We start from the raw sequence: 144179 nt of genomic DNA, 5'->3' as shown, positions 1-144179 counted from the left end.
TTATCATTTTGAATCGATTAAAGACTGGCCTTTAACCAGTTAACTGTTTCGACCTTTTCGGAAAATGCCTATGAAATGAATTGTGTCGCAAAAATTTAGCGATGACGAGTATATTCGTCAAACGCAAAGTATGTGTTATATGAAATTATCTTATAATGAAATGACTTTCTTTTTATTTCAGTCATCGCATTCACTTAAGCTAACACATATTTTTTGAATAAGAAAGAAAAGAAACATAAAAAATTAATTTATTATTTTAATTTGCTGTTGGAGAATGGATATTGAGCAAAGCATGGTACAGCGCATAAAAATCTTTTATTTGTTCCTTTAATTTCGACATGGCCTCAAAATATTTTAAACATCTTGAAATTTACGAATAGATTTGAGTTTTTACTAAAATTGTAATTCAAACAGCAAATTTTTACTCACGAATTCCTCACGAATAAACTCGTCATAACGCAAAATGTTGTACTTTTTCCATGACGAGGTTACTCGTCAAAAACAGTTAACGGGTTAAACTTAGTTCACATCTTAATCGGATCAGGCTGAGTGGCCTGTGTTCAAAAAATATATTAATGGAATAAGTTGAGTTAATGTATCATTCCAATATCTACTAAATGTTTACTAAGTAAGGATTTTGTCAACACTTAAAATCATCTGAAATATCTACTAAATGTTAACTAAGTAAGGATTTTGTCAACCCTTAAAATCATCTGAAATATTTCAACTCTACCAAATGCACTTTCACTATAGGGATGTCTTATCACATCATAGTGCAATTTGGTTTCAGTCCCTTTGGACTCTGGGAGAAAGGGAAGCGTCGATGTAGTTCTACCCTAATGAACTTAATGCGAGAATGGGTGTCGTGGAAAGCAAACTTGTATCTAACACTGAGTAATGAAGAAGTTTCAGTCTTCTTCATTACTCTGTGGTATTCAAAGAGAATCTCTGTTCTTTTAAAGGTGCTCGACTTAATTATATCACGCCATTTGCTTTCAAACAAAGTATGATAAAGTAAGAAGTGAACATCTCATGAATCGAGATAAAATATTTCACTCGTGACATTGTTTAGTATTATTATTGGTTAATACATATCTCATTCTACTTTAAAATTACATTAAACTAGGAACTTTTATGATGCAGACAACAAAGAAGTGTATTTTAGAGAAGAAGTGTATTTAGTAAGAATTTTGTATTTTAAAAAATGAATTCAAACAACTCTAAAATGGGAGTTTTGGTGTTGCTCTAGGACAAAGCCTCTTGGTTCAACATAATTACCCAACTGTTTTTTAAATTTCGAAATCTCTGATGAGTAAATGTGCCTAATTTAGGACGTTGCCACGGAAAAATGAAACCAACTGCAACCCTTGTTCTATTGACTACTTTTAATACAAGAAGTAATTTTTAAAAAGGCAACATTTGAACTTTTCTGTAACGTTTTGAAAAGCAGTTGTAGTATATGAAATTATTTATGGAATTATCACCCCACAGCAAAATTTAGTTCAACAATTGATCCTAATTTGATATTCACTAAGTATAATTTCAGGAGGGTAGTGAACATTTTTACAATACAATCTTTTACCAAAGTCTTCTGTAGACCGCGGTGACCTGGTGTTAAGATCTCGGCTTCGGAACCGGAGGGTTTCAGGTTTGAGACCCGATTCCACCCAAGAACCGTCGTGTAAGGGAGTCTGGTGCACGTTAAACAATCCGGGCCAAACGCCCTCCCGCTGGTATGGTGTGGTGAGGGGGGTGCCAGCTCATGTGTCGTCCTTGTCATCTGACCGCTGTTCAAAATTACGAGGTTCGTCCCAAAATACCCCAGTGTTGCTTTAAAACGGAACGTTAATATAGCTAAACTAACTGTCAGAGTCTTCTGTAAGTAAGAATAATTGTATAAAATATCTTCATTAAGGCATTTCATTGAAATTCTCTAAACAGATGTTTTATTGTTCACTTAATTATTGTTATTTATTAATTACCTTGATTTTCCTGTGTAGATAAAACTTAGTATCACCAAATAATGTTTCAGTCAAAAAGTGGGTGTTTTTTTAACACTGAAAAGGGATTACGAGAAAGAAAATTTAGAAACCATGAGAGAAAAATTCTTACAATTTTTGCTGAAATAGTATAACTCAAAGGATTCTTATGTTATTGTATGTACTTACACTTTTAATGAAATTTCAAAAAATTTCCATTTTTGCAGATCTTGTTCAATTGTAACCCTTTATTTTCAAATGATATCACTTAGAAAATGAAAATCAATGCATATCATCAAAAAATTTATAATAGGCTTCATTTTCTTGAAGAAATTTCAACTATAAAATTTGTTAACATACTTAAAGGGTTATTAGATATTGCTTTAGATATTGATTGAAATATTATAATTATTTATGCTCCCACAATAATGATACAACTTTTAAACAGTGTTCAAATCATTTCATACCACTTTGAAAGTTAAAATATAGTTTCATAGAATGAGGAACTAAATTTACTGTATAATTATTTTGGTTCACTCTTCCAAAAAGTAGACCAAATTTGTAGGGATAAACGTAGATATAACCTTGCACATATAATCAATCAATTTTGTTAATTTTCTTGGAATGTTAAGTTTTTATGACTAATGTCCTTTGTTTCCTCCTTAACTAGGAAAATTTGATATTTTAGAAAACTATAAAATCAAGGAACTTCTAACACGTATTACGTAAATGCAATCAATCTTTTTGAAGATGGCGATGTTTGATGTTACAATTGCACCAATCATAGTTTTTTTCTTGCTTTGTACTGACTTGACTGAGAGTTCGCGAGTCATAGAATGTGCTCAATAAAAAGTCTAGTCAGGTTTTTTCCAAAATTGCAATCGTCAGTTCGGTTCTTTCTCACTTTAGAATTTTGTTGAACACGGTACTCCAGCAATCCATCTGCACTTATCATTTAAGTAGCTTTTTTAGAATTTAACTGAAATCTCGGATATTAAATTTTTTAAAGTTTGAATTTTACTTGCCATTTACTTAAAAAAAATGTATTGATCTAAATGATCATTATTTTACTTAAAAAGTTTTATATTTCGTATATAATTTAATCTGAATTCAGTTTCTTTAAGAATAGAGGAATAAAAAAATTATTTATTTTTCTTTCATGCTGGATATAATGAGAGAAAACAAAGCAAAAATGAATTAGCTAATCTTGTTTTTACTCCATAAGCCCAATAATAATAAACGATTGTACATTTTTTTAAAAATAAAATGTCATTTAACAATATCTTTTCCAAAATATTATGGTAAAGTTTTTGAAATTTAAAATGCAGAGTTAATCAGAAACGTATTAAAATCTAATAACCGAGAACGAATTTTTTTTTAATTTTGTGGATGCAAATTTGAAGGAGGTCTACTATTTCATTCATATTTGGAAGCCTCAGCAGCCTGATTAGTTAAGTTTTATTATATTAACGTCCAGTTTTGAAGTAACACAAGGGCTATTTCGAGACTGAACTAATAATTTTGAATCATGGTTAAATGACTAAGATGACGGCAGACTTTAGTTAATAGGATAACAGCATCAAACCCCGATTTGACTAAAGATCTACAATGTATGTGAAACTAGTTTATGCTAAATCTGACATAGTAAATCAAATGTGGTCATGTTGATGTAGTTCTGAATTCTCGAAAATATTACTGTTGTTTTAACTGTTATTTCCATAATCTGAACTCGGTTTGAAAACGCTTTCATGATCCATGAAAGGCCTAATTTAGTTTCAAAATGGATTACTTATCGAATTAAATGACCATTTTCGCTGTATTTATTCATTTACAAGATATACATAGAATGGCCAAGATATTAGGAATATACTATTAAGCATTGATAATGATGTTGAACCGCTTCTAGCTTTGGTGCTATAAGATATTAGTTTAGGTATGAACTCCACAGATTGCTGAAATCATTGAGGAGTATGAGCCCATGGTAACAAAATGGCTACTCCTTCATATCAGATGGTGAGTTTTGGAGCTGTGAACAGATGTTCCCATTTCATTTATTAAATTCGTTACACACAGCCGTTACCGTCAAAATGATGAAAAGAAATCCGGGCTGTCAAATCGACAACTTTTATCCACTCATCAACTGTCTAATGCCAGTATCAAATTCGCAGTGAAATCCATCTTAAAGAGTATGTGCTTTGTGGTGATCCTTAGGTTGTATTGCGCTCGTGGCGGATTGGGATGTGCGAGGGTAGAACGTGGGACCTTGTGGTTCGCAGTCCAATAACATGACCACGATACAAAAGCAATTGCTCGTGCAGCGTCGCTGTTAACTGGCTTATAAGCTTTCACTACACCCTTCTATTTGTTGCGTTATAAATCGTATGTTATTGCATACAAATCTCGGCAATCATCTGGTTCCTCTTTCACTCATTCACGATTTCCGCAACAACTCTGCGTTTTTTAGAATCGCCATTATTTGGAGACTCGAGCTACTGTTGTACACAAAACGGCAAACAGATGGCAGTTTTGGAGACAATTGGAACCGTCTGTTCGGCAATTCATAATTATGCCAAATTCCAAGTTACTCAAATGTCTTGTTTCTCTATAAACAGGACAAATGCAACATTATCTGGTCCTTCTGATTAAGAGAAAGCTTATTAACAATTAATCCAATTTGTAATATAAGCGCGCGCTACTACTGGCAAATTCAAAATTTGAGTAGCAACGTAGTGATCGGAGATGAGAGGGTAAGGGGATATAAATACTGCAGGGATCAGTCTTAGGGGGAGCCATGGGTATAATAAAACATTGGTGAGTTAATGAAAAGTTTTTTAAAAGAAATATCATGAGGGAACGGAAACATAATGCCTTTCCCCGAGTGCTATTTACCTCCTCCACGCCACTGAGTTTGAGTGACTGGTGTTCCTAATATTTTGGTCAACCATAGTGTATATATAATTCATTAATTACATAGTTTAAATTAGAGCAAGTGTTTTTTAAGAAATTTTTTTTTAATTTTTTAGTATATGCATGTTTATTTCTTCATTTTTATCATTACTTTTTTTTTTAATTCGATGCTTTGTCAGGACATAATGATCCTTTTTCAATAATGCTAATTTGAAAGAATTTTAAGTTTTAAAATTCGATATTTCAAATAAAAAATATTCATAAATAATTAAAATAATATTTTCTGAATTACACTCGCAGCAAAATTTTTGAATGTATAAAGGAATGTGATCGATATAATAAGGTTTTGTGATCTCTTTTATAATTTTCAGATAATTCTAAAAACCATGCATACAAAAGCCTTATTATTCCCAGATGCGTTTGAAATAAACACTTCAAATTCAATTTAAATTCAGAAATTACATTCTGTTTTTCTTCTCAAAGGACTTGTTTTCGTTTCGAAAGAGAGATATTTTCAAAGATTTAATTTATTTTCAAGTACTTCTACCTTTATCAAATCCAATTAAAAAATATTTCATGACCAAGGATGGATTTAAAGGACATAAATTTGAATTGCGCTGTATCTCTTTATCTAAATTGATTAATCCTATTGATTATTTGTAATTGAATTTTGTTAATTTCAAAAGAAATCATTTCAACGAAGGTTGTACAGTTGAAAATTATTCTGAACCGAAATTAAGGCTTTAATATTTAGAAATGGAAGAGTTCAAAAATCATTTGCTATTAATTCACCTTGCTAAACTTGAACAAGCAAGATTTCTATATTTTTCTAATACTCACATGAACATGGGCCACTTTCCTTCGGAAATTCCACTTTAAGGTAAGTTAAGCGGGCTTTATCTGTCCATCCTATTGAGTTACACATAAATACAAGTTACTTTTGGTAGAATTTCAGTAATTTAACATAAACTTCGAAGAAGTTTTAGTATCGGATAAAAAGGAAAGAAAAACATATTTAAGTAAAATATATTTTGCCACGTATACAACTTAAGAGCTCTCATGATATTACATTAATCTAAAAGCAAAAACAATTAAGATTTTTTTTTTGAAAAAAAATTTTTTGAGTGTATTTTAAAACTATGCCAATAGTATTTAGTCTATCTTTATTAGACATTTTAACATCGCTGCCTTCACTTGGATGCTCTTCTGTCCATCTAACAATCGGACCGCCTAATGATAATTGAAAACTAAAAAGTATATTTTCTCTATATATGATTTTTAATATATTCATTTCCCATATCATTAAAAGTAAATATTGAATAATTTAATGCCTGAAAACGAGATTCTACTATAATTAAATCTCGCCACCCTGTTTCAAACAGAGTTTACTATTAATTATTATACTTAAACATTAAAAAGTAAACTAATTGATTTAGACTAAAGTCTCATTATTAAAATGTACATAAAGCTGGTATTGACAACTTCCGATAGCTTTATTAAAAGGGTTTATTTAATCAGCTAATGTATTCATTGCTTTAAAACTTAAGTAAAAAAATAATGATAAGGGAACTTTATAATGATACATCGCCTGACTATTCAGTAGTAAATTAGTTGTAGTTAAAGTTTAGGGAAATATTAGTTTCTGCCCTGAACTATCTTTATTTGAACAACAATGTTGAGCTGCTAAACAAATTCAATCAGACTTAAATACAGTTTCAACAATGCATCGCTTCTTCAAACGAACTGCAATAATCATCATTTCTATTCCTAGGGATGTATAGTTGTTGGAAAGCAGATAGAATATCATATAAATGATTATTGATTAACTAATCGATAAGTTACACGCAGGCTGCAGAGTTCTCTTATTTTGTGCCGTTGTTTCTCAACCAAACAATGATTTAATGTATCCGATTAGTAATTTAGGATACTTCATCATACTGAAAGGAATTCGAGATACCATTTGAAGTATTCAGAATTCCGGATATTCTTTTTCTGATTTAGAGAAGAAAGTAGATGCGTCGTTTCTGCTTCAAATAAGGACGAGTTTGTGAGCTGATTTTTTTTTTTTTTTCTTTTCTTTTGCTGATGAATTCTTCCTCAGATCTTTCATTTGTCTCGGATTGATATTTGATACTTACGGCTCTGTTATTTGATACTTAAATACGTTATTTGGTATGTTATTTGATACTTAAATATGTCAAAGAACAAAATTCAGCTTTCAAGCATTTCCTGCGTCTCCTCTGAAAGAATTGAGGAAAAGGCCACTTTCCATCTTTCTGCTCCAATTAAGAATGTGTATGATGACGGGAAAAAAATTTATTTCTATCAAATTCTATCTCCTTTTTTATATTTATTTATTTATTTACTTTTTTGTCCTCCTTTTGTTAGTGTTCCTTTTTTGTTCCTCCAATTATTTTCGGATTGAAGTTACATAATTTAACTCTCCGATAAGTAAAAGAAAAGATTCATTTTTCAAAAATCTGATGCTTTCTTTCTGAAACTGGAAAAAGAAAACAAGTTTTCATCGTCTATAAAACTAACATTTTTGATAATAATAGTAATATGCTAAATATTTTTTTTCAATCGAAATCATTATTAAAGAACTAGATGCATTCTTTTCGAAACATTATAGAAAAGTGAAGCCTCCATCTTTTAATCATACCTCATCATTTTGAGGTACCTGAATCGACATCTCTAGCTCATAATTGTCAGGCCTCATTGATACAAAGAACATTATGTATTACGTCATTTAAATCAATTGAAATAGCACAATCTCAAACAATTTAGAGATTAGCAATAGGGTCACGACCAAAGTAAACACGGTTTATAGCTCAATAATAATAAGATCGGGTAACTCAATTAAAAGATTTAATTATAAGCTATTATCATTTCTAAAATCCTCTTAATTTTTAGTGTTATTCCTTAAAAGCATTATTTGCATAAACTGAGGAAGGTAGCTCCAAAAAATAAACTCAAATTTACTTTCCTGTTAATTAAATTCTTCAGCAAAATTTATATGTTTACGTTTAACAGACTATTCATTCTGACACATTTACTAATGAGGCTGTTATTTTCCTACTTGTTTATAATCCCTTTTCAAAGCAATAACCCATTTTCCTTTCATATCGCACACACTTCCTAAAAATTTGCTATGGTTGGCATTTCTTTGGCATTCTTTTCGAATTGCCAGAAAATTAATTAAGTTTCATTCAAAGGTATCGGAAAAGATTTCATTTTTAAAATAACACGTTAATTAATTAGAACATCTCTCGCTAAAGAGAATGCTATTATTATTTTTTTTGGCCAAGAATTAATTTTAAAGAGTTTTACTCTGCTCTTATTAGGTAAAAATAAGAAATGAAACCAGAAACGGTTTTAAATATTTAATATTAGTCTTCCTTCTGAGAAAAGTGATCATACAGATCAAAAGACCCGAAATTGAAAAGCGGTTCAAAAGAATTCTTTCAAAATTTTCGAACAAAAGGCTTCTGATAGGATTTCCATTAAATCAAAAGGAGCGTTAAATGCTAGAAAGCTTTTTATTTTTGATCGGAAGCCAGAAACATTAATTATTGTTCCAGGAAAAACAACAAGTAACTGAAAACTGTCTCAGTAATTATATTGAGCCTGTGTGCGTATGAAATTGTTTAAAAATCATTTTTTAAGAAAAATACTCTTCATCGTCCTATTAAACCGAAGTATCCCATTAAGAAAAATATTTTACTAAATTTACATATTGATAGAAAACTAAAAAATATTAGAAAAATATAACATTTGCATTGGACCTGAAAAGATAAAAGGTTGACTAAATGAATAGACTCGGTATGTATCGTATGGTATCGAGTGGTCTAAGAAACGGTTTTGGACACTAGACTTTCGCGGTGTGGGCTCCATTTCATCAATTAACAGCGCTTATAATATCAAACTTGGCAAAATAGAGATTATTGTGTTTAAAATTACTTCTATATTCGGCATAATACCTTTTTAAGAATTATTAGGGGATAAATAATTAAGATCTAGATTTAGTTTTTAAATAACACTTTTGATTGGTTTACTTCAGATAGACATCGATGTAAAATGCATGTTGAGGTTAATAGCTTATTATAAATATTATCGTATTAGCATTATTTAATTTCTTTGATTACTGAATCTATAAATAAGTATTAATAACTCAAATAAGTTTTAACGGATAATTCTTTGTTATTCACAGAAATTTATTGTAGATAATTAAAATAACATAACCATATATTTCAAGATCATAAGTGAAATAACTATTATGTCACAATACATGTTAATATAGTAATAAAACACTTCCAATTTTAGTATTGAACAGTACCAAATATTGAAGCGTTATAAAGAACTGGCATTTAATCGTTCTTTCAGTCCTCCAATCGTGTCTTAGAACTTTTAAATTCACTTCAATCAATACTTTGTACAATTTCAGCATGCTTTAAATACAGTCAATCGAATCACAAAAGGTTAACAAATATTTGGTCATTTTCAAATATTCTGTAGTATGTCTCAAAAATTGGCGTACACAACGACGAATTTTCTAATGAAACTTTATCAACGAAAGCTTAGGTGCCAGTGTTCGCTACGGGTTGAATAAATCGGCAAAATCAATCCATTTATGTAGTAAAAAACGACATTTTATTTAATAGAGTTAGGAATATTCATGGAAGGATATTTTTCCATGTATATTCATGGAAGAATAGCTTGAGATAAGTTGAACCCGTACTATTTGTTGCGTGTTCACTGAAAGTCTCACATCTTATTATCAATTTTTCATCCCGTGTCAAATCTTATTCGACAAAATAGATTGGATTTTAAAGAAATCGGATTAGAATGAGCTACAATTAATCAGTCGCTGCATCTCTTTGTTTCCCCAATCAGAAACTGAGATGAATAGAAAATCATACTTGCTATGATGCAGATTATTTTACTGAGATCAATTCCATGTGTCATTTATTGCGTGATGAAATAAATTTCTGTATCAGTGAATCAATCAGTCATAGAAGTTCTTGCCAACCTTGAAATAAAAAGAGCAATAGGACGAGGCGAAATATCAGAGCATAAGACATTTCGTCCCATATGGTATGAGCAGTTGCATGAATGATGTAACTACGATATCATGCAAATGGGCTTCATAAATCATTAGTGTATTTATTGTCTCTAAACTATTTCAGTAACCTGATTTTATATGGGAATATTTCTCGTAAACTGTGCTAAATTGAATTTTAGAGATTAATATGTATCACAATGTTAGTGCTGATGAAGCACTAAAATGCATAAAAAAGATATATGAAGAGTGAAACGAAAGAATCACATGTACTCATGGATTTGAATTGTTGCTCAAATTGTTGCTTTGAATTGCTCAAAATTGTTTCCCTTGTTTCAAAGCGATATAATTTTCTATAAAAATACAAACTTTTACTAATGCACTATAATACAGAGAATAATTCTTATCAAAATTTTGAAAGTCAAAACAAAAAGCGTTGAAGCGTGAGAAGCACTGATATAAGAAATTTAAGTAGATTGAAATCTCATCTACATACATAATTTATTTAAATATTTAAAATTTTCTTTCTTTCGATACTTATTGTAGCTTAATTTTCTTAACGTACTTATTTCATTGCCAAATGCCTTTTTGATTTTTCTACTTTATCTCCTGATATTTGAAAAAATATATATATTTTCTATATTTTAGTACACTAATAAAAATTTTGAGTTTATTTTAATTGGTTTTAACTTTTTATTGTATTTCACAATTCTTTACTACAATTATATGATTTTTTTTTGTTTGTTTCTCAAATACACCAGATGCCGCTTTTGGTATTAAATCTAAGCAAAACTAAATGATTGATTGATATTAAGTCCTGGAAAATATTAACTATTGTATTTTTGTCAAAAACACACAACTGTAAAAAAAATTCAGAACTCTAGTACACCAGGAAGTGAGAAAAAATGAGGCACTATTTCTTACTGCAATTATTATGGATTCTTGTAATCATTTTTTTTCACAAATTCATCATCACATGCCGCTTCTAGTATGAAATCTTAGCAAAACTAAATGACTAATTGATATTAAGCCTTGGAAAATATTAAATATTGTATTATTGTCAAAAATACATAACTGTGCAAAATTTCAGAGCTCTAGTACATCAGAAAGCTAGAAAAACAATCGATTATAAAATTCAATCCTTAGAAAAAGGAAATATATCAAGTTAAATTAAAGCGTATAAAAGAAAGAAATGAGACAGAAAACATCTAAAATAAACACCCTTACATTGAAAATCTTATTATCTGTAAAAAGAAGGCACTTAATTTAAGCCGGAAAGAAGTAATCGGAAGAATCCAATGAATTGGTGGACAGAGAGAGTTTTAGTACAATTAGATGACTCTGTCACACACACTCACACGCAAAATAAAGAAACTCTTTAAGATGTTCTTTGTCACGAAATAAGTGGAACGTGAAGCTAAAAAACTCTCGTGACAAAGAGAAAATTCTTTTCAAAAGAAATTCAACTGGCATGACGTTTATTTCGAAAAAGCTATTCGTGATACAAGTAGTTAAGAATTGCTCTCCGACTAAATGGTCTTAAGGTAAGATTTCTTACTAGTTGAATGATATGACTATTGCCATGTTTCAAGGTAATCTTTACATGATATCTTTGAGAGTAGCTGAACAAAATGAAAAAATTATTCGGAAAAGCTCAAATGGTTCTGAGATGCATTTTTCAAAGTAGTTGTTTCTTTATACAGGTTCTGTATAATGGTTGTTCTATTTCTAATGTATTATGCATTTTTCGGAAAAACGTCAAAGATAAATGGATATGAATAATTTAATAATCATGAATCTTTATTTGTATCTGACAGTAACCATTAAATGCCACATGATAATAAGAGATATTTGGAATCGATTAAGACAAATTTAGAAAAATAAAAATTGTATCTTTTGTACTTATTTTACATACATTATACTCAAAAAGTATAATTTTCACAGTGCAGTAAAATATACATACTTTCCCCGTTCGAAAATGTGGTACATATTTTTGATATAAATATCAAATATTAATGAATATAAATTATTTATTAATCATGCATCCTTGTTTGTATCTGACAAAAACCTTTAAATACTATGTGATAATAACAAATATTTGGATTCAATTAAGACAAATCTAGAATAAGAAATTTTTTTATCTTTTGTACATATTTTATGTACATTAAATATTAAGAGTATGTATTTTTGCAATGCATTCTATATACAGGAAAGGACAATATACGTACTTTCCTTGTCCGAAAATGTAATATATATTTTTAATAAAAACATCAAAGATTAACGGATGTAAATAATTTACTAATCATGTATCCTTACTTGTATCTAATAATAACCATTAAACAACATGTAATACTAAGAAACATCTGAATTCGATAAAGTCAGAAATTTTAAAAAAGAAAGAAATAATAAAAGAAGATATATAAGAAATTAATAACTTTTAAAAGAAATTTGATAACTAAGAAATTAATAACTTTTAAAAGAAATTTGATAACTAATAAAAAATGTAGTTAAAATATTCAGTGATAATCAGAAGCAGCACTGATTTATCAGGGGGTAGGATAGGAGATAATCAGAAGGAGTAGCTGATTTATTTTTATAATTTTAAATAAACTTTTTTGGAAAATCTTATCGAATGTAAACAAATCATGGCTTATAATTTAGTTCCTTTTAACTATGTCTCCGATTACACAAAGTGATCATGGCCCGAATCAGTTCGGATAATCGAGGTTCTAACAAACAAATATTTTCCATTATAAGGAAATATCTTATACATGAATTAATTTCAATCTCTGCATTGAATATTCGATAATAATATAATTATCTCTGCTAAAATAACAAAAAGGAACGTCAGGCTATCATTAGTAACCTGTACTGATTCATCGAAACAAAGTTAAAGCAAAATTAAAATACCTCATGCCTTTTGTTGCAAATAAAAGAAATCTGGATTGTGCCTACTGACTCCTTACTGATTTCCCACCCAAGTTTTCTCCATTTGCCTCGCTTTCGAAATAATTTTACCGAATATCTTTTTTAATACATTTCGATGTACTGCAAATGTGTTAAGCTTCAGAAATTACATTAGATTTGTTGTTCAGAAATGAGGATGTTATGGCTTTTTCTAAAGAGGCCTTTATTGCTTTCGGAATTCGGATGGAAATAACTATATGATGCTCGCTACAGATGTGGTATGCGAGAAAATCTCATTTCGTTCCCCTGTCCCTTATTTGCGAAATTCTTTTCTATCCCGCAGGGCGAAGAATCTTGCCCATCTGCATCGAAAGGAAATAATTACGCCACATACCGAGGCAACGACAACCATGATACAGCATACCATTGTCATGAAATGCCATTATACCGTACCGCGGATGGTAAGATGGTGCAATTCTTTATTGTTGAACAAGCGCTATCATTTTTCCCAACTAAAATTTCAAAGGTAACCAACAAAATATATTGAGAAATTGTTTGATGTTTGCAGTCAATGCCAGCTGCTCTAAATACGTTACTTTTACTGCGGCTTTCAATCCAGAAGAAAAGAAAATTTGAAAGAAAACGTTGAAGCTTTAATCATATGTTAAAAATCAAAAGAAAGAAATGCTGAGCTTTAGCTTTGTATATAAAAATATCCCGAGGAAACTTTATGATGTTAGTAAAAGCAATTAGTTTGAAAATGGATTTCAAAGTGTAGGATTTTAATTTGAATCTGATGCGGCATAAATGTTCTAATCAAGCTTTTTTAAAAATCTCGTTTGTCATTGATTTTTGGTTTATTCCATTACAATCATAAACGCGCAAGAATTCATTAGCATTTTAATTCTAACAATTGATCAAATAATTGAAATGTCTTTTGTTAGGATCCATTTATATTTATGTGGTTTCAAAAAAGTTTTGCAAAGTGTTTGTTTAGCTTACATATTGCTTCTTAGGATTGCTTATTAATTACAATTACTATTGTAATTATTATAATTATTATTTGATTTTTCAAGGATGTTTCCAGTGGAATTGTTTCTAATGAATAATATACGAATATATATATATATCATTCTTAAAGAATCCATGCAAAATATTAAGATTAAAATCTCATTTATGTAGCCTTCAAAAATTAATGGCCAATAACTAGGTATTTAATTATGTTTATTAAATCGGAAACAATTATGGCTACTCAGTTGAAGAAATTTGCCATCCAACCACCTAATACGTTTCGCTTAAATGAATTAAGTAGCTACTTGATATTTATTATTAATTTTTGTATTCGAAAATTATTTAAACTGAAAACTAATTTTCTGGGAATTTAAATAGATAATATAATATTTAGCCATTTTCGTAAGTTTTGTGGCCAGTTCCTTATCCAGTGTTTCTTAATAATATTTAAGAGAAGTTATCGACTGTCTTTTTCTTATGAATTCATTTTTAGGACTTTTTCTAGAGTGTAACTCATCCTATTTTCCTTACAATGCTTGGGTCAAATTTATTTTTAGACAGGCGACTTTTAGAAATAATTATATTAAAATAGCATATTTCTCTCTTTTCTTAAAAAAATGCATGACATTGTATTATTAGACTAATTGTAACTAACCATCAGTAGTAACCCAATGTTAGGATTTGGGTATTACTCCAATGATTGCAGAAAATTATCGATTAATGTTTTTAATTATTTGAGGTATACCGTAATAATTATCCTAATTAATAACATTTTATGCCTTCTAACAAAAAAATGAAAAAAAAAAAAAAAAAAAAACTATATGATTTTGAAACGATACTCTGAGGAGGAATGCTCGCTTTATGAGAATAAAAAGTGGAAAATATTTTTTACATATCCAGTAGATAAATATCATTTAACTGTGTATGAAATATTTCATTCGGACTAAGTCATTATTTTAGCAGAGCAGGACTGTTAAATCAATATTTATTATATGCGATTGTAAAATACAATCGATCTAAGCATTTCACAGTTTTAGATGACAAAAATCGAACATTTACTCGGGTTTTTCCCCCCCTCTCGGTTCTTCTTGTGGGAAAGCAAGCTATTGAAGTCAGCAAATTTGTCGACTCCATATAGAGATTCTATGAGAGAGCCAACCGTTTAGAACCAATCTGCTCAGATCTGCAGGGGTTGAGGGGGGAAAAAAATCTCCTGCTCTCAATAAGTTCGTCTGATCGAACGAACGACAAAATCTCATTTTGTTCCCTCTCTATTTACTAAGTGTCTCCCGCCCCTAGAGAACAAAGATTTCCATTCACCCACCGTAGGAGGGGAGGGGAAGTAATTGGTAGAAAGTGGGGTGCTGATGTTTTAGAGGGGGAATTTGTGTCAACAGTTGTAGGTCGTGATATTGCAAGGATAAATATGGAGAGACACACTGATGTCAGCTACCATGGTGAGGCTTTTATTGAATAAGCTCGATCCTGCATAGAGGATGAGCGAAATAGGGAATGAACACAGTGGGGTGGACTCTCTCAGGTTAGAGAATGCCTAGTGTTAGGACTGTCGCGTAAATAACCCGGGGGAAATTATCATTCATATTTTCGTTATAGACCTCGCCACAACAGCATCCCATTGATCACGAAAACATTAAAGGCTTTAATGCATGGAGCGGTATTTTGCTATAGGATGCTGGTTAGTCGAAATTGAAACTGCGAACCAGATACAAAATATGTGATAATTAGCTTGTGTTAGAATAAACATTGGATCTTAATATGTTTTCGAATGTTGACGTGAAGATTTTACATTGCATTCACCGGAGGAAAACATTCAGATGGATATTTTACACATTAATGCCTCTTTTGCTTTGCGAATGAATCAGTTATGTTGTTGTTGTTTCTTATCGCACTTGCCATGGACAAGCCCGCTGTTACAAAGACGGCGATTCAAGCTGGTGGGTGAGCGTCTCTTGTTTTTATAGTAGCTCCAACTAGGGCCAAGAGTACGACTTTGCTACTCACGCATCACTCATTCGCTTGCACAACCCCTTTTTACAGGAGGGCACATTCACACATCTCACAGATAGAACAACCATGCCCAAACCGGGACTCGAACACAGGACGCCCAGATCATGGGGAAGATGTGCTACCCCTATGCGAGGACGCCGGCATGAATCAGTTATTTCAGAGTCCATATAATTCCTTATTTTTCGGTAAGTGGCCTTTTCTTTTTCGAGTCGAATTTTCTTAAGTCAGATTAATGATTATTGCGTAAATTGATCATTAGAAATCACTTTTTCTTTAGAAGTGCTATAGATAAGCGAGTTATAAAATGCCTATCGAAAAATAGCTTAATGTGCTATATAGCATTCTTGCGCTATTTCTTTAATAATTTCAATGCTTTGCATAGCATTTACAGCTTTCACAAATTCATTTCACGAAACATTTTATTTATATTAATTTACCATGAGTGTCTTAAACATGAACAATCTTAGAGGCTACAATGCTTTTCTCTTCACATTTTTTTTAAACTACTCTGAAGGAAATGGTAAAAAAGATTCGAATAAATAATAATAATTTCTTTGGGACACTTAGGGGGAAAATAAGTATTTTATCAAAGAGCTTCGTGCTTTCTTCAACGGGTGTGATGGATACACAAAATAAAAACCAACCATTAGTTAATTCGATATGTGCAACAGTACCAATAGGAAAATTTCAGAGAATACAGCAATACTTTCCGATGTGAGGTCGCTGATTTTTGCCTTATGTCAAAAATTTCGCAATTTTGAAAAAAAAAAAAAAAAAAAAAAATTTAAAAAATCGAATCGAATTTACACAGTAGAAAAAGTTTCTGAATTATTAAAAAGTTTCTCCAAAAATTGAAAGTTTGAAATATTCAAAATCGAAACTAACAACAAAAAAAAAACTATAAGAGCTGATGGTTCCAATATTATAAAAAATAATGAAATCTGAAAAAAACCTTTGGAAAAGCAACACTAAGAAATCAGAAAGACGTGTTCAAAGTTTCTCAATTTTCTGAAACGATTCATCTTAAAAACTATTGGTAACGGAATTGGTAAAATTGGTAACGGAAAAAGACTCCTTTGATTTTTCATCAACAAATAAGGTCCTACTCAAAAACGATGAAAAAAAATTATTAAGATTCTCAGAGCGTGAGTCTACCCAAGTGAGTTTCTTGCATTAAGCAGAAAAAATTAAATGGTGCTCAGAAGCATGTTTTTTACTCCAGTATTATTAAATGGTTAATTAATGCACTCAATGTTCCAAATCATGAAGACCATGACCTAAGAAATGAATACAATAAAATATATGTTTTAGATTATGATAATGAGTATCTTGATTTTATTCTTAAATTAACGAAAGAAGTGTCCCGAAACTTTCTCGCAAACTCTCCAAAAAAATCTTACTCTCCTCTCCGTCCCCGCATAAAATTGTGGACCTTGGGTAAGGTTTGAATGCCTTGCATGGCACTGATTTAAAAATATAGATCTTTGGCTTGAATATAGCATTTTAAATGCATTTATCTTGCGAATATATGTTTTGGACGAATTTTTTCCTTTCGAATGGAATCAAAATGCAAATTTAGGAGAAAGCACAGACTGAGAGACGGTTAGTGCTCCGACAAATTTGATATAAAATTGGATACGATTCAACGTTTTAGATCAGAGGTTCCCAAACTTTTTTTTCTCGTGGACCACTTTCAAAGTTTTACTATTTTCGGTAGACCCCCTGCTGCTGCATTTCTACTGTATTCCCAAAACTCCTAAAAAATATCACCCTAAACTGGGGTGTTAAGAAAAAAAAAAGTAGCACATTTTCTTGTGTCCTATTTTTTAAAATAATACTTTTGGTTATACAAAATTATAAACATTTATTATTACAAATAATCAACAATTGACAAAAAAATCAACAATGAACTCTGAATTGTAAATCAACAATAAAAAATAGTCATACTTTTAATGAGACGGATGTATTTGATGAATTGACAGCAAATTATCAATATTTGGCTTCAGTTTTGTAAGAAGTAATCTCAAATCTCCCCGTTCTGTGATGTTCAATCTGCTCCTTTTTTTTGTTAACAGTTTGGTAACGGCACTAAAACTTCTTTTGACAAGTTATGACGAGGGAAACGCTATCAAACATTTTCTCGAAATTTCCCACTATTCCCCACTTGTACTATTATCTATTGTTCTATTCAATTCTGTGTTTGAACTGAGTCTCGAATATTTTTGAGTACCTACTTAGTGAATGATGCTACCTGCCTACGTTGATAGGTAAATCCAAACCAAAATTTTTGTTCTTTATTATGAAAACCAGAAAATTTTTCGTGGACCCCCACTTACAACGTGTGAACCCCTGTTTTCTTCTCACGTCTACGTGGACCCCCGTGTTGTCTCCTATGGTCCCCTGGGGGTCCACCTGAACCACTTTGGGAACCTATGTTTTAGATGTTAACCTGTGTACGAAATTTTATATATCTAGCTCTTTATGTTTAGTAATTATCGAGTTCAATTTTACTCGAACAGCTGGACAGACATCCTCTAAATGGATTTCGTTCAAAATTTAATATAAATCTAGAAATTCGACTTTAAATCCATATATCAAATTTTATCCGTCTATCTCAAAGCGTTTTTGAGTTATTGTGTCAACAGATAAAGTCGAAAATTTGTTACAAAGTATACAAAAACGTATACGAAGTTCACAAATATATATTTTTTAATTCTTAAGATGCAGAAATCCTTTAAGTTAAGGCACTTAAATATTACATAATTAATTTGTGGATATGAAGCCCTTCAGGAGTCAAATTAGTTAAACTTTTTCTTCAGAAAGTTTAAACTTAAACAAAATTTCCAAATCAAAAAAAAGATTTTATTTGAATATTATTTATTATATTATCAATTTAATGTTAATAATATTTTGAATAATATATTTTATAAATATTTTTTAATTCTTATGAGGCAGAAATTCTTTAAATTAAGACACTTGAATATTAAATAATTAATTTGTGTATAGGAAGCCCTTCAGGAGTCAAATTAATTAAGCTTCTTCTAAAGAAAGTTTAAACTTAATTTTCTTCTTAAGAAAGTTTAAACTTAAACAAAATTTCCAAACAATGAAATAATCTACATTGATTTATTATAGTATCAATTTATTGTTAATAATACTTATGCCACTTTTATTCTTTCATTTATTGAAATGGCGAATCTATTCACGTGAAACGAATACGAAATAAAGTAATTTGATCTTATTGAATATATTTTGGAAAAAATACTGATAAAAAAAACAGTAAAAGTTCCTTTTAGTTCTTTTCAAAACAATTTATAAGGTTTCTATAACGTTCGTGTATTTCAGGAATTAAATATGATACTACTGCAATCAAAAAGAATCGGGAGTTCTTTATTTGAAATACATAGGTACCAGGATTTGTTTACAAACTTTTATGAAATCTTTTTATGACTTATATAAACATCTGGCAACATTTAGTATTTGGTTTCATCTTATCGTCTGAAAATAAATTTGTTTTTTATGAGATAGGAATTTTAACTTAGTGTGTTTTTGAAAACGTCGAATGTAATTGAGTAAAGAATATGCATTAAAAAAGAAAAGAAATGCCTTTGTTTCATTAAATGCAAAGTAAAGAATATGCATTTTGTTTTTGACATACTTTCATGACAAATTTTTAATGTTATTTCTTGTACATTAAAAATAGCTTGAAAATGTTTGATGGAAACAAATATTAGATTATTTACATGATAGCACATAAAATATTCATAAATTTCATAATATGACATGATGAATAAATCGTTTAATACGCTCTATAGATTACATTGTTTTGACATACAATTACCAGATATGTCAGGTTGTTAATTCTTAAATAATAGATGTTAACAAAAATGTTAAAATTATACAAATTTTTAATTAAAAATCAATAAATCTTTTAGGTTTTTACAATACGTTAAAATTTAAAAAATAAGCAATTAAATTATGCTAGTTTTATTTTTGTGCAATTTTTTTTTCTAATTTTAGTAACAAAAAATATTTCAAGTACATTTTTAGGATTATATTTTTCATTCGTTTAATTACTAGTTTTATACATTCGCGCATTGTGACAATATTAAATATAATATGTGTGCGTCCGTTTTCGCTCCTATATAATTGCGAATAAATTTTTAAAATAAAATAAAAACAGACGAATCAAGACTAAAACATTATCACGTTACGATGTTTCAAACTAAAGATTCGAATCTCTTAAAATTTTTGTTAATTTTATTTAAAATATTATTTGAACCGTTTCAGTTCTATGCGGTATAATCGCGCTGTTCTGATTAATGGGGGGAAAAAAAACTCAATACATTATAACTTGATGTAAAAAATTTTTGGCGAAAAAGCCAAAAAGCCTAATTTGCCCATACTGCACCATATATAATCGATGTATTTTGATTTTTGCCGAAGTAATGGAATAAATGCTGTGGGGAAAAAAAGTGAAGCGGCGTCGTATGGCGATTTTTGATGCATATAAATAAAATTGCATTTTTGGCGATTAAATGGCGACATATATGGCGATTTTTGATGCATTCGGTGTTATCGTGCAGCTTTATTTTTCGGAATGAGAGAAGCAATAGCTCTCGTACCGCTTTGTAATTTCCGAGAAGAGTTTTCCAATTGCATCTTGAGATTCAAATAATTAAAATAAAAAGAAATTTATAGAATCGGCACCATTATTTTTAAAAGAAGAAATATTTAAAGAAAAAAAGGAGTAGCATTTCCAAGAACAATGAATGGTTGACAGTAGAAGCAATTAAATTGATGGATAAATTTGAAGGTAACGTATTTGTCAAGAGTGTCTTTTACTAACTGGTTGAACTTTTAATTCTATTTTTTATCACTGTTCTACTGAGAACAGGAAAACGACTTTTTAAAAACTGTTTCTACTTGATATAGTAATTCGATTTAGTTATATCATTGATAATAATAAATAAATGGCGCTTTTATTGGCCGAATGTTTAAAATTTTCATCATTTTTATTGATTTAATACATGACCTAAAAACCTCTTTATAAAATTCCTTTTATAAAAAAAATTCAGAAAATATTTTAAAAATTGACTTGTGACTAATTAGGCACTAATAGTCACAACAAAGATTATCTATTGCAACAAAACAATCTATTACCCTAATTCAGTTAATTCCAGACGCATAAAAGGATAAATTCGGTATCTCTGGTCGTAGTGTAATAACTCCCATTATCAAAAACACATGTAACTATCCTTCAGACAGAAGTGAAGCATAAAAGGATAAATTCGGTATCTCTGGTCGTAGTATAATAACTCCCATTATCAAAAGCGCATGTAACTATCCTTCAGATAGAAGTGGGAATCCTCAATGGTGATGGGTTCGTTATTCTACCAATATCACTATCAGTGGAACTTCATAGGGAGTGAGAACCTGATTATAATAATCAAATAAAGTGCTCATAGGAAATGTTTTTATTTCAATAGCGAAGTTATTTCTCAATAATAAATTTACTTTTGAAATTATTTTTTGGAAAATCTTATTCTGTTAATCAAAAATGTCAGACAGACTATTAGTTCCGTTTTGTTAACGATATGTTTCGTAGCAAAACGTGGACTACTTTGGAGTTTGAATTATGATCAGATAACGAAAAAAATTTTTTAAGCAAGGCTTTTGATTTTTTCCCCCTTTTTGCAAGCCTCATTTTCACCCTAAAAAACTTTTGGAGACCATTAAACTAGAAAATAAATGAGTAAATAAAATTAACTAATTAATAATACATTTTAAGAAAAAAACTTTGAAACCTTATTCATCCGACTTTAAGGAATTATTTTGACTCAAGATAGTTTCTAAGTTATTTTTAGCACATAGGTGTTATAAAAATTTGCAAGAAAATGGTAATATAACACCCATTCTGTGATAATGGGTGTTTGTTCATTATCTCACGACCAAACATTAACGTATGAGGCACCTTAGATAAAACTTTAATGTATCAGAACTTCTGATAATCGGAAAAAGTCATTTTATTAAAGAAAAAAAGAAAAAAAAATTACTAAATAGGAATTTTAATATTAAGGGGGGGACAAAAAAAATTTTTAATTAGGCTGTAAGTAACACAAATTATCAGAAAAGGGCATACTTATCCAGTCAATTATTGATGCTTTTATCTAAGATAACTAAAGCATAAAAAAAGAAAAAAGTAACAATGTTAATTTAGCAGGTAATGAAGAAGACTAGGAAAAAAAAAGTGTCTTTTTTTAAGCAATCTTTGAAGAAAGAAATAACATTAATGATAATCACTAGTGAAGAAGAAGAGAAAAGAGTCGAGTAAGAAGGTACTCGAACGATTTTTTTTTTTTTTTTTTTTTTTTTTTTTTTCTATTTTGCTAAATACAAAAAAAAAAAGTCTTCAATTTTTCTAAACCTTTTTTTTTTTCAAATTTAAAAAAACTCAAAACATTTCACAAAAAGATATAATAGTCAATTTAAATGGTTCTTCAATATGATTCGAAGTATTTATTATGTTTTGGAAAATCTTATTTCAAAGATCAGAAAATTTAAGACAATAAGCCTCTTTAAGCTGATTTAGTGATTGTCGTCTTCTTTTTCGAACTGAATATATTCGTAAATAAGGTTTGGTTATTGAATATTTGAGTTTTTTTTAGCATTAAACACAACAATTTCGCTCCCTGCTGCTTCCCATTTTTGAGAAAGTAGGGCGAAACTTTCCCTCCGAACTTTATTATTTATTCTTAAATCTATTTGTTCTAGAGACAACTAAATTAACGACAGAACAAAAGTTTGACAGATTTATTTTTAAGTGATCTCTTCAAAATGTCAAAAGTTTTCTCGGATATGGAGCAATTTAAAAGTTAATAAAAACTTGTAGAAAACTCAATTCCCGCTATGAAAAATAAAATTGATTTATCATTTCTGTTTCTTTAATGGGCAAAGCATATTTATTTTTTCAAATAAATGCATATTTTTTACTGGACAGAAAAAGGATTAAACCCCTTATTTATGTTGAATAAACAATAATTTAAAGCGAATCGATACGAAATATGATATGAAAATAAGAGTGTTTTACGAACTCAGAATTATGGAGATAGTTTTAAAGCTGTGTATTTTCAATCGTTTCGGAAATATGGAAAGAAATTAATTGGAGTTTTAAGTTTCAGAAAATTATTCTAAGTTTTTCCTTGAAGCCAAAATCTTAAGTATGGTGGTTATCCATATGCATTGCTTTCTTATTTAAAGCGCTCTTAAATCACCTTTCTTTATTAAAAAAAAAAATAGCCATTATTACATGACGACACTGCCTCTACTTATTGAATCAACAAACATTTTTAAAGCATTTTAGATAAAATCAATAGGGGGTCTCCCTTAAACTATCTCTCTTCTCCCCTCATAATATTATGGACCTTGGATAAGATCATGAACTGAATGAGTACTCAGATTTTTCAAAATCCTGAACATGAGATTTTCAGGATTTTTTTTTGTCTTTCATAGCATCGTAAAGGGAAACCGAATAAGTATTTTGTACACTTTTTTTTCCCTCGGCCGATTAAAATCAAATTTGACACTCAGCTACTATTTTAGTTACCAGATCTGTTATAAGTCACGTTATAATATGTTGTTAAGTAGATATGTCAGAAGTCATGTTTGTGAAGTCATATGTGTTTGAGTTATCGAGTTTACATGCATACGAAAGTATAAAACCTTTGACTGGCAACAACTGCATATACCAAAGTTATTAAGCTTACATGCACGCGAAAATGCATCCCCTAAATGCATTTGATTCAAATTTGATACGTATCTAATGTTAAACATGTACACCAAATTTTATCCATCTAGCTCCTTACGTTTTGTGGTAATCGTGTTCTTTTGTACTCGGACAGTCGACCAGACAGGCGTCCTGTGAATTTGACAGAAATCTACATATCCGATTTTAAATCCATATATCATTCATTATCCATTATCCGTCTAACTCAAAGTATGTTTGAATTATGTGTTCACAGGCAGATACACATAATGCTAAAAATGTGTTTTGCGAAATCGTGGAGATTAGAAACGCGGGGATACGTCATAACATCAGGGTCGAATTTTTTTGGCGTTTACATTTTTTTTTTTTTTTTTTTTTTTGTCTTCTGTTCACTTTAAACCCTCAGTTAGCGGGGGGGGGTGATGTATCCTGGATAGATATACGAGAAAATAAAAAAGACTTTATGAAAAAAAGTAAAAAGAACTTGTCTGTATGAAAAGGCTTTGAGGGAACGGATATCTAGTGTTTAGACATGCTATACAGGGAAGGGAATCGACCATGCATTTTCGATCACTTTTCAATGACCTGCGGGTATGAAAGGGACAGCACACCCCAAGGGTTCTCCCGTAATGCGATCATCAGAGGTAGACCAAACAAAAGCGGGGCCCATCAAACCCTAGGGGGATAAAGGGGTTGGAGCGTATCACCCAATATACTGCCCTAATTCGAATAACAAGGCCTAACCGAACAAATGCGGATGCAGTGCAAAATTGATTCGCGGGGCCTAGGAACAAATTTCGTACAACTAAATAATGATTTATTGCATTTCACGATTAATTACATTGAAAAAATTGAGGCAATAAGGACTTGAGAATTATATGAAGATGTTGAGTAATTAAATTATTTTTATAAAACTAACATTTCAGTCACATAAAATCGTTAATAAAAATGATTACTTCATAAGAATTTAATAGACAGCTTGATTTGTGAATTGCTAGAATATGTGAATTTTGTTTCATTTTATGGCATATATTCTAAGTTTCATTGCAAATTCGTTAATAATATCATCATAGTCTAGTCTTTTTGTCTAATTCAGATCCAATAGATAAAATATTTAAGAAGGTAAGTCGTTTTTGACTAATGCTGGATATCAATTTACTATTGTTATTATTATTTTCAATTTTGTTATCAGATTCAAGGTATCCAAATTACCTTGAATTGGTAGATGTGAAATGTTCCAAAATCGCAATTATGGCTTAAAGACAACATACCAAATTTTGGTTGTCTAGCATATATATTTTCAGACAGATATTCAGCCAGTTGAAAAAAAGACTAGTTCAGACAGACAGTCAGTCAAAATTTGAAGCAGATCTAAAATTCTGATGATAAAATCACATACAAAATTTCATCCATTTTGCTCTTATGAATATATATTTTGAGTTAATCGGGTTTACGTAAAAGCGGGTGCACAGATAGACCTCCCTCAGGTGGATCTCATCCAAAATTTGACAGAAATTTACACTTCTGTTGTAAAACCCTCATACCAAATTTCATTCATCAAGTTTATTTTTGCTTATCAGTTACCATATAATATACACAATTCTAAAACAATAATTTTTTATTTCGACTCAGGGATTTCTAAAATGAGGAGATTCATCAAAAATTCGAGATCGAAATTTCTGACAATTTTAATACTTTCCTTTTACTCTTATTTCCTGTTATTACTTCTTTACACGTTTATAACTTTCATTCATATGTTTCCTAAATACATGTGCAGATTCTTACTGATATAAATGCTGAGGTATAATGCTTGGAATCTTCCCATTGTAATTAAGATAATCGTGTGAATCATATTATAAATGAGATTTATCAATCATATTATAAATGAGTACTGTATAATCGTATAGACAATGATTTTTTTATTCCGACTCAGGGATGTCTAAAATGAGAAGATTCATCAAAAACTCGAGATCGAAATTTCTGACCATTTTAATACTTTCCTTTTACTCTTATTTCCTGTTATTACTTCTTTACACGTTTATAACTTTCATTCATATGTTTCCTAAATACATGTGCAGATTCTTACTGATATAAATGCTGAGGTAAAATGCTTGGAATCTTCCCATTGTAATTAAGATAATCGTGTGAATCATATTATAAATGAGATTTATCAATCATATTATAAATGAGTACTGTATAATCGTATAGACAATGATTTTTTTTATTCCGACTCAGGGATGTCTAAAATGAGAAGATTCATCAAAAACTCGAGATCGAAATTTCTGACCATTTTAATACTTTCCTTTTACTCTTATTTCCTGTTATTACTTCTTTACACGTTTATAATTTTCATTTGCATATTTTATTTTTACACATTTTATTACTTTTTCGTACAATTCATGTACGAGAAACTAATAAAACGTGTGTAAGATAGTAAATGTGTTTCCTTATCTGAAAATCTTATATATCTTCCTTATCTTATATATAATAGTAATGGGTAATGTGTTTCTTTATCTTATATATCTTCCTCATATGTGTGCGTATTATTTTAATTGTTAGAAAGCTCTGAAATATCGAATAAGTAATTGCATTTCCTAAGGAATTTTTATTTATCAAAGAAGATTGTCGTTTCCGAAAAAAAAAATATTATAAGGCACACAATTTATTAATAAGTAAGGAATTTGATATCTAATTTTAGGATCGCCAAATTGAATGTCCCCAAAAGGCGCCACGAGAATCATTTTCAGAAACTCGGCAATAGAGAACATTTTATGTTATTCTGCAGTCTCATTTCAGTAGCCCAATTTTGAGAAAGGCTTGTTTCTACACAGATTCTTCCTTCTATAAAAATCTAATAAGGTAAGGCTCCCTTTTTCCATTAGCCTCCCTGAGATCCATACTCATGCCAATATTTCTTCATTAAGGACCTTCAAAGAACATCTGCAGGCGCTTTTCTCTGCAACCCTGTTTGGCGTTTCTGAAAAGAAATTAGGGATCAATCGGGAGACCCGGAAGCGAATCAAATGCATGAATCAATATCTCTTTCGTCGGAGGCGATTGGTCATTTGTACTTGCATTGATCCGGAAACTCTCTCGGTTCTTTTTCAAAAGAGATTAATTCGTTCGATGAGAAGGAAATCCATCAATTATCTAGGGGAGGACAGCTAATTGACATCTAAAAAATAAATGTACCCTTTCATTAGTAAAAATCCAAAGACCCGCTTCATCCATTACTCATTTGCCAAATTAAGATTAAGGGACACCTGTAGGGTATTCACAATTGCTAAGCAGGGGGTGTGCAGGGTGCTTAAGTTCATTACATGAACCTATCAGTGAAAAAGGAAATTTCTATTCTAAGCCCTAGTATGAAAAAAGATAAGGTAGTACCTAGCTACTGAAGTGAATTGAGATTAGTAGCAACAAATAGGAACAGTCTATGGAAAAAAAATTCATTGAGATGCATTATATGCAGGTGCAATAACTGGTGCATTATAATTTATGCATTAATTTAGCTTATAAGTTAGTTAGCTTTATATAATTAGATTCATGGCCCACTTTAAGGCTGTAAAATGATTATTTGGGGACTTATCTCATACATTTGATGAATGGTCAGATGACAAGACTGACATCTGAGTCGCTCTATTCTTGGAAGTTTCACGCCACTTCAATTTTATAATATGTATCAGACTAACAAAGTATATAGATAACTCTCCAAACAAAATAGATAACTTTCCAAGTTATCTATTTTCTTGATGATCCTCCTCGCTTCACTATCGCAAGAAATTGCAGAGAAGGAGCATTCACTTGAATTCAGTAATTTACAAAATTAAAAGCATAATGTTTCTGACATATTCCAAGCTATCTCTTTTCTTGATGACTCCTCCTCGCATGAACATTGCAAGAAACTGTAGAGAAGGGACCTTAACTTGAATTCAGTAATTTACAGAATTAAAAGCATAATGCTTCTGACATATTCCAAACTATATCTTTTCTTGATGATTCCTCCTCAACTGACTATTGGAAGGAATTGTAAAAAAGGAACAATAGCTTGAATTCAGTTATTTACAGAATTAGAAGCATAATGCTTCTGACATATATCAAGAAGTGAATCAATCAGATCGTATGCCCTTTGTATAGGTACGTTGCTGTTTAGAGAATTCATAAATGGATAAAAAAGTATCGAGTGTAAAAAATCGACTGTCTTCCTCGTTTCGGGAATCATGGAAATTAAATGAATGAATTCCTTATAATTCAATTTGTTCATCAAAAGTTTAAAATTACAAAATCTGTTGCTGAGTGTAATCATTAATATATTTTGTCCTTCACTTATGCTCAATGTGTCGAAAGCAAGTATTATGCATATGGTGGATTACAGGTGGATGTATTTAATGATAAATACAGAAAGTTGAATAACAGATTTCATTCGAGAGTAAATAATTCAGCTTATGCTTGCATATCCAAGGAAATAAAATACGTGGCTACGTCTAGAACACAGCCTACCTATGGTAATTTTATTCGAATATATTGATAAATAGATAATCAGCATTTTTAGACAGATATAGCATTCAAATTTTGATTATTTTTATTTTTTTTTTGAATTAGATTGAAAATTCGTATTTGAATTAGACTGAAAATTTTGAGTTTTGAATTAGTTAAGAAATATACGAGACAGCTTTTGTATTTCATGTTTAATGGCAACATAAACCGAACGATTTAAAGTTTCAAAAAGAAACACATTCAAATGATTTTTTAAAAAGGCTTTTAATTTTTTTTTCTTGTATGTTAAATTTTCTAACAGATACTGTATGGAATTTTCAAAAAGAGATATCAGTTTTCTTTCCGATATGTTTTAGAAACTTTGTGAGTTTCTGAGTTAATTTGCGAGTTTCAGACAAAGATCTGTCTCACCCTCCTATCGAGGTTTTTTTTTTCCGTTTTCTTTTTTCTTTTTTTTTTTTAACTATCAGTTTATAATAAATTGGGACCTAAAATACATGCAGATTTTGTAATTGATGTAGCCAAAATGTGGAGAAATCATGATTGAAGAAATACAGGTCATCTGTCAATCATTGGACTGACAGCTCTTCCTCGAGGCATAATTGAAGTAGAAACTTCGAAATGAATTGCTCGAGGGAAAGATGGTCGTTGGTTGGCCTAAAGGATTAAAACTCTTCACACCTCGTTAACTTTGGTGGCAGAAGATTAGTTTCGTTTCTTTTAATTTCTTTTTTTGGTACTAAATTTTAATGAGAATATTATATTATCCAATGCATATCCATCTGTGTCTTGGAACGTGTTCATGAAAACATTCATTATTTCACACGCACTGTCTTCAAAATCAAAAAATTCCTCACCACTTTCAGGTAATATTTTCCGCTAAGGATTTTTTTTGAAATTGCTTCTGCTTAAAAATCAATAAGATCATCAACGTCCTGAAATAAAAATAAAAAATAAATTAATGATGATATTTGTGTCTCTTGATTAATCAGCTGTAGAATAATCGAGAGACTGCTGCTTTTAAAAATGATTATGTTCTATTTAATATTGAGTTTGAGACAATAGATAGTACAGATGAAGAAAAAATTTTGAGAATATAAGATGTGGGTGAAAAAGAATGAGATTATGAGATTGTGATCCAATTCTAAAGATGAAAATTAAAATGTGATATGATTGAGAATATGATTTCTGCTGCTCTGATTCTTTTCCTTTTTTTAGTTATCTTGTTAGACTATAAAAAGCGTCCCAAAATTAACGCAGGATTTGAATTTGCCACCATTCGGGCAGTAAAGCTTTGGCAACCCTATTAAAAAACCATTTGGCAGCTGATAGTTTAGTTTTGGTAAAAACTGGATTTTCTATTGTAACCCTACAATGCAGGATTTTTTTTAAATTTCAAAAGACAAGTATTTTTGGCTAGGGGAGTTCACGTATAACAGGAAAATACTAAAAAAAAAAAACAGTATTCTAAATTATACTCTAAAACTTTTTTTTCTTTCTATTTTAAAAATTCGTCTTTCTATTCTAAAATCTTTTCGAAATTTGTATTAAAATTCTTAAAAAAAGCCTTCTATTTGAAAAAACCTTTTATTCATTATTAAAATAAAAAAATGAAGCAAATCTGATACAGTGTGGAATGAATGGCAGGAAGTTATCTTCATCTGTCATCGATTCACAATCGAAAAAGTTACAGAAAATTTATGAACAGATAAAATCAAAGCTTTTGGTCCCTGAATATTCCAGCACATTTTTAATTAAATATGACCGTGAATTTTTCTTTATGTTAAAGAAAATTTTTAATTGTAATTAACTACAACATTTCGTTAATTCGGGAAATTTAAATGTTTCCTTATATCTTGTTTTTCAACTGTTTAAGTGGTTAAGCCTGCTGTAAATGAAATACGTTCATGAACAACGTTTTATGAGTAAAACTAACTGTTCATGAAAAAATTATTATATTTATTTCGTATTATTTACTAACACTTTATAATTAATAAAATTCTAAAAGCAGATTTCACACCGATATAGAAGCGACGGAGTTATTGTTTTGATTTTTTTTCCTATGTAAAGAAATATATAAATTATTCAAAATCAAGTCATTTTAAATCATAGTACCTGGAAGACTGAGTTACGCTAGGCAGGCCTTTTTAAAAATCGTAAATAAAATCCTATCCTATAGAACGTTTAAAATTATAAGCGAAGTCTAATTGAATTACAGACGCGGGATCGAACATGAGAAAAATGCATTGGAGTCCGAAACCCTAAACACTATTCCCTCTCTAATGGATATTTGCGCCTCATGTATAGGCACATGTTAATATTTAGTTATAAAAAAATTTGTGTGTGTGTAAAATAGCATTTTTTCAGGAAAGACATTTATATAGATAAACCTAAAAAGTAAAACCTTGTCTAAATATAAAATTTGATCCAAATCGTTGCAACCGTTTCCGAGATACACGAAATAAATTTTTATATATACACAAGAATTGCTCGTTCAAAGATTAATGCATAAAGTCAACAGTGAAAATTTTGAAACAAAAAGCAATATACTCTTCTTTAAAAAATTGATTAAACCCAAGTTTATATGATTTTCCGAATTATTTGAAGAGAAATATATAACATCTTAATAATAACATTATTATCATTAATATTATTCTGCGAAATAACATGCTTTACCTTAAACTAAATATTAATACAACCCAAGCTTTCATGGTATACACGAAAGAGAGTTCATTATGATTTGATTCTTAGACCACCTTAATAATGAAGCTGGAATATTCTGTTCTAAAGTTCAAATTTCATCCCTTTGAAGATTGAAAAGTCTAATTTTCCTCCCGGCAAATAAAATGAATCCATTTGTGTACTTTCTATTATTTCAATACTATTTATAGAACTCATTTTATCAGAATATTGCGACTGCAGATTCTTTCCGCAAACGAAAACATATTTTCTTGGAATTAATTATCCTCATTAAACAGAAAAGTATTTCCATGTAAAATTGTTTTCTGGAATTTTAATATCTTTCTTACATAGAAAAGTACTTTTATTACTTATTTTCAGAAAATGAAATGTTCTTTCGAAACGGAATAATAAAGGATACAAGGGTTGGTTTCCTTTATGCTTTTGTATGTATTTGCAATTCTTCAATTATAACTGTTTTTTAGATTTATTATTTATCCACAAAATGAATAAAAAACAATAAACATTTTTTTAATATCAGCATCAGTAATATTTTTTCAAAATTTATCGGTTATTAGAATTTGCTCCAGATATGGGAAAAATTGTAATAGTCGATAGCTCCAGATTTGTAACAGTAAACAATATTTAAAATTATTTTCTCGTTACCATTCTATTATTAATAAGTTAATTATATTAATAGAGTTACCATTCTTATATACATAAGGCATTTGGTTACTATTAATAAAAGATATTATGTAGTTTATAGTTAACACTTCTTTGCATGATTTTTTTTGTGTGTGAAATAAATCAGGGCGATATAATTCATGCTCTAGATTAAAGGAAAAACGTTTTAAAAAATCCTGGTTTAAATATGTAATATAAAGTAATTAAAAAACAGTATGATGGAAATATCCATCATCATGCAAATTTACATGTTTAGCTCAGTACAAAATAAATTTAAAAAATAATATATCTTTGTATCATTTTTATTCCTGATGATAATAAAAAACAATTATTATTCTTATTTAGGCACACATTAATTCTACATTTACTACATGAGATTGTAGAATACCTTTTCCATTTAGGTATTTGCACCGGAGTGATTCACCTACTTTTGACCAATCTTCAAAGTCCCTCTCTTCTACATTTCTCTACAAAAATAACATAAAATAAACATTTAGTAAAAAACATTTTCGTCTATATTAGAAATGAAACAACTGCATAGTGATGCAAATTTTTGTCGCATAGTTTTAGGAAGATTATTTGGGGTATCCGATATAAATTACACAGAAAATAACAGAAACACGAAAAACAAACCTTTTTTCTTCTCATTATTACTTCTATTAGCAAAAAGATCTCAGATTAGTTATATTCAAGAAATCAGACGTTTCTTACAATCGCAACAAACAGCGGAATGACAAGTTCAAACTCTCTATAATGATTGCATTTGATTTTTTTTTTTTTTTTTTTTAGCAGCTACGTTCCTTATTACGCAATAGTCGTGAAAAAAGTTGCCAGCAACAACCAATTTACAGCACACCTGTTTTGAGTACAATTGTTTGTTCACTAAATATTATAATGGAAACTTCCATCATCATGCAAAGTAGGGTTAAATAAGGATAAATTTCTTTAACCAATCAACATAAAACTCAATCTGTATCATAATTGCAGTTAACTGAATGCTTTCTATCGCACATATTTTATGCCCAAATTTTATAAATTAAGCACTGAACACATTTTTCTTCATCAGATATGTGGGACGCAGCTGTAATATTTTAGCTTCAGGGTCGACATGTTCCTGGCTCGAACCCTGATTTCGCCGAAAAACTCGTAAGTAAGCGGGCCTGGTGTGCGCTAAAAATTCCGTGAATGAACGCTTCCCTTCTGCGTGAGACATGTCAGGGGAGAAGAAGGGGTGTCAACCCAACAACTATTTCCGTCATCTGACCGCTGCTCAAAATTTCGTGATCTACCGTAATATAAACCTAATATTGGCTAAAATCGAGATGTTTATATAATATGCTATAATATAATATATCGTTGGAGCTATTGTATGCATCTTCGCAATTAAAACCATGCTTCTTTTTCAGGATCTGAATGTTAGTTCAAAATCATCTTCTTCACTCTTTTTTCCTTTGTTTCCACTATTGTAATTTTTTTCTTTCTTAAACCTTTTTCAAATCCAGATTTTTATTTCTTCTTAATTATGTTGTTGTTTTATTCTTTTTCCGTTGCTTTTTATTATCAGAAGAGTGAGTTGGGATTTTTTTTTACTTTAATTTTTTTTTATTAGTTGAGCTTTTATTAGATTTTTAGAGGTCTGACCTTTGAAGGTGATGTTAATATTTAAAGAAGAAAGTCAAACTACATGAATCAAATACAAATCGAGATAAATCTCGCCAGTTGTAATATGTTACAACTTGCTCATCGTGCAGTTTCGGATATTTTTGCTGCTTTATAAAAAAAAAAAAAATATTGCGATTAGTAAAAAGATTAAAACAGCTTCTTAAAACTTCATGCATAGATAAATTAAGTAAGTAAAAACAATTTTAAAAAGATCGACTAATTTATCTTAAATCAAAATTAACGAAATATTTTCCCCCATTTATTAGTATAAAAAACGAAGCATGTATTCACAGTTTCTCGCTGCCTTATTTAGCTGGGCACTGACTGTGCTGATGTGGAGGAGTCCACCATGTGAATCATGTTAATAGAAAATGCTGATTAAAAATTTTGAAAACTATTACATAACATGCATGTTACAGCTTACCCTTGTTACAACTAGCCCCTGGTTCTTCTTGTCTTAGGTAAACTTGTTTTCTGGCACTGACTATGCTGATTTGGAAGAACCCGAAATGAGAATCACTTTAATAGTAAATTCAGATTAAAAATTTTAAAAAATGTTACGTAACATGCGTGTTACAACTAGCCCCTGGCTCCTGTAGTCTTAGGCAAACTTGTTTTCTGGCACTGACTATGCTGATGTGGAAGAGCCCACCATGAGAATCATTTTAATAGAAGATTCTGATTAAAATTTTTACAAACTATCACAAAACACACGTGTTACAACTTACCCTTGTTACAAATAGCCCTTCGATCCTTAAGTAAACTTGTTTCCTGGAAATAAAATATTCTGGCTAATTAGAAAAAATAGGCTCTTCCATAAGTTTTATACTTGTTTATTATTTCTAGATAGACCACCTGTTTGACATTTCGAAGGCTTTTAAGCTTAATGAGAAAAATATCTCCTCTTAATTAAACTGGTATTGACATTCGAAACTTCGATGGCTTTTAAGCTTATTGAGAAAAATATCCCTTCTTAATTAAATGGTATGTATAGAGAATATATTGCTGTAATTTGATTTGATCTGGTACATTAACGTCCTGTATCCTGTGGCCATTTTATGTCTAGAGAACTCTCCGAATGATTAAAAGAAAGGGAGGAAAAAGTGGATCGATCTCATGACCTTTCAGAAAAGCTTTATTGGAGGAGCAAAAGTGCTTTTAAGTTTCTAACAGAAGCTTAGCTTTAAAATTCAGTTTCGCATGGTTTATTAAATTCGAAAATTTATTTTATTTAGAATTACACACGCTTCCAAAGATAAGTTTATAAGAGTATTTATATATACGAGTTAAGAATATAGATTGTTAATTTGGTCTAGCCCAATTGAAGTTTTTTTTTTTGTCCAATTTAATCCAGAAATTCTTTGAAGTGAATTTAAAGAGACGTGCGCAATTAATTTATTTATGCTATAGCCTTAAATGTAAAAATATCTTCGTACCGCTGCAAAGAAAATTCTTGCTCCAGTTGCCACAAAATTTTCCTAGGACTATCAATAGAAGGAAAACATAGTTGGGTGAAAAAATTTATCGAAATAAATACAACACACATGAAACTAAACTATTCCTTGACATTTTTACCATGTGTGTGTGTGTGTGTGTGTGTGTGTGTGTGTGTGTGTGTGTAAAACATATTTTAGCAGTTGCTTGGCCGAGAACAAGACACTTTTGAATTTTTAACTTTGATTTATTCCATTCCGGAAGTCATAATTTATGTACAAGAAGCGATGATGAAACTAACAACCTTTTACATCGCAATACAAGAGCAGAATAGACAGAAAATTTTCGATCGGTGATTTTATAATAAGATTTTGATACGAATTTCTTTGACACATGTCAATTTAAGATAGGGAAATTTAGATATCGTTAAAAGAATGTGCCAAGCATTAAGGATTATTATCCCTTATCTCGGAGCCTGAGAAAATGGAGAAATAAGCATTTTTATAGAACGCGTGTTGAAAGTAATTAAATAAAAAGTGAAAATGGATCAGAAAATAACAGATGGGCTAAACTAAGATAAAAATTTGCATATGTTTGGATAAATATCTGAGAGATAAATTGCCGAATATCGTAGTCACCAAATCAAATAGTTGACGCATCGGCTTGCCTGGTCATCATTAATGAGAGATGGCTACTCATAACACTGATCGTGGACATTTTGGCGACTAGTTGAAAATTAATTGAACTAAAGGCTCTTGATACTTGGTCCAAGCTCACAAACCTATGACAGACCTATCCTCGCAATCGGTGGTAGAAATATATGAGATGACATTTACAGTCGACATAACTCTAAAGATTCGAGGGATTGGGAAGTGTAAACTGTCTCATGTAAGAGCTGCGTTTCCATTTTCTGAACCCCTATTCAAATCCCTATGAGTGAGTAGTTGGCTTAGTTGATCTCCAAGTCCTCTATCTTTCAGACATGCACAGTCAACTCTAGCAATACATAACCAGTGATGTAAGAGAATATTAGATACTCCTAGCAGCAATTTTATGGGGTACAATCAGAATAAAGAATTAGTGCATTTATACCATTTTTTAAAAATTAAATTTCATGAAGGGGCGTAAAAATAAGGCCATCGATACTTACTAAATAATAGATGATGATTGGAGCTCAAAGTTATATGCCTCTATTACCTTTATTAAGCCACTGTACATAACCTGTGAACTCATTTTGAAGTGTAGCCGAAGACAAATGTCTTTAGACAATTTTCTTATTAAAAAAAAAAAGGTATGCATTATAAATAATAAATTACATTATTGTGAATTCTTTCGAGTATTTGTTTCGGAATGGAATGCATTCTCCTATTTTACTGGGATTCGTATGGGAAGAATTGTCTCCTTTAACCAGTGCTTCGCATTACGAGTAATATTTAGGAACGAAATATGCTCGTTAAATGAGGCTCCTGTGTATTCACATATTATGCTTATTTTGGAGTAATTTTACTCAGAATTATTTTTTTTCTCACATTTTTGATTTGTTTCTATTTTGAAAAAAGAAAGAAAGAAACCCTCTAAAAAAATATTTTTTGCTGCTTTATTATGAAAATAGCTTATTATCTTTATATATATATATATATATATATAGAAACTGAAGTAAATAGCAGTAATGCTTTGTTTTTATGGCTCTGGAGACAACTAAAAACGTTTTGTCTTCCACCATTATTAAGTCACTGATTCTCATTCCTGCAGAAACTGTTGCCGCTTGTCGCGCCTTAAGTTACTTCTCCATACTATTAATATGCAGCGAGACAGAATATCTCCTCTTGCACATGGATGACCCGAAATATTCTGTCTAAAAAATCTTGTCTGTGGATTACTAAAGATAATCCTTTCTAAATACAGGATTTTTTTTTTAAAAAAAGATTCCGCTGTCTCTGGACGTCACTGCAAGTGACTGTAAGCTGTCTAGCGACATCAGCTTATCATAAGCCTTTTTTCTAACCATGTAATTACATCTCATCTAAAGGAAACAAACAACTTCCATCTAAAATAAGATCGATTTTTAACCAGTAACTCAGATGTTAAGAAATCTACCTTTGCCTTTCAGCTTGCCGAGAGGAATTTTTTAAACATAATATTAAACACAATTATCCAAAATAGGCATAAAGGCTTTTAAAAAGTATTGTCACTAAGCCGTACTACCTTTTATAAAAATTCTTCATGCTAACTTTATCAAATATTACAATAGAAGGGAAACATATTGTAAGACACAAAAACAATTTATCCTTAGCATCTGGTGTCCAATGTTCTATACATGTGTGTCTAAATCTTCACATTTGAACTTAAAAACAAACATGTGGCCCAGTATCCTTTAAAGAAGCAGGAACGGAATATCGTAACTGCTTTATTTTGAATTATTTTACAAAGAAGATTCGAACAAAATACACCAAAATGTTTTAATTGTTATGTTTATTTGGAATCAAATTATTGTTCACAATAAATTTTTGAGAAATTTAATCTTAAAAATAATAAATTAGTTAAGCTTAAATTAAAAGTCATAGACTCAGATGTATTAATTTCTATTATAAAATTCAGCAGAGATCAACCCGTCAATTACATTCATTAAATAAACACTCATCCACAATGGAATAAATCTAAACAAGAATCACCTGCATTTATCAAAGTCAATAACAGCAAAGCTTTAATATTGTTTGATTTGAAAACATTTCTGACATCATAAAAGATCTCACTTAAGACTTATTAATTATTAAGACTTATTAAGAGATCTTACTTAAGAAAGTTAAATATTTATACTTGAAATTTTCTAAAACAAGAATAAAAATTTCGGACTGTAATTTCCCATTTTTGTTTCAATCTAGAAAATCTTCAAATGATACAATATTTCATTTGGTATGAAATGTCATCCTTCCAGAAAAATACTTCTTCCTTTATTTGTATTTCAATGTATGTTTAGTGTTTGCTCTTCGTCATTACTTATTTACTCTTTAAGTTTTTTCCCGCTTTGCACGTTGAAAGAAAACTTGGAATAAATTTGAACTAGAGTAGGGAAAATATTTTCTATAAAAGCCAATTATTTCCAAATTCGCTACCGCTAATGTATTGCCCTTATCTCAAACTAAAAGTTTTCGTTCTCTAGCAAGCTTTTAAAAGTCAAATGAAAAGAATAAAATACCAAATAAGAATAGCGAACGAAAAGAAAAACAAAATAGAGGAGTTCTACAAGACGGTTTCAGCTACGGATGGGTTGCGTCAATAGAAGAGAGTAGGAAGAATGAATTCTCAGACTGTAAAAACAATTGCTTGACGTCCCGAATTAATTTACTGTATTGACAACAAAGTAATGGTTCGTCCTTTTAACAAGAGTCTTCGCTGTCAAAGAAGTCCTTGAATTTAAATGCAAAAAAATTTTATTGTCTTTAAAAACTTTCCTTGGATATTTTTAAAAGAAGATTAGTGCATTATTAAAGCTTTTCAATCACATTTTTGCATGTTTAGCTAACCGTCAAAGAATATAACACATTAAGAAGTATTATGAAATGTTCACTTTTAATTATAAAGCAAAATTTGTTTAGTATTTTTTAATTTAGCAATTCTGTTATTCTCAATAAAGCCCTTTTTGCTTTTAGATTCATTTACTTCTTTCTTTGTATGGGTCAAGTAAAAATAAATTTCTACTGATAATAACTTTGGAATTATTTGCTTCATTTTTAAATATTAATTACTAATATGGTAATTCATTTGAATATGCTAATTAATATTTCATCATAGGATATCCACTTTTAGTCCCTATCCTTCCATTGATGTGGTGCGGAATTTTGGAGAGAAAATGCATTAAATACAATTCTCGTCTTCTGACCACGGCTCAAAATAAAGAGGTTTGTCCCAAAGTAGCTCTTGTGTTGTTCAAACATGAAGTAAATGTAACAAAATTTAGCTAAAATCTCATCGTGGCTCAGTAGCTTATTTCTAAACTTATTTTTAATGCTCAGTTGTAACTATAAAACAAAATTTGGTTAGTATTTTTTAAATTTATTTATTCTATTATTTTCAATAAAACCCTTTTTGCTTTTCAATTCATTAACTTCTTTTTCTTTTGTATAGTTAAATAAAAATAAACTATTACTGATATTAATTTTGATATCATTTGCTTCATTTTTAAATGTTGGGAATTAATTTGAATATGTCAATTAATATTTCATAACAGGGTATCCACTCATGGTCCGCATCCTCCTCCTGGTGTGGTGTGGAATTTTGAAGAGGGAATGCATCTCAAATGCAATTCTCGTCTTCTGACCACAGTTCAAAATTACGAGGCCTGTTTCAAAAGAGCCCTCGTGTTGTTCAAAATACGAAGTAAATATAATTAAATTTTATTTAAACCTCGTGGCTCAGTAACTTATTTCTAAACCGTTGGAGATATGTATATCTATAATTAGTATAACAGGTGGAAAAAGGAAAAATACTTTGAATGACATTAAGAATTATATATTTAAGTTGTTTGAATCACAAACTTACTGCTGAAAATATTAGTAAGTTTAAATTCTTAGGCAATCCCTAGCTCCTATTAGTTCTATTTGGTTATATGTTCTTACTAAACTTTGAAGCATTTTAAATTTTTAAAAAATACCACTCTTTTTCAATCCAAATTGACCAAGTTATGAAGCTTTGAATAACACTGTTTAAGGCTATTTCAACAGCTGCCTCAAGCAAAGTCTTCCAGTCAATGTACTCCGTTTCGTTGAGGCAGCCATTCAGAGATCTAAAGTAATCAAATTCAGAGCTTCATATCTCAGTCGCACTCTGTATAATTTAGAGAAGCTTAAGTTGTTTATTGTTTGATCCAAAAGAGAATTTAAGCTTTTGTCCTAAATACAAATTCAAAATATGATACCGACATGTTATTATTAAAGGTTTGCCATTTAAACATTTTTTGTGATACAAAATAATACAAAAATAGACGATGACAATGATTCCCATTTATAATTTATAATTAAGTACAAAATCATATTTGAGCAGTAGTCGAAAGAAGAAAAAAAGAAATGTATTATGTTTTTTTCTCCCGGAGTAATTTAAATTTGTTACGATTTTAAACAATGAGTTTAACCCTTCAAAAGGCCATTTTTTTTTCTAATCATGGTATATTAAAATATTTTTAAGATTGGGGCTGACTCAAGAAAAGTGATTCATTTAGCTTATTAAATAAATTAAATTTTATTTATTAATTAATTTGGTTAAATTAATAATTGAATAGCAAGCCCAGACCATCATTTTGTGAGAGACAAAGAACTGAAGCATCTACATTTCTGACATATTGAAAAATATGTCAACACTTATTCCAATCTACATTACTTCCTGCAAAGATTATTGAATTTGGTGGAAAACATACTTCCCATGGCTATTGAAAAGGATAAGGTATTATTTTTCAAAGAATTTCACTAATAGCATCTAGTTATCTAATAAATAAAAAATAAAGTAGAGAAATAAAACTATAAGTTTTTAAATAATTTCATCTTGAAAATTGAATGTTTAATTTGAAAGAATTTCCTTTAGCTAATAGGGATTTAAGAATAAAATAATGTGCTAAGAAATATTATTTCAATAATTCCTGCGAAATTAAAATAATGACGCTTAAGCAATTACCCATAGCTTTGAGGCAAATAATGGAATAAAAGCAAAACCAAAGTCTATCTCCATTTATGACAGAAAATAGAGAAGAAATTTCTTCCTTAGAAGAGTGCAGTTGAGTAAAAAAGATATTAAAATATTTTTTTAAAAACTGCAAACATTTTTTTTCAGATATTACATGCTAGAAAATTATATCTGCGAAAAATATTTTTAATCTCCTTACATTATTTTAAGCAAGAATTTCCCCTTAATCAAATATAAAGAAGCATGCATTTAAAAAAAATATTTTTTCAATGTAATTCATATTTTAATATTCTTTTAGGAAGAATCAAAATGATAAGCATAAAATTTAAAAACTTTAAAATGTTATTGATACAAATTTTTCAAATAATTATATATGTTTCTTTTAAATAATTTTACTTACTTGTAGGTTTAATTATATAAAAAAAAAATACTTTTAAGGCATTTTAGAAGAGTTTTGAAAAAATATGAATGAAAGGCAGCCATGACTTTTAAGATTGGTTTATTTCTTTATGGATTTTAATTTAATATCGATCTAAACAGTTTGTAAATGGTGAATATTAAGTTAAACTGAAATAACAAAACGTGCCAATTACTGACTAACTATCATTAACTAATAAAACATCCTAATTGCTAATTAATTATTAATTGCTACTTAAGAAAGAACGGCCAATTTCTTTCAAGAGAGTTGGTTTCAGCGTCTCATGTATAAAAATTAAAAATTTGAATTTAAAGATTATTTGAAACAAAATCTTAAAATCAATAAAAAAAAAATTAGTTTTGAAATCAATGCAAAAGAAATCGAACCTCAGTTATCTGCAAGCAAATTTGAAGGCATCAAGAAAAAAAAAAAAAAAATCCTATAGACAATGCTCTGAAATTTTAAAAGGAACTTGGTTTTGATCTGAATAGGTTTCAGCACATGATCCTTACAAATAAAATAAAAGCATAAAATTAAATTACATTGAAAATACTGCAAAGAAGCCTAGAGACCACGACCCAACCCCTTTCCAATCCGAATGATCTACAGGTAGTTAGTTGCCTACTCTGCCTATTCGATAACCCGGGGCATCCATTATTCATCCAGTCATAATACGATGGTTCCGAGATTTCGCCATTAAATAATAATGAACCGTATTTAAAAAAAAAAAAAAAAAAATTAAATCCCATCCGAGTCTTTTATTAAAAGGGAGGAAAAAAAAAAGTGAAATTTTAATAATTCATTTTCAGGGGGAAAAATTAAATACATAAATTGTTTTGGATTTCTACAAAAGAAAAATTCATTTCAAAAAAAGTCTTATTTCAATGAAGATGAACAGTACATTCTTTCACGAAAAGAAAACAGCAAGAAAAATCTTAAACGAATTTGCGCAGATCAGAAATGGCGCCGATAACCTGAACGCAAGTGATCCTCTCTGCACCGCGGTAGCGTGGCCGAGTGGTCTAAGGCGCTGGTTTTAGGCACCAGTCTTTCGAGGCGTGGGTTCGAATCCCACCGCTGCCAAGTTCGTTGTTTTTGGGATATTCTCCCTTTTCTTCTCATTTGACGATTTTATTATACTCTACTTTATTCCAATATTCGTAAGTACGTTGTTTTAAGCATTTTTTTTAAATCTTTTTCTTCTCATTTGACCATTTTATTACACTTTACTTTATTCTAATATTCTTAAACATTTAAAATATTTTTTTTTATTTCACTATGATGCTCCGAAGTGAATATTTTGCCAAATAATTATGTTTTCATCTTTATATTTCTTAGGTACTAATACAAATATTCCAAATTAAGAAACGTGAACAACGAAGGATATATTGAGATCTATCTAAATTTTATCTTTTTTTGCGAATAACATCTCCGAAATCAATCGAAATAAAAAGTAAACATTTTTACAAAATATGTTTTAAATTACTAAAATTTATAAAGAATCTTATAAAATTCCGGAAACATGAAAATATAGTTATAAACATTTATTTTATTTTATCATATTATTTTTAATCAGCAATCATTATTATAATCTATTTTCTATAAATAATCCTGTTATTCTTATTAAGTTCTTATGCCATTTTTGACTTTTTATTATTATTATTATTATTTATCATTGAGGAAAAGGGAAGAATAGACGCATTTTCCATTAGCACGTCGGTTGAGCTTCGAAATGAAATCCTTGGATTTATCGATCGACACTCAGTGAGTTACGCCTCGAATGAATGTATATGCGGCTGGTATGTGAATGTATGTGCAAAAATTTCGCAATGAAAACTAAGGAATTTGATAAAATCCATTTTCGTCTGCTAAATTTTTTCCGGATATTACAAAGTGCTAAATGCCTAAAAACATTTGTAATACATAAGCTTTAGTTTTCTATAAATATTTTAGTACTTATGTCATTTTTATTATTCTATTATTTTTAACTTAGAAAGTTTTGAATGAGAAAATAAACCCCAACAAATCGAAGCATTTCTAACATGCATAAACTTAATAAAGCTCTTTAATATAAACTAGTTTTGAAAAATGAAAGAAAACCACTACTTATACCTCGGATGTACAGACTCTCTTATAAAAATCTAAAAGAACAATACATAAAAAAATTAGAAAGGTTTCTATTTTTTTAATTTATTTTTTCGATGGAATAGCTCTTGAATTCATTTCTTTCTAGAAGCTTGCTTCTGGTTCATATAAAAATTTATCAGTCTCCGTTAATAAATAAATTTACGGGTGATTCGTCTGAAGTTATTTTCTGAACAAATGTATATGTTGTTATTATTTGATTGGATAATTAATAACTGCGAAAATACTAAATAAGAGATAACTCTTAATTCTTTTTCATTGCCATGTAAAATTGGATTTTTGAAGTCAGATTATTTGTTATTCGTTTATTTATTTATTTTTTTCGTATTTTAATTTTTGTATTTTTTGTATTTATTATTGTATGAAAATATTCTTCAGAAAGATAAAAATTCAATTTTAAGAATTCCCTCTAAAGCATTTCGAAAAAATGGTTTCTTGTATTTTCTGTTTGAGAGTTTAAAATCATTATAACATTAATATCAGTAAGAAAAAGCATTAGGAGTGTCCATACATGAATATCATTTATTCATGTGTAAGCACTTTTTGTTGTGACTTATGGCACTTTACAAGCCCGCTGACATTTATCTGTCAGCGAGCGATTTAAGCCGAATGAGCGTCTCTTGTTTTATCAGTAGCGCCAACTATGGCCAAGAGTACGACTTTGCTAGTTTATGCTTCACATTCACTTGCACAACCCCTTTCTACAGAAGTGGGGGGGGGGGCACATTCGCACACTTCACAGATAGAAGACAGAAGAAAATCAACCAAGCCCGAACGCGAGACATCTAGAAAGCGAGGAAGACTCACTATCCCCTTGCCAGGACGTCGGTGTAAGCACATGTAATTGTTTTTAATGCCTGAGAATTTAAAATAACTAAAACATTCATGTCATTAACAAAAATTGTTGAGAATGCCCTTACATGGATGCCATTTTTTCAAGTGTGGGCGCTTCTAGCTGGGTTTGAAAACCTGAAATGATTAAAACATTAATGTCAACAATATAAAATATTACGTCCAAAAATGAATCCATTCTAAAATTAAATTCATTAACATTTTTATTCCTTTTCTGCTTTTGCCCTTATAAATTTTTTACAACGCATGTATTCACAGTAATGGAAAAATTCAATTCCTTAATGTTGCCAAGATGTACGACAGAAATATTTCCTTGGTTGATTAAATATAGGTTAATTAGACTATCAAAATTGATTAAATTATGATTCTGAAATTATTTTGCACAGAACCGCGAAAGTTTTCTATTCAAACTCTATTATTAATTCTCACTCTCAAAAATTAACAAATCAATAAATAAAAATAAAAATAAACATGGAATGGAGTAGGTGTTTTTCTATGTTCTAATTGACAAACGAAGCTGAAATACTATTTAAAAAGTTAAGCCTTAAAAAAGTATTATTAGTTTAATGAAAGCAAAGTATGCGTTATTTTCAGAATTTTATTTCCACATTATCGCACAAATTGAATTGAAATCGGCTAAATAGCTTGTTAGCAACTAGACCAACTTTGAAATCCACAGGCAGCCAGACAAACAGTCTTAATTTTATTTAATCGGGGAAGTTGAATGGTATCGCTCTTTCGCTAATGTTTTCTGCTATTTTCAAAGATGTTGTTCAGTTCTGGGAACTTAAAATAAAAAATACAAAAAATCTTCACAAATAGAGAATCTTTTCAAACTCAAAAGCCTTTTACCAAATCAAAAGCCTTTTAATTCAAAAGTATTCTGCTTGAGTTGGTTTTCTCAAATAAACGGTTTCCTCGTTAGGTATTTCTTAAAGAGTTAATTCATTTGCTTTCCTTTGATCTGTTTATTTTCGGCTCAAATCAAGGCAATCAACTTGAAAACCTCGACTGAAAAAGTATGTTGTGGATGCGTTATTTAAGTCTGGACTAATCAGTTGCTTTTACTTTGGAGAAAATTCTAAAAAACAGTTTAATGTGAGTAATTACGCTGATGCGTTGACGTCAAGAGAATTTAATGAAACTCCCACTATCTTCAGGGATGACTTGACATCAAGAGAGTTTAATGAAATCCCCTCTATATTCAGGGATTCCTATTCATAAATCTCCTATTTCGACATCACCTTTCAAGTACGCAATCTATTCATTGAATATTCTATCTTATTTGAAAGTTCACTCCATAGATTTCACAACACTGAAAAATGATTTCAATAACCCAAAATACTCTTAATTGATCTTCTCGACTGCGAGGCAATCAGCTTGTCTAGACTCTTCACAATTCAATAAATATTGGTTTTATATGGAAACCCTAGATTTTCGTTTCTATTTGCAGAAAATCAATCCGATTTGTGATTAGATTTTATTCTTTAATAATGCATCTAAATTTAATTTTCCTTTTACTTTTTGTTAAAAATGGAAAATTGAGAATCGATTATTATCGCTTGTGTATATAATTATTTTATATTATCAAGCCTTTTATTTGTATGATAATTAATGCTTATTGGTTATTATACTTTTATGTAGTTTGCGACGTGTCTGATGAAAAAATTCTTTAAAACGCTCGGGAAGAAATATCGGTGGACTTAAAGCTACAAAATTTGGCACGTAATAAATTCTTGGATAATAATTACGCATTAAAAAAGGGCTTTTTTGAAATTTATTTAGATTTTTAATTAAAAATACACTAAAATTTTACAATTTTTCGGATATAATTTCTGAGCGTATTATCACATCAATTTAAAATTCAAATAATAATTATTTCAGTGCTACCGCTTTTATTTTCGTACATTTTTCTCGAATTCTCATTAATATTTAAAAATATTCTTCTGTACGTTTTACAACAATATTTTTTGTTCTTTTCAATTATTGGATTTATACTTATGCTCGTTGCCACAATATTAAATAATTTTGTGTGCATCTTATCACTGCTTTATAATTAAAAGTAAATTTTGAAAATAAAATAAAAGATAACCTAAAATAAGGCTCGATTTTAGGCTAGCCTAAACTCATGCTACGATGAAGTTTGGTTCTCCTAAAACTTTATCGTAGCATGATAAAGTTTTAGGAGAACCAACCTAAAACTTTATCATGCTATGATGCTTTTGATAAGAATTTGAAATCTCCCCGAAAACTCTTTTCAGAAACATGAATTACGAATTCAAATACTGATCTTTCTGGTTTCAGATACAGTACAAAGACCAGAAATCGGACATAATTTAATTTAACTTAAATATCATCTCAGTATTGATAGAACATCTTTAGAGCATATTTAATGAAATTCAGAGCATGAACAAATCATGCTTCATAGCAGAGTGGAAAGCCGAGCATTTACATATTTAAAATTCATGTAATAAAAAAAATATTTTCCGTTTTTAAGCAATATTCCACGATTTTGAACGAACAATATTGTAACATACCTTTGTGCTTCTGTAAAAGTAAACGCAACACTTTGAGCCGTTCATAATTCTTATAGTCCAAAATTCAAGCATGTCAAATTAAAAGATTAACAAAGGCTAAATTTTTAAATTCTAAATACTCCTAAAAATAGTTCAACTTTTAAAAACATGAAGTTTTATTTAGAAAAGTAAAAAAAAAAAAAAAAAAAACTCTTCAATAGTATGATTAATGTTCGTTTATTCTTGGCACTTTGTATTTTTCTTTTGCCATCAGAATAATTTCGGAGTAATTTTCACAATTTTTTTTTTTAAGGTTCTGACTCTCGTTTGAAAATAGTTAGGCAACTCCGATTAAATATTTTTAAAAATCATGAAATTTAAAGTTGCAATAAATGAACATGTCAGGATCAAGAGGAAAACTATCTAAAATAAAAGATACTTTTCTAGTTTTCTTTTGAACGAAAATAAAAAATATCAATAACTTCTCTTTGATCCTCACATGATTATCAAATCTAACTAAATTGCATACAGATAGACATACGGACTTCCCTTGAATGAATTTCTTCCGAAATTTATATATATATCCACATTTGGGATGTTAAACCCTCATACTGAATTTCATTCCTCTTGCTGATTTGGATTTTGAGTTAACATGTTCATATAAACATGGACATACAGACATCATTCCAAAAAATTTATTTGGAAAGGAGGACTCCAGATGTTCTAAAAAGATACCTCAAAATTTTAAGACTAAATAGTTTAACCATTATGATAGCCTCTTTGTGGTGTTTGGTTCATTTCATTATTATACTTATCTATAGGTGTGCTGCTGTGCTTTTCAACGTTAAGGCATATACTGATGATGTTTTAAAAAGTTTTTATTCAATATTCCAGCATTTTATTCTGAATGGATAACGCATTAGAATCAATTTTGGGTTTTGAACTTATCCTTTGAAAGGTTTCTCTCTCTTTATTTTTCCCCCCACTTCCATAGAATCCTATAGAATAATTTTGAGAGCACAACAATTTTGAAAACACTTTCTTTCAGACTTTTCAATATTTGTAAGCGAATATTGCCAACAAAAAAAAAAAAAAAGGGAGGCAAAAAAAAAAAAGCATTCAAATTTATTTATGACAATTTACGATTTTTTTATTTATTTATCATACATTATTTCTTTATTTTCCTTTTTTATTTACTTCTTTTTCCAACCTCACGTTTTTTTTTTTTTTTGGCTGATAAAAAAAAATTTTTTAAGCCAGTTTAAAGCATCTCTAACAGTATTTTTATTGCCTCTTGAGGGCGGGGGGGGGGGGGGGAGAAAGAAAGAACGTATTGTAAATGCGCCTATTCAACAAAAAGGAAAGTGGGTACAAAGAGAAATCATGGTACTTGGGGAGGCAAACGGTTCGAATAGGGAAACTGCCAGAGTATCTCAGGTTTCCTGCTTTTCGTTAAAAGAGTTGAAAGAAAACTGCATTACATTTTCAATGGATTTACATACAACTATTTATACGCTGAAAAAAAGTTGCTGCATTTCCGAAGTTACAATACACTTGCCATCCCTGCTTAGTGGATGTAGAGAGTTATGAATTTAGAGGATACCTGTTTTTTTATAAATATAATTAATAAAATAATTCCTCTGAACGATAAATATTCATAAAAATAAAAATGATACGAATGTGGATTTCCAAAATATTTTTAAATTAAGCACTCCAAATCAACTGAATTTTCCTTCTTATTGGAATTATTTTGGATCTTGATTATTGATTATGAGTTTGTATGCAATTTTATATCAATTCTTGATTAATAAAGAAAACAGAAGAAAGAATATAACTTGCATTAAAAATTCTCAAATTCAGTTACAAGATTTAATCTTTTTCAGTGTATTTTTAATGTAATATAGTTTCTCTAGATTTTCATAAATGTTGTATTAGAAATTTTTTAAATTAAGATTAGATTACAAATTTTTATTGAATCCTTTTCTGTGTATTTTTAATGTAATATAGTTTTCTCTAGATTAGAGTAAAAGTTGCATTAGAAATTTTTAAAACTAAGATTAGATTACAAATTTTCATTGAATCCTTTTCTGTGTATTTTTAATGTAACATAGTTTTCTCTAGATTAGAGTAAAAGTTATATTATAAATTTTTAAAATTATGATTAGATTTCAAATTTTCATTGAATCCTTTTCTGTGTATTTTTAATGTAATATCGTTTTCTCTAGATTAGTGTAAAAGTTATATTATAATTTTTTAAAATTATGATTAGATTTCAGATTTTCATTGAATCCTTTTCTGTGTATTTTTAATGTAATATAGTTTTCATCAGAGTAAAAATCAGAGATCAGAGTAAAAATTGTATTAGAAATTTTTAAAATTAAGATTAAATTACAAATTTTCATTGAATCTTTTTGCATGCTATTAGATTGGCTGGATCACACACATATTCGCTAATCTACTCATACTATAAATAGTACTACATTGTTTGAACAGTTTTTGAATCGAAATCGCACTTTTGTGTTACTACCACATTCCCGCCTTATTATACTGTTTCTAAGACATGTAACTGAATTTTAAAAGCTATCATCCAACAGCTTTTAATTTTTTTTTTCACTTTGTCGACCTTTTAAGTGAATTCTCTGAGTGATATTCAGCAAATTATTTTTTTTTAATGTCAGCTCGCTGAGTGTTTCATCAAAAATAATTGAGGATTTTCAATTCTTTTTAAAAACAAGGAATTATTTTTCGAACTATTAAATCGTATATTGCTGCCGTTAACGTAAATGAAATGTTTTGAGAACTATTATATTTTTTCACATCTAACTTGGTTTCTTTCATGTTTGTAAAGATGGAATTTTGTATTCAATTTTTTATTGAATTCCTGCTGTGCTAGAATTCTAAAAATTTGTACAACTATTCTCTATGATAATGCATTAATATCTTCAGAACTGAATTTTCCACTAATTATTCATTTTAATTAAATTTTAATTCTATACATTAATTGAATACCTGATAGTGAGTTTGTGACAAATTGATTACAAGGCTTCATAATATTTATGATAATGAATTAAAATTAAGGATAAGAAGAAAATAATCAAAATAAAAATGTTTTAAAAACTTACTTATATTAATGTACTAAATTTGCAAAAGTTTTAAATATTAATGTACTTTAGAATATTATAATTTTTATTAAAAATATGTTGATTAAAACAATTACGTAAAAACATAAGATGCTGAAAACAATTCGTTAGGGAAATTGAGCCATAGTGAATAACACAAGAAAGGGCATTCCTAAACATTCATCAAAAATTAAGCCATAATAAATAGCTCAAGAAAGGACATTCCTGAACATTCATCAAAAATTAAGCCATAATGAATAGCACAAGAAAGGACATTCCTGAACATTCATCAAAAATTAAACCATAATGAATATCATGAGAAATAAAATTTCTAAATATACATTAAAAATTAGACCGTACAATGAATATGATTGAAATTCCAATTTATTTAAAGTATTTTAATAAACCTTCATGCTCTTAAATTTTTATTTTGAACCCCAAATTTTGGATTTAAGAAGCATTATTACATTTTTTAAATATTAATTAAAGAATATTTTTACATTTTTCTTTTATTTAGTAGAAAAACAGTTGATCAACCTTTTCGATACGTTTTGCAATAATTGTTTTATCTCATTTCTAAAAGTTTCATTTTTCAGAAGACCTTTCTTTATTACTGGATTTATTTTGTATATTTTCTTTTTTTTAATACGTCAAAATATTTTTATTAATCGAATATGTTTTGATGCTTATTATTTTTGTATGCAAATACTTATTAATAAAGAATACAAGTTTGAATGCAAGAATTACTCCGAAGTATCAAAATTACCCACTAGGACTGACAAAAATTCTTCTACAAATAAGAATTTTATTTCTTTACATTCCTTTAGCTCAAGATACATGAATCCATTAATGCATTATAAAACAAAGGAATTCAATTCGAAAATCATGGCTGCATGTTAAATAAAAAAAAAAAGAGAGAAGGAAAAGAAGCACGTGTACAGTGCTTCAGTCAATGCATGAAGACGGAAGATCCTGCAATTCAAATTCCACAAACACCTAATTGAAGAGGAAAGCATTTCATACAAAACTGAAATTGGTACACATTACCAATTGCGATTGCTATTAACGAGTGAATAAGTTCAAGGTTATAAAAATAGGAAAGACAACACCAATATTTAAAAGGAATTTTTGTTCAATTTATCTGATTGTATGACTGATTAAATTGACATCGCGTCCAGTAGCTAAATTAGAACTTGAAAAGGCCGGACATCGTAAATTTTCGATAATAATTGTCATTATAAAGAAACTTGAACTGGATTTATTTTAACTCTGAACAGCGCTGAGTGAAGAAGATTTGTCACTTATAACCGAGGGGAGGAGGGCAAAAGGTAGTTTACAAATTTTAAGGACAGACGAAGAATACAGAAACGTGTCACTTTTTACAATTAAATATGGAGTAGCAAATGGAAAGGGCAACGTTGAAGGGTATTATTTGTTAGTGAATTAAATAAAAGAAAAGTATACAAAATATAGTGGGCAATAGGTTTAATGGATTATAAATTTACGATAATACAATACAGTATCATGAATAACAATAAGCGAAGCATGTATAGTTTCGAGCCTTTGAACACTCACTTTAAATACTCTAAAAGTTTGCTTCTGATTCTGTGTTCTGCTTTTGTTTTTGTCCTACTGTATGAGATTTTTATTATTGTCATTAATGCAACTGTGCCATCGCGATATTGTGAATGCGTATTTCATTAAATTTGAAATGTACACTTTATTTTTTGAATCCTTTTCTTTTACTTAATTCAGGAGTTTCCTATGGCAGTCATCTTTTGTGTTTTCACTCCCAAATTTTACTATAATAATGACTAGTTAATTTTCTATATGCCCCACCTAACCTTGAAATTAAAAAACTATTTTTTAATCACCCTTCATATACTGATATTGTTAGAAAACATTACGTGAGACATTCTGAGCATTATGTGTGATAAGAAATTAATTAATTAAAACTAAAAAATAGTGCGCCCATAGCTTCTTCGTTTGCAGTCAAGAGAAAAAGATAAGATAGCAAATGCTAGGAACGGAAGAGAGAAATCAGAAAAGAACTCGGTTAAGAGGGCAACTAAGGGACTTGATTTCCTTCGCACTTAAAAAGGATGAGCTCTTGAAGGCATCTGTAGTATCACTATTTTTCTCTTCAAACAACCACGCAACATTAGAGGAAGCATATTTGATCGCAGAGAGATTTAATGAACATTGGTTTTTGTACTTTATGGATCTTGGTGAAACCTTTTGATATTCCAGTTCTGAGATCCAGTGTTACCGCTGAACATGAATTACATGACAAACTATAAAAAAATTCAGAAGCATCAAATCCTGTGATTGGTTATTAAAATACGAATATACCAGAAAATGATTCAAAAATTTTCCCTTTCTTTTTAATAATTTAATTTAAAATTCCGTGAATCAGTTTTTTGTAATTTCCTTCGTTTTTCTTATCTTGCCATACTCTTACGAGTTTCTTTAAAACAAAATTTAAATATATGATAATTAAATATCGAATAATCTTGCAGATACATGTGGATTAGTAAACTAGATAAGAGAATCAAATGACATAAAAATTAAATACTTGAGGAGATGTGAAATCCTAGATGTTTAATGATTCAATATCTGTACCAACTTGTACTCGTAACATTTCTCCCGGTACAGCGTTTGTACCACTCGTAAAGAAAAGGTTAATTGAGCTTCGGCGATTCTTCTCATATCAAGTGAATTATAAAGCAAAATCGAGCTCAAATTTATTTCGCAATAAGAATTATTATTGGTACCATATGGTAGCAATTTTATACTTTGATGATGTACATAAAACAGTGAAGGAAAATTAGATTTATACGTGTATGTAGGGAATATATAACGCGGCAATAAAAGCATAAAAAATAAAACAAAATGATGTATTGTTTTCGGAAAGATAAATTATTCCCTGATTTTCGAAGTTCTAATACGCGTAAGCAAATCCATCCTTTCATGTATTTGTTAGATAGATACTACAGAGTGAAGTAAATGTATAACACCGCAGAACTGGGCGCTTCGTATATTTTCAATTTCTTTTAAGCACGCAAAGCAAACCCATTGATTTAAGATGGTGTCAAATTATTATGACAGTTTTTCGCATATATGATATATATCGCAAAAATAAATTTGATTTTCAAGAAGAGGTTGCTAATGAGTAGTTGTCTAAAAAGGAATCTGAAAAATCACGCCGGAAAACTTTTCAAAGAATTAAAGTTCATAGGATGAATAAAAGATTATCAATAGATGAAGCAAAGGTGTAAGTGAGAGAAAACAAACTAACAACATTTAAAATAAAGATAATGTCTTTTTAAAAAAATAAACCTGAGGTTGGAATGAAAAAACTGTACCAACTTTTTTTTAATTTTTAATTTTTTTCATTCTTAGAAAATATATTATAATTTCAAGTAAACTATAGGAAAATTATCTTCTAAAAGGATTCTCAAAGAGATAAAACAGTTTTGCGATCGGAAATTCTCGGGTTCAACCCTCATTATCGCCAAAAACCTTCCAAATACCTGAGCTTGATTCATGTTGATTCTGGTTAAGCCGGACATTCCTGGTCACTTCACGCCAATGGAATGGCGGCACTCCATTGGTGTGGAGTGAAGTGAAGTTACACATCAGAACTGACTACGTATGAAGCGTAAAGCTGGATATCCAAATCTTCTAAATCTCCATCGGCCCTTTTCTATCGTTGCATTTGAATTGGCCGGTAGGTGAATGCTTGTGGGGAAGGGATTGGGGGCTCGCAGTATACCATAACAAGTTGCTCACTTAGAAAGTTGGGATGTACTGTTCATTCTCGGATTCAGGAACCCTCAGCACTTTTGCACATGTGTCAGAAGGTGTTTATTTTGTCAAAAAAAGGTAAGAAAAAAGATGAAAGGAGGAGATGTTTACATTTAGCAATAGGGTGAATTCAGACTATGTGCGGAATTAAGAGGTTTAATAACTGCTCATCCATCGACATACCACCCCTTAACAAAATACTGTAGTCGATAAGTGCTAGTGCGAATATGGACTTGTTGTGAATGATCTAATGATTGAGTTAAATAGTAGAATGGCGTGCGATGCCAGGTTCTTTTGGAACGTCGTGGAATTATTGTCAGTGACTGTCTTTGGAAACATCCACTCGCTACTTTTATATAAAGATGTTGTAAAAACCATTTAAAACAGTAGAATAATACTTTTTGATTAGATTTTTTTTCACTCCCTGAATGCCGACAAACAGAAAATTACTTGTAGATCTTTTATTGAAGAGATTGAATTTTTTGAAAAATAACGTAGATATAAATCTGGATTTTTCTAATCGATATTCTTTTTTGTATCATTTGCATTTAAGTGGAATTTCAAGAATTTGGAACAAATGTTTGATGAATTTGAAATATTTTTAAAAATTTAGCTTTATTTATTTATTTACTCCTGACCTAATGAAGCCATTTTAACATTCAACGGCCTTTTTTTAATAAATGTTTTGAAATTAAATAGCTAATTATTTCCTCTCAGATTAATAGCGTTTTATTAAATGCGCTAAAAATGGACAAAAAAATGTATTATTTGTTTTGAAATCTAAAGGATATTTGATTATTTTTTGAATAAGTTCGAGTATACGGATGACCAAATGAAAGCAAAGAAATTAATTCACTCTTAAAATACTACAAAAGAATCTCGAGATCCTCTGTTAAAATATTTTCTCCCACTGGTCAATTGTTTACTTTACCTATTTTATTTTCTTGTCTGCTTAAGTGTACTTTAATTGTTTGTTGAAGGTGAAAATCATTCTGAAATCTCAAAGAAAATTTTCATAAGTAGTATAATCAACTGAAAAATTTAATGATGTTTTAGTAAGTTGAAAAACTAATAAAGACGCTTATACTTGTTTTTATCAAATCATATTAATGTCAAGTGCATCTTTATTATTATTTATCAAATTTAATAACTTAAAAATTTATGATGTATAACTTAAAGTCATCTTTATTATAATGCAAGGATTTTGTGATTTCTTGTGAAATGGATATTTTTTTAGAAACTCAAATATCGTTAAAAAAATTAGTTAGAAAATCGTGGCATATAAAGTGAGCGAATTAAGAGAAAAAAGACAGCTGAATTATACTTTTCTGCTAAATAATTTCTGTTTTTAATAAGAAAAAGAAAATGAGATTTTAAAATGTGAGCATATACCACTCCAGTTATTTCAAAAATTTACTTATCTAACTGTCATAGTTTCTGGGGAAAAGTTGGCGACAACGTTGTAGTGAATTTGATATTGTGAAGGAACGAAACGCAGCGAGATACGGGAAACTTCGATGCTCAGTCGTTTCCTGATTTATCAAAATAGACTTGTCTAATATCATCCGATTCTGACGTCATACATACTTCTAAGAGCCAGGATGTATGCAATAAAATTTGGTTTCAATAAATTAATATATTTTCTCTCTCAACCGATACTATAGGTTTAATAAAACTGTTATTCAATGTGAATATCTCATTTCGTGGCCTGTGATCCTCTAAAAGAAAAAAAAAAATAATGCTATCAAAACAGTATTAGTTGAAAGCATGTCATCGTTACAGTTTACAATAGCCAGCAGCAATTCGGCAATTGTATCTCTTAAAACGAAGACATTCCTGCCCCCCCCCCTGCAGGTAAACAAAAAGATTAGAATTCTGCCTCAAGACTATGAATACTGTTTAGATACAGAAACGCCTGGAATATCATTTCATTATTGCTTGATACGAAAAGAGATATGGCAGAAGAAATACTGCTTTGCATTTTAGGAGGTTTTAGCGACACAAAAATCTATTTTGCAGCTTAGATGTTTTTGCATATTGAAAATGCTTTCGGTGGGAGAACTATAGTTTTCGAAAAGAAATGTTTCCATAGAAACCAAATGGTATGAGTACCATTCAGCAACGCTACTGGCCCTCGCTTTCTCTGAAAAGATCAGCAACAATAATCAAAAAAGAGCTTTAGGATCATCTCGTTCCCTTTGCATATTTATGAATATCAAGAAAAGAGAAGCCTTGAAAAGAAAATGGGTCTAATAACCGTTAGCCGAAGTGTATCTCTATTGCTGTGGCATTAGAAAATTAAAACTTGTCTGTGTATAGGAGCCAACAAACTTGCTTTACTTATATCCTGCAAAGTCCCTGGAGGATATTGCCATGAAATTTCCTTTGCAAATAACCGACCATAAAAACAATAAAGGAAAAAAGATCTCCAGTTTATAATATAAGTTGAATGGATGAAAGGCAAGCGTTCTTGGCGCTTTCTTCTCCTTCAAAATTAAAATTTTGGAAACAATGGATAACAAGATTGCGCTCGGGGAGCAAACAAAGACATTAAGATAGTATTAAATTCTTGGCTTGATTAAAGAAAAAGCATAATTGATTTAAAGTTTTAAACTTAATTAATTTTTGTCCTATTTTTTGAAGTTGTTTTTTCTTTCTCTTATATATATATATATATATATATATATATATATATATATAATGTGAATAAAACTAGAACAAATATATCAATCTTCGATAAAATAAGACGTTCTTACTCTTTATTTATTTTCACGCAATAAATTTCAAATAAAATCAACTTTTTTGACTGTTTGGCAGGTTAATTTAATTTGATTAATTGGCTGATGCTTTAACCCTTCTTTCGATGATTTTTCCTTTTTTTCTTTTTTTTTTTTTTTTTCTTTTGTGAAATAAATCAAGGTGATATAATTAATTCATTCGTCCCAAATACAAGTGCAACTCTAGGGTCCGTTATTTTAGATCATATCCATGTAACTGAATCGGACCTTCATACGTCACAAAATATGCTTGGAAATTCTGGATTCATACGCCACAAACGATTTAAAATATGCCTGGAAATCCTGGCTTTCTTACCTCAACTAATGGATGAACACATGGGTTTCAAAGTATTAACAGCTAATGATAAGTATTTTTACTGGTCATATAATGCCTAAAATTACTAGTTTATTTAAGCGGTGTACCCAAGATTTTTTCCATGCAGAAAAAGTAAAACATTTTAAAGAGCCAAATTGATTAATCAGTTTTATTGATTAATCAATTCTCTTTAAACCATAAGATAAATTTGGCGAGAATGAATGCACATATGAAGTTACATGATGAGATTTGATCAAAATCCCGTTAGAACCATTGATTAAAGTTCTATTCAGTATCGAATTCATTTCCAGTGAGAGGTCTGAAGATAAATTAACTGATATCGTCGTAGAATCTGAGAGTCTGATCTTATCACGTGACAAATATTAAGTTGCGTTTACACTGGAACAATCGCTCTCAGCAAATGAACTACAATATCTTGTCACCAGTCGCAGCAGAGAGTAGGAGCAGAAAGAGAAAAAAAAAAAGAAAAAAAAGAGCAGTGACACATTCCCCTTTTCATTGTCTCAAAAGTCCTTTCCTTTGATATTGCATAATTGACTGGTGGTGAGAATTTTTCTCCTGTTGTAGTCAGTGATTGTCCTAAAGCAAATACAACTCCAATAAATATGTAAAACGAAATTATAATAAAGCAAGAGGTTAGTTAATTGTTTTTCGTTAACAAATAATTAATTGAAAGTTAATAGATTTATTCCGTATAGCTTTCAAACATCGAGTTTGCTCCGTTTACCATATGTTACTAAACTTAAAAAACAAATCATTTTGCGTTTTAACAGAGGCAATTTGGCAACCTTTGGCGATATGAATGATACCTACTATTTGACTTCAATTGAATAGAACTTTTACATTCGACCTTTTGCATTATGTTACGTTATAATTGGATTCTATTCCTTATTGTATTGTATTCCTTATTGTAAAAACTCGTTTTTTTCTGTCAAAAAAATTGTGAAATCTTTTGAAAGAATCTTTTTTATTGATAATTTAGAGAATTTTTTATCATTGCAGCAGTCTACTGATTATAATCGTATTAATATTGACTTATTTTAAGACTGTCAAAAAGTTGTAGACACCACTTCTGACAACTTGCAATTTTCATCATATGAGAACATTTCATTTTATATTGAGTAGTTTTAACTAAACAGGTACGATTTAACTTATAATTCAGTTTAGAAAGTATTTTTATTCTATAAATTTTGTTTAGCTTAAACTGAAAAAAACTAGACACATCACAAAAATGTCTGATATTTAAAGTTTGTCTTTTCCAGATAAACTGAAAAAACAAATACATCTGTCCTATTATATTTATGACTGAATAAAAAAACGAGTGTATAAATATGTTTCGGAAATAATTATTAGGAAACAGAAAAGAAAAAAAACTAGATTATTTAGAAGGAATTTCAGATATAAAAACCATAAAAAAGAAGAAAAACACTTTCTACCATTTGTTCGATTTTTTCATCAATAAGACAAGAGAGGGTCTCATGCAATTTTCTGTGTAATAAGAAGTAGTTATGTTGGCGCAAAACTGTTTGTTGATAGCAGTTTTCTTTAAAATCAATGTTACTTAGATGGAAACTGTAGCAATCTCCAGAGACAATCAATATCATCTGAGAAACACCACCTGGAAGTCATGCATTTGTTTTCCAGTAAAGGAAACAAGTTCAACGGCCTCGAAGATTCAACGTTAGATGGAAATTGCATCGGAAAAAAAGAAAGAAAAGATAGCTCAGATAATTCTATTAAGTCTAGACTATTTCTTTATGGCTTTCTGATAGAAACTCTATCGAAAGATGCATTCTTAAACGGAAACAACAGCAGCAGTTTCCAGCTTAATAATGATGTAAACGACACATAGAAAATATAATAATTTATATAAAAAATACATTATTTCTTAAATGTAACAATTTAATACCTTAAAATGTTACTTTATCATTGCCGAAATAAATTATTGTGCATTAATTTACCAGTTAAGTACTAGTTGATTGGTTGATTTAATTAAGTACTAGTTAATAGGTACGTTGATTCCTAAAATTCTCTTTAATAGTTGAAAGATAGAATTCCAATTGATATGATTTAATCTGAAATAATTTTTTTCTTTAAACTTTTACAAATATTACTATTTAAATATATTTTCTAAGTAAAAAAATGCTTTTTATTTTTCTCTTATATATATATATATATTTGATAACGAAATGTTTGAAAATATTTGTGGCTTTTGTAGAGAGTAAAAATACAAAGTTACCGCAACGAAAACGTGTCAATGAGCAAAATATTTTTCTTACTCTTATCTAAAAGGACACAAAGTTTGATGCTTCAATTTGTAAAATTTTCTGTGATATAAAAAGCAAATTTATTTATTGATTTGGACAAATTTTCCATACCTGAATGAGCCTTCATTGTACATAATATTCAGGGAGGATATACAAATTGCAAAAGATTATAAAGTGTACATTTTTCCTCATCTATACAAAGTACATTCTTTCAACAATACTTGTATATAGACAATCCAATTCATCACTTTTAACATAAAGATAGGTAGGATGGGTTTTTATTTTTCCAAAAGTGGTCATTTTGCAAATCACGATTGCTTCTCGATTAAAGAGATATTCATCAATACAGGTTACATTTCTCAGAAAATAAGGATATAATTTTACTTAAAGTAGGGCCCAGTTGTAAAATTCTAAACTTCTATTACGTAAATGTCCATATAACTGTCATAACTGTCCATGGACTTAACGAATCATTTATGGATGCTTTTTGTTTTGTAGAAATATTCTCTAAATTGTGGTTTTTGAATTCTCTAAACTGAGGCTTTTCAACTGACTGTTCGTATTCCAGCATGAGAAATAAGCCAAAATGTCAATTTCAGTATAATTTGTAAAACACCTCGTCTTCCTGGTTCCACTCCGCAGAAGTAAGGATCCTGTGGTTTTTTATCGCTGAACCGTATTATAAGTGCACTTTCTAGAAAGATGCCGGGAATTCAGGAAACAACGCTTGTATTCTTCTATAGGTAACAAGCATTATGATTATCTACAGCAGAAATCATCAGCATATCCAAACGTTCCTTGTTACTGAAGTATGTCAGGTTTTTTTAAAAGCAAACAACCACAAGCAAAGAATTTTATTTTCTTATTTAGAAATCCAGAATTTCCCTGAGATATTTTAAATGTTCAGTTTCTCAAGTTTCTCTTCTTTTCCTTAGAAAGTCAAAATTCTTACCTTAAAATTCTCTTCCTTTTCTTACAAAGTCAAAATTGCAACTGTCGATTAATCAAAGTGAAGAACATTACGCGTGATTAGCAAATTTCTATCAAAATTCTAATCAAAATTCTTACTATAAAATTCGCTTCCTTTTCTTACAAATTCAAAATTGCAACTGTCGATTAATCAAAGTGAACAACACGTGTGATTAGCAAATTTCTTTCAAGTCATGGTGATTGGATGATGTGCTAATTGAGAAATATTTGCATATGGTATTTTTTTTTATACTGGATGAACTAAGACTTCTGAAATAATTGTTTCCATCTAAATTTGTGATTAGTTCTCTAAATTTTATAATAAGCATAATCGGAAAATTTTTGATTGAAAGGAATAATATACTTAGGATAGTAGATAGTATCCTATTTCCTATTTAATCCTAGTAGTAGATAGTATCCTTAGAATACTAGATATATTCCTTTAGTAGATAAGAATGTGAAACTTTGCGTATTTGTAGATGAATATAAGGGAAACATTTTTTCGTTGACACTTTTGCTCAATGCTGGATGTATAAAAATGTAATTTTTTTTTAGCTTTTTACTATCATCTTCCAAAGGAGCGAAAATCTTTTTACACAATTTTCTACCCTATTTAATGAAACATTGTAATTGGAAGTACATGCTTAAATGCAATATTAAGAGAACTAAATACTTATTCCACTTTTTTAAGACAGCCAGTATATTTGCTTTCCTTTATACCAGTGAAAGGCTATTGATTATATTCTAAATCAATAGAACACATCCTTTTAGAAAGGTGTGATGAATTTAAGCTACTCCGTCAACAAACTAAAAGGACTATTTTGGAACAAACGTCGTAACTTCGAACTAAGGTCAGGAGATTGGGACGATATATGCCCTATAAACCTTCCACCCAACTTCCCACCCTTCCAACTTTCACGATGTACCCGTGAAAAAGATTAAAGCCAGTCATCATTTCTCTCCACTCCATTATATTTTTTAGCTCATCTGTTTAGGCGATCGTTCAAGAGTACTCCACGTCAGCATCACTCCAACCCCCTCAGTGATAGCCTCCCTAGAGTACACCGCAAGTCTCCCCTTTCCATGCACCCCCAAATCTCTCCTCCTCACCCGCATGCATTTAGTGTCCATTAATAATGACTTGATGGAAGTGGAGGGATGGAAATAAGGCCGTGTCAGATATCAACCGTCACCCCACGATATACCAACTCTGACTGCTTTCTACATTGATGATCGGATTTAGTGTGATGTGGTGGGCTTAAGTTACATAGAAGATAATAAGTGCACTAGGTCAATCTGCATCATGTATCTCCACTTACTCCTGGTATCGATTTTTCTGTCATCCAAACCGCGAACTCCTACCATTAACTCTGCCTGAAGAAGGGTGCAAAATGACCAAAAAAAAAAAAAAAATGTTTACCTGATTTTTTTTTTTTTTTCTTAAAGATGTTATCTCCCTTCCCTATCGCAATAAAAAATGTAGACCTCAGGTAAAGCCAAGAGCTCAACGAAATCTTAGATTTTTATTTTCAAAATCCAGTTTATGAGAGTTTTGTATTTCGCCGACAATCCAGTTTGGAAGACTTTTTTTTTCCCAACAAATTGAAAGTAAAATTCAACACAAAAAAAATCATTTATCTAAACTTTTTTTTTAATTTTCTCTATCTTTTTGAATTATCATGTTTATATGCATGTGATTGAACAGACCGGTAGACGGTCAAACTTGACAGCTTTGGTTCCAATTTTGGTATATATTTTCCCTTTAGATGATAAAACTGTGTACCAAATTTTAATAATCTAGCTCTTTGTATTTTAAAGTTATCATTTTCACTTGTACTCGTATAAATAAGCAAGCTTCGTTTAAATTGATTTCGTTTGATATTTGTTAGAAAGCTACAACTTTCATGCAAAGACCACATACCAAATTGCCAAATGTCTTGCATGGCACTGGAAAATAATAATTACGAAATTTTTATCTTTGGCGCAAATCTATGATATTTACTGATCTGTTGTTTGAATATATATGTTGAAGGCGTTACATTAAAGCGATTGAAACCAAAATTTAACAAAGAACTACAGTTGTAGTCACAAGGCCACATACTAAGTTTTATGGATTTAAGTCATTATGTTTTTGAGTTATTGCTTTTGATCAACAGAAGATTAATATTTTGATAGATTTGGTAGAACATTTTAAAAAGAATGTCTATTTTAGATGTTAATCCTGCGCTCAAAATTTTATTTATCTAGCTTTTTTTCATTTTGTAGTTATTGTATATACTTATACAAAGACAGTCCAACAAACAGACGTTCTCTGAATGGATTTTAAACAGAGTTTAATAGAAATCTGCAAATGTGGTTTTAAGTCTATTTACAAGATTTCAATTGTCTAGTTCAAAGCCTTTTTGAATTATCATTTTCCTCGGCAGACATAATTTCAAAATGCGTTTTTCGAATTCAGGAAGTTCTGAAACGTGAAGATTAGTCAAAATCTTGAGTTCGAATTTTTTGACGATTACGATATTTTCTCTTTGTATACTTTGTACACAAGAAAGTAAAAAAAGACGAAGAAACGAGTAAATATGTTATAAAAAACTAAGTAATATATCGTCACAAAAAATGTCATTTTGAAAATAATCAAACACTTCATAAGTAACACAAATGTTTTGATTTAATTTAAAATTCCAAATTCCTTAGATGAAGGAAAAATTCAACTCGAATCATTTACAGAGGAACAGTTGACAGTTCATTTTTTCTGTTATCTAAGAAGATTATACATTCTGTTTTAGGAATGCCTTTTGATTTGATAGCACTTAATGACCATTTTGTGCATTACATAATTTTTTCACTGCATTATCGTCTAAAATGAATTCATTTTAGCTTATAAGATTACAAATATCTTAACTTGTAATAATATGCCTCCGGTATTTCATATCATTTCAGTTCGAATCATTTATTGAAAGAAACAGTTGACAGTTCATTTTTTTTCTTTCTGTTATCTAAGAAGATTATACATTCTGTTTTGGGAATGCATTTTGATTTGATAGTACTTAATGACCATTTTGTGCATTACATAATTTTTGCTCTGCATTAGCTTCGAAAGTGAATTAATTTTAGCTTATAAGATTACAAATATCTTAACTTGTAATAATATGTCCCCGTATTTCATATCATTTCAGTTCGAATCATTTATTGAAAGAAACAGTTGACAGTTCATTTTTTTTTCTTTCTGTTATCTAAGAAGATTATACATTCTGTTTTGGGAATGCATTTTGATTTGATAGTTCTTAATGACCATTTTGGGCATTGCATAATTTTTGCTCTGCATTAGCGTCTAAAGTGAATTAATTTTAGCTTATAAGATTACAAATATCTTAATTTGTAATAATATGTCCCCGGTATTTCATATCATTTCAGTTCGAATCATTTATTGAAAGAAACAGTTGACATTTCATTTTTTTTCTTTCTGTTATCTAAGAAGATTATGCATTCCGTTTTGGGAATGCATTTTGATTTGATAGTACTTAATGACCATTTTGTACATTACATAATTTTTTCACTGCATTATCGTTTAAAGTGAATTAATTTAAGTTTATATTACAAATATATTAATTCAAAATAAAGTGACTCTCGGGGAAATCAATCAAGCTGTTAAAACAGAAACAGAAAACCGGTATTAAATATTAATCACATTCAAAACAACTGTTCTGAGTGAAATCTGAATACTTATTCAATACTCTGTGCGGAAATGAAACGTTATTGACGGAAAACAAACATGCCCGCCATTTTGTGGGAGCAGGAGGACGTCCACAATTTCTATCCTGAGATAGAAGGAGGCGCGCAGGTTTGCATCGGATCACGCGATTCGACTCCCCCTTGCACACGAAATGAAATCACGCAATTTCGATCCCCGGGATTTCAGAACAGCCTCTAAAAATACAAGCATGGATAGTTATTGATTGATCTGCTGTCTTTTGTTTTCGTTCTTCTGCCATCCAATGTAAGCACGCTGCCTCGGTCGTCATCAGTACAAATTTGCACAAGTCGAGCGCTCTCAAATAGGGGCTCCTTCACACACAGATGGTGGAGCAGTATGAGATATAAAAGTACCACCCTTTTATTTACGCCGTTGCTCACATAAAGCGTATTGCTTTTTAATAACTGTTAGGCTTTGGCTGTAACTGGAATAGAATGAGTTCGATTTGCCCCGGATCAAGCATTTTCAGAGAAAGAATCGCGCAACAAAAGCCGTTACCGAATCTTACAGTAGTGAAGATTTCCATAATTCTCTCATTTTTAAAGTCACTCAAATTTCTGATTCTAGAATTACTGTTTAATAAAATTGCAAAAGGCAATTTTATTTGAAATATTTCATTGCAATTCAAATATTTTATTGTATAGTTAAAGGACTAAATTGGCTTACAGGATTATTGCAGTAGCCGGCTATCTTCTGCTATAATGATGTTTACATACCTTTTTTCTTTATTATTTGTTCAGATAGATCATTAACAAATAAAGTAAAATAATTAATAAATAAAAAGGACAATTAAAAGACATTTTGGAGATAATCTAGCCTAAAATATTTAGAGTGGTTTGAATTAAACATCTCTATTTAGGCCCATTTAGAGGCAAAGCAAAAAATATTGGTCATAAGAATAAAACATCTGGGTAGTTATCCATAGGTTATTTTAAAACATGGAGAAATGATTGACAATCTGCTAAGAATTTCGCTTTTCATTGTTATTTTACTCGCTTACATTGTTTATTAGAGTTATTAGTGTAATTTTCGCTTTACATTGTTTATTAGAGTGGTTTGAATTAAAGCATCCCCGTTTTGAACCATTTTGAGGAAAAGCAAAAAATACTGGTCACAAGAATGTCAAATTTGGGTAATTATCCATAGGTTATTTCAAAACTCGGAGAAATAATTGGCATAAAAACGAAAAATCTGATAAGAATCCCGAATTTCTTTAATTTAACCCTACATTGCATTGTGTAGCCATTTGGCACACGTTTTTATTCCAATTTATACACTTTATGCGACTGTCCCAAAAAGCAACAATTAGTGTTTGGATATCTTTTTTTAAATGTTTTTTGATAAACATTTGTAGAAAAGACATATATATGACAATAGTGGTACTAGAATTAGATTTAAACTGGAAACCTGGAAAAATACAATGATGGTTGTTGTATGAATAGTTCTACCATTAAAAATATACTATCAATTCTTTTTTTGCATTGTAAAAAAATATATTGGTAAAAAAGGACTTTTGCTTTTATTGCAAAAATTTTATATTGTGTTTCTAGGATATCGTTTAATTCATGATCTAGCCATTTAGCATATTTAAAAAAAATTTAATTTCACGAAAAAAAATAATTAAAATTTTTTAATAATTTTCCTAAATTATAAACAGCTATTCAAAACACTTACATTTTTTTGTAAAAAAAAAGTTTCTAGGATTAATTATTGAAAACGTATTACATTTGTTATATATATATATATATATATATATAGAGAGAGAGAGAGAGAGAGATTGTTCTCTTATACATTAATAATTCGTAATTAATATGTATTATTCTAAGGGGATGATTGAATTATTTTTTTGCTGAGATTTCTGGGCCGATCGCCTCCTGTCGTTCATGTTTGATGTTATTTTAGCATCATTCAATTTTCTATAATCTGAAATACATTCCACCAAATTTCGGTTTCCAATGTTTTCATAGTGTACTGAATTGGGATATTTTAATTTTAATCGCTTCCAATATTTTATAGCGATTCAAAAGTAGGCAAATTAATCATAGTTCTATCTAAAGTATTTTACTTTATAAACTGATGCACTGGAAAGCCATAATTGCAATAAACTGCATAATGAAATCAGGTTTGATAGTTTATGGCTGTATTTAATTTATTAGTGTTTCGACTAAATGAACAATTCTCTCAGGCAAATACAGAATACTGAAAAAAAAAAAAAATTCAGATGCCTTGACTGAACATGTGATAGTAATGTTCAGTCAAGGCAACACGGTTCACATAGCATGCCACGATTCACATAACAAGGTCACGATCAACATGCATAAGTAATGGTTTAAGTCACGACACCTTCCATGAAATGCTGGGTGATATTCTTCTTTGAATTATTGAATACTTTACTATACAATTTAAAAAATATTTTGTCGGCGCTTTGGATAGCTTTCAATGCTCGAAATTTGTAAAAGCTTTGAAACCAAATATCTATACCCACTTCCGAATTTCATTTAATGAGATTAGTCATAAATCATTAAGATTCTCCTGATAATTACCAAAAAAGTTTTATGCATTTTACAAGTTTTGTGTTAAAATAAATTTTTTATTTACATTCATATTTCTAATGCTAATGCTAACATCAGGCATAAAGTAATTTCGCAGAAATAAAAGAAAAATTGCGAAATATTCAGTTCCTTGTAGCTCCAGCGTAGCAGCTAGACGTGAAAATCACAGACAGTAAATGACTGGTGCCTAAAAACCACAAGACTAGTTTTTTATAAATTTATTTTTGCATATTTCGTCATAATGCAAGCATTTTTAAATTAATGTTTTGCTTTCGCCACAAACCGCAGTTTTCTTTTTCCCAATTATCTTGCCTTTTCAGTATTGTTGCGCGCTACTATAAACGTAAGTAACTCCAATTACAATTTCAAACCATGTAGTCTTTTTACTGTTTTTCCTTTCACGTTTTGCACTTCGTTGGTGCCTGAATTTTGGTTTTAAAACTTTGAGAACTTAAAATGTTCATTTCTGTATATATTAAAACGCTGCACTTCTACACGATTGGTTGGAAATTACATATTCCTTTTTTTTTTTTTTTTTTCATTGACATACGGCCTTATGCAAGAATACATGCATTTAATGCTGGATCTATTGAGTTTCAATTTAGTTATAGTAAAATCATGTTTTGAAGTAACACTGAGACTATTTTTGAACAGACTTCGTAATATTGGGCCATGTTCAGGTGACAAAGACGACAACTGAGCTGGCATCCCTTGTCCAAACTTCCGCATCATATCAGAGAAGGGAACATCGACCTTGACTGATTTGGCCTACACCCAGCCCTCTTACACGTCGCGTTTTCAGTTGAATTGGATTTCGAACCTAGAGCCCTCTAGAATCGATGTCACGTCCTTTTGGAAGTCATTTTGGTCGATGTCTCGTCCTTTTGAAGAAACAATTCAGAGTTTAGAAGCTAAAGAAAAATGCCAAAAATATGGTTCACGTACATAAGTTCTGAAAACTCATTTACTGAAATTCTGCTTACATTAAATTATTTTTAGCTGTGTGAATTAATTAAAATCTCATAAAGTTTGAAGCACTGAAATACAAATTATAATAAATAAATTTTTCTTTTTTAAATTCAGCTTTGTAATTGCTATTTGACTTACTTCTCTGTATTTTTTTTTTAATTTATATCCTAGTCCTGCGCAACACAGGGATTCGTTTACAGGGTGTTTCTAAAATCATGAGACAGGGTTTCAAGGCGGGTAAAACATATAGAAACTGGTAATTTTTTTGCAGTAGGGGTCACAAACGCAAAAGGTGATTTCTACAGAGGAGTTTTGGCTCTTGTGTCCTTAACCCCAAAGCTTTCAACTACAATGGGCTTATAGTCAGTTAATTCAATTTTTATATTAAAATCCTACTTACAAGTAAAACAACGAATGTTAGGATGATGCTCCGCCCTCTTCACACTTTAGCACCATTCAGACGGGAGGTTGTTTAGTCCATTACGTCGGATTGGAGGCGCATCATGCCCTCCAACGAATCGTTTGTAGAATTGTGTTTCAAACCGACAATCTCTCGCCCCCAAAGTCCAAACCATACCACTAACCATCGTGATCTCGGACTCTTTCTTACAAAGAAAGAATCCAAGAGTCAATGCTTTCAAGGAAATGAATTTTATTTCGGATGCAGGTATTTGAAGGAATCCGCTCAAGAATTCCTTCAAAGCTCCAATTCAAGCTCCAATTAGAGTAATAAATTTTTAAAATTTAATGATTATTTATAATTATTACTATTAATTTATAAATTATTGCATCTCTTTTTATGCAATTTCACTATAGAAACAATACGTGAACAGTATATGCATCGTGCAAAACTTTTACTCTTAGTGGAGATTAAGAATATTATGAAAACAGCCAGAAAGAATACGTAACGAGAAAGTATTGCATTTGATTACGCTTCATATATTTTCCATTTGCGTTTAAAATAACATTTGCATATGAAGGCGGGCCTCGTACATTGACAAAGTCTTTTTTATAATCTCACCGTAATTCACTAACAAAGAGCCTCCCTATTGTTGCCTCTCTTAGTGTCTGCGACCCCATACTCCATTGTAAAATCATACGTATTGTATACCTGACCTACTTTTAACTTTCAATGGCGATTCGAGTGTTCAGATATTACCATTTCATGGACAGGAAAGCTATTTCGTTCTAATCAGGGTTAAAAGCTTGTCCCATGATTTTAGAAAAGAAAGCATAACACTCTTTGCCATTTTTGATTCCTCTTTGAATTATTTAAAAATTTATTTATAGAATTATTTACTAATTACATTTTTAATATGAAGAAATAAATATCTTCGATAAAAAATCTTAATTAAACTATTAATGTTTTTAAAACATAACTTTTAACTAAGAAGTAAATGGAAAATTAAATGTTTGGAATATTTCGCTTGCTTTCTTTAGACTAGATTTATAAAACTTTTGTTAAAAAATAAAAAATACCGCAATAAAGGTTTCTGGAGTAATTAACTTCAAACCAAATTACTTTTATAGCTGTTGAAACGAGTGCAATAATTTTTGGAGGACCCTTACCATTTCAAAATTTCATTTTATTTCATACTGATTCTTCTGATGATTTTGAAATGACACGTTCTAAAAACTTCTGCCAGACAGTGGAATATAATTGTCGGATTCCAATAATGAATTAATAAGAAAATGACAAACTTGTGAATTATTTGAATAATAATGATTCCTATAGTTGAGTTGGTAATACGTGGGAAGATATTAGCGACGGAATTACTGGTAAAAAGTTTTTCTATGCGTCTAGACGTTATGGGAAGAATTCCAGGAAATTACCATCTTTCACATTAAATGCAGAATTTCAACATAGAAAATGTCGATAATTAGAATTAAAACAAATAAACTTTTGAGCATATATATTAATTATTTTAAGTATAATAAGATCATGCTGAAGGCCTTCCAACTAGTTATTATAATAATTTGGTTGGTTTTTTTTCCATCAAGTCCAGACGTTAAAATTAAAGCGAAATTATTCTTCAGCTATTAGGAAAAAGAATTCTTGAAAAGATGATTTTCAAAGAATAAAATTATTATACTTTTGTATTATGAGAGTAAATTTCATCAAAGAGTGAGCAAACGAACTGTTGCATGAATTACAACTAAACATTTTAAATCAAGCGTAGTTACCCCAGGTAATTTATGCCCAAAGAACAGATAATAGGCAAAATGGAGGAAACTTGAATAACTTCCTCAACCAAAGTAACAATAATGTCAAGGGAAAGTATCAATAAAGTCATTCATTTAACAACTGCCCTATTGTATTGAATGCAAAATGCAAGTTGCAAGAAAAGGTCGCTTCTACATGAAAGGTTGTTTGAATAAAGTTAATGACCTTTGCTTTAGAAATCTGATACTAAACGAAGTTTATTTTATTTTTCATTTCTACCCAAAAGCGTTGAGTATAAAAACGAGAAACAGCTGCCGAAGAAGCATCAAGTAAAAATAATTTACAGATGTCATCATTTGATGAAATACCGTAAACAAGAATATCTTTTGCAGTCAGCCTTTATACAGTCATTTGCAAGTGTTTTATGAGAGATTTCAAAAATGTTATTTTTATCGAACTTTATAATTCAAAATTGAACTCAGAAAGAAGAGAAATAAACAAAGAAACTTATAAATAATATTTTGAATGAAATAACAAACTTGAAATGTGTGTGATTAATTAATTTTGAGTTATTTATTGAATTTTATTTTTGATATAATGAATTTAAAAAAATGACTACTGGTTAAATTTTTCATCAGTAGAAAGCTACCAGCTGGAACAGAAAAATAAATGTTTATTTGAACAAAAGTCCCATAACAAATTCCATATATATGCGTTTTTGAATTAATCGCATTTAAATGTTTGTGAAAGTAAAGATAGACTGACGGTCAACCATCGACGAATTTGTTTCCAAATTTGATTCGCATCTACATTTTAGATGTTAAATGGGCCAACCAAATCTTATCTATCTAGTTCTCTTCGTTTTGTTGTTACCATGTTAACTTATATATGAACAATCATACAAACAGACTTCCTCTAAATGGATTTCATTCAAAAGCTCCTATAAATTTACAAATTTGTTATAAAGACTATATACCAAATTTCATCCATCGTGCTCAAAATGGTTTTCAGTTATTCGTGTTTACAGACAGACATAATCCCAATAATGTTATTTTTGAATCCAGAGAAGAATGGAGATGTTTTAAATGTGGAAATTCGTCAAAATTTTTCGAATTCTTTTTTCTATTATAGTACTTTCTCTTTGTATACTTCGTATAGAAGAAAATAAAAATAGTGAATAATTTTGATATAATTTATTTCATTGTTATTTTATATATGACATCGCTTTACTTCTCTGTCTATAAATTATTATATGTATTCATTCTCATTGAATCGGTGACACAGCCGCAGCTAAAATCCTCAGTTCAGTATTAAATCGATCAAAATACCACCACGTATGTTAGTATGGTACACATTAATTGTGCAGGAGAAAAACGTCTTCAAACAGATGTGGCGTGAAATTTAGGGAAAGAGGGGGCCAGATCAAGTGTCATGTCATTATCTGAGAAAATCTCAAAATGATGAAATGCATACCCAAATAGTACTAGCGTAGCTACAAGCGGGAATGTAATTTAATTAATTGCATCACTCTTCCTTTATTAATTTTATAAATTGGAATTGATAATTTTTTCTTCAAGAATCAACAGAAAAAAAATTGTACAAATATCGGTTTTTTTTCTTTTTTTCGCTAAAACAATTACTGTAGATACGAATTTCAAATACATTATTTTACAAAAATTTGGAGGCCTATAATAAATCCAATGGGGCCAAAATCCTTCTACTAGTGCGGTGCGAAATCTTGGAGATGGGACTGCCAACTCAAGTGTCGTCCTTCTCATCTGATTGTGGTTTAAAATTACAAGGTTCATTCCAAAATACCCTTCGTGTTGCTTCGTTGTGAATAATACAACTAAATTAAATCAACCCGTACTATGTATCAGGAAAATTGTTCATGTAAACAGGAACGCTTCCTAATTCTGAGTAAACATATTTTTTCAAAAAAAAAAAAAAAATTGAGCATTATTTTTTAAGGTATTTATTATTTTATTCTATGTTAATTGATAAAGGGTGTAAAAGCAAGATACTTTTTAAATAATTTTAAACTTAAATTATTTAATTAAAATTCCGAAAATAAAACTTTCTTTCTTCACGACAAAAATATAAGAAACTAATTTGATTATCATATTACTAATGTTAATTTAAAAGCGAAAATGTAAATAGAACAAATTTTCAACAAAAAACACCATTCATAAACACACACTGAATTTTCATCGCTAACAGAGAAAATCTCATATATCCGTCTTTCTGACCAAAATCTATCATTCATATTTAAAGATTACGATTAAATTTTCTAGTATATTATTCATCTACTTCTCGGAAATGGTGCCTATCTCAATTTCATTTCACAAGTGACAATCATCCTCTGAACTAATAATCGCTCGTCAGAAAATCTGCGTTTGACATCTGCCCTTTACTAACTTAAATCATACATCAAACGTCAAGTACGATGATTTAGAATCGATAATTCTCTGAATTCTTCTTATCGATCGAATTGAAACTCAATTTCAGATGGCAGGCTGAATTTAGTACTAAATAACGATTAATGAATAGCTTCAATTCCAATTTTAGCTCAAAGCATGGCTTGGATCTTTCGCAGCTCATTGATTCTACATTATAGAAGCTGAGTTCTAACGTGCTTTGCCGAGTTGTATTGCATTTAAAATATCTTTAATTCGAAAAGTTTCTTAACTTTTTCTCTGAAATCATCCCAGATAATTTTTTTTTCACACCTAATCAAAACAGATGCATTATTTGCAGCAGAAGAATTACATAAGTAATTTGAAAAGTATAATATATAGAAGCTCACAGATACGCGACTCCAGATTCTTATATTTCATATTTTAGAATATAATCCAAATGCAAAATTCGGAAATACAAATATATAGAGAATTTCTCCATTATTTTTTTCAATAATTATTCGATAACAATATGAGAAATTGTTGCTCATATTATAAAGGAAGTTGCAATTATATTTGGAAGTTCATTGTAATGATACGGATGAGCTAATAGACTCACACAGTAAAGAACTAACATACGATAAGCTTATAGCAATGTTTGAGCAAATAATTACTATATACAACTCAAACCAGATCCACGGAAAAACCAATAACATTTGCAGGCTTGACAGATGTTCTAGGTTCGATTGAAAAAGATTAAACAATTCTGAAGACAATCGATTCTAATGAGGAAACTATTGCAGCTGAAAAGCAGGGAATAAAAAAAAACATATTCGTTTGCTATGAAGAGATTTTAAGAGAAGAAAAACAGTCGTTGAATTGTCAAACGGTTTTGTTAGATTTTAAAACGTCATCGAAATAATTCCGTTTTGCGTAAAACCTTTCATTTGAATTATTTTGAGAACTGCTATCTTCATTATATACTTTCCTTCCAAATAGTTGATTAAATAACCGTCACTTTCAATTATAAAAATTATATATATTTATGTACAAATGTTTACCCTGATTTAATCAAATTTGTGCCATTTTCGTCTGTCCTACCTATCATGTAACTTCGGGTTATAAAAATGCATAATTCAAAAGCTATGATTTCAAAAGTTCTCTTTACAATGAAAATGCAACGTAAATAAACTAAAACAGCGTAAATCAATGGATTACAGAAATATCTATATTTAAAAAACGCTAGCGTAGAAGTCTCAGAAATCGTTCTCATTACGTATTGCTGAATGGCAATAGTGAAATGCGAACAACTCACTATACGAACAGACAGCTTCATTAAATGCTTTTACGGATGCGCTCAATTGCATGTTTCGCTACTTAATAGAGCTACAAAATGTAAGCTCTAAAAGAAATAGACGACAAACCGAAAATTTAATAAGCGATAAATAGTTATAACCATCGTCAGACAGATAATCGCTTTGTCCTAACTTTTAAAACTATTAATATGGATTAGTTAATAATATGGACAAACAAGTTGGTCGCCAAAGGCGGCTAGTTTATTTATAACTTTGGAAAATTATCAAAACCCACAGTAATACTGAGATAATTAAAATAGCTGCAATTCTCATCTTAGTTACAAAAAAAAAAAAATTAATACCAATGTACTGAATCGGCAGTCATAAAACCAGAGAGAGAATTTAACAATAGTGCAAAAAGCTTAAATTTTTAATATCACCTTCGCGGGCTCGAGTGACCTATAATCTAAATTCTGTTGACATTCCCCACTCTTCTTGTTTGGGTGCATGCCTACCTCACTTGGGCAAAGCTCTTATCAACAAGTCAGACAGCAGCAGATTTCTGAGTAGGCAGCTACCTAAAGCCACTGGGCTGAGGTAGGTAAATTAAACAAATGTTATTAACTTTGTTGCAAAATAGATAAATTTGCAAAAATGCAAATTTAATACAACTCTATCAAATTAAAATATTACGATTACAATGCGTATTGATATTGAATTATTAAAGTGATTGTTAAACGAATAAAAGGGTAATATTTAACCCTTTAATGCATCGTAGCTATTTGTTTCTGTTTCGATTTATAAGGTTCATGTGATTGTTCCAAAGAGTAACAGAGTTTTTGGAAATTCTTTTTTAGATGCTTTTTAATAAACATTTGCAGGAAAAAACGAGGTGTGGCAAAACGGTACTTGAATTAAATTTAAACTGGAAACTTGGAACGACGGTTGGGTTGAATGGCTGACGGTTGTTGTATGAATAGATCTACCATTAAAAATACTATCGAAATATTTCTTTTACTTTGCAAAAAATATACTGGTATAAAGAGACATACTTTTATCGCATAATTGTTATAATGTTATTTGTATCACTGGAATATTGTTTAATGTAGCCATTTTTCACATTTATTTTAAATTTCGTGAAAAAAAGACTTTAACATTTCTCTAATAATTTTCCTAAATTACATGCAGCTATTCAAAATGTGTATATTTTTTGTAAAAAATAAAAAATTCATGCATTCTAGGGTTAATATATTAGACTATTAATTATTCAATTAACTAATTATGTTATATTCCTCTTGATAGATTTTGCATAATACTTTTTAATGTTATATTTGCTTGAAGTTCATTATTTCCTAATAATCTATTATAATAATCGAATTTTTTATTAATAAATAAGGCAACTATTAATTAATAATTATGGTTAATTTTTAAAACAAATCTATTTCTTTAATCAGTTTTTCTTTGATACACGTATTAAAAATAAATGAATAAACACACACACACACACACACATATACATATATATATATATATATAATCATAAAGTTATTAAAATAAAAAAATTAAACTAAACTAAGTCATTAACATGTGGATTAAGTTATAAATGTGCTGAAAAATTAAACTAGATTGTCTTATTTCTGAAAGAGCAGCTTTATAAAGTTCACTGCCTGAAACCGCAAAATAGCTAAATCCGCCACTAAAGGAAGTGATGAATGTTTTGCAGCCAATCAATCCGCATCTGTTTCTGTAAAACTGGTCCCTCATTTTCCCTTCAGCTTGAATGAGTTGACCTCCTAAATACGTATTAAATTATTGCAATTCCAAAATAAGCCATCATCTCCAGTTTTGAGCTTTACTACGGAATAGTGTATGCATGCTTTAAATATTATTGATTAGAGGACCCCAGATAATACAAGGAGTGAAAGATGAATTGAATGCGATGACAGCCGAATTCCACCTTTAATTGCCTTTATCGATTTTCTTGAATCTTCATTTACCAAAAATTAGTCGAATTGTTGTACATTCTAGAATAAACCTGATAAATTAAAAATTTTCTCTGCATAAATGCATCATGAAAAAATGACGTAGTGTCTAAACTTATGATTGTTGTAGAAAGAATTAGCGTATTATTTTAGATTCAGAGAGAAGCAGAAATAATGTCATTTTCATTTAAATGCATCATTGCATCAGAGTTTTCCCTAATTTCACCTGCACGTCAATGGGATGATGTGCGTTTCTATGGTAACAGCCGGGCTTGGATTGTCTTACTAGTTATGCAATTAACTGAGCTAAAATTCTTTCAAAATATGGAACAATAAAAATGTAAATCAATCAACTTTTTACTTTAAGGTCAGCCATTGCTTAGTGAAATTTTTTTCAGTTACAAAACATATCTACGAAATATCTCAAATTTGACTTTAAACTGTGTATAGAAGAAATTCCAAAACTCAATTCGACGAAGAAATATGGAAATGAGAGTTCCATTCACCATTTTCAAGACTTTGAGATACAAGATTTGTTACTGATGGCGGACATTTTACATCCGAAGGCAGAGCAGACTATGACTTTTAATAAACTGGTCAATTTAGTTATACACATTTCAACACAGTTCAAACTTAATCGACATATTAATGATTTATTCTAGTTCAATTTTTATTTTCGTAAAATTTTGAAAAAGTGTACCTTATTATTTATCTGTTTATTATGATTCATGATTGCGTAGCACTCGCCCACGCTTGTATACAATATTTTGGTCATTTTTTTAAATTTTAGCGACTTTGTCAAAAGACATGTTTTTATTTATTAATTATGATTCATGACTACACGACATGTATACATTATTTACATGGATTTTTTTTTTATTTGAATAGGTTTGTAAAAATACATCTTTTTATTTATTAATCATGATTACACTACATCGGTGTATGCACATATTATTTAAAAAGATTTTTTTTAATTATTATTTTAGTAACTTTGTGGAAATGTTTGTTTTTATTTATTAATTAATTATGATTCATGACTACAATACATCTTCGTACGCACACATTATTTAAATTGATTTTTTTTTTATTTTAGTAAGTTTATAAAAATGTATGTTTTTATTTATTTATCAATCATGATTCATGTTTACACGATATCCACGTATGCACATAACATTATTTCAACAGATTTTTTTTTTATGTATTTTGGTAACTTTGTTGAAATGTTTGTTTTTATTTATTAATCATGATTCATGACTGAATAATCTCAACATATCTACACAACATTTTTAAATATACGCTCAGTGTTTCCAAATACTGTATTAATTAAATGAATGTAATAAAGCAAATAGGAACCTGACCAATTATATATCACAAAGTGATGACATCCAAATGTCCTTAACGGTGGTGTGGTGTGGAAGCTTGGAGAGGGAAGGGCCAGTTCAGGTATCCTTCTAATCCTCTGCCTATGGTTCAAAATTACGAGATCTATCTCAAAATAGCCTTTCTAGCATTATTTCAAAATGGAATGTTGCTATAATTAACCCTTCAGTGTATCGTATATCCATTTGGCACACGTTATTTTTTATTTATAAACTTCATATGACTGCTCCAAAGAGCAACAATAAGTATTTGAAAATCCTTTTTTTAAATGTTTGTTGATAAACATTTGTATAAAATATGGCTATATATGGCAATAGCGGTGCTAGAATTAGATTTAAACTGGAAACTTGGAAAAATACCAAGATGGCTATTGCATGAATAGTCCTACCATTAAAAATATTAGGTATTGCATTGTAAAATATTTTTTTATAATGCTAAATATTTTTTTTTGCATTGTAAAAACATGTCTTGGTAAAAATTGACTTTTATTTTTATTGCAGAATTGTTATAATGTGATTTGTATCACTGGGATATTGTTTAATTTATAATGAAGCCATTTAGCACATTTAATTTTTTTTTTCAAATTTCACTAAAAAGATAAATTTTAAAATTTGTTTAGTAATTTTCTTAAATTATATACAACTATTCAAAACACATACTTTTTTTGTAATATATATATATATATATATATATATATATATATATATATATATATATATATATAAAGTCATGCATTTTTAGCTTAAACTAGTTCACCACAGTCTGTTGCCTCTTTTCGACCGCCTATATTACCCTGCTTGGTAATTATTTTGGTCTTCCATCATTAATTTTCGATCTGCACGTCATAAAAGTGGTTAAAAAATAGAACAAGTGAGTAAATCCATTGGCATAATGATTACAGATCTTACAAGTAACAACAAAAAAAGGATGAAAAATAGCTTAGCAGTTCTAGAGTGGCTACCATGCGCAGAGAGAGAAAATGTATCTATTGATACTGTATCCGAATTGATTTTGAAGACACATTTAATGAATTGTTAATTAAATAAAGTCTTCGGAGCGATAAAAATGTCTATAATTACAACTCTGCGTTTGAATTTTCTTTCTCCTTCAACTCTCATATTTTCTGTTTTCAGATTAATTATTGTATCTGTTACCTACTTACAAAGAAATTTTTCTGGAATAATTTAAGCTTCAAGTTTCTTATTAGAACATATCAATTTATTTCATGCGCTACCTAAACTCCATCCTATCGACTAGATTATTAAAATAATTATTTCATAACAAAACAGATAGTAGCTTTGCGAGATTGTTAGGAAATAATTGCGAAGCACCTTAAATATCTAGAAAATGGAAAAGGTAATTTTTTTCCATAAAGTATCAGGTTGGAGCGCAAATAATTATCATACGACCTGATGGTAATTATCTGATGCCTTAACTTTTGCGCATGATCCTTTATTCTAGGATGTTACGTCAGAATATCAAATCCAGATGCAAAATATGATCCTTTAACCTTATGCAAATTGAACGTCATTATGCCTGTTTCTATGGTGATGACTTTTAAATGGAATAAAAGAAAAGGAAATTCCACCATCTTTCGCTTTATTTTCGAAAAAGGGAGAAAGCATCCATAATCATTAAGCGATGCGTGGAGTTTATGATGTTGGCGATTTATATAATTCGATTCGTATAATTGTTTCGCCGAATTTTTTTATGCTGAATTTTCTCTAAGAGGTGACCAACGCTTCGTTTGATAGATAATACTACTAGATATGGTTATTATAAAAGTCGCTTTATGGCAAAAATTCTTTTCTTAATTTTATGAAATTATAACAAAGGTACAACTATATATTTGAACTTCCTAAGCACTAGAAAGTATTCTTACACTCACAAATATATAATTATTCATTTTATTATTTTTCCGTGTGTAAAGGGTTAATGATCAAATGTTAGCCATAAAAAATTCGGATTGTCCTTTTCTAGTACATGAGATAAGCGAAAGGTTCCGAGCTCATTTTCGCTTTGTATTTGAAAAAGCGTGTTATTTGAATTTGTGTTCACTCTCGAAACATATTGAAAAAAATCCATTTTTAAAAGCGTGACTCGTATGTGAGTCATATCTACTATCTAATGGCATTTCACTAGTACAGTTAGATCGCAAAGAAGGGATCATGTAATTAGATAGATAATCCTAATTGTAGACGAATCACAAAAGACAATGAATGAGTTTAGTTATATTAACGCGCCGTTGTAAAGCAACACTAGGGCTATTTTGGGACGGACCTCGTAATTTTGAACTGCGGCCATATGACGAGGACGACACCTGAGCTGGCAACCCCCTCTCCACACCAGCGAGAGGACATTTGGTATGATGGATTTAACGGGCAACAGACCCCCTTACACAACGGTTCTTCGGTGGATTCGGGTCTTGAACCTGAAACCCTACGGCTCCCATGCCGAGACCTTACCACCAGGCCATCGCGGCCAAAGGCAATGACTGAAGATCATAATAAAGAAATTATTAAAAAAGAATTTCCCAATGAATTCTAACAGCATTTGAGACGATGTTAGTTGAATTACAGTTCAAGAAAAGGTTATAGATGTTGCATTGCGATCTTCATAAAAGTGTGAAAACTTTATAAAAAGAAAAATTAATTATTTATATTAAACTTCTACGAAGTAGGAAAACAGACTTTTTCACGATTTAGGAAATGTGTTACAGTCAATGAAGTGGGTAGATAGCTATAGTTTTTTTTTTTTTTTTTTTTGCTTTTATGTTTTAACTCACAAATTTCTGTTTAATGAATATTTTAAATGAAACTTTTAAGTGAAACGATGAGACCTTGTTAAACAGAGATTCGATAGAAATTCGTTTTTGTTTTACAGATCTGTGAATTAAAACATTGCTTGCTTTTCTGGTTTGCATTAAACTGGGGGGGGGCACAGAGGGAGATTTGTCCTAACGCCTTTTTTGCATGTTTACACAATATGGAACATTTTGTGTTTAACTTCGCCATACAGTGAAAAGAATCAAATAAATACTCTCGGGGGGAGCCTGTAACCCCTAGAGAGCGCGTCCCCAGGCGGCGGATAGGGGAACGCCTCCTTTGGTTTACCATTAAGTGGTAGGAGGGAAATAAAATAGCTCCCGAGGACCAACAGGCAGAAGTGCAACCTTTCCGGAGGCAATGGCGCCTCTCTTCTATGGCTAGATTTTGGAGGACTCTAATCTTTTGTACTAGTACTGTATGCATAGACACGACAACAACAATCAAATAAATATTTTAGAAAAGCATCTTTCCTGGCTTCAGCATTTGAAAGAGATTTGTAATTTTAATGCCACTTGCTAAATTTCATTTATCTAATTTGTTGTCTTTTTGAATTTACATATGCACAAACAAACAAACATTTTATAAGTAGAGTTTTAACCCAAATATACACATATCTAGGAGTTTCCTATAATAATAAATATAATGGTACTGTAGTAACGATAACACTTACTGAAATCCCCGCTTCTAGCTTGTTTCGTTTTTGGAGTTAATACTTTATCATAAAATCGAATAAGCATGTCAATAAATAGTCAAGCCATCTGACTCCGATTTGAAATTCTAGTAATAAAGAAAAAAAAATTATGTTAACTCTCATCCATATAACTTGTTATATTGTTGAAAACAGATTTAATTCAAAATTTTGTTTCAGTGTTTTCGAATTTTCGGAGAGATTTGAAACATGAAGATTCATCACAATTCCGAAGTCAGATATTTTGACAATTGCAATGTTTTCTTTTGCTATATTAATGGCCACGATCCCAAATAATAAAGTCTCGGCGTCAGGGCAGATAAGTTCCAAATCCGAGAAACGATTTCGCTAAAGATCAGTCGTATATGCTCGTATGGCGTGGAATTTTGGATGGGGGGGGCATTTCAAGTGTCGTTATCGTCATCTGACCAGAGTTCGGAATTACGAAGACCATTCCAAAATAGTACTATTGTTGCTTCAAAACGGGAAATTAATATAAAGAAACTAAATTTTTTCTATACCTTATATACAAGAAAGTAAAAATCGAGAAGGCTCTCTTTTTCCTTATCGTTTAACTACTTGTAGAAGAATATACTACCTGTATAGTGTGAGCCGAACTTTTTCTATTGGCATCAATAAAAATGATCTTAAACGATCTTTTTTACTGGTGTTTTTTTTTATTTGATCTTTTATAGCAATGGACCATGACATATCAATGAACAAAACCTAATTTTATTATTTCAGCACATTAAAATATATATATATTTGTTCAATGACGCGAGTTTTACTATTGTGCTTTCCACCCCTCTTTTTTTATGTCTGATAACCGGTTTTTGATCCCCTCTCCCCCTGTCTGTGGGGTTCTCCTATTACCTCGGAGTTCATAATGATCTTGATAGGGGGATTTTAAATGTGTCACGTGTCATCCATTTTGAAATGCAAATTACGTGCCACCCCCTGTTACTTCATTTCATCCGCCAGCTGTTGCGTTTTTTTTTTTTTTTTTTTTTTTTTTTTACTATGTTCGTTAAAGAGTTCTATTTTCGGGTATTTCGAAAAAAACTCAAAACTCACGATGTTGAATGACCATTTGATTCAAATTTTTACCTGGTCATAATTTAAAGCAGTGTGATCCTAAGAATTCTTATTTAGGAATTAATTTTCCTTTTTCCTAAATGTGATGCCAAATTTGGCCGCTGAAACATTAAGCTATTGCCTTCTCAATAAGTTTCTTTGTCCTTGTCGTAGTGTATGACAAAAGCCAAATTTGTATATCTTGGATATGCATAGCTTAAGAGATATGAATATCTTCAAGATATCTTCCGCCCATCTACATAATATATTTAACATTCCTAGTTTGAAATTCCAACGTTCAGATTTTTCTGTAAAAACTCATCAATAATATGATTGATTGCAGTTATATACTAAGTTGAATACATTTTGTATACTAGCCAAAATGTTTAAAGTCAGTAGCTTATTTGAGAATATGTTTGTCAACTTTAATTATATTGATAAATTCTCATTATGTAAATTTTATAAAATATTCAAAAGTTTTCTGAAGAGCTTCATATTTTATATATATCCTTTAGCATTTTTAAAAACAAATGTTACAATTTTTAAATTCCTAATGTTTTTTTATTGTTTTACAGATCTAATAAATTTCGATTTTAAATCTCTTATGCTTTGAATGCTTTTAAAGTTCAGAGTTTATAACTAATTTTTAATATGTTTTTTAATGTATTTAGATTGAATTTATGCAGATATTAAATTCCTAATACGTTTTTTAATGTTCTTATGATTTACCATTTATAGCTTTTGTTTTTGTGTGTGTGTGTATATATATATATATATATATATATATATATATATATATATATATATATATATATATATATATATATATATATATATATATATATATATATATATATATAAAGAAAGAAAGAGTATTATAATCATAAAAAAAAATTAGCCTCGAGATTTTGATGAATTTTTATTTCTAATCCAAAGAAACATTCTTGAAACATAATGCTTTAAACGGGGAAAAAATTCATCCTTTTGCGAATAAAACTTAGAGTTACAGAGAGAGAAATGGTCTACAATCGTCTAAAATAATGATAAAGTTTCGTAACTCGATCAATTTTCAATCACAGATGCTATAAACGTTCTTTAATTTAAAAGTTATTATGTCAAAAATATTTTACTAAATGTGACAAATAAAATCGGAGAAATGCATAAAAATGTAAGCATCGCAGTTTTTTTTTTTTTTTTCAGAAGTATAGCTATTGATCCAAACAATTTGAAATTTTTACATCATTTAGAGCATAGGTTCTCAAAGTGGTCCAGGTGAACCCCCAGGGGTCCATAGCAGACCACACGGGGGTCCACGTAAACGTGAAAAGAAAACAGGGGTTCACAAGTTGTAAGTGGGGGTCCACGAAAAAATTTCTGGTTTTCATAATAAAGAACAAAAATTTTGGCTTGGATTTACCTATCAACGTAGGCAGGTAGCATCATTCACTAGGTAAATTTAAAAAAGGCTATCAAACATTTTGGCTGCCGGCAGAAATCCCCGAAAAATATCCTGGGCTGTGGTAAATTGCGCGAAAATTTTTGATAGCGTTTCCCTCGTCATATCTTGTCGAAAGAAGTTTTAGTGCCGTTACCAAACTGTTAACAAAAAAAAGGAGCAGATTGAACATCACAGAACGTTGAGATTTGAGATTACTTCTTACAAAACTGAAGCCAAATATTCATAATTTGCTGTCAATTCATCAAGTACATCCGTCTCATTAAAAGTATGACTATTTTTTATTGTTCAATTACATTTCAGAGTTCATTGTTGATTGTTTGTAATAATAAATGTTTATAATTTTGTATAACCACAAGTATTATTTTAATAAATAGGACACAAGAAAATGTGCTACTTTTTTTTTTCTTCTTAACACCCCAATTTAGGGTAATATTTTTTAGGAGTTTTGGGAATACAGTAGAAATGTAGCAGCAGGGGGTCTACCGAAAATAGTAAAACTTTGAAAGTGGTCCACGAGAAAAAAAAGTTTGGGAACCTCTGATTTAGAGCATTTCTCTAACTGTATGTTTACCTCTAACTTTTTAGAAATTAGATATTTGACCCCTATTATAATGGATATCCTATATAACTCACAAATAACCATTTAATTACGATTATATAATTGGAGAGCCTTTTGAAAATTAATTAAAATATTTAGGGGCAAATCCGGCATTTTTTTTCTCAATCCTCTAAATCATTAGGATTTTATTCTAATATTTGCTATCTAATCACTCATGAATTATCTCATTATATATATAATCTCATCTTCATTAAAAATAATGCGCACCTAAATTGCTTAGTCATATTTGCACGGATATTTTGTGGGTCAGTATATCTGCGATACACTTTTAGAGTGATATACACAGAGCAAGGATCGGCAACCACATTTCATACAAAGCCATTTAAAGAATTAAAAAGTCAAGAAGTTTTAAATAGATATACAAATTTTTGAAAATTGAGCCATTTTTATTTTAATAATTGAATTTGAAGTTCTAAGTTTGTCTCAATTATTTTGAATTATACTTAATATCACGGAAAAATGAATTCAAATATGTTAATTGATACAAAACTTTAACATTTTTACTCTCTCATATATGAATTATTATTCAAGTTTAGTTTAGTTTAGTTATATTAACGTCCCGTTTGAAGCAACACTAGGGCTATTTTTGGGACGGACCTCGTAATTTTGAACCACGGTCAGATGACGAGGACGACACCTGAGCTGGTATCCCCCTCTCCACACCACACCACAGAATTATTATTCAAAGAAGAAGTTCTGTAATCGTCAAAAAAATCCGAGATTTTGAAGAGTCTTCACGTTTCAAACCTTTCTAAATCTGAAAAACACATTTTTGGAATGACATCTATCAATGAACACGACAATTCAAAAACCCTCTGAACTAGATAAATGAAATTTGGTGAATAAATACTACATTTGCAGATTTCTGTCAAACTTTATTAGAAATCCATTTAGAGGAAGTCTGTCTGTCGGGTTGTTCTAGTATAAGTAAACATGATAATTATAAAATGAAAAGACTGCTTTTTCAGTCTTTCTGTGCATCTTGATGGAATACATTATAAAAATTTTCAAATAACAAATGTTAATATGTCTGAATATACTGGAGATAATTTTTTTCTTTTCAACCACATTTTCCTCCTCACATGAGATAGAATCTAAGAATCCTCCAAAAAGAAATCTACGATACTGTCATCGTGAAATCATATTCTTCTATTCTTCACATGAATAAAAAATTCTAACCTGGAGTCCATTAACTATTGTGTACCCTATCCCAAGGAATAATACTTATAGTCCTTTAATGTTATATGTCCAGGGTTTTTATTTACATTCTTAATACTACAATTTGCTTAATTTGTTTGATATGTAGATTGTCAATCTTTGTAATAAACTCACCATTACCCAAATAAATGTTCTCGTGTCTATTATAGTTTTCAGGAGAGAAATTCATTTTACTAAAACTTTTTATACGATGCAACTTTAATTAAGTATTTATTAAAGTAACAAATATTTAGAAAAAATTGTCAATAAAAAATTTTGCAAAATAACCTCCCCCCCCCCCCAAAAAAAAAGTGACATGCGTTTATTTTTTTGCTGCCAGATATATGAGTTTGACACTCCTCTTCAAAAGAACTTCACTCAAAATTGATTGAATAATTGTGATGTATCAGTACAAATTTTTGATATTTAGAAATTAAACATTAATCATTTTTTATAGCTTTGTCCTTCAAAAATAACCGCTTTGGACTGTAAGTTCGGCTTATTTAAAAGATTTAATTAACAGTTGATCTTCGAGTTACGATTCGTTTCCATGTACAAATAACTATTCATAAAAAACAAATTGAATGCAATTTCGTATTTAATGTAAAACAAGCTAGGCATGTTTCTCAGCGTCATTCGAAACAAAAATCGACTCTTCAATTAAAATTTCATATGTGCAATTTTTTGTTAAATTAGAAGCTTGTGATAGAAGTCAAAAATCTTTTACTCTGTTATACACAAAACTCATTTTTAGAAACCTATAAATGCATCTTTGATGTGTTATCCTTCAGCGTTTTAAACAGGTATCTCATTTTCAATTGAATTGTCATTATAACTTGAAAATCTAGAATCGTCATTTTTTTTTTCCGAAATAATAATGTCATATTTAAAAATTTAATCGAAGATATCTTTAATTACACACAACACAGAAGACAAATGTTTAACTGTAATTAGTTATAACTCATATTGCCAGAACGTAGAAATAAAAGGCTTCATAACTTGGTTATCAGGACCGTTTTATACTATGGGGGAATGGGGTTGTTACCCAGGAATGTCATTAATTAAGGGCATTTAAATGTAACTATCTGATATTATTTCAATTTTTACCCCAAAAGCATTATTTACTTATAATTTTAAAAATGATAAAAGTAAAAATATGATTAGGGTTATATCCAAATATTGATTGCAATGTTGCACAATTAATTGTAATGTTACTTAAACATGCATATCAGTCCGGAAAATATTCATACAGACCAAACGAATAAATATTTATTATATTTATAATGTTTAAATATTATTTATTCATGATTTTAAATATAGTAAATATAAAACTATGATTAGGGTTATATCCAAATATTGATTGTAATGTTGCGTAATTAATTGTAATGTTACTTAAACAAGCATATCAATCCAAAAAATATTCATACAGACCAAACGAATAAATATTTATTATATTTATAATGTTTAAATATTATTTATTCATGATTTTAAATATAGTAAATATAAAAATATGATTAGGGTTATATCCAAATATTGATTGTAATGTTGCGTAATTAATTGTAATGTTACTTAAACAAGCATATCAATCCAAAAAATATTCATACAGACCAAACGAATAAATATTTATTATATTTATAATGTTTAAATATTATTTATTCATGATTTTAAATATAGTAAATATAAAACTATGATTAGGGTTATATCCAAATATTGATTGTAATGTTGCGTAATTAATTGTAATGTTACTTAAACAAGCATATCAATCCAAAAAATATTCATACAGACCAAACGAATAAATATTTATTATATTTATAATGTTTAAATATTATTTATTCATGATTTTAAATATAGTAAATATAAAACTATGATTAGGGTTATATCCAAATATTGATTGTAATGTTGCGTAATTAATTGTAATGTTACTTAAACAAGCATATCAATCCAAAAAATATTCATACAGACCAAACGAATAAATATTTATTATATTTATAATGTTTAAATATTATTTATTCATGATTTTAAATATAGTAAATATAAAAATATGATTAGGGTTATATCCAAATATTGATTGTAATGTTGCGTAATTAATTGAGATGTTACTTAAACAAGCATATCAATCCAAAAAATATTCATACAGACCAAACGAATAAATATTTATTACATTTATAATGTAATTATTAAAATTTATCATGCGTGCGTTTATAAATATAGGAAGCTGGCTTGCAAAATCCTATTCTGAAAAGGCATATTTGTAAGTTGTTAATCAGAGAACACAAACACATACAAACATTTTTTTTTTTCTCTCACCTTTTACTCCTCCATTATTTTATGAGGTGGGCATTTTCACTGATTCGTAGGCGATGAAAATTCTAATCACAGTTCCGATGGAGCGTCAAATTACTCTAGCCAAGGGCACTCAAATTCCAATTTATGATTCTGATGGGGCGTCAAATTACTCTGGACCAGGGCGCTCAAATTTAATAAAACGACACTGATACTAACTAATACAGCAACTAGTGTTTAAAATTGAGTTCAGTTAAAATGTAGCATTACTCTAAAATGCGTTAATAACTTATTCAAGGACTCTGAAACTTGATTTGTTACGGACTCAGACCCACATTATGGAAACTATAATTCGTAAGTGGAAATAATAAGATTTAATGTAAAAAATTGACTTTTGTATAATCTTGCATTCTATTGTATATTTGTCATTTATTTGTTTATTTCATTTATGTGATAAATATATTTTCTTTAAAACCATATAATATTTTTTCTAACTGTGTGTGCATATCATTTTATATATTTTCATCTTTCGTTCTCCAAATACAAATTTTTTTATAGACCCATTTTTCCTAAATATTTTTTTTTCTCAATTTTCTATTTTATTTAGAACTACGCCATTTATTTTCAGTATAGACCTGTTACTCAAATAATTCATGTTCCTAAAGAATATAATTTGTCTCGTGCCATACCATATTTGGCTTTAACAGTTGTTTATTTATCACCATTGTTTAGGTTTAACAGGGTCGTAAAGCAGAATATCAAAAATTCAAAATTACCTAAAATGTTTCAGATATTACAAATTAGAGAAGCGAGAGACTCAATTTGATAATTACCCTGGGGGCCATTTTGTGAACGAACGAGGCGCATTGATGGTTAATATGCCCTTCCATCGTCATATTTGTCTACTTAAACGTAATAAAAACAAAGATCTGTCTTCGTGGCGCCCGTTATGGCTCGAGACTGGAGCATCGACACCATCCCCCCACCTCCCTACCTTAGCAACACCACTGCTTTTGATTAAATACTAATATTTTTTTAAGCCGTTAATAAATATGAGCAGCATCTATAGCCCATTTCCAAAATTCGTCAAAATTATAATGAATATATATACTAAGACTTCTCCCTAATTTTTGGGTTAATTAATGCAATTCACCAGCGACTATCCGGCTAGCTACTCCATTAACGATTCGAATAAAAATTTTGTCTTGTGGAATAAAATAATTTTTAAATATTTATAGAAATTAATGTCAGATATAAATCAATATAAAAAAGATTTCTGTAATATGCAGCGCAATTAAAATTCGCTTATGAATATTTTTAGAGAGACGTTGTGTTTTTCTTTCTAGATGCGAAGGAAAAGACGTGATTTTATGACATCATAGAGCGCAACCGACGTTATTTAATGGGGTAAATGATCTCCAGAGTTGCGCGAGGTTACGTGATCATCTCATCTATGACAATTTCATCTATGACACCTACTGCCATCTAGTGTTGAGAAAGAAGATGTATTTTTTTTTTATTTCAAAAAATAATTTATATTTTTTCGTGGCATAGTGATACTAAATATTTTTTCTCAAATGTTCATTACTTCAGTTTCATCTTAAATTCCTTTGGAGGAAAAAATAAACTAATTTAAAGATATAAAAAAAGTAGCACACATTATAATCGATTATTATTTTAAGGTGTTCATTACATAAAACAAGGATGAAAATCAAGCATTACACCCTGTGTTTTATAGATATAATAATTTTATGCTGTTACATATCCAAATTTTTCATCAACCTGATTGAAAGGTTTTAATTAAAAATCCTTAATATGTGAGATACGCTTCATGAATTCCAGAAATTATATATTCGTCGGCTTATAGACAAATAAATTATATCTACAAAATTGTTTATTTAGAGAAGGACATTAAACAATAAAGAGTTCTATAAAAGCAGAAAGCTGTACGCGAACTTTCTCTAATAATTAATAATTTCATATTAGGGGGAAATTATATGACATCGATCTATTATTTCATTTTATGTTCTTTCCTACATGCAATTTTCGATAACAAAATCTATTAAAATAACTAATAATTGGGAATAAGAAAATGTTGAAAAAAACATATACTGAGTGAATGTTTTTACCAATAATTTCCAATACAACATATTTAATTAACGTATTTTACGTTTAAATATGTATATATTTATATAGTAGCTTAAGTCAAAAAAATGGCTGAATTCTCGACCGATCGATTATAATGTCTCCCTGATAAGTAGAGCCATCTACTGGCCTAAAGTTCAACGAAAATGTTTATTCCTTCTTGGTAAAATAGATGAAGAATCGGTAAAAGGAATAGATAATCATTTTATACACATCTATATTGTAAAAAAAACAAGGCAGCGTAAAAACACAATTTTAGAATGAAAATATCACTGTAAATGTTGGTGAAATTCATGAATGGTATGCGTTCCATACGTATTAGGCGATACTGAGATACTGAGTATTAATATTATAGAGCAATGGTTTTTTTTTAAACTTTTTTAATAGAAAATATATTTTTATGACTCCCATTTTTTTTTTTTTTTGTACATAAAAATACTGTCGAGGTCAGAGGGGGAAAATAAATGAAGCAATGAACACTTATTATAAAGTAATTTAAAGTATTAATTAACAGAAATTAATTTATTAAGATTTATTGGTAAAATTTAATGGAATGTTTTAAATCAAGATGCTTTTCACAATTACTTTTGTTTACAAATTATAAAAAAATTCATAAGTAGAGAACGCTGTATAATTGACCTTTTTATTTTTATATACATCCCTAATTGCTGCCGATTGAGTTTTGAATGCAATCTGTAGTCTTTTGTTTATTCTCAGAATAAGTTTAAAACATTTTGCACTAGTCTTGTATAACATAGAAAATAAATTACTTCCATTTTGATCCACATTTTTTTTAAAATTTTAATTTGGTACAAAATTATTATGCAGTTTAATAATTTGTGCTACATATGAATTATAATTTGTATTGTGTTTTAGAAATAAAATTGATATTGGTTAAAAGTTAATTTGAAATAATTATACAACTATTTCTTTATTTATTAATAAATGTTTTTCAAAAGAATAAAAAATATGGTAGTTTGTCTTCTAAATTTATAAGAAGATATTTCTCAAGCTGTAAGATTCGTGTTTAGATTCAGTGTTGGAAATTATGGAATTAAAGGAAATTAAAATAATAATATATGCACTGTAACATTACTTAGAAAATGAAACCTTGTTCTTATTAGAATATTAATCAGAATAAGAAGATGTTAATAGTAAATCTTTTTTTAAACAAATATTAATTTTGTTTAATATTATTTGTTCATATTATTTGTTAGTTCTTTCATATTATTTGTAAAAAAATAATAATGCTGTTCCAGTAGAATAATTTAAAATTTGTATTTTAAAGATGATTTGTAGTTATTTGAACTAATAAAAATAAGTAAAGCTTAAAATGGCTTTATTAAACCTTTTATCAAAAATATCAATAGCAAAGCAAAATCGTAAAATCGTGAGACAGTGATAAAACAAACATCAAAGTAAAATCGAATTTTAATCACATTTCTAATATATTTTCATGAATGGTTAGAAATTTTTCTTTCTTACAATGTTCTTTATGGCTTGATTTCTTTATTTTATTGATTTTAGAACCAAAGGCGTTTGCGATTTTGTTTTCACATCCATATTTTTGAGAAAAAAAATACTAATTTTAGTTTACTGTTAAAAGGGTGTTATCAAAAGCTTTATTTTCATTTTTTTTTAATTCTCAATGTATTTCTGAATTCATGGTTGTGAATTTTACGAAATATTAAAACTGAATTTCCTGAAAGTCACAAACCAAATAGCGTTCTTTATATCTATTCAGAATTAAATTAAAATTAATCCAATAATTGATAAATAAGTTTGGAAAATAGTAAAATATTTGAATAAATCTTGATCAAGCAACTGTACAAAATTTCAAAATTCCAGTACATCAGGAAAAGAGTACAAAATCTTCTAAAGAATTACATTTTTGAGAGCACGAAACAAGCCAAGTTAAATAATTGCTTGTAATAAACGTGGCGAAATAACAGTAAAGTAATAAACAGTGGCAGATCGACAGTTTGCCCGATGGCAAATGGGTTCCTGGCTCATAAGGCCGCTGAAAGAGTGACAGCAAGAAAAAGTAGAACATGTTGTAACAGAGAATTGCTAGAATTTCCTTTGCCTTTATAAACTAAGTACATTTAATTGCAAGAAATTACTTTTTGTTATAAACACACACCCTCTCCTGTATAAGGCCTAGCTTGTATGACCTCTTAGATTCTTACGACTTTCGGTGTCCTGCGAAGAAGTGGAAGAGATGCTACCACTTTTGTTGGAAATGCATGTCTTTGCGAGGTAACTAAACAATGAGCTTTTTCACACTTTTTTTTTTTTTTTTTGCAGCTGCATTTTGCTGTCATAAAACTGATGAAAAAGTTAACTGTCCTCTCTAAATTAAAATGAATTCTTCTTCCGACGACTGAAATACTTACTAGGGAGCAGAAGAAAGATGTTTGATGATCAAAGCCACATTTAGAAAACAGAACCACACAAGCCTTTTCTTAGACTTATGTGTTTGGGAACCTTTATTTGATCATGTTTACAGTGTTATAGAAAATGCAAAGGAGCATCAATTTAATTGGACAGATTTCTGGAAATTCTTACGAAGCAAATAGTTGGAAGATAATATGGTATTCTTGATTTTTGTGAGTAGAAAGTAGGAAAGAAGACTTTTTTTTTAAGAGATCAGCTAAAATTTTTGTTTTTCTATTTTTACTTAGCTTTTATTGTATTAAACGTTGGCCGCCTTCGACAATCAGCTGATTCGCATATCGCATTATGTGTATTAATTTAATTATATTAATCAGCTTTAAATTTGCAAACTTAAGTTTTATTAAGTACAAAGAATTGATTATTTCAAAAGATCAAGAAATGAATTAGTTGCACACACAATGAAAAAAAACAAAAACAAAAAAACAGAAAATTCATTAGTCCTGCCCCTAAAACTTTATGAAGAGTAAACAGTGCTAAAAATCAAGATATTCATTGACGATTATTTTAATTTTATTATGCATAAAACGAATTTAAATTGCAATTATATAGCTTATTTAGCTACCATTAATATTATCTTTACTACTAATAAAAATGAATGTTTGTACGTAGTTGTCGCTCTATATGACATATCGTTATATCATTGTTTCCCAACAGAGGTGGAACCTCTCCCCACTGGGAGAAAGAATCTTCCATGCAGGCAGCAACGGGTTCAGAAACAACAATTGTAATATTTGGTAGATTAATTTTTTATGAAAAAAGGTAATTGAAAAGTAATTTTTTTTGAAAAAAAAAAGAGAGATCCAGAAAAAAAATGGAAACCTCGATGTTGGGCCTAGAGATAAGAAATTTTGCACATATGTACTTTGGAAAGTGAAAATGTGGAGCTTATAACTATTTTTTTTTTCAATTTTAATTGATTAAAAATGAAATGAGTGTCTACATTTTTCTCTTGTAATTGTTGAAAGTCTTGTAAAACAAAAGAACTTTATACAATCTTCAAATTCAGAAAATTATCTTTTCAATGACATCAATTTAATTTCTGTACTGTCGATTATCTATTTTCTATTGGTTTTCTGAAATGCTTTTAAGCTTACATTGCAACAATATATTTCACTATTGTAAAAATATTTGAATGTTTTCATTAATCTTATAAATATTTCATATAGGATTTTTTTTTTTTTATTGTTGATGATGAAGGTATGAATATATGTCTTACTTTTCTATGATTAGTTGGTTTTGGTTTTAAGTATGTGTTTTAAAAAACTTTTTTTGAAAACTTTGAATGATGAACTTTTTTACAGTGCACGCATTTTTAAATAGCTTCTGCAAGAAAGCTTTTGCATTAATTGCAATTTTATCATTTCCATTTCAAATGAAAGTTCAAATTTTAGGTTAGATAGAAATTTATTGAAATGCATAGCACAATATACAGAGCGATATAAGGCTTATAAAATAATGCGTGTTACATATTTGTTAAAATTTGAAGTTTAACCAGTGGATGTGCCTCCCCCAAACTTTCTCGCATGCTCACTAATAAAAGTGTTATCCCCCCCCCCCAAATAATTGCGAAATTTGGATTATGCAGAGAACAATATGCATGGTTTTACCTAGAATAGTAACAACATTTCCTTACGAACCTTTATTTGAATTACGACATTTGGCATGAATTAAACATTTTTGTTGAATTTGTCGTGTGATTCTGAGGAGCTTTTTCGGGACTAATACTTACATTGCGATTATTAGTATCAGAAAATCGAATTTGTGTTTTTGACAAATTTTTCCAAACCAATTGAAATAGGTCAAATTTAATATGTGTAATGTCATTGAGTGTTTGAGTCACCGCAATTACATGCTTCTGAAAGTACAGACAGTGAAACCCTTGTTGTATTTCTCTCAAAAGTTGATTGTTGTCGACGTTATAGATGATAAATCTGTATACATAATTTTATTTACCTAGTTCTCTTCATTCTGCAGTTATTGTTTGATTTATATTTGAACAACCGGATAGGCAGACTTCTTCTGAATGGATTTTGATCAAAAATACAAAGAAATCCACAAATTTGATGAAAAGTTAATACACCAATTTTCATTCGTCTAACTCAAAGCGTTTTTTAGTTATCTTTGTCACAGACTGACAAATGCCAAAAATGTAATTTAGAACTCCGGAAGGTCTAAAACGTGGAAATTTATTAAAATCTCCAATTCGAATTTTTTGACGATTACAATACTTTCTCTATACTTCGTATACGACAAATTTAAAAAAAATGCCGAAGAAATCCCTAAGAGGGAGCTTCATAACATATTTAACTGAAAAGTTTAGCAATCATTATTCCTGGTCAACCAGCTGTTCGACAAGGGCTGGTGGTAATAAATATAAGAATAATCTCCATAGAAGGTTATCTTGATGTAAACGGAAATACAAATTAACAATATGACTAAAAACTAAATCTATGAAAATTGTATAGTTAAACTATCTAAAAAGTAAATTTATTGAAAAGTGAATGAAAAAGCGGACTGATAAAAACTAGTGAAACAATGAAAATGGACATTATTTTATCACAACAAAAGAAAGTTTTGTACCGAAAGAAATAAAACAGAGTTGTTTATTCATATTTTTAACTGAAGAACAATATTAGATTTACCAATTTGATTTTCATTACGATATTGAAAAGCATTATTGAAAATTATGCATAAAATATTCTTTAAAAAAATTGGGGAAATTAAGAACAATTCAACAAAAATTGTACCATTTGAATTACTAATTAGAATTCAATGGTTCCAATTTGTAATAACTGTAAAAGTTTCAACATTTGTACAGCGTGTGTATTAAAGATTTTAGCATCAAACAAGTTTCATGATAAAGCATATAACAACTTTTATGAATTTTATAAAGTCATCTGCACTATACTAGTCACTCAGGTACACTGGGAAATGACATTTTGAAAGCTGAAGATCATTAACAAACTGGCAGAGAAAACTCTTATTGTCTTGGAATCTTATGTATTACATTCAAATGAAAATGAGTTGTTACATGATTCTAATGCATAAATAAGTATTGATAGATTTGAAAATGATCCAGAGAACTAAAAGATTTATTGATTTGTCCTTAAAGTAATGAATTGCATGTAACATATTTTTGTACTTTTTAAACTGTCAATCTTCGACAATAAGAAGTATTTTTTAAATGAAAATAGTAGATAGTTTGCATTTTATTTTAAACTTGGATTAAAAAAAAAAAAAACTCTCAAAATATCAGTACTTTATACATCCACCAAAAAATAATTTAAAATTCAATCATAAATTTTTATTTGTATTTGACATTCCTTTCTTCCATAAATATGTATTATATTTGTATACTGTCATTAGTAATATATCTAACATATTTTTTATATCGTAAATAAATTATGTCATTATATCGAATTTAAGTGTATGCTTGTGAATATGCATGAGATGCTGCATTTCAGTTGAAGAAAAAAGTCAGTAAATTCTACCAAACACCTAACACTTTATCATTGCTTCTATGGCTTCTTCATTTTATAATAATCATAGTTAAGATTTTGCTTATAACTGAAAACATATTTTTACAAGAAACATTTTAAAATATTTTAATTAATTACGGTGTAATTATTTTTGGAAAGTTGAATCACGGTCACAAATTATTGTTTGTTCTGAATCATAAGTTCATCCTCACTTTAACGTTCCTCCTTTCTAAATTTAAAACGGCATAATAGCATAGAGAGCATAAGAGCATTTAAATAAAAAAACAAGTGTAAGAAAAAAGAAAAAATGAAATGCAACTAATTTTAACTAAAAAGAGTTTAACAAAGTGTCTTAAAAATAAACTAAATAGGTGTAGGCAAAAGCAAACGCAACTGCGGCAAAATCGAGTAGACGAATGGTCAACTACTTTCTTTCCTTTGTAAACTGGCACCACTAAGAATAAAATAAATTCCAGACTTCCGCGGGATTCCTGTCATTCGAAATGGTTCTTCCCTAACATAACCAGTTCCTATAGAGACCGCCGTAGCACAGAAATTTCGGTGGGAAGGGATCTCTTCGAGGAAGGACAGGTTTCCCGCAGGAAAGTCATGAGAACAACATGGCGGGACTGATTTTACCTAAATAATCACATATACCTGTACTTCTATAGGCATTAGTTTTGCGTTTTGATAACAAGAATAATATATTATACAATCCGGAGAAGCTGCATGAAAAAGAAATAGATTCAAATTAATTTGTGCACAGCGATGATGATATCCAGATGATGATATTTTCCTAGATTTTCTTTAGCTTTCTGTTGCCCGATTTTCTTGGTATTTTTGATATGTGAATAGAGTGTATTTAATTTTTTTAGTCTTGGCAACTGCAAAATATTTCGATTGTCAAAAGATTTATCGGTTCGATTCATTACGAAAAGTAAGAAATTTCTATAGTAAGAATTTTTGGCTCTAAATATATGTCTTTTGATTCAGATTCAATAAAATATTAATTTCATGTAACAACTGATTCAGTTTAACTCCTAAAAAAATTAAAATACATCGCTTAGTAGAAAGAATACTTTACCCCATTTGATTTTCTGAATCCTACTAATCAGTTCGTGCAAACTTCAATTTTAAAAATTTGAAATTGTATTATTAGATATATACTCTTTGTGAAAATGCTAAAATTGTTCATCATCTCTATACCTTTAAATTAACTGTATACAAAGATAAATTATTATAAAATTAATTAATAACGTACAATTAGAATTAGCATTTTTATTTATTTATTTATTTTGAGATTATTCCCAACAGTCCTTAAACAAATTTTAAAACCCGAATTTATATTAATTGAATAATTTTAAGTTCCTCGTCATAGATTTGCGAATTCAGAATATTCCTCTAAATTCAGCGTGATTTTTGACGCCGTAAATCTTTTGCTCCTCTTTTCCCCCTTAGCAACAACTCTTCCCTTTCTACTGACTGAGCCTCACGTTTAGCCATAAAGAAGAGAACCCCGTAGCTTGCTTCATCGCTATCGCATTCGTCGTGGGTGTGGATTAAAGATTTGACGTATATCCGTTGCAGGAGGAAGCGAAGCTCTCTCTCTTCCCGGTCATTCTTATCGGCTTTTTATTGAAGGTAGTAATTTGGATGGATGCACACACTTCTCTACCGTTTTCTGAATTGAATTTTATTCCCGAGATCATAATTACGGCTTTTAAATTTCGCATCATATTAAATTAGTCGAGTTAGGAATTTTCTGCGGTTTGTAGCTTTTATGGCGGAGCTTCTTTGTTAGATCCTGCGTATTAGCGTATGCGGCATCTTCATCCAAGCGTCGTCCATTTTATTTTACCTAGGGTCCCTCATTTTCCAATTCTTCATCTTGGGGATGAAGAGTGATTCTGGATCTCTGACATGATCTTTAAATTGGAGCCGGTGATATTTTTAATTCTTTTTTTCTATTTATTAAAGGAAAATTTTAATATTTTACATCCTTTGTTTCCATTCTTGGAATACTTTTTCCAGTATTGATTGTTTTTATTGGAATGATTTTTAAAGTAATTCATTTTAACTAAAGTAGCGTTTTCCATTTTGTCTTAGTAGCTCTATAATTTTCTCATTTTTTGGAAAATCTTCACAAAGCAAATGTGTTTGCTTCATTTAGTATACGGAATTACGTTTAGTAAGTAAAAATGATTATTGATTCAATTTTTAATGGTTCATTTATTCCTTTTTTTAAATCGATTCTCATTCAAAATTGTTACGAAAACATTTGGAAATGCCGTATATTATGATTTATAAAATCTTCTTTGTTCTGTCAGTGAAGCATCATTGTTTCGGAGAAAAATCGAACAAAGTGTCAATTTTTGATGAAATTTTGTCTTTAGCATTATTAATTTAACATTATTTTGTTACCATTCTTTATTAATTCTATTGTATCTGTTAGATTGTTTTCTTTATAGATGAATTCAACAGAACATCGAGATAACCATATGGCGCCTTTTTCGAATGAGATGGCAATTCACTGGTGGGATTTGTTGACTCTTACGTTTTTCCCGCGTTTATTCAAAAGATGCTGAAACGTCTTGAATTAGCATGTTAGCGTGAGATAAATTTAGTATTATTCAAAAATGCTTTTATACAAATTTATCGGTAGAATTGCTATTGGGCTATGTTTATTGTTCCATAATTTTGGCGAATTTCATTTAACCTTTCAAAATGGATCGTGCATTTTAGTTATCAATCTTTCTTAATCCTTTACTTTTGTTTAATCTTTAAAATTAATTCCGCCTCATTTCCTTAGACAATGGAGAATCTTCAGGCCTCCATTTTCAGTGAAGCTTCTTTTTTCGATATGCGCGTTAAGATGCGCTTGTACAATTTCGCAGTTGTATTATTGCTCAGTATGGCGGATCGGTGTATCATGCTTTCTAGCGAACTTGATTTATTGTAGAAGAATTAATGGTATAAGATAAAATTATAATATTAAAATAAGTTTTTACTTTTTAAAATTTTACAAAGAAAATTAGTTTATTCTGTCATATTAGTTTAACTTTTAGCTGATATTTAACGACGCTAGATCTAGAACAGAAAATGGCATAAGCATGCTTCTATTCTCATAATTTGAGATTTGTGGTAAGTTTTCAAGTGATAGCATTATTTTAAGTATGATGCATCAATGATAAAGCTTGCATTGAACTTCTGTATTTATTTATGTAAATTTTTTATTGTAAAATTTGATTTAATTGTAAATATTTTTTTATTTAATTGCAAATAATGATGCTATTCTGCTTTATATTAGAGTAACATTTTTTTCTGGAATTCAATAGAGTAGTTAATAAAAAAAATCGTGTAATATTTTTTTTTCTAAACATTGATGTTTTTTTATGAATAGGTTGGTAATTAAGATTTTTGTTTAAAAGTAATTTTCAGTCACTGGCTGATTTCTTATTAGCTGTAGTACTGTAAGCTTTAATTTAACTATGTGAAAAACACTAGATTGTGCTGAAGCTAATGAAAAATATATTGCCAATATTTTTTTTAGCTAAGCATAATTTATTTTATTAATCTTTAATGATCTCATTCTTGTATTTTATTTAAGTGTTAAAGTTCAACATCTAATTCATAGTCATGTTTATAAGAATATGTATTGCAATTTAATAAAATATAGGGTACAAAGGATAAGTAAGGAGAATCTACTGTTTTATGTTTCCAGCAAGTGAACAGTTCTGAGGTTTAATGTGAAAGCTCTTGGGAAACAATGTTGTTGATTTAACTAACATTTTATCTCGAGAGCTTACACATTGAAGCCTATCAAGCCTCTGAAATACAAAATGGAAGCTGCTGTTGGAGAGACATAGGAAAAAAATAAGACGAAACTTCCTAAAGGACTACATAAGTGTATTTGTTTCTAATTGTTCTGTTTGATAATATTTTATGCCCACTAGCCTGATTTTGATTCCCTTCCTGTTTTTAAAAATCTTTAAGTAACCAGCTTATTTAATATAAAGAATTGTTTATTTCATATTTTTAAGGTATGTGTGTGATGAAGAATGATATTCTGGAAAGAAATAGGGTTCAATGACAAAGCTCATGAGAAATTATGTTGTTTATTTCCACAGCATTTTTTCTCCTGGGCTTAATCATTGAAGTCTGAATCTGCATAGCAACCTTTCAAGTGCTGGATTTGATTGTATATGTTATGAAAAGGTGAGAATAGTTTAAATGCATACATATGGTTTGATCCTCTCACCCAAAGTTTTAAAATAATTCATTTTAATGCATTTTCACCTCCTTACGATAAGGAAAACTAAGATTTAGAGAAAATAAATATATGGTATGGTATAGTGAAAATTGTCATTCAAGAATATAGTTTAATAGAAATAAACTTAAGTTTCGGTTTAAATTGGACTGTGTTTATAATATTTATTTAGAAATGAGTTTCTTCATTCAAATAATTAACAATAAGGTCAGTGAATTTTCTTAATGTATTTCGGTAGAAATACATTCTGTTTGGTGATATTCATTTTACCTGTTTCAAAGAATATTAATACAGAGAAAAATTGATCAAGAAGCTGTTTCTTATTTGATTGCCTTAATATTTTGAATATTGGTAAATGTTTGAAATCTGTCTTGCTGTTTTTTTGTAGTAATATTAAATATAAAAACATAGTCTTGTGCTTTTATTAGAATTTCAATTAAAAGTTCTAAATTTTAATTTCAAAGAATCAAAAAATAATTGAGTTAATTTAGCTATTTGAATGATATATTGTCTCGTATTTTGACTTGGTAGATATTATTTATGCTTTCAAGTGAAGAACTTAAGTGTTCTCTTAATCCTTTGCATAGATTTTTTCTTCTAATACTTATAGCCCATAAAGTATATTATTCTCTTAACTGAACAAATTTTGGTACGAGTTTCTGTAAGTAGAGGTTAAAATTTATAGAAATTCTTGTGGGCATGCATGCTTTCTAAAATGATTCTAATATGAAAATGTGGATTGAATTATCTAGTCAAACTGTTTAAATTAGAAAGCTTGAAAAATTGTCCTAGATTGATATTATTCTTTTTAGTAGCAATATGCATTTTTTATAGGAAGTTTTTTGTACTTTAAAGAAATAGTTAAATATTTTTATGAGTAGACTAAATTCAATATTGATGCTTTATTTATAACTTTTATTTAAAAAAGGTTTTGAACAATCATAAGCGACATGCTCTTTAACTGGTCAAAATAACATTCTGGTTACATTGCTGATGTGAATTTGATATGAAAACTTTTTTTAAATAAGTAGATACTGCAAAAATGTAAAATACAAACACATAATATGGCATAAATACAAAAATATATGAACAAACAACTCGGGAGGTACTCTTATGCTAAGTACTTGTATCTTGAGATTTTGTAAAAGTAGATATCACAGTTTTATACTTGTTTTGAACACTGTCTATTCCAGTGGGATGCTGTCATTAAACTTATCATATTCCATTATGCCATAATGGCTTCATTGAAAGTTTGCCAAAATAATTCTTCATCTGTAGGTTCTATCCCATTAAAGCATAATGGGCAGGTTGACTGTACGTTTAACCATTTCCGTAGACAAACCCCATGAAAAAAGTGATTGCAACTTGTTATCCGAGCTGAATTCAAGGGTTGGTAGCAAATTGCGCAGACGTCTTTCTTTTGTCTGAGTTGTTCTTTAGTGGCTACTGGTAGATCTCTTACTTTGTTCAATGCTGTATGGTGTTGGTAGAATACATCCTTTCCTCTTGAAAATGGTACCCATACATTGAAGTATAAGTGTACATTTATTAGCATAATTCTTGCAAGTGAAGTTGATTCAAAAAAGAATATGTATGTGTGTGTAAGTACCAGACAAATTCCAAGTAAAAATTCGACAATATTTAAACCAAATTTTAAGTTATATATATAGTCATCAAGATTTTCCCACAGTCCACATTTATATGCATCTATCATTAGAAGTGTGTAGATAGCAATTGTGACAACTGATTTTAACATGATTTCTGCATTAAGGGCAGAGCTACATATTAACCAAGTTGTAGTGTTATCAATGCTGAATTCATATTGCATAATCATACTTGATAATATAATTGGTAATGAAGCGATTAGTAATGTCTTGATATGCCTTTCAGTTGAAGGGGTATTTGATGTACCTATTGAAAGTAATTCATCTTTTATCTCGTAATACAAGAAGTGCAGTAATGCTAACAGCAAAAGGAGAAAGTGGTGACTGACTTGTTGGTATCTAGTTTCTGCATCAAAATTTGTTATACGTCCTTGAAGACAAAAGACGAATAACAGTGATGCTAGCATTTGTCCAATTTCTTTATCGAAAGGCTCTTTAAGTTCCAAAAAAACGTGTACCATATAAGAAAAAGTATGGACTGTGAAAGATATTACACTTATCAAGCCAAGTAATGATACAAGATTTTCTGTTGAACTAATTAAAGATATTTTTGTTATATCGTATGCTGTCAGTGGCTCTGTACTCTCATTCATTGCTTGCATTATATCATAGGCATTTTTAACAGCCCAGTATGTTCTGAAAACTTGTGGAATGTGCAAGTTAACCCAATGGATTTCAAATATTGAAAAAATATCATAGCTTTCTACAATGCTGTGGCACCACATCAAACCGTTGTAGACTGTTTCGCATACATTAAAACCATGCATCCACATACTATATGCCAGTAATATTAGACAACCAGAAACTGATAGAAGAGGTGTTAGCTTTATTACTGATGGTGGTAGAGGCAGCAGGAAGGATAATCTTGGCATAAAGAATAGTATCCAAGTAGCTAGTTGAGGAATCATGTTTCCTGTTAGTGTGAGAGAGAACACAGTTGTCAAAACTAGCAATATTAAATGATATAGTGATCCTGTTAACTGAGAAATCTGTCCATCACTTATTCCATTGATACTGAAATCTATGTATCCTGCATTGAGTATATATGCAGAAATAATCATAACCAGTGATATTATTTTAATATAGATGAGGACCAGTTGTTTGGTTGTGAAGCTGAATACGGGTACACCAATGCCCAAAACTGAAAAGGAAAAGATAAATTAGTAAATTACAGTCTAAATTGCATATGTATATATTTTCTACATTCAGTCTTTTGAAAATTTCCAGATTATTAATAAAAGAAATGAGTAACATCTAGTAATATATATGATCCTGACCAGTGTTGAAAATTTTAATATGCTTTTCAAATTTTGACAATTTTCTTAAAGCTATACTTGAAATGGCGTAAAAATAAATCTTGCTGTTAGATAATGTTGAAACTAAATAATTTATGCATTAATTCTTATAGGTGTCTTTTATTTTAAAAATTCTGAACTTATTTATTCTGCGATTGATAATCTTAATAGTGTAGATTTTAGTTTAAAAGCTTTTCATTAATTGTAAATTAAATCTTTAAACAAGGCACATTTCTTCTGAGCAAAAGAAAAAAAATAAAGTGGTTATTGAAAAAGGAACCTAAAATGAGTAATTTTATAAAAAAAATTGTTAATCATTCACTTTGATGAATATATGGATAAGACGCCTTATTAATAAATTGTTTGAATACTATATATAATGGTTTTATATCGATTATTTTGCTGGCTCTTAAATAAGATAGCAATTCTGTAGGGTTAGTTGACTGATTTTGATTTGACTACCTGAGGGTTCATTACATGATATATAGGTTTCCTTTTAATTTTATTTAGTAAATTTTGAATCAAACTGTTTAATTTTATTCTTATAACTACACCATAAATTAAGGATAATTTTTTAAATTAATATAAATCATTAATGCAGATATAGTTTAGAATAAATCAGATTAGCTACTAAATGCAATATTTTTTGTAATATATTTCTAATTTGTTGAATTTTTCTTTTTAGGACTGATAAGGAAGGTGAAAGAATAGATGAGATCCAGTGTTCAAGCTCTTGGGAAACTATGTTTTTTTCAAATTAAACATAGTATCACTAGGGCTTAATCATTGGAACTTAAATTCAACACTTAACTATCGTTTCCAGGTTACGTGGAATGGTTTTGGAAGACAAAGAATCTCGGCTCTAAGTTGGCATTGTCTTTCAAGATATCATAATAATAAAGGAAGTTTTGTTCTTTATTTATAACTTATAAACTCTGAAATGCTTTTATTAATTCAATAAGTTTGATTTAATGATTAAATATTAATCTGATAAAACTTGCTATATCTTTTTTGTTCAACTATCAACCTTTGTAATTTAGCTGAATTGCATGTTTTCATTATTGGATTCATTTGCTTGAAATAAGAAACTGTTGTTGAATAAGATCAAGTTGACAGTCACTTTAATTTATAAGTGAAGATCATTTATTGAAACTTAATTCAACATTAGCTCTTTCAAATTGCATTTATGTTAATTTTCACTTATGCCATCATTCAGAATTTTAGTGCACCATCAAATAAAATGGGGGAGTTAGCATTCTAGTTATTATAATACATTCAATTGAAATATTTTCTGCTTTTTGGGTTACTTTAAATTATTATTAACAGTAACTTAATAAAGTTATGCTAAAGCTGATAATGTTTGCTTCAATAGTACTTTTAGTTTTATGGGGGTGAAAGTTTATTCACGGGGAAAGGTTTTATTTTGTTCATTTAGATTAAAATTAGATAATTTTCTTTATATATTCTATCTTATGCATATTGTAGAAAATTGGGCTGTCTTTCTCAATTCTTATACTCATGGTTTGAATTATGAAAATATTAAATTATAACTGTAAAATGAATTTAGGAAATCTTATTGTACTCAATATAGGTTTTGTGTATTTCTCTTCTGGTATATTTTCTTTTTATTGAAAAAGGAAGAGCAAATGCTACAGAAGACTGAAAAGTAGGAATATCGTAAAGTAAATTGTACTGAATCTAAGGCTGATTTAATGTTATCTAATATATTTTTGCTATTAAAAGTGGTATTTTTGTAGGTAAAATGTTGAAATCTCTGAACATTTTAAAATAATTATGAGAATTGGTGGTTATTCAAAAATAGAATACTGGTGAGAATAATCTTTAATAAAGCTCAAATCTACTGAATGTGAAATCAATATTTAATTCAATATAACAGTAGCTAACTGCTGAGAAGGGTGGAGAAAGTGTACAATTCAAATAAAATGTTCCAGATAAGTGGAGCATGCTTTAGAATAAGTTTAGCAAACAGTTTAATTAAACATAATTTAACCCCTTTTTAAATTTAATACAAGTTAATGAAAGTATTTTCTGATTCTACTCTTAACCTATTGCAATATATATATAATCATCCCTAAAATCTACAAAGACTCGAGCCCCAATCTGAGCTATGCAAAAAAAGGTCTAAGTTGATGAAATTGTCTTTTAATATAGGCAAATTTGGCAGGTAAAAAGTGTGAGGCTTTGTGTGCTTAATGATGCCAGTGAGAAACATTTTACTTGAACAGTTTTTTTGTTATAGGGGTCATATACAAAATATTGTTACAACTTTTTATTATCAACCTCTTCTGAAGCCGAAGTTTTAATTTAATTTTCAATAGATAAATCTTATTTTAAAGTTGGCATGGCAGACCATTTTAAAATTGCAAGATTTTTCTTCTGGAAGGTGTGTGTGAATCAGTGCCTCTTTTCCCTTTCTAATTCATACATTTATTTCCATGTTGATGTGAACAGTTTGTTGCCAGTTATTTCACAATTCCTCGAGTTTACACATAAGCATTTAAACCTTAGTTTTGTTCATTGTTTTTGGTGAGAAAATCAAAATTTATGTATGACTGCAACTTAATAAAGTAATTACGCAATTTAACATGAGGAATTAGCAAATGAAATTACCTTGACATGTTTCATATCTGAATTAACTATTTTTTGCAAGTTTCATTGATCTGAATTTTGGAAATCTATCTGTGAATACAAATATTTTCTTGTCAAATATAAACAAATGTTAATTTCTCTTCAGTAAAATATTAAAATATTTGGTAAATGACAGAATCTGAAATAAAATCAATCTGGGGCTCAAATCCTAATTAAGCTATATTTTTCATGCTCGTAATGTTCTGCATACATGCCGAGCTTGTATGCATATTTAGTTCATATTATTTTGAATTGCGAGAATGTAAGGAAATGTAAATTACTTATTAAATTTGTTTACTAATAGTATTGATTTTGTGTGTAATGCTATGTTTGGCTACTTCAAAATTAAGGGAAAGATAAAACTTTCCAAAATGGCCAAATTTGTCTTCTCATGTGGTCGGAATTCCTATTTTAGTCAGAATTTCAAAAATGCACCAAAGTAGCGACATGTAAAATTTTTGCAATAATGCTGAATTTTCATATGTAGTCTTATGCAACCTTAAAGACATGGTTAAATGTTTTCAACGATTTTTTGAAAATTATAAAAGTATGAAAAATTCATGTCTTTGAGGAAGGAACATATGATTGGAAAGATTCTAAATATGTTTAGTTTTATTTTAATTATCTGAATGGATGACAGATATACAACTTCAATGACTTGTAATGTACAGTAAACTGACAATCTGCTTTAATCCCAAAATGTTACAGAAACTTCATTCATAATAAAGAATTTTCTTTTGCAAATGAAAGTTTCCTAAATGCAGAAATTTGTAGTGTAAATTTTGTTCTGTAAATAAAAAAAAAATTCCAATAGTATTTTTGTGTTGAATTGTCTTTTTTTTGTTGTATTGTGGATTATCTGGGAGCTTGGTTGTGGCAGACATCTAGCCACTATGAAAAAATGCTTGCATATTCATTTCACTTCATAATGAATTGGCAATGAGAACAAAAGGAATTAATATGCCCTTTCAAATTCTTCTGAATGCTACATATTAATATAATCCATAAAGGTAATCGTAAAATTATTGTACTATAATTAAATGCTGCAAAAAGACATCAAATAGCCTTCCGTCTTTCCATTCAGTGACTTCTTTAACCCTTTAAAGGGCCATTTTTTTTTCTAGTCATATTATGTTAAAATATTTTAGGCTTGAAATTAGAATAAGAAAAGGGATTCATTTAGCTTATTAGATAAATTTAATTTGGTTAATTAATAATTAACTAATCAAGACATCATTTTGTCTGAGATAAAGAACTGAAGCATCTAAGTTTCTGACTTACTAAAAAAATTTTGTCAGAACGTATGCCAATCTACATAATTTCATACTAAGATTGATAAATTTGGTGGGAAGCATACTTCCCACGGATCTAGAAAGGGTGAAGGTATCAAACTAAAAAAAGGTATTCTTAAAATCTGTAATCTAGTAAATTTGAGGTATAAGCATGGTGAAAATTTAAATTGAATACTAACTTATCCTTTGTATGAATAGATCACATTGCACAAGTTTAATTTTAAAAATATATGTTCCTAAAGCTTAGAATTCTTGCAATACTGTAATGGGAATTTAGTCATAAGATGTAGGTCTTAAGACTAGAAATAATTACAAAGAAAGAAATATGAGGGAAGTGAATGCTAGTAAATCGAATTATATAAATACAGTCCATGAGGTGCAAGCTTCAAGTACCATTCATTGAAATGTTTTAAATTTTTAAAAACCTTCAGAATGAAAAATTTCCATCACATATTAGAAAGTATTTTTTTTCTGGTCTTGCACACAGAAAATTCGTGTTATAATTAATAATTGTTTTCCTTTTAATTTGTTATTAAACTCAAACGAACTTCATTATAAATTCGAACATCTGTTCAGGATTGATTTCCTAAAAATGATTACACAATATATATATAACATATCGTCCCTAAGGCGAGCCTATTTGCAAGTTTGCGAACTTATCTAAATATTAAAACAGTTCGTCTACGTTGAATCAGTTAACAGTTGAATAAAACTAAGCAGAATATGCTGCAATTAATGGCAAGCTTCATGATTTTTTTTATTGCATTCATTTCCTTTCAATTTTTCTTCACCGCTGCTTGATTTGGGATTTAAAATTTTTATTTACATACTCTTTCATGCGGAACTGTGTAATGACCTGTTTCAAAGTTGCTCTAGAGAAGTAATAAGTTCCTTCTCTATTATGTCGCGTGACAGCTCATTTGTTTTAAGTATGTAAATAGTCTTTCTTTTTTTAAAGTGGTGCAATTTTCGAAGAACTTTCAAGGCTCAGATATATTTTATAAAAGACATTTGTTTCAAACAAAAGAAATCTGTAATATCATTCATGAAGTTTACTAATAAAAATTATCGTTTAAAAAATTGTATAAAAGGATTAAGTATTACTATTTAGGACAGTTAAGTTTTGTATGACATGGTTAGTATGATGTATCAGAGAAACAAAGAAAACTCATTTCTGAAAAGCATTTTCCTACAGAATGAAAAACAAACAGATATAAAAAATTGCTGTTAAAATAAATCAATTAAGATAAAAGTAAAAATATATAAAACCAATAAGGTAAGAATCAATTCAAGTTAAAAAAAAATGAATACAACAAAAATGAATGGAAATCAATTCAAGTTTCTCTTTAAAACCTTGGGGGAGGGGGAGTGAAAAGGAGAATATAAAGACGTGCAATTTGTTTAAATATACAAGTTTCTAGAGAAAAGATTTATCAGGTTTATAGTTTGTGTTTTTCTAAGCGAAGGTACCATACGAGATTAAATTTCTATAATTCCTGAATTTATAAACTGGAAACGAAAAGAGATTTTTGTAATATATATTAAGAGTATAATGTAGGATTAAACTGTCCAAAACTTATTAACCTACCATGGAACGAAAATCCATTTAATCTATTTATCTTCTATAAAATATTTCTAAGGGCATCGCCCGTACTATATATAGTTACAAGTATCTTTTAAAAATGTATATTTGTCCCAAAACGCAGGAATTTGTCGATTAAAAAAAGGACTGGAAGGGCACGGAATTAATATTCTTTATTCATCAATTAAGCGTAATTTATTACCTATAATTATAGCAAAATTAATAAATTTATACTCATAAACATAAAAATTTTCAGACGATTATTTACAAAGCCTTCGATGACAAGATTTTTTTGTATGAGATCAAGTGAATTTTCCCTCTACCGATTTCCATATTCCTTTATATTTGTTCATCAATTATAAACAATATCCCAGAAACAAAGCAAAACCTCAACACAGAAATTACTCTACTTCTTTCGATCCAAGATTTTTTTAAATGCATTTCAGGTAGATGACATAAAAAAAAAAAAAATCATTCGATATTCTTGATTTCTAAACAGTTTTTGTTATAAAATTATTTGAATTTTGTTTCCACCGGCATTCTTTGGGAAATTGCATTCAGATTTATGTTTGGGTAGTTTATGATTTAATGCAATTTTTTTATTCTAAATTTTGGGAAAATGTCCGCATAAAAATACAAATTAAAACCTAATGCATATTTTTTTTGTTCAAATTAAGTATTATAATTTCTTAATACGTTTTATATATAATATATGTTTATATATATTTATGTTTGGGTAATGTATGATTAAATGCCATTTTTTTAATTCTAAATTTTGGGAAAATGTCCACATAAAAATACAAATTAAAATCTAATGCATATTTTTTTGTTCAAATTAAGTATTATAATTTCTTAATACGTTTTATATATATATATATATATATATATATATATATATATATATATATATATATATATATATATATATATATATATATATATATATATATATATATATATATATATAAAATATGTTTTATATATATAATATATATATATATATATATATATATATATATATATATATAATATGTTTTATATATAATATATATATAAATGTTCTATATATGATATATATAAAATATATATAATATTTCTTAAATGGAAAATTATAAGCAAGTCATTTTAAATTAGATTTTCGCTTCATACATTTTTTTTAAGAAATATATTTCTTCTTATTTTCAAAACTCTTTTGCTTTTAGTTAATATATATTTGTTTCATAAAAGTTTTTCAATATATTTTATGGAAAAATTAAGCCCAAGCATAATCACATACCTTTAGTGCACTACTAAAAGGTATTTGCCAATCCAAAAGAATATTTTATTTTAATAAACTGAGCAACCTTTAAGGTTTTTAAACATTTTGTATTGGATTATCAAAAGAAAAACTTTTTCCCTACCAACAGGTATGTTCTTGAAACACATCTCATCACCCGAATCAAATTTCCTATGGTAATACGTGAGTAAATTCCTATTTCTCTAATTCTGATAGGACACGTTTTTGAGCTGAAATCACTGATAATTAGCTTTTTACTGCACATTACAGTAAAATCAGAGGTAAACTGATAGGATATATTTTATTTTGTTCGAATAAATAAACATAAATAGATCCTTAAATTATTAAATAGTATTTTTCAGTGAATAAAATGAAGGTAAAACATAATCACTCAAGTTTTCCTTTACCTTATGAGTTCAGCTTATGAATTCGCCATGCAAACGATTTCATTCTGAGTAGAACGACTCAGTATGGCTACTTGCATACACACCGATTCGGTCGATCGATATTTTGTCGTCGCTGCGTTCCTTGAACACAAGTTGATTTCTGTCGGTCGACATTTTATCGTCGATGCGCCGTTTCAAATTTAACGCATTTCGCAGAAGGGAGGGGGAATTATATGGATGGAATTTCAATTTAAATATTATCTTCTTACGCCTTTCGCAATTTAAATGTTGATTCATATAAAAAAGGCTTGACATTTAAAAGAAAATTAATTCAAACGCATTATTTTTAATGCCATTTTAAAATTATTCATTATTTATTTTTCAAAACGCATCAGTTTTCCAAACATGAAACTCACTTCATCTAGAAAACAATATCAGATTTCTTCAATAGATCTCATTTTAAAAAATAAACAATAATTTATTACTGAAATTCTTATTAGGGAACTTAATATAAGAATTGCACACACATAAAAACGATTTCATATTTGAATTATTATTTTTGTTTCAGGTTTCCATTTTTTAAAAAAATAATGCGGTTTAAAGAAGGATTTTTGAATGGAATTTAGGTTGAAACTAAAAAAAAGAATACAAAACATTTTATGATTTAAATGTTTTTTTTAAATATTTGTGAAAATATTTTCTGTTAAATGTGACATTTTTTGCAAGCACTCGATCAATAAAAAATGATCAGAACAGTATAAGCTTTGGTATATATAACCATTAAAACATTGATTAGAGATCATAGCAATAGTTTGTCAATATAAGTGTATTAATTTTAGTATGAAATCAATATTCTTGCAATTTTAGGCTTTCTTTGATTTTGAAAAATTGTATAATCGCAGCCAGTTTTAGGAGGTGCGAGGCCCAGTTAGAAACAATATAATATACATTTTCGATAATGTCTAATTCCCAGCCGACTTTCATCCTGAATATAAAATAAATTTAATAAAAATACTTTTTTAAAAATCACGTTAATTAGTGAACTAAAAAATAGAAAATTTTTATTTTGTCATTTGTATTTTAGTCAATAATTATAATATACATTACGGAATTTTAAAATGATTTTTTTTCTCAAACTCTTTATCAGGTTGTATCACCACTCACATAGAATTAAAATTCATGTAAATTAAATAGATTAATTCTGAAAAAAAATTAATTAGTGTAGTACAGAATACAAATATGTGTAAAGTTTTAAAACTTGCACATCCAAAAAATGAGTGAAAATTGTTTTACAAAGCAAGGCATTCAGAATTCCATTACAAATTTATTAGAATGAGAATCAAGAAATATATGTCAAATGCATGACATATAAAATAAATAATTTCCAGATTTCAATAAAAATTTTTATTATTATTTAAATGGTTCAATAAAAGGACTTAAATCATACCATTTCAGACTATCATAAAAAATAAATTTAAATAAAATAATATTTATCGATAAAATAATATTTATAAATAATATTTATCGATAAAATAATATTTATAAATAATATTTATCGATAAAATAATATTTATCGATAAAAATCTTTAAATAATTTTATAATATTAATCATAATGAACATAATTTCAGTATTTAAAAAAAATTAAGTAAGATTTTTTTAATAGAATACACTAAGTAGCAGTCAAATGCACAAGCGAATTTGACTTAAAAAAAAAAAAAATTATGATCGCTGTGGACATTAAATACGGCTGTATTTAACTAATGAAACAATCCAGAAATATATTTAAAAATTAAAATTTGTAGTTTTGACTTTAAACTAAAAAAAAAGAAATTCGTCTTACAGTTGCCTCAGCATTATATTAAAAAGAAATTCAAGGAGCCATAGAAAAAAAAATCAAATTATTCGCAAATTACTATTAAAAACGTTCAAATTAGACAAGTTACAAATAATAATGATTTCAAGCAGCTTTTCAAAAGTTGGTTTTGGGTAGATTTGTTTTATGCGTATGTCACAGATTTTTTTTCTTTTTTCACTTTCAATTCACTTTTGTCATTGAAATGGGAAGGTTTTTTCCTAGTCTACTGTCCTAATCTTGGCATTCCCTAGCTGAATTTCATTGCTTATCCATAAATCTCTTAGTTTCACTTCGAAACCCCTTTTTCATAAATGTCGAATTACACCAGCGGTGGACTGACCAGTTTGCTCGACTTAAGTACTCTTGCACGTAAGATAATACCCCCCCCCCTCCGGAATCTGTATAAAAGAAAGAGAGAAAGGGATTAAATTCTTGAAGAGAATTGCTAGAGCTTCTCGTGCCTTTTTCTCAACGGAATATCCAAACAAGCAGTAAGTTTTATGTTATAAACGCACTCATTTTTCTGTGCAAGACCTGGAAGAAATGACCACTTAAAGTTTTTAGTAGTCAGAGACTTGTGGCAAGACATCGCGGGTTATCAAAATGAAGTTTTAAAAAAATTTAAAAGTAATTGTAATTGTTCTGAATATAAGAGAAAGTTTAAATTATTTTGATTTCAATTACAGAATAACGTTGCATTTAAATTTTTAGACAATTATGTTCGTTTTAAAATCGTTGAAATTTAAAAGATTCAAATTATTCGACAAAGACTGCTTACACCAATAAAACAATATGGTAATTATGAATAATTACTTTTAACCATCCGTTTATCTCTTTTTATAGATCACCTTTTCATTATTAGATAAATAATATCAAAAAAGTTTGTTTTTAAAGAAATGTCAAGGTCCCCTAAAAAACTAATAATATTATTAAAAGATATTTTTAGTAATTTTTTAAAAATATCATATTAAATATAACTAGTTTTATGAAACGAAACGGAATGCGCCACAAGAACGAAGGCCGACTGAAATCAGTGAGTGTGTAAGTGACTAACGGATTGCATGCGCCACTTGACAGCTTATGGTGTCAACAACACTTCACTGGACTCATCAAGAGTTAGTTTTGTTGTAGGTAGTGTAAAAAGCATTCAGTGAATCATTTCGGTATTTTCCTTCTGAAGATGAAAAATCGATCACATGCCTGAAGTTCTTCAACCATGACAATCACTCAACAGTAAAATCCTGATAACTATAGGTAAGCGTAACTTATTAAAATCAGTACCAACTGATAGATAATCTGTAGACAGAACAAAAATATTTCTGGAAATGCAGGGTTCTGTTCTTCAGACACACACACAAACACACACAAAATGCGTTTGAAGACTGAAATGCTACTAGCAAACCTATTTCAGTCTTTAAAAAGTTGGGTTATGTATATTACTTGAAGGTTTCCAGGGTTTAAGTAGATTTTTACAGAGATCTTCATCTTACCAACATTGTTTGACATCGCAGTGGATATAAGATTGAATATTTTAGGTGAAAGAAGAAAAAAGTTATCGACAATAGTTCGATAAAAAGAAATTTTGAGATAATCATAATTTAAATCTGAATCTAATAGGCAAATAATTATAATTTCAATTTAGTTATTTTAAGGCTGAAATTAAATTATTAACGATGCTATAATTCAATACAAAATTCACATATAATCCACAAATACCGCAAACATTCTATGGATTTTTTAATTTTCAATTCAAGTGATTAGAAAATAATTTTAAGTAAGTGTATAAACTGATTTTATTACATTCGCATTTCTTTATTATATATACAGATATTTTTCTTTTTTCATCCTTATGCGACTTTCACTGACCTTTCATCTGTGCTTTAATGACTTCTTTTATATTTAAAAATATACTTTCTTTTATGTGTAAAGATTTTAAAACGATATCCATGAAAAAGTACTCTTCGTATTCAATCCCATCTCCCCCATCTGGAGAATAAAATCGTCCGAAATTGACAGACGCGATTTTCTGACACCTTTCAATACTACGAATTTAAAGCATGTTGCTTCAAAATGGGACGTCAATATAATTAAATAAAAAACTAAACGAAATTAAACAGAGCATAAAATTGAGATACAAATGCCACTACACAAGAGTAAAAGTCTTCGGCAATTAAACAGCAGGGTAACAAGATAAATTGTCTTCTTTTACGTGATAGAAGGTTAAGATTATAGTGTTTGTGGCTTTTATGGCATGAAGTATTGAATGTACTGTTAAAATATGAAGTGTCAATTCTAAAAAACAAACGAAGTAAATCTTAGAAACAGTGACACATCAAGAAAAGTTCGAAAATTTTTTTGCGCAGAATTTTTAAAATTTTCCTTCAATGAACAATGTTTCTGCCGTCCTATTTCCATCATACGTAATTTACGATCGAATAATTTATTATTGTTTTATAAGAATAGAAAACATTTATGAAAATTCTTTCCTACATTTGATCGGATGATCTGTTTCAGATTTAATCAAATAAAACCAGTTTTGCAAATAGGTATGGATAACAAACATGCTTTCAAATGCCCGAGGAAAAAATTTTCGGATTTCGATTCGTGGAATGTCCATGCAAAATTTCAATCAAAAATCAATGTATCCATTTTTTATTTGAAGGTTTAGTTCTGACATTTTAAATAAATTGCTCTTTATTACAAACAACATTTCTGACTTTCCCCATTAAGCTTAGAAAATAATTATCTTTCAGAAATTTAATTTAATGAAGTTAGTTTTTTTGATATTTATGTATAACGATCATAAAAGGTAAGTCACCAAAATGTAGCCACTTCTTGCGGTAATATGGTACGATGAACGAAAAAGTGGATTGTTTTCATTTATTTATAGAAAAGAATGAAATTAACTCTTTTGTATGTGTGAAGCTCAGTAGAAGTAAGGAAGAGTTAAAAAAAATTGTAAAATATATCTACACACTTATGCTAGAGCTGATAAATTATTTTGACAAATTATCTTTTCAAAAGTGTTTTCATGCAAATGCATAAAATAAAGTATCTTCTTTAACTGTGTTCTGCAACCCTAAGCAGAATCCCATTGCAGAATTCAGAGGGTATGACAATTTTAGAAATTTTCAACGAATTTTGGCAATATTTGTTTCAATTAAATCCTTCAGTATCAGTTAGCTGATTAGTCAGTTTTTTGATTTTAACATTTCTATAAAATCTGAAACATCAAATCCATATATCGTAGATATTACATTAACACATAATCAGAGGAAAAAAATATACCTTCGTATTCCCAATAAATTTGCTATGAAGATAACGAAATCTGATTAATAATCAACTGTAACAGGATGTCTTAACTTCTTTCAAGTCAAAAAAAAATTATTAGATGATTTGATTATTTCTGTACGATTTTATTTATTTTTTTCTTTTCCAAAATCGAGTCCGTATTATCAAAAAAGCTAAGTATGCATTAGCGACATTCTTTTTAATGTGCGTGGAAGGGAAGGGGGTATGCCTCAAGAATTTTTTTTTCCTATTAATCTGCTTTTGTGTTTTCATTTGATTTATGAGGGTCTTGTACCTGAACTTATTCAAATTAGAATCAAAAACCTTTTTAAATTTCAGAACATCATTCTCATGATTTTTTGTCTTGCTTTCAAATTCGCTTGCAGATCAGTATGGTCCAACCTTTTTTGTAACTGATTGACTGATTCTCATTTCAATAATCCTGATAAACTTAGCATTCGAGCATTTAGATTTTGTTAAAAAAGTTTTATGATTATTTTACCATTTTGTTTAAAAACACTTTTAAATTTAAATTCTTTGAATAATCCCGTTATTAAATGCAATTCTTTTAATGATGACTCTGGCGGTAATTGTTTTGTTATTTCAATGAATCCTGGTATTTATAGCTTAAAAACTCCTAATAAAAAATTGAACCATGTACCAAAAACTGTATTAAACTTCCCTTTCATTTATTATTAATTAATATTTTATTTATTTAACTTCCTTTCTTATGAACTTTATTGCTCATGAATGCAGATATTGGTCAGAAATGTAGCAAGACCTTTGTTTAATTAACCTTTGGTATCTATCTATCTTAAAGTTTAGCGCATGAATTCAGGGATACCTTGCATATAGCCCTGTATGGGGAACCCCTGTATACACACACACACACACACACACACACACACACACACACACACACACACACACACACACACACACACACACACACACACACATATATATATATATATATATATATATATGCAAGGTATCTTTGAATTCATGCGCGAAACTTTAAGATAGATCACAAAGTTGTATTATCCAAAGGTCTCTACAGGTCTTGCTACATTTCTGGCCAATATCTGTATTCATGAGCAATAAAGTTCATAAGAGAGGAAGTTAAATAAATAAAATATTAATTAATAATAAATGAAAGGGAAGTTTAATACAGTTTTTGGCACATGGAAATGTGAAATATTTCAAAATCGGTTGCTTTGCAAAGTAGAAGAAGTTAACGATTGTAGTTATGGCCATGATGTTTGATATCCCAAAATTCTAACGCGCAACGCAATTTGAGATCTTGATCATGATCAAAAACCATACATATTTTACATCGTTTAGTGCCAATCAATTTTTTAGATTAATTAAACTATCATACAATTAATACAAATTATCATATAATAGATTAATTAAATTACAATTAATCATTTTCGTTTGTTTATTAATGTACTATTTCCCCCTTTAACTTTTTAAAATGATAACAGATTGTAAAAAGCAAAATAATCGTAAAAAATTAAATTTCTTTGAATTCTAAAAAAAATATTTATTTTTTTTCTATCATTTTCCAATATATAATAACTAAGTAGGGGACGTGAAAAATTTAAGGCAATTAAATAAATAAAATTCAGTTAGTAAATTGAATTTATTTTGAAAATTTTAAAGAAATATTTTAAACAAAAGATGCCTTTCTGAATTATTTTCTCGTAAACATTGCCGAATCTTCCGAGGATTTTTTTTTGTTTTTTTTTTTTAGTACCAGTGCTTTTTAATTTTCCAGCTCTTCGTTATCTTTTTCCAGTTATTGATTCTTCGATAAATAAAAATTCTGAAAGCACGTGTCTTTGTCAGACAGAGATCGACAATGATCGGATGTTTTTGATAAATTTACAGTTCTTCGGGCAAAAACAAACTGAGGATTAATGACGGAACTGTTTGATTTAAATAATTGAGAGAGTAGAAGAAAGGGTTATGCGACAATTTTGAACTTTCAAGGAATTTCGAGTAGTCAGGAGTCGGCTAATTTTTAACTTTTCCAAATCTGCGCTTTTTTTATACCACCTTGCAGTGTTTATCACCAAAATGAGCCGCTAGATGGCTCTAGTAGTGCTGATTCTATACTGCAACACATCAGTAGCAATTGGCCGAAAACCTCAAATGTTAAGAAATGTCTCCTTGTTTTATTCGCCCCTTGCGATATATAATATCAGATTGCACCAAAAACCTCAGATTATTTTCTATTTGTAATGGATTTTCATTTCTATTTTTAATGGTTAATTTCCATTTAAATTCTATTTAATTCTATTAGTTTAATTTCTATTGAATTAATCCTAATGTCAATTTCTATTTTTTAATGGTTTACTTATTATTTTAAAATTATTTCAGAAAAAGCGGTAAACTAGGCAGGCGCTACGAGAAAGGTAAATTTCCCAATCGGATTTCAAAATTTAGTTAAAGACAAAATTCTTTTTGTCAGTCGTTTTGATATTAGTTTAGAAACAAATAATCATGATAAAATATTTCAATAAAATTCAAATCGCGTAATAACAATTGAGTCCAGAGATTATTTTTTAATTCATCAGATGTTTTTATTGTGTGGGGGGGGGTGGAGGGGAAGGGTAGTGTTTTTCAAACAAATTAAACAAAGCAATCAAATTAATCAAAATAAATTTTTCCGTTGGTCTTCTATCTTCTAAAAATATGGTTTTAAGTAATGATTAAGTATATAGTTTTAATAACAACTGTGCAAAATGTCTATATAAAATTAAATTTGTTGGATTCCAGGATAATTAAAAGTCATTTTATTTCCTTATATAAGTTTAACAATTTGCAATGAATTAAAAAATTAAAACCAAATATGAAATGATTAATTCGAATTATTTACGGTTTAGGCTCTATAGAGTTTTAATTCAAGGTTAGAACATCCTACCAACCGGATAGAAAGCAAAATTTTATTTTTAGTTCATGTTTCTCAGTAAGTGTTTAATAGTACAAGTTGTGGTTTCACAAGAAATAATTGATTTTTTAACCTTGACGAATCATCGCTGAATTGTTAAGCAAATATTTATCCGCATTCAACATTATCCGTGTGAGCTATTGACAAATAATAAAATTGCCATTAAATTTAATAGAATGATTATTTAACGTGCAACCACGAATGGCGACAAATCATCTCACGCTAGTCATAAAAAGAAATAGATAATTTTATCCTACATTTTACACGATTGTTCCAGTTGATTTTAGAACAGTAGAAAATAGTATCAGGATAAACTCGACAGTAGCAAGGACAATGTTAAAATTTTCAGGAAGTTAAAAATGTACACATTATTCATTTTTGGAAATGTTTTTGAAATTTTTTTGTGGAAGTACTTGAACAAAGTTTCTTAAACTAAGGGTACGACCCCACATGGGGTCATGAATTATTTTATTAGATAATGCTTTCTGGTTCATTTTCGTAGGAGTTTTTAAAAATCCTTCGCGAAAATGTTTGAAAACAGAATTTTAAACTATAGGTATCGACCCCAGATGGAGTTTTGCAATACATCATTGGATGATGCTCTTTTCTTTAATATTTGTAAATACAGTTTATGAAGAATTGGATTAATTTAGTTGAAGAATTATTTATATTACTTATTTTTATACATCATTAATTACTATATAATTTTTTTAATTTGTCTTTCTATCTTAGGAGTCGCATAAAAAAAATCGATAAAAACGGGACTATGAGTAGGAAAAATTTAAGAAATCTGAGTCAGTAGGTGGGGAAGTGAAAATGAACATAAAATACGAATACTGCATGAATTTTTGTTTTTAAATATACTTTTCTAATCTTGCACAATTTTTCAAATTTTTATTTAAATAAATATATTTAAAATTTAACTATACTTCTCAGACGGAAATGTTAAAAAGTTGTATGTCCACTTTTAAGATTGTATCAGAGAACCTATCTAATTCTGAAAGACCTTCATCGTCAAAAGATAATGAATAAAATTATATGCTAAATATTTTGCACGTTTCTTCTATTGTATAATTTAAAAATATCGATCTAGACTTAAAATTCCAATAAATCTAAAATAGAAAATAACAGATTGTATTTTAAGCTTTGCTTTTTGTATTGGTGGATCTTTTATCTTCCTGAACTTCAGAAAAAATTACTTGGATAACGTTTTGACAATATATTGTGTAACGATCTAAACTTATGTACAAACATGGCGTCAGCAGTGTAAGCAGAAGGGTTAAGAGAGAGAGGGAGAGAGTACTGTCGAGCATCTTTTTAGGACAACGGTCAATGATCCAACTAAAAACCGGAATCTTTCTCCTGAGGAGTTTTCTTTTTCAACAAGGTCACGAAGAAAAACTAAACTTACAGTTATGGGAGTGGACTGACCTGGTATACTCGAAACACAACTTTCCGTTTGGCAAGAATCATTATTTATTGCTGCAACAGAGGGGGAAGATGATACTTTCCCCTTAATCCTGTCATGAGATTGATAGCTTGTGTACAATTTAAGCCAGAGTAGATGAGGTTGTTTTGCACAAAAATGTTGTTGTGGACAGTTTCTTTTTTTTAATATCGTTTGGCAATAAAAAATAATCAAAAGGTGCTTTTTTTACGCCAGAGTAGATGAGATTGTTTTGCACAAAAATGTTGCTCTGGATAGTTTCTTTTTTTTTTTTTTAATATCGTTTGGCAATAAAAAATAATCAAAAGGTGTCTTTTTTTACGCTAGAGTAGATGAGATTGTTTTGCACAAAAATGTTGTTCTGGACAGGTTTTGTTGTTTTTTTTTTTTTAATATCGTTTGACAATAAAAAAATAATCAAAAGGTGCTTTTTTTTTTTTTTTTGAAGATTGTACTTTGAAAGCAACAGAATCTGGATTGTTGGCCTCAAAACCTTAAGTCAACCAGAGAATTTAATTTTATTGCTAATCTCGAAAAACATTTTTAAATCGATTTTTTCTTTGTACGCTAGTTTCGTTTATTCATTTTTTTAAAAAAAATTTATTCTTCTTCTTTTAAGCTTTATTTTTTTACAGTGTATCTCATATAACGAGCTTTCATATAACGAAATGTGATTCATATTACAAAAAAAAAAAAAAAAAAAAAAAGGTTAGTTTTTATACATTGCAATAAACAGTTCAATATTGCACATAACACAAAGATATTTTCTTAGTTTACGATTATTTTTTTTTGTTTGTTTAGAAAAGTACATGCAAATAATTACTTACTGTTTATATATGCACAATGAAACTAACAGTTAATGAAAAAGGACAATGCAAATTGGATATAGCTTTTGAATATACATAAAATCGTCCATCGATGCTTTTTCCGTAAAACACGATTTCTTTTCATGCAGAACGTATGCCCCGTGAACTATGCGAGTTCACAGTATTTATCTGTTTTTTAAGGGAATGGAGCGAAACCAAAAGAATATTATTTTATCGGATGGCTTAAATTTGAACTTTCAGATGCAACACAATTTTATTTTATTTTTTAATCGTTTAGGTTGAAATAGAAAAGTTTTAATGATTGATTTGTTAAGGATTTAAACTCATAAAAATCTATTTCTCATTTTTTATTAATTTTTTTAGTATTTGTTGATTCCTAGCTTATAAATTTTGTTTTAACCTCATAAATGGAAGCTGTTTTATTGAATGTTATTCAAATATTTGTTTTCTTGACAGTATATTTTACGGATACTATTTGCTTTTAAACTATAGCGTATCTTCCAATTTGAAATTTACATTAGCCAATTTCGCATCTAGTGAAAAGCATTATAATGGTTAAATTGAGCGTATCAAAGATGATAATCAAGAGAAAAGGAAAAAAATTGCAATTTTATAACTATTTAATTTTTTTAAGAAAGTATATAATTTATTTTATGCCATTTTATACAGAAACTTCCCCGGCACTAGCTAAGAATCCGTTCAGGAGCATACGCCGGAAAACAAACCTCATTCCTTCCTATACAGACACTTCGAAATTGCAAAGTGTTTACCATTTTGCAGTCCTTTTTTTTTTTTTTTTTTTTTTTTTTTTTTTTTTTTTTCATAAATGACATTGAAAAAAAGCTATTGGAAGATTGGGAAAATAAGAAAAATTTAGTTTAAATACAAAACCCACATTATTTTTATTTTTTTAACTCACGATTTTTTTCCCGCTTCCTTTGCTGTAATTTATGATAAAAAATTGCAGCAAAATAATCGTGATTTCAAATTACCAGTCTCGACTTGGAAGTTGTATTTTAATGGCACAAGAGCCAAATTTGGTCCTGCTGCGCCAAACGAATGGTAATTACCAGTCTTGGAAAAAATAAGCTAAGATGCAGAATTTTCTTAATTTTATTTAAAGCGTACCAATTTCTAATGCCCATAACTATGTTTCCTTTACTTTTTTTATGTGTTAAAATTATATTCCATAAACTGAATAACTAAAACAAATGGCATATTATGACTAGTGTTTTCCTTCAGAAGAGTACAGCAAAACCGATGATTTTTTTGTTACATTTTTTATCTGCGTCATAAGATTTCTTAAAGTAAATCTCAAACTCAAATAATTTTGTGTGAATGATTTTGGTAGCGAAAATTCGGGTAGAATCTACATTTGTCAAATTTTACAATATTATTAATTAAAAAAATATTCAGAGAGTCATCTAAATTTAAAAACATTTCGTAACAGATTCCTAGATAATAGATTTAATTAACTTTCTAGCATATTATTAGAAAATGTTATATTCTTATCCTTTTTTATTTATATTTACATTTGGAATCGTGAAATATTTTTTCAGACCAATTAAGGTCGCCAGTGTACCTTCAATTTAAAAAGTGAGATCTGCCTGCTGTTAAATGATGGTGTAGAAAAGAAATTCCTTCCTTCAATTAAAAAAAACACTTGAGGAATATAAACTGTACGTCAAGTAAATCATACTCTATTTACTTATTATACAATATTTATAAATAATAACAAGTAAATATAGTATTAATTATTTGAAAGCAAAATATCTTTCACTTGAGGCGATTTTTAGGGGACGATTCATTTTTTTTAAAAATTCAGCAACAAGTTTATATAATTTAAATTTAGTCAAACTTTTATTAAGATATGTATGCAAAAGTTTTATAGTGAAATAAATAGCAATAAAAAAATCTTTTTAGTGTTTTTTTTTTTTTCATTAAAGTTAATTTCACTTCAAAAAAATATTTTTCATTTACGTGTTTGTATTATTTACTCTTTATTACAGTATTGCTCATATAATATTTCCATTAAATTAATGATTAATTATTTTAAATGATCATATTTCCTTAAATTAATGATTAATTATTATTGAATAAAATAGATGAACAAATAAATTAATTCTGGGCTTCAAAGTAAATATGCCAAAATAGCACGAGTGATAATTCATAATATTACTTCATAAACGAATAAAATAAATAAAAAAATAATTTATGCTATTAATATGTATTTTATACGATTAATCAGATTAGTGTGAATATATTAAGTACAAATTCTTGAAACTAAAGCTTTGATATTGCAATTTAAAACAAATGAACAACTATTTCTTCACGAATATTATTTAAAAACTAATGCGTAAAAATAAAGAACCAAGAAAATAAAAAAAGGATATCTGCTCATAGTTGAAAGCTGAATGGCGCAATAAAATCAGAAATCAACAATTTTTTTAAGAGAGAATTGTTCGACTTGATTACATAATCCATATCTGTCAATAAACTTTATTTCTCCATCTGCTCCAGCCTCAGAACATATGTCAGATTCACTTTTTTTTAAAAACAAAAATAAAGACTTCAATCAAATTTGAAGAAAAAAGACTGACTGTCTTACCTAGCAATCCTTTAACCAGCCAAGGGGTATAACTTTGAAAATTCATTTGTTCGAAGGAGAAAGCAGATGACTCGTTCAAATTTGTTTGATTCAATTCAGAGCGTTCAAATCCGAACAATTGCTGAGGGTCGAATTTGAGTGAGCTAAAGTCATAATTTAGAATCGCATCCATAAAAAAAATCGGCGGAACTCTCAGTATTACGTCCATCAAAGTGTTAACTTTCGAATTGATAGGCATAGCGATAACTCGACCGGCAACCAGGCTTCCCCTTTCCCGGTAAACTTATGACAGAAGTTTGATGAGGGAAAAAAGTTCAACCAAGATAAGGGTTGCCAGAAAAAGTTGATTGGATATTTATGTTTCAGCGCTGCGCCAAATGGAATTAAAACAATAAAAAAACACAACTTGTTTCAAGAGAGGATGAAACGCCGTTTTAATAATAGGCGTGAGAAAAAAAAAAATGAGTTAAAGACAGGGCAGGTTCTCCTCTTATAAAGAGTAGGAGGGAAACAAACAGACGCGCATACACACACGCACACATTACACAAAACAAATAAAATTTTGTCTTCTCTATTGTTTCACTTCCGCTGTTTAGGTCAATCTCAAATGATTCTGCCATTCTAAAATTTTCGAGCATAGATGTATTGTAAAATGGTTTCTTGTTTCCACTGACCATCCTGAAAAAATGAGGATTTATCACGTGAATTCCAAAGTAATTTATTTGTACTTATTATAATAAAATGTAATTGGAAAAAATAGAGCACTAAAAGCGCTATAAACGCATAGTGAATCAGAACCTCCCCCCCCTCCCCGTTCTTTTTATTTTATTGCGCTCGTACACATTTCATTAATTTTATTTATAAAGTGCACAAATATAAACTATAATTAAAATTAAATGTAAAGGAAATCATGCTTTTTTATATTCTTACATAAAAGTAAATAAATTTAATTTAATATTTAAAAAAATTATATATCTTAATATTCAGATGAAAATCAATTTATTTTTGAAATTGAGGTAAAGGACCCTGTAATGAAAAGTCATTGCTCCGAACCAAGATTGTTGAGATAATACATAGAATGATATTTTCAGAGAAACAGTAAAAAAAAATCTGCATTTATCTGTTGTTTCAGCATAAAATTTAAAGTTATAAAGTGATCGTATAGTACGTAGATAATTCATTAATCGTTTTTTTTTTCAAGTTTATTGCCAGATCAGAATCAGAATGTTTATGGATTCATGTTTAAGCGACTAAATCGTGACTTGGTGGTAATATGTTTTAGTTGAAGATTTGATTAGTTGGAATAACTTTATTTGTTCATTTGATAGAATTATGAATTGAAAATAAAATGTTTTAGCTAAAGATAAGATTTGTTGGAATATTTTTACCCGCTTTCGGCCTAAGAACCATCGTGTAGGTGGGTCTGGTGTACGCTAAATTCGTCGGGGCTAAACTTCCTCCCGCTGGTGTGGTGTGGAACTTTGGAGAGGCGGTGCCAGCTCAGGTGTCATCCTCGTCATCTGACCACGGTTCAAAATTACTAGACCCATCCCAAAAGTAGCCCTAGTTGCTTTAAAACGGACCGTTAGTATAACTAAAACTCCTATCTTTTAAATTACACTAGGTCGAGATATTTGAATTTTTCAAATATAATGTATGTCATTTTCATGTAATTGTATATTCAAATGAGACAAAGCCCGATTACAAAAAGTGAGATCATAAGCGGAAATTTCAACAAAAAATTGCATGAATAAGAGGCGATCAACTTTATAGCTAACTAGACATCAGAGATTAGCTTCCTGGGAAGCATCACGTAAGAAACTGTCTCAAACACAAAAATTTATCAAATAATTCAGAATTAACAAGTAATGTTATAATTGGTTTCGCCAGAAATCTTTGCAAGAATGCTCTCAAAAATCTGAAGAGCAATCGTTTATAATAACATGCACAAAAAATTGACAACAAAACGACTACTTCAGATGAGAAGCCATATTTTAGCAATCCCAACTACGATTTTGAGTATTCTCCTGAACCCTATCTCCCTCCTTATATCTAGAATCTTTCGGTTCCTGATTCTTCAGTGAAGCTCTGGTGGAAAGAACAGCAGAATAAAAAGAAAACACTTTTTGCCTTCATATGCAAATATAGTTTACTTTCAATCAAGAAGGATTGTAGTGTAAGATAGATAACGAGGCAAATACATGAATTTGCGTAAAGTCAAATATTTTTTAAAAAGAAAAGCGAGTGATTAAATTACGAAATATTAAAGTAAATTAATATTTAATTAATTTGATACTGTTTGAAAACAAGAAAACAAAAACAAAATATTCAATTAAGTAGATAAGGGGGAGGGATAGAGACTGACAATGTAAACAAATTGGAAATGATGATTAGCTATGAATTATTTTCTTAACTCTTCAAGCACAAAATATTTTACACTCGATCTAAAACTAATTATAGTTTCTCATAAGTTAATAAAGAAGTATATTTTAAATTAAATAAATCATATAAAGTTATTTTTTCTTTTATCTATCTTTCTTTTACCTTTTGTCGTTTCTTTATGGATTTTTCTTTTCATATAACGTAATGATTTTTAAATTTTATTTAGAAACAAAAACAAAAAAAATCTGTTTGACAGAGGAAATGTACATTGTTTCATTAATCTGATCCATTACCATGTCATTTGTCGAAAGGAAAGTAATCACTAATCGCATATTTTAAATTGGTTTCATCTCAAGTTAATGTTGATGGTGAAAGATAAAACTCAGTGACTATCTTCAAATATTTTTGCAATTACTTTTATCAAAATTATTGTTGAAAAGTTTTGATATTTTATGTTCAATTATTTAGAATAAAATGCTTCACGCTTGGCAACTGGTGTTTTCGATTCCACCGAAGCTTTACAGTGACTATGGGAACAATACTCACTAAGTACATGAGGCGCATATGTTCTCATTTTGGTGCGGAGTAAAAGTTTAGAGAGTGGGGTATCTGGTTTAGGTTAGTTATATTAACGACCCGTTTTAAAGAAACACTAGGACTATATTGGGCGGTCCTCGTAATTTTGAACCACTGTTAAATGACGCGGATGACACCTGAGCTGGCACCCCCTCTCCAAACTTCCAGACCACACTAGCGGGATAACGTTTGGCCCAGACGGATTTAAGAAGCACCAGACCAACTTACACGACGGTTCTTCTGTGGAATCGGGTTCCGAACCTGAAACCTTACGCTTCCGAGGCCGGGACCCTACCACCAGGCCATCGCAACCTAGTGTGCCGCCTGACAAAAGCCCCTTTCAAATTATAAACTTTAAAGGGATGGAAAATTTTTCTCGGTAAATTTAGTTTTCATTATCTTCTAAATTAATAAACATCGGCAAATCTTCCCTCACATATGCTGGAAGTTGAATTATAGCACTTATTAAATAAAATATTTATAAATAATCATTGTAATGCTGTGAGTATTATTGAGTTCTAAAAATACTCATTTTTAAACTACAAACATATAATAAATCAGTGGAATATCTGATGCCAGTTAGAACTAATTTAGTTAATTCTAACCACGACCCAAAAAAGGTTTCCTGCCTTAAACGGCACATCAGGTAAAAAAAAATTACTTCAATAGACGTAAAGGAAACTCAGATGCGGAAAAAAGCTCGTCGATGATTCAATTGTTAAATAATTTTTCACTAAGATTTTACATTCGATATGAACATTGCGAGCAGGATAACGTCATTATGCGTTTCATCTGAATTCTTTTATGCGTAGTTATTTTCCTCGATTCTTCGTATTAACTGTGAAATTAGCTTTGTATACGGAAATGTTATTTAAAAGATACCAAAAGATTATGGAAGACACTAAAGATTTTGTTCGAAATTATGTAATATAAAGAAGTATCATCGATATTTAAATTTGAAGAGATATTACATGTTAAAATTGGGTTCTTAAGGTGTTGAGATACAACACATGTAAAATTTTTAACCTCATTTACGTGTTTAGATACAAGTTTCTTAAACTATGGACGTGACCCCCAAGGAGAATCAGAATAGAACTCTAAAGAAATTGTGAAATAATTCACTCAGACTTTTTTGTATAAAAAAATATATTGAAAAAATGCTTCAAATTTTATTAATTAATGTTTCCAGTTTATGCTTTATTTTTATTTTAATCTGAAATTGTTCAGAGAAAGAAAATTACAGACATTTTGGATCTGTTTAAAGATGTATTCCTTTGTTGATCTATTTTATATTACCGCAAACATCTACAGCACTGATTTTTAAAATACTGTTTATGACCCCAAACAGGGTCGTATGGATGGTTTTAAAGTACAGTGAAACAAAAAGAGCCAAATTATTTAGTTCACAATTCCATATCAATATTAAAAAAAGTTTTTAAAGAAAGTTGATCCTGATTTAAAGCAATCCATTAAAATTTATAAAAAACCGATTTAACAAAGTTTTTTTTTTATTTATAAATGAGATTCGAAAATTTTCGAAAAAAAATTCTTAGTGTTTTAAATGTTTCAAGGGAAAAATCTTTTCACAACCTTACTTTCATGGAAAAAAATTTTGCCGCGACGCCAAAGTTCGAAAACAAATAAAAAATTAAATATTGTTTAGAATAAATTTAGAAGAATAAGATTAAATTAATAACTAAGAAGAATAATTAATAACTAAGAATAAATTTAATTAAATATTGAAACTTAGCTAAGAGATCGTAAGGAAAACTAGATGATTTTCTAAAATAATTGTGTTGGCAAATGTTGAAAAATGAGAAATAAGACCTATGAGAGAATTCTCATGTCCCAAGAAACAATTTAAACGCTTAAGCCTTTTTGTTCTTGGGATTACAAAAAAGTTTATAATGCATAAATGAAATCGTGAAATTATTTTGAAGTCGAAATGGGGATTTGAGATGAAAAAGTTTATGCATTCTAGTTTATTCTAACAAGCTAAAATATTTACAAAAATTGCTTTAATTTAAAATTTTTCAGGAATAATCTTATCAAGACACCATGTAGAATGCAGTAATGTTGATATATTTGTCCTGCCTGGTTGTTCCATGATTAGTTAAATTTAGTTCAAAATTAATAAGAATTGATCATTACATTATCTGGAAATAACTTTCAGAAATCAGATCAAACAAATGTACAAACACATATAATAATGATCTTCCATTTCTCTCTCTCTCTCTCTCTCTCTGTATATATATATATATATATATAATATATATATATATATATATATATATATATATATATATATATGTGTGTGTGTGTGTGTGTGTGTGTGTGTGTGTGTGTGTGTGTGTGTAGAGAGAGAGTTTCCAAGAATTGAAGGGTTTGCTGTAAAAAAGAGGCAGCACCAATTATTCATGTTGCTAAATTATTATTACATTATTATATTTTGCGCTCTTATTGTGTGAAGATTTTTCTTTTGATCAATCTTATTAATTGTTCCTACATATTTTGACAGTATTTTCACTCAAAAATATATTTTCCAGATGACGTGGCACGTGTTGGAATATTGGAGCTATCTCTTTCTTGCAACCAAATAGATAGTCTGTCTACCTCTATAAAAATATTTCACAATAAAAATGTATTTTACTATAATATTATTTTATTTAAAGTAAACCAACAAAATGTACATACAACTTGACTTTAAAAATAAAAAAATTATATCCCCATTACTCATCACATTCTCCCTCTGTAAGTCAGGCTCCTCTACTATGTCGTCGGGTTGTAGATCATCGTAGAACTACATATCATTTTGTGGAACGTATTTGCCAGCTAGTTCCATTATATCCTTACATTTTGCGCTCTTAAGTGGGAGTGGGAGTAAGATGACTGAATCTTGTTTAACATTAACGGAGTAATGTTTTGGATTTTAAATATTCTTATTGGCTTGTTACAGAGCAGTCCAAAACTATCTCTACATAATATGTTTCCAGTATTAATTTGGGAATTTTCAAAGCAAAAACTCTATATTTCGTTAGAAAATACTTTTGTTACCATTATAAATGATATAGGAGTTTTCAGGAAGAAATCTTTTAATAGGTCAAAGAAATTGAAAATCATTCCTTGGGTAACTTTAGTAACAACAAACTTTTCACTTGTCTTCTCTATGATACCAGTATACTCACGAGGTAGAAAAACTTTCTATTTTCCTTGTACATTTTTCAATGTTTCCGTATTCAAGGCAGAATGGTTTGTGGAAATCGTGGTGGCTTCAGGAGCTACCTCTATATTACAACAAACTAATGAGACATACAGCTCCATCGCTTGAGTAAAGCGAGAACTAACGATTGGAACTACATTTTTCTGGCACCAAACGAACAAGTTTTTTTTTTTTTTTTTACCATATGATAGTTCATGTAACTCCAAATTCCCCTAAGTTGGACCTACGTCCTTTTTGCAGCAAACCCTTTAATTTTCATTTCATTTCCAGCTGAAAATTGACTGTCGGTGTTAAAAAAATCTCTATAGATTCTCGATGCTTCCTTTTTTTTTTAATATAAAATTGATTACGTCAGAAAGAAAAAAAACAATTCTAGAATTAACTTTCAGAAATTAGATCAAAGATATCTACAAAATTAAATTTACTTAATTTTTCATCCATTAATTAGCATTTCATCACTAATATGTATAGAGCGAAAGAGAATTAAAAATGTTGGTTTTTACAACCTTTTCTAAAAAACTGAGTAAACGAAAGAAAACTGCTATCTGTATTTTTTTAAAAGAATTCTTAATTAATATTTTTGTATAGAATTATGTTTTTTTTTAATTTTTTAAAATGTTTGTAGAATTATATGATATATTATATTTTATAACTAATGTAAAATGCTAATTATGATGTTTATATACTTTTTTTTAAATTTTTTACTATTTTTAGGACACGATGAAATTTCATGGATGAAATAGATCACAAAATTTATCTACTCTAACAACGGATAGTTAAGAGGGAAAAGTTGAGGCTGCTCCGTTTATCGGCGGAAAATCAGCCACACATCGCCAAATTGGAGATAAATAATTTTACTTAGTTGAAGATGATCAGAGACCTGTTCTTCAGTGACCTGTTGGAAGGAATTTGTTTTTCTTCCGCTGCAGGGCAATGCTTCAACTTGAAAGTCGCACCTTATACCGGTAGATACCAGAGCGATTCGACCCGATTTTTTAGAAAAAGTATTTGTCTTTAGAATAGTTTTTCGTTTTTTAAAACAAGCAGATAGAAAAAGGAAGCACAAAAAGGAAGAGGATATCGCAAGTTCTTTGATTTTCACTGAAGCATTGACCTTGCTTTGAGTCAAGGACCAAATTAAGTTTACTAGATTTATAATAGTTCAGATAGGAGTTTTTAGATTTTTTTCGGATAGGATCTCTGGCCCCTGATAGTCTTAAAAAATTTAACTTCCCTGTTTCTCGTAGAAGGTATATTGACGAAAATATCCTCTGCAGTTTGATTTCCATTTGTATCGTCTTGAACTAGAGCTTCTTTTCGAAGTTTTGTGCCTAATTTATAAATTTATTCATTCAAAATTCATTTTGTTCAAAATTTGTTTACTATTTTTAAACAAAAGTCCTTCATTTTATAAAAGAAACAGTTTCTGTTTACAAAATTAAAATATTAATTCTAAATTTCTTTTCCTTTTAAAGATTCTACAAAATATTACTACTGTACATATATTTTCAGATTTTGAATTTCTATCTCCTGCAGATCTGATTTTTATTATCATCATTTCTAAGAGTTTTCTTTAAAAAAAAAATCAAAGTAGAGGATTTTTATAGTGTAATTATTTTAATAATATGAAACATTCTCATTAACTCAGGTAGAATAAATATGTGATAAAATTTACTCACTATATAAGATAAGTTACACTATTGAACTCTGTTACGCAATACGGAACCAATTCCAAATTGTCCATTTTTGAAATACAACTGATTTGAAAAACACAGAAAAAATGTAATCATGCATTTTTCCAAAATTAGTAATTGTATTAAAAAATATCTAAATTGCTGGACAATGGAATTGTTTCAGTTTTGCATATCAAACTACAAACATTTATTAACAGCTTGCAATGCTGTAATTCAAACAAATTCATAAAACGGAAGTTACTTCCTATTTGTATAACTGCGTTCAATTATGAAGTCTATTGACAATTTGATATTCTTATGGAATGCATAACAACAAATATAAATTTAATGAGCTAAATAATTGTTTGCATTTGTAAGTTCATAAATACAAATTTCTGGTTTAACCTCGATATCATTAACTGCATAATGTGCTCATTGTAGATATCTATCTTATAAGATTAAAAGATTATTAAATCATATATAATTTCATCATCAATTATTTAATAAACAATTTAAGATAATACACGGAATTAAAATTCTTATAAAACCTTGATGACAGCTGTACAGATTGAGCCTTATATTAAACAGTAAGCTCAATATAAGATCCATTTAACCCAACAAGGTCATTATATCACTTTTTTTGAACGCAAACTATTTGTAGATTAAGAGCAAAAGTATTCAGTTAAGCAAGAAAATGCATTAAAAAACACAAATAATTCCTTGAACTTACGTTCCAACAGGCTTGGACAACCAAGCATCGTACCGTGGTGTACAGGCAACATTTTGATTAAATGATGAAGAACACTTGCACTTGCACAAAGCTGAACTTGCTATGATTTTGATAAAGCTTAGTCCTTCGCTTCAAAGTTTGTAAACACTGACACAATGTAGTAAGAAACAACAACCGAGTAAGAAAAAGAGCACAGAAAGAAAAAGAAACCGAGGCACTTCGTAATTTATAATTCTTCCAATCTCTACGTCACTTGCGCGTAGGAGCGCCACAGGGCAAGTTATGATGGCGCAGGGGGAATGGCCAATCTTAAACTCTTCCGGAAACCTGAATTGGGGCCATCTGGTTCGCTTTTACTGGGAGGGAGGAAGATCTAGCAAAGCCTCTCGATTGTAATCATCTACCAAGACAGGTCAACAAGGCAGGTTTGGGCCTATTTATATACATATCCACATTTCTCTCTGCCATCCTGACTCAGTGTACAACATCAGTGTTTGGCAAGATCAAAAGAAAGGTTCCTTTAAAGAATTATTCAGATTTTTCAAATAGAATAGTTCAGATGATATAGATGACAGGTTCTAGACAATAGCCTGTCCGATAAAGTAAAAACAAGACAATGCTTTACAGGTTGTCTTGGTAGGAACGAATAAGCAATTAGAAAGAAGGAGGTGGTATTGAAATATCCTCCGATATTGCCAACAAATAACTGTTATCTTCAATAACGGACTTGGTTATTTTGCAGCTCCAGGCAAGGTACATTTTGAGACTTCTCTTTTAACCAGATGGCGAATTTAGTTTTCTTCTAGACGGTTTCAGCATAATTTAACATAATGATTTATTTTAAGTTAATATTATTATTATTATTTTTTTTACTTTGTGAATATGCATTTGTTTCTGTTTATCTTTTATGATTCTAGATTGTTCCGCGTTCATGTTTGTACACAATATTATTGAAGCAGATATTCGGTTTTATAAATACTCTAATAACTGATTGAAAATAAGGAAGTAAATATACCTCATAAAGTGTTAATATTATTCTAATATTTTCTCATTCTTAAAATAGGTGTCCTTTTCAAATTTATTTGTTTGGCAAGTGAGAAAATGTTTTTAAATCGGTCTGATTGTAGTCCTCTCTCAGCCTAGAGACCTAGACAGTTTCTTATTTTGTTTGGTTGGAAATCCACTTCTGGTTATCCTAGAATCCCTTTTCGAATCCAAAAAACACATCACTCAATTTTGAGAACAGATAAGCAGCAAACAATAACTCTTCCAATCGGAATAAATTTAGAAATAGCTATGCAGTGGCTGGATGCATAACATATAAATTCATACCGAAACCTATAATTACAAATAGAATATTTTCCCGATGCTAGCGCAAATTATATCAGTGCATGAAAAATTTCCTGAATACTTCTATAGATTCGGAAGAATGCAAGACAACAGATGTATATGTGGGAAAATAGGCTCGGTTCAGCACTACATAACAGATATTGTAGAGCTCAATGAAATGAGAGGAAAACTCATAACGCTGATAAATGAATGAATATCATGAAACTGATAACTTTAACAAAATATTACAGTACCCTGAAAATTTAAATACATTGAATAAAACGATGGAAAAGATTTCAAGTCTTTTACCAATAGTTTGAGGATTCTTTGAACTTTTTTTGACCATTGTTCTCTTATACGAAACCTGAATATTAAATGAGCATAGCACTTAGTTACAATAAGCCCTGTTTATACTACTTACTTCTGTGGTAATGGGGCGACAGGCTGTAATTAAAAAGAAAGCGGGAATAAATCTTACATATTTTCACATTATAGGATTATTGCACTGTTTTGAGCTAGAGTATTTAATGAAAATTTTTAACATTTGAAAATTTGTTAACCTTATTTAATGAAAATTTTTAATTAGAAGTATGTGTCTAAATGCAACAGTTAGAAAAATAAGAGCTTGTTCCACTTTTTGGGGACACTCTGTATATTGTAATAATGAGTTGACAATAATACATATTAGTTTATATAATTAAGATTATTATTGATAAGGATAAATGCAGAAATTGGTTCATCATAACCAATTTCGATGTGCTTCATTAATATCAAGCCTAAATCAGGTTCAGTTTGCAGCCGTGTTCTATATATATATATATATATATATATATATATATAACATCTTGGCTGAAAACGCGCAATTTTGCTAAGATTTAAAAAGCTGAAAGGCATTAAAAATTTTATGGCTTTTTCCAAAATACACTTGAATTGGTACAAAAAAAGTGGTACAAGTATAAATTCCGTCTACTTTTATATATAAATCTATTCAATAAATGTAGATCTATTGAGCATAAAAGCAGTATTTTACTAGCCTCCCTTCGCTGGAACTAGACCTATCTTAAAATTTGAAAAAGTTTAGAAGAACAATACCCACACGAATTCAAAATTTGATTTTCTTGAATTGAAAATTTTCGTCCAGTACAGCACTCAAAACTGATTCTCTTATATTCATCACTTTTTTTTCATCATATATGCATATGCTATATTTTTTAAAATTCATTTAAGAGTTTCTGTCGTATAAAATATCTATCAACTAATTTCTTTCTTTAACTGAAAGAGCCGAGCTGCTCGATATCGACAAGATTCATATGATAATACTTTAATCAGCATCCAGCTACAGCATTATCTTACACAATACGTGAAACAGAAAAAAAAAATTATTACCTTACTTTCCTTTACCAAATTTTCTGGACAGTATGAATGAAACTGAAAAAGGACTTATAAAAAAAGTCCCGTGTAGTTTTGTAGCTTATGCGTCCTGAAGTAAAAGCATGCTATCTGAATTTCTTTTCATTATTTTATTATATAAAGTAGCCATAATATTAACAGGATAATTTTTAAAGCCTTTTTTTCTGAGAACATCAAAGTTATTTTACTGGCAAGAAAAGATATTTACAGTAACACTTAACAGTTTATCGGCGACTTTATATAATTTTGAAAGCAAAATGTTAGTAACAATTTTATGAATAACTTCTTGTAATAAAAAAGAAAGCACTTGGTTTTCTCTTTTATTCAAGAGAAACATTAATGCAGCATTATTAACAATATTATTATTTATTTATCAGAATTGGATTTATTAAAAACAGAGAAAAGTGTTTTTCCACGTATAATAATAACTAATCAAGTCATTGCTTTATTTATCTTTCGTTTAGTTTCGAATTCACTTGTACGGAGAGATGATTCTAACGATAAACAGATTGTGCAGTCATAAATATAGCAAACTATAAATTTTGTTTTCCACATTTTTAAATCAGTATCCTGATTTAATCCTACTGGAGACAGATAACAGATTTTTGAGTCGTCGGACAGTATAAATGATTCACGCTTCTCACTAAACTTTTCATCTTAATAATGCCACAAGGGGGAGGGGCATGGTTTATACATGGGAATGAAGAGAAAAAGTGTGAGAAGTTTTTCCCTCTCCACTTTTTATGAGATATAAGGATTTCTTTGACACCTGTTGATTCAGGAAAGGGAATCTTAAATATCTTTGAAAGGAATATAATGAGGGTTAGGGATTTTTAGCCCTGCTCTTACACTGTGAGAATTGTATAGTCAAACATTTGTTAGAGCGCACGTTAGAATTAATTAAATAAAAAAGTGGTATCTGGATCAAGAAATTTTTAAATTAAAGTAGTATGGACTAATTTAAAATAAAAAATTGTAAATAATTAGGATTTAATTGATGTAACGTGATATCATTATTTACACACACACACACACATACACACACACACACACACACACACACACACACACACACACACACACACACACACACACACAATTATGTAGTTATATTTTTATGTAATGCCCTATTAGTCATATTTTGTAAAACGTTCTGAAGCACAAACATTTTAATTTTAAAAAAATCTGTTTTTTTTTTATGATTAAAACTGACCAAGTTATGAAACTCTGCATTCCATTATTGTAAGGCCAATCAGCGGTCACAGCTTCTTTTAGGAGTTAGTTATTGGTGATCAAAATGTATAAAAATTTAGTTTTATTTTTTCCGAAGCAAATTTATTGAATCAAACAACATAAAATTAATTTTTTATGTCATTTAAAGTATTTTTTTCCAGTTAGAAGACATGCTTATCTTTAACGATTTAGAAATTAACTGCCGGATCATGAATTCAGCATATTAATTGCCAAACGTCCTTATAACATAATGCAAATATATTTAATTATTTTTACAAAATTATTTGTATATAATAATCTGGTATAGGACATAAAGGTAATCTTCTATAAGACATAAAGGCAGGGCTCCAGTTAATACGTTCAACAATAAATCATTTTTTTTACAAAGAAAGATTGAAAAATAACAGTTGATTAAAGTTGATTTTAAAAATTAACGTTTAATAAAAATGTGGAAAATGGATGGATTATAGAATAAAATTGTGTGCAAGTTTCAGTGTGAAATGGAGATCATGAAACTGGTTGTAGTTGGAAGAGAATTCGGAATGGATACATGTATTATGACTTTGTATAGTACAAGGGGGGGGGGAGAGACGGGTAATTTTGGATAATTGAATCTTGGATGATTTTTTTGAAATGTAGGTTTATTAAAAAAACATATATAAAAGTTAACATTTAAGTTTTCTTTCAAACACTTACTGTCTCTTTTACTTTGATAGTGGAAATATTTATCTCAATAATTACTTTTAAATCTAATCTATGGTCAATCGAAGTAATCATGTACCTTATGGAAGGCTGTTCGATGTGGATGGCTGTTCGATATTCGGGGTGTTCGATGTGGCTGGGATTGGATTGTACTCTCCGAAGACTGCGAATTTACTCAAGTATTCAATACTCCATTTGAATTTACAATAGAATTTAATTTATCTGGATTAATAGGGCCAGTACCGATTCGGATAATCAAATAAGCTTATAATTGATAATTGATGAAAAAACGGCTATTACTTTTAAGGGGGGAAAATCTTTGCCGATAATGCATTAAACTAATGGCTATAAAAACAATGCTGCTTACATTTTACGCCATTACACTTTTCATTAAAATATCATTGCTTGAACGAAAGAAAGTCCGTTGTTTAATGTATTTATTCAAATATTTTGTTTGCCGTTCACTTTTTTTTTTCTTTTGTGAAGACAATCTGGATAGTTCGGATAATTAGAATTGTACTGTTCAAAGCTTTCATCAGTATTTTGATGATATGGGCTTCTTGAATACTCTGTGTTTCTGTTTCTTCAACTTAATAGCAACGATGCAAGCACTTCTTATGTAACCCAGATCTTGCAATTTGTTCTATTTACTTTGTATAATTTTTGTCGCAATATTTGAGGAAAAGATAGCTATGTTCAGAACCAAAAATTACCCTTTTCACAATAACCCATTGTTAGAACACCATCGTCGGATTCTCTTATCAGGTCATCTACTTGAAATTCAGTGCAAGTGCAAGTAAATATCCCATTGAATTGTTGTGCGATCGATCGATTCGTTTCGTTTAAAAGAAAAGAAACAGAAAGGTTTCCAAAGGTAGAACTTTCTTATGAAGATTTTTATTTTTATAAAGATTTCATTCTTATGAAGAGGACTGCTTCAAAGAAATACTTAATTTAATTAATTAAATACTACCTGAAAATAACATTTTATTATCGTTATAATATTTGAAAGTTAATTTAATTACATCTTGTAAGCCGGCGTCCTGGCATAGGGTAGCGCCTCTTCCCCGTGATCTTGGTGTCCCGGTTCGGGAATGGTTGTTCTTCATCTGTTCTATCTCGGAGATGTGAGAAAGTGCCCCCCTGTAAAAAGGGGTTGCGCAAGCGAATGTGTTGCGTTAGTAGCTAAGACGTACTCTTGGGCCTCCCTAGTTGGCGCTACTGAAACAAGAGACGCTCCCTTGGCTTAAAATCTCTGACTTCGTCAGCGAGCTTGTCAATGGTGGCATTATAAACAACAACAACAAACATTTTGTAATCATAACATATAAAGGTGGATTGTTATATATGTCAGAGAAACGGGAGCTTGTTTATTTATATAGCAATTTATCATTTACATACTAATGATGTCCCTCCGTCTCTGTTGTCAAAGCGGAATAATCACTGAAAATTTTCAAGATGATGCTCATTTACCCATACATTTATCTGACAATTTATTTGAAATTGAGTACAAGTGCTAATAAATATCCCATTCATCAGTTATGTGACAGGTCGATTCGTTTCATTTTTTAAAAAAGTAGAAAAGCTACTAAGGAAACAACCCTATTTTGAAGATTTTAAAATTGCTTCAAGGAAATAAATATCTAATTTAATTGAATGAATAGCATCTGAAAATAAAATTTTATTATTCGCTATAATAGCTGAAAAAAAAGCTTGGTTATATTTTGTAATCATATTATATAGAGATGGACTCAATATGCCTTTTCAGAACCTCTTCATTCATTATGATTCCTATTCATTCATTATGAACACATGTAATCAGGACTGAGCTATCTTCTTCCTGCTTAAGTATCCGGAGTGATCTGGATTACTGTCATCGTGACAGCAGCAGACGGCCATTGATGTTAGAGTCTTAAAAACTGTGATTGAAACTCAGCCGTATTTACCATCATGGCCCAACTTTTCCTTAGAAGATACATATTGTCATTGCAGTAGGGGTAACTCTATTTCACAAGATTACTAAGCCCATCAGGGAAGCGAGAAACTGATTACTGATACGACAACTTCTCATCCATGTGCTCGTGGTTCTTGATGAGATTCAAGAACTCAATTCAACAAATCGGAGAAATCATTGAAAATTTCCAATATAATGTTAAAAGAAATAAGAAAGAAAGATATATAAGTACAATTCACATAAGCATAGCTGAAGGTACTTTTCAAAAATAAATGAATTAAGGATTTATAGAATTGAAGTAAATAACAGGATGTGGATATTTATTTGATTAGATGCTCAATTTACATACATAGTTTATAGGAATATATAATAAAATGAAGATATATCTTTCTGTTTCAAAATATATCATCCAGTAATAAAAATTAAAAGAAAGTGTATAATTTCACAAGGGCCGGTTTTACCTTTAGGTGACCTTAGGTCACAGGCTAGAAAATATCTTTTTGTAAAGATCTTATTTTAGAAGTATAATGACCTACCTAAATGACAATTACGGAACTGAAAGGCAGCAACATGAAGATAAAAAACCGGAACAGAGGCATGCGTTCATGAATTGTTATAAAAAATAAAATAAAATAAACATACATATTTATTTTTATTTATATATATAAACTTACATATAGTTACTAAATAAAAAAACTAATCTAAAATAAATCATTAGCATGTTGGCTAAATAAAAATTGGTTGAAATATTCGAATGAATGTGTGTGTGTGTTTTGAATTTAAGATTTTGAAAATCAATTGATTGCTATAATAATAAAAGGAAAAGGATTTAGAGCTAAAGTCGAAGAATGAGATATGCAAACATTTCAAGAAACATTGTCAGGATTTTTTTTATCTTACTTAAAATTATATTTTATTAAGCTATATATATTATTTCCCTGCGTACAGAGAATCGCATGTGTCCCCGGAGATACCCGATAACTATGGGGTACCTTTTATCAAACGAAAGTGTTAATATGTTTCGCTTGATTTCCACCCTCTTAAAATAACTATTGGATTGCAGTATATGTGTAATTATTTGTATTTATTTACTTTCTAAAAAGAATTTCTTTATCACTTGAAAACCGGCTTAACTACAACAGTTTTGAGTTTTCCAGGCTACTATATCCTGGCAGCACCAAAACACTATGTTGGCAAATTCCTTTCTAAAATTATATAAGTTCAAAATGCTTCCACACTGTCTCTTCTTTTTCTGCTTTTTGTCTTCGGTTCTCTGGGCAGCTCCCGTCATGGCATTTAAAATAAAAAAAAGACCAGAAACAATTGGTCGGTTTCATTAAATCATGAAGGGAAAACATTGTAAAGAACGCTGCACTTATTTCTTCAAAGAATGTTTACATGTATTAAATTATAACATTAAATGTATTATCAAATATTTGAATGAATTTATTAATGCTTAATGAATACTGCTGAAACTTCTTTTTCTTTTCCACAATTAAAATATATTGCCAATTTTAAAAAAGAATAAATGTTTTATATGAAATTTGCTATATTCAGCTCTATTTATGTTTAGAAATGTGTGTAAATATATAAGTGCATAAAAAATGGTCTTTTTTTTTTTTTTTTTTTTTTTTACCTGGGATGCCTTTTTTTTCTCCTCTACCTTCATTTCATAAACAGAAAAATACCTTAATCAGTCTCCAGTCTGATAAAATGTCAGGTCCAGGTTTTAGACTGATGACACACATAGACTATCATATCGAGCTTTCAAGCGATATGACTGTTTTGACTGTGAAAGAAATGTTGAAGACATACATTTCCACAACAAACAAATAACCAAGATATTTTTAACGGAATTTCTTTTGTTCCATTCTTATCATGCTTTTAGGAAATACATGCCCTGTACAATGCTTATTTCACTAAGGCATTGGGATTTAAATAATAAAATATTTGGCTTTGACCATATGGGAAATGCATTGACAAGAACAGATTTTAACTTACCGGATAAAAAAGGAAAAAAAATGGTGGCAGTTCCGTCGAAAATACATAGTTGTCACTCTTATACTGTAATTCTCTTAAGGAAAAACCTAAAAAACATCTTGATCATACAAGAAAAAAAGAATAAAATGATTACAATTTAATAAGTTGTCTCCCCCCCATTACATCTACTTTATCTGCCAAAACTTCATCAGTATTTTTTCATTATTTTGATTTTCATATCTTTGATACCGGCAAAGTTTGAAATCCAGCATTTTTTAGAATGCCTAAGCATTTTTAGGCAAAGTATGAATTATGCTTAGGAGATTAATATTTCACATGTTTCCTAGGCATTCTGTACAATGCCTAAGCATTTTCAGGCAAAATATTTCTCACAATCCCTAGACATCCTTTACAATGTAAAACAGCAAACCAGCAAAGTATAAAATACATAGCTGCTTACTTTTTATAAGAAAAATTTAAGTGTAATTCAAAATAAAATTACTTCCTTTTTTGGTGCAACAAGCAGATTCATGTGTAGTTGTCTTTAATAAAAAAGGTATATATTTTGTTTCGCATTACTTAGCTTTATCTTTGCGTATTTTTGAATAAAAGAACTTTAATGACTCCCTGTTTGCCATCGTATTCTCGTGTACGAAGTATGCAAAGAAAAAGTATTATAATCGTCGAAAAAATTTGAACTCCAGATTTTGACGAATCTTTGTGTTTCAGAACCCCCTGAGTACAAGAAACACATTTTTATGATTATATCTGTCCGTGAACACGATAATTTAAAAACGCTTTGAGCTTGATGTATGAAATTTGGAATTTGGTTTCTACTCCAAATTTGCAGATATCTGTCAATTTCGAGCAACAATTCATTCAAAGGAAGTTGTCTGTTCGAGTATAATTCTGTGTGATGACTACAAAACGAAAGGAGCTAGATTTATAAAATTTGGCATACAGATTTAACATCTAAAAGGGTTATGTTTCAAATCTCTATAGGGCCTGACCATCTGTCTGTCTGTATTTTCACAACTATGCAAACGGGATAACCCAAAAACTCAATGATTTGAATATATGAAATGTGGTACGAGTTTCGTGAAAGCCATCCCCCCTGGATTTTTCTAAACGATATTTGTATTTCTGTAAAATAAACGTCTTTTAAATCAAAGTTTTATCATGATATATTTTTCATACTTTGCCATAAATAGCTTTGCTCTTCTATAGAATGATTAGGGAAAGTAAATAATATATTCAAATAATTCTCATATTTCATATTTGCCTAAAAAGGCCAAAACTTTCTGTAGAATATCGGCATTTCATACAGTGTGTATGGCATCTTTATTACGTCAATACTTCGAACGGCGTTAGAATGCACACACACACACACATATGCACATATATAGAACTGAAATACTAAGTTAAATAAATACAGATTGTTTCTTTTTAATGACCGATTTAAATTTTGTTTAAGTGTGAAAGTTTTATTAGGATCTGCCGAAAAATGAATTAGTTAAATCAATTCATTGAAATATTAATTCATTTTTCATTTTCAATTTCACATTTAAAAAAAAAATTAAGCAAAACTTTGTGATTGGAAACTAGATATTACTACAGATACTACCTTATACTACATGTTTGGTAATATTTTATGTTATTTTTCATTTAAAATATTCTAATTTAGATTAATTCACAACATTTCAAACACGCACAACAAATTCCGAACTACACTCTGAATGCAGTTCGAAACGTTATTACTGCTACCAACCATTACACAGTAGAACTCTGATTATCCGAACTCCAGATATCCGGATTACTTTTTTTAATAGAAGTAAAGGTCCGTTAGTAAAATAATCCAGAATGAAAAAAGTAAAGATAGCAGTATAATTAATTGATAATTTCAAATACTAAAATTATAATACTAAATGTTAAGTTTACAAAATGTAATTTACATTCTAATTGTAATCAGTAAATGATTGCGTTATAAGCAAACTTTGTTTTTTCCATCTAATGTCTTTTTTTCCCCTTTAACCTTTGAGAAAATAACTTTTTCTTCATCAGTTATCCAATTATCCTGATTATTCTAAATGACTGGAATTCTATTGTACTAGTATGTAAAAAACTTAAAAATTTACAAGTAGTTTTATGTGTTTTTTTCAAAAAGCCGTAAGTCTTCCATAAGGTACATGATTACTTCGATTGACCATAGATTAGATTTTTTTTTTTTTTTTTCAAAAAGCCATAAGTCTTTCATAAGGTACATGATTACTTCGATTGAACATAGATTAGATTTAAAAGTAATTATTGAGATAAATATTTCCATTATCAAAGTAAAAGAGACAGTAAGTGTTTCAAAGAAAACTTAAATGTTAACTATTATATTTTTTTAAATAAACCTACATTTCAAAAAAATCATCCAAGATCCAATCATCCAAAATTATCCGTCTCTCTCTCTTTACCCCCCCCCCCTTGTTCAATACAAAGTCATAATATGTGTATCTATCCAAGCTAACCTTTTAGTTTCATATAATTGACTTTAACTATTTTACTTTCTTGGTTACTATTCATTGCTTAGTGTTTTTTCAAATCAACAGACAATTTTAAAAACATTAAAAATCATTAGAATTCCTGTTTATGTCTTAAAATACATTTATTAAATTTTTCTTAGCGGAAATATCTTGATATCAACTATTGTTTTCTCCATCTTTGTAAATACAAGTAGATAGTGCTTTGCTAAAGTTTTTTCTGCTTATGGAGTTCATTGTTTTAAAAGTTTTAAGGTGTTTTTTCTGAAGAAATTAAATGAGTTTAAATAATTTAAAGAATAAGTTAAGATAAAGAGACATTAAAGGAGAATCTTCAGAAACTCATGGTGTAAAATAAAGCAAAGAAATGAAACCTACATATACTTTATTTCTGTTTACTTAATTCTATTCTCTTGCTGGAAATATAGATACATGTTTACAACTTCCCGAAAGAACTCCAAAAACAGGTTTTAAATCGTTTCCATAAAATCTTTAATTTGTTGATGCGTTTCCATAAAATCTTTGATTTGTTATGTTATTATGTTATGTTATAGCTGAAATTATCTTGTAACTGAGCTGCCATAATGATTTTGAAGATGTCTTTATGTAATCAAAACCTAAACACAATAGTGAAATAATACTTTTAAATATGAGGAAAACAGAAACTAAGACAAGAAGGCTTGGCTGATTCTATTTTTTTATTTTATTATTTTTTATTAATGACTTTGCGTGCATTGATAAAAAAAATGATGCTCCTTCTTTCGTTTGACATTACAGTTTAATATAGTAATATAAAAATATGTAGTACAGGCTATCAAAAAAGTATTCGAACACTTCTCATTGCTCACAATCCATAAAGGTTAAAGTCAAGGAAAATATGTTATTCGAAATATACCTTCTTTAAAAAAACACGAACGGCATTTGCATATTCATATTTGTATCACCTTCAAATTTTTCATTCATAATTCTCAATTTTTAGCAACTTAGAAACCCTAGGTATATATTTTCAATGGAATTCAATCAAAACTGACTAGAAATATATATATATATATATATATATATATATATATATATATATATATATATATATATATATATATATATATATATAAGAGACTGTTTCATTATAATCAGACATTACAGATATGTCACGGGTAGCATTTTCTTATATTCAAGTTTTCATTTCAATCATTAATATGGTAATTTTACTTTAAAATGTTTTTTTTTCTTTTTAAAATACAATTTTTTATCGCTAGTAGAAATAAGGATTCGAAATGCATGTTTTTATTAGCATGTTTACTTATAATAATAATAATAATAATAGCTAAGCAATATTCTCGAATGTAGTGTTTAAAATAATCAAAAGTTCTTTAAATATTCAGCAATTAATATTAAATAAAGCAACTTTTAAACTGAAATTTTTTTAGAGCAGCTGGAAATTAAAAATAGATGTCTATTCCTTAAAACTTACTTTTATATTTAAAATTTTTTTTAATGCATGATACTATTGACCTACATGTTCAAGTTTCCACCAAACAATACTTCAAATCATTTTTATTTAAAATTTTTTATACGTAACAATTTTTTACCAGAAAGAGTATTAAATAAGATTTTTCCATCTCTTAAGCATTTTAAGCTTTTTCTTAATCTAAAGCAACGGAACAGAAAACAGAGCATGCCTTCCATTTGTTTCTTTAAATTAAGAAAAACCATCAAACCGACATGATTTGCTTCCTGTTTCATTTTAAACATTTTTTTTCTCCTGCCAGCGAATCTTTTTGTAAAGCTGAGATGATAAATCGTCATATTTTGAAAATTTTTGGTTATTATTACAAGTCTTAAAAGCTACTTGACGGAAAAGGACTAAAATTTAGAACAGTGTTACTTTATGTCTACTCCTTCGATTATCTTTAAAACCTTTATATGATTCTCATCAAAAATTTTTAACATACGAATTAAAAAAAAATATAAAATATATTTTCATACTTTGAAAATACATGGTTTTTGTCTTGTTTATTAAATATTCTAAATGTAAGTAATAAATAATAATAAAATTTATTATATCTGTTAAAAATTATATCTTCAAATATGTTGAAAAAATGAGAACTCTTATTTAACTCAAGGGACTCGAAATTTTTATTGCTTATACTCATCAACCATCCACTCCATATCAAAAAATATATTCGAGCAAATTTAATTTGGAGAACTTCATACGTATTCGAAATTGGACATAACTGTTTAAAAAATGAGTTTATGTAAATCTAACTATCAGGAGGATCATTTGCATGAAAGAAAAATCTTACACATTTACATAAAACATATTTCTGCGGTGATATTAATTTGCAGTTTTTTGTACGATGATTACTCTCGTAATAATGAGCAGTGTTCGGATATTTTTTAAAGAACTGTACCAAACCATTTCACGTCCCACATTATATAGAAGCATTAATATTTTATCGTTTCAGTTTCGACGTGTTTGTTTATTACCAATAAAATGCCAAAAGAGCATCAGCAAGAAAATATAAGAGAAATGATTAGCTTATCATTTAATGGCAGAAGTAGAAATGATATACATTAAAATGAAAACAAAAGAAAAGAGTTCCGAATCCACGCCATCTTGTTCTAAAATGAAATTTTGTTTATCGTTCTTCATACTTTAATTTTTATTCCATATGTAAAGTCATATAATTAAGGACATTTGGCAGATGCAATTCTTGATTTTCAATTTAAATACTGTCTAATACTTTCCAGTTTTCTTTAATTTAGAGATAGATGAAATAATAGATGAAATTCACTAGACTTGCCATCTACATATGCCATGTCCAAGTTCTTGAAATTCCTTTTTAAACTGCTGTT

The 144179-nt window shown here is 29.3% G+C and overlaps 1 protein-coding gene, 1 long non-coding RNA gene and 1 other non-coding gene across 4 annotated transcripts; 1 reads left to right on the top strand and 2 right to left on the bottom strand.

The window, feature by feature from the left end:
* Window positions 1-28976: 28976 nt before the first annotated feature.
* On the bottom strand, window positions 28977-86417 carry LOC129961071 (uncharacterized). The gene is made up of 4 exons (XR_008783754.1): window positions 86157-86417; window positions 79483-79589; window positions 31905-31983; window positions 28977-29088 (listed from the first exon to the last, which is right to left on the bottom strand). It is a non-coding gene; the product is annotated as an uncharacterized LOC129961071 (long non-coding RNA).
* Window positions 41707-41786, top strand: Trnal-uag (transfer RNA leucine (anticodon UAG)). Its single transcript has one exon. It is a non-coding gene; the product is annotated as a tRNA-Leu (tRNA).
* Window positions 86418-99367: 12950 nt separating the features above from the next.
* On the bottom strand, window positions 99368-130461 carry LOC129961048 (protein TRC8 homolog). Of its 2 annotated transcripts, none has more exons than XM_056074849.1 (2): window positions 130191-130461; window positions 99368-101285 (listed from the first exon to the last, which is right to left on the bottom strand). In XM_056074849.1, exons 1-2 carry the CDS (start codon window positions 130240-130242, stop codon window positions 99706-99708), a joined length of 1632 nt encoding a protein of 543 aa, XP_055930824.1. In that variant the 5' UTR covers window positions 130243-130461; the 3' UTR covers window positions 99368-99705. The 2 variants fall into 2 exon arrangements, with proteins under 2 accessions (XP_055930824.1, XP_055930823.1); XM_056074848.1 differs by lacking the exon at window positions 130191-130461 and adding an exon at window positions 121610-121878.
* Window positions 130462-144179: the final 13718 nt, after the last annotated feature.

The sequence above is a fragment of the Argiope bruennichi genome, chromosome X2 (genome assembly GCF_947563725.1).
Source record: "Argiope bruennichi chromosome X2, qqArgBrue1.1, whole genome shotgun sequence".
In the NCBI taxonomy this organism is placed as follows: Eukaryota; Metazoa; Arthropoda; class Arachnida; order Araneae; family Araneidae; genus Argiope; species Argiope bruennichi.
The sequence above is the reverse complement of the archived record's forward strand: the minus strand, read 5'-3'. Positions and strand labels throughout refer to the sequence as shown.

What these genes read in the sequence shown, in the direction of transcription:
- LOC129961048 (XM_056074848.1), bottom strand. Translation starts at nt 121,847, where the DNA reads ATGCCTATCAATTCGAAAGTTAACACTTTGATGGACGTAATACTGAGA. An exon ending in GCTGGTTAAAGGATTGCTAG is followed by an intron (nt 101,286 to 121,609) that starts GTAAGACAGTCA and finishes TTTCCTTTTCAG; the next exon opens with TTTTGGGCATTGGTGTACCC.